The sequence below is a fragment of the Leptodactylus fuscus genome, chromosome 11, assembly GCF_031893055.1.
Source record: "Leptodactylus fuscus isolate aLepFus1 chromosome 11, aLepFus1.hap2, whole genome shotgun sequence".
Lineage (NCBI taxonomy): Eukaryota > Metazoa > Chordata > Amphibia > Anura > Leptodactylidae > Leptodactylus > Leptodactylus fuscus.
Genome location: NC_134275.1, coordinates 19,335,495 through 19,479,673, shown reverse-complemented (window position 1 = coordinate 19,479,673; position 144,179 = coordinate 19,335,495). Strand labels below are relative to the sequence as shown.

The 144,179-nt window shown below is 42.0% G+C and overlaps 1 protein-coding gene across 1 annotated transcript; it reads left to right on the top strand.

The window, feature by feature from the left end:
• The first annotated feature begins 31,298 nt into the window (after nt 1-31,298).
• TNC (tenascin C) lies at nt 31,299-136,315 on the top strand. Its single transcript, XM_075260061.1, has 24 exons — nt 31,299-31,422; nt 56,141-56,695; nt 60,426-61,832; nt 63,856-64,119; nt 64,459-64,574; nt 66,795-66,948; nt 69,538-69,801; nt 70,730-70,915; nt 71,024-71,113; nt 71,193-71,456; nt 74,725-74,997; nt 76,338-76,610; nt 80,407-80,679; nt 91,836-91,958; nt 93,320-93,463; nt 96,044-96,163; nt 96,249-96,392; nt 99,458-99,588; nt 104,715-104,847; nt 109,554-109,705; nt 114,515-114,611; nt 119,270-119,431; nt 133,060-133,223; nt 135,755-136,315. Exons 2-24 carry the CDS (start codon nt 56,233-56,235, stop codon nt 135,863-135,865), a joined length of 5,508 nt encoding a protein of 1,835 aa, XP_075116162.1. The 5' UTR covers nt 31,299-31,422; nt 56,141-56,232; the 3' UTR covers nt 135,866-136,315.
• The last annotated feature ends 7,864 nt before the right edge of the window (nt 136,316-144,179 follow it).

Genomic DNA, 144,179 nt, shown 5'->3' with positions numbered 1-144,179 from the left:
TATCACAAGTCTTTCCTTCCAAACAGGCTGTACAATCTACATCAGTCCAAGTGAAGATCACTCTGCACAGAAAACTAATGATTATGACTATGAAGTCTTCCTTCTTTCTCTTCTGTTCCTTAGCTGCTATGGACTCCTAGTATATCTTCTCTTCTCAGAATATGTGTGTCTACTTCTGTATTATATTACTGTGTATTATCCTGTATCTGTATTACTATGCTGCTGTAACATACTGAAATTTCTCCACTGTGGGACTATTAAATGATTATCTTATCTTATCTTATAACATACCATAGTATGGTATAACATGGCAAAACTTAACAAACACAGGAATATAAACCAGGTAGGGTTGCCATCACAACTGGGACTCAAGTAACCCATACAAAAATAAAAGATGTAAGAACAAGTTTAGTGTATCTGTAGGCTTGTTTTTCAGATAGAGTTCTTATATTTAGTAGATCCAATTTTCAAGCCATATACAGGCTGAAGCTTTGCATACCTCATATACACAGTATGTCTCCCATTAGTGAATACACTCCATAGCATCCAGCCTAAGACACTTAGAAATGTTTACAAAGTGAATCCTATTTACATATTGTTTAGCTAAAGTGATCATTTTATTTAGAACATTGAAATATATATTACCCACAAAGACGTAGCGGGGAAATCCATGACCGCTGCAATGACTTTTTAATCCTTGTTTTAGATGGTAAAACATCTGGACCAGTACAGGATATCTTATACATAAAACATTCCTTGTCATGGCCCTAAGAAGTACAGATAGAAAACTTAAAAAATTGTTGCACAGCTTCCAATGTCACAACCTCACAGCTATAGATATGTAATACAGTCATTTCAATGGGAGTTCAAAGCACAGATCACCTACTGGTCATGTCCAATAGAGAAGCAGATGTGCATGCCTGGTTACTTAGGATTGTCCTAAAACCAAACGTCTGTACTCCTTGTGATGGAGTCTTTTCAATTGACTTGAGAGATGCAAATAGTGCACTGCTGTCATATATGGAGGGGTTAGAGGTCTATAACCAGACGTCAACCTGGGAGATCCCTTCAAAGGGCGATTTGTGAAAGTCATTTCTCAGCAATAGTCGGAGTGGTCTATATAAGGGGCATGATCCTTAATAATATGAATACTCAGACTCCGATGATGATGGTTGACCCCAGATTATTTGTTAAATATAATAAACAATTGCACTATTTTTGTTTATGACATTTATCACTCACAAATTCAATCACAAATATTGTGTTCATTTTTTGTGTGGTTCGGTATGATTCTGTGTCAAATATGTTATGTCTAGAGTAGGGATGAGCTGATCTTGACTTTTCAGGATCGATTTTAAAATCCAATTTCCGATCATTTTTCATTCAAACCCGATCTCGATTCCAATTCCGATCCCAATGCAAGTCAATGGGATTTTTTTTATTAATCGGAGATCGGATTTTAAAAGCAATCCTATTCTCTATACAGCATGGAATCTAGCAATTGAACACTTTAATTGTTAGAATCCACGCTGTGTAGTGAATCACTAAGTAGCCAGAGGATTTTTTTTTTAATCCTCTGGCTACTTAGTCCCCCCTGGTGTCCACTTACCTGCAGAGATGGCTGCTCCGGTGCCCGGTGTTCTTCTTCGCCTCGCTGCCGCTCCACGCTGCTCTTCTCGCCTCGCTGCCCCCTGCCTCCCAGATTAGGAGAGTGTGGGCAGGTTAGGAGAGTGTGGGCAGGTACTAGGAGGGGAGACGTCACGTCTCCCCGCCCTTACCCGCCCACACTCTCCTAAGCCACAAGCCCCGCCTTTCTAGCTCTTTAAACACTAACCTGGGAGGCGGCGGCAATGAGGCGAGAAGAGCAGCATGGAGTGGCAGCGAAGCGAAGAAGGAGAACACCGGTCACTGGAGCAGCTACTCCGGTCTCTGGAGGTAAGTAGCTACTAGAGATGTTAGTTTAGTCTCCCATTAGAATGAATGGAGGCAGCCAGTGCGCAGGGGGTTAAGGCTGTGTGCTGGCTGCTTCCATTCATTCCTATGCACCGCAGCGGAGCCTTCACACTGAGTATACACTCCACTCAGAATGAGCGGAGCGTATACTCAGTGTGAAGGCTAAGCAAAGCGTTGTGGGAAATAGTACCGATCTCGATCCCACCTAAAAAAGATCGTGTTCGGAATTCCGATCGCGATCGTGAAATTATCTCGATTGCCGATCGGAATCCGATCTTTTCCGAACACGATCGCTCAACCCTAGTCTAGAGATGAGCGGTACTATTTGAAATGGCCGTTTCGAATAGCACGCACCCACAAGAATGAATGGAAGCGGCCGGCACGCAGACTTTGCGTCCATTCATTCCGATGGGTACGTGCCATTCGAAACGAGAGTTTCGAATAGTACTCGCTCATCTCTAGTTACGTCTTATGTGTTGTGAAAGTCATTTAATAAGTCTATTATTAGAATGGGTTTATTGGGATATACTGTACTTTCTTACCAGAAAGTTTTGGCAAAAGTTTAAGAGTTTTAGGCCAGGGCCCCATGTGGAAGAAACGGTGCAGAAAAAAACCACAGCATTTTACAGTCCCTGCAGAGTGGATGGGAGCCCATCCACACACTGCGGAAAAATACACACAGTGGATCGATCTTAAGCGATCGGCCGCCGGCAAAGCGTACGTGCCAGGTGCTTCCATTCATTTCTATGGGAGCGTGCTGTTCGGATCGGCTGATCCGAACAGTGTTCGCTCATCTCTAATTATTACTTCTCTAGATATGACTATGTTGTTTATGATTTTTAGCATATTGTATGTGTGCACTGGATGTCTATATCTAGCATGTAATTAGCAATGCCTTATTGTGCTAATGCCACTAATTACATTGTACATCTGCATTAAATTATGAGACTAAACACGAGACATTTCACCCTTGCTAAAGTAAATAACCATAAATATAGATAAATAGATATTTTAGGTCTTGTGTAAATGATCAACTAGCCCAAGTCCCTTGCAGCTTTAAGCAATTCCCCAGTAGCTGTTGTTGGAACATGGGTGGAAGGGGAAGGACGGAGATACTAAGCAGTGATGCTAGACCCACCCCAAAGTTCCTACCTACTTGCCTCAACTACCCTAAGCGGTAAAGGACAACTGGGTGATGATCCCTACCAATAATAAATGAACACTGAACGCAGATAAGACAATCAACAAAAATAGTGGTCAAACTAGCCAAGAGGTCGGAACCAGATGGGCAACTAGGTACAAAATTAGAAACCAGAAGAATAGTCAAGAGGGAAAAGAGAAGGCCATAATATGGAAACAGTAAATGCTAGCATGCTTTGAGAGACTAATGGCAAGCACCCATGTGTGGACAATGGGCTGTATATGAGAAGCCTGGAATCCACCCCAGACATGATGGAAGGTAACTTGTCAATCATAAAGGTAACTAAAGTTAACTCTTAGAAAGAAATCTACCAGAGGGAACTCAGAGTAATGGTAAGTTCACACGGGGTTTTTTGGTCCGGAGCCTAAGGCGGAGGCCACCTCAGCTTCTGGACCAAAATATGAGTAGCTGTGACTGGATGCCGATGCAGTGCACCCGTATCCAGTTGCGCACTCTGCTCCGGATTAGGCCCAAATGAATGGCCTAGTCGGGAGAGTGTGTCTTCAGGCAGATGTCGAGAGGCGAATTTGCCTGAATGAATGAGCATCTCGCTCGTTTGTTCCGGCTTCTGAAAAAAAGAACTGACCGGCTCCCATTAATTTCAATGGAAGCCATCTTTTTGGTCAGGATTTTGAGGCGGATACAGCGTCAAGATCCTGACCATAAAACCCTGTGTGAACTTACCCTCACGGTTGGATTGATACGCTGCGACAAACTCTCAGTTAACACAGAATACAACAGGAGGTCCAGGAGCAGGGGATCATAAGTAGACACGTTTCCTGGGCCATACCATGTGGCCGGAGGATGGCACAGAAGTCTGAGTGTTACAGCAGCAATTATTTCATATCTTAGTAAATACAATATTTGGTTACTACAAAGTCCATAATAATGAACCAACTCATAAAAAAAAGTTCACCATAAAGTGCAAATAATGGGCTAAGTACAGCACGGTTCACACAGTGTAGTATGTTAAATGTTGAAATTCATTAAAACTTCACAAACAATTTGATCAGTCACTTTTGTTCTAAAATTCATCTTAAATGTAATCCTAAAACTTTCTTAGGGTTGAACTTATATGAAGCTCGTATATAGCCGACCCCCATCTGCAAAGTGAAAACAGCATCTGCACATACCAGCATGGAGATCTTGTCAATCTCTCTGCAGGAGGGAAGTCATAAGTGAGCAGAACTGAAGTCCTCTGAATTCATACAGGAAGTTCTGAGGCCAGGACTTGGCTTAACCATGTAGTCAGAAAGTCCCGAAGACCGTCACACTTGATCGCACAGATTTCCTGAGTCTTGTATATACAATACATGCGGTGGTTACTGTATACAGTGTTGCTACTTTACTAGCAATAACATTTACATATAATCACATAAGAATAATGAAATAATAGTCTAAGTGCCCTATTAGGCAGCCCAATATTCAGGGCCATTATGGGCACTCCTAGGAGCAGAGCTGGAGCTAGACTTTCTTGAAGTATAAGGTATGTAAATACTGTTACCAAGGCAAAGTGACATGTTGGCTCTCCCCTTGCATTCAGCACCCGGGTGACATGCCCCTGTTACCCCTACCTCCGAGCTATGCTGCTGCTAGGAAACTTGTTCCTAATAGTAATTCCATCATTTATAAGAGACATTTATATAAGATAAGATAAGATAATCCTTTAATAGTCCCACAGTGGGGAAATTTCAGCATGCTACAGCAGCATAGTAATACAGATACAGGATAATACACAGTAATATATTACAGACGTAGACACATATGCTGAGAAGAGAAGATATACTAGGTGTCCATAGCAGCTAAGGAACAGAAGAAGAAAGAAGGAAGACCTCATGGTCATAATCATTAGATCTCTGTGCGGAGTGATCTTCGCTTGGTCTGATTTAGATTATACAGCCTGCTCGCGGTTGGAAGGAAGGACCTGCAATAGCTCCTTCTCACACTTGGGGTGAAGCAGACAGTCACTTACAGTGCTGCCAAATCCCATCAAGGTCCCATACATGGGGTGGGATTTATTCTCCTGCATGGAGATCACCACGGACAGTATCCTTCTGTCACCCACCACCTCTACTGGGTCCAAGGGGCTCCCCAGGACAGAGCTGGCCCTTCTGATCAGCCTGTCGAGTCTATTTCTGTCCCTGGTTGATATACTGCTCCCCCAGCAGACCACACCGAAAAAGATGGCTGAAGCAACCACAGAGTTGAAGAAGGCCGTAAGAAGTGTCCTCTGGACTCCGAAGGCCCTCAGCCTCCTGAGCAGGTAGAGTCTGCTGTGGCCCTTTCTGTGCAGCGCCTCCAGGTGTTCAGCCCATTCTAGTTTATTGTTGAGGAGCACACCCAGGTACTTATAGGTCCTGACTATCTCAATACATGTTCCTTGGATTTCCACCGGGGTTGGGGCACTTCTCCGCTTACTAAAGTCCACCACCATCTCCTTGGTCTTCCCAGCATTAATCCTGAGCTGGTTCCACTGGCACCATTCAACAAAATCCCGGTTTAAGTCTCTGTATTCCCTATCGTCGCCATCAGTGATAAGTAGAGATGAGCGAACACTAAAATGTTCGAGGTTCGAAATTCGATTCGAACAGCCGCTCACTGTTCGAGTGTTCGAATGGGTTTCGAACCCCATTATAGTCTATGGGGAACATAAACTCGTTAAGGGGGAAACCCAAATTCGTGTCTGGAGGGTCACCAAGTCCACTATGACACCCCAGGAAATGATACCAACACCCTGGAATGACACTGGGACAGCAGGGGAAGCATGTCTGGGGGCATAAAAGTCACTTTATTTCATGGAAATCCCTGTCAGTTTGCGATTTTCGCAAGCTAACTTTTCCCCATAGAAATGCATTGGCCAGTGCTGATTGGCCAGAGTACGGAACTCGACCAATCAGCGCTGGCTCTGCTGGAGGAGGCGGAGTCTAAGATAGCTCCACACCAGTCTCCATTCAGGTCCGACCTTAGACTCCGCCTCCTCCGGCAGAGCCAGCGCTGATTGGCCGAAGGCTGGCCAATGCATTCCTATGCGAATGCAGACTTAGCAGTGCTGAGTCAGTTTTGCTCAACTACACATCTGATGCACACTCGGCACTGCTACATCAGATGTAGCAATCTGATGTAGCAGAGCCGAGGGTGCACTAGAACCCCTGTGCAAACTCAGTTCACGCTAATAGAATGCATTGGCCAGCGCTGATTGGCCAATGCATTCTATTAGCCCGATGAAGTAGAGCTGAATGTGTGTGCTAAGCACACACATTCAGCACTGCTTCATCAAGCCAATACAATGCATTAGCCAGTGCTGATTGGCCAGAGTACGGAATTCGGCCAATCAGCGCTGGCCAATGCATTCTATTAGCCCGATGAAGTAGAGCTGAATGTGTGTGCTAAGCACACACATTCAGCACTGCTTCATCAAGCCAATACAATGCATTAGCCAGTGCTGATTGGCCAGAGTACGGAATTCGGCCAATCAGCGCTGGCCAATGCATTCTATTAGCCCGATGAAGTAGAGCTGAATGTGTGTGCTAAGCACACACATTCAGCTCTACTTCATCGGGCTAATAGAATGCATTGGCCAGCGCTGATTGGCCAGAGTACGGAACTCGACCAATCAGCGCTGGCTCTGCTGGAGGAGGCGGAGTCTAAGGTCGGACCTGAATGGAGACTGGTGTGGAGCGATCTTAGACTCCGCCTCCTCCAGCAGAGCCAGCGCTGATTGGCCGAATTCCGTACTCTGGCCAATCAGCACTGGCTAATGCATTGTATTGGCGTGATGAAGCAGTGCTGAATGTGTGTGCTTAGCACACACATTCAGCTCTACTTCATCGGGCTAATAGAATGCATTGGCCAGCGCTGATTGGCCGAATTCCGTACTCTGGCCAATCAGTGCTGGCCAATGCATTCTATTAGCTTGATGAAGCAGAGTGTGCACAAGGGTTCAAGCGCACCCTCGGCTCTGATGTAGGAGAGCCGAGGGTGCACTTGAACCCTTGTGCACCCTCAGCTCTGCTACATCAGAGCCGAGGGTGCGCTTGAACCCTTGTGCACACTCTGCTTCATCAAGCTAATAGAATGCATTGGCCAGCGCTGATTGGCCAATGTATTCTATTAGCCTGATGAAGTAGAGCTGAATGTGTGTGCTAAGCACACACATTCAGCTCTACTTCATCGGGCTAATAGAATGCATTGGCCAGCGCTGATTGGCCAGAGTACGGAACTCGACCAATCAGCGCTGGCTCTGCTGGAGGAGGCGGAGTCTAAGATCGCTCCACACCAGTCTCCATTCAGGTCCGACCTTAGACTCCGCCTCCTCCAGCAGAGCCAGCGCTGATTGGCCGAATTCCGTACTCTGGCCAATCAGCACTGGCTAATGCATTGTATTGGCTTGATGAAGCAGTGCTGAATGTGTGTGCTTAGCACACACATTCAGCTCTACTTCATCGGGCTAATAGAATGCATTGGCCAATCAGCGCTGGCCAATGCATTCTATTAGCGTGAACTGAGTTTGCACAGGGGTTCTAGTGCACCCTCGGCTCTGCTACATCAGATTGCTACATCTGATGTAGCAGTGCCGAGTGTGCATCAGATGTGTAGTTGAGCAAAACTGACTCAGCACTGCTAAGTATGCATTCGCATAGGAATGCATTGGCCAGCCTTCGGCCAATCAGCGCTGGCTCTGCCGGAGGAGGCGGAGTCTAAGGTCGGACCTGAATGGAGACTGGTGTGGAGCGATCTTAGACTCCGCCTCCTCCAGCAGAGCCAGCGCTGATTGGTCGAGTTCCGTACTCTGGCCAATCAGCGCTGGCCAATGCATTCTATTAGCCCGATGAAGTAGAGCTGAATGTGTGTGCTTAGCACACACATTCAGCTCTACTTCATCAGGCTAATAGAATACATTGGCCAATCAGCGCTGGCCAATGCATTCTATTAGCTTGATGAAGCAGAGTGTGCACAAGGGTTCAAGCGCACCCTCGGCTCTGATGTAGCAGAGCTGAGGGTGCACAAGGGTTCAAGTGCACCCTCGGCTCTCCTACATCAGAGCCGAGGGTGCGCTTGAACCCTTGTGCAGCCTCGGCTCTGCTACATCAGAGCCGAGGGTGCGCTTGAACCCTTGTGCACACTCTGCTTCATCAAGCTAATAGAATGCATTGGCCAGCACTGATTGGCCAGAGTACGGAATTCGGCCAATCAGCGCTGGCCAATGCATCCCTATGGGAAAAAGTTTATCTCACAAAAATCACAATTAAACACCCGATAGAGCCCCAAAAAGTTATTTTTAATAACATTCCCCCCTAAATAAAGGTTATCCCTAGCTATCCCTGCCTGTACAGCTATCCCTGTCTCATAGTCACAAAGTTCACATTCTCATATGACCCGGATTTGAAATCCACTATTCGTCTAAAATGGAGGTCACCTGATTTCGGCAGCCAATGACTTTTTCCAATTTTTTTCAATGCCCCCAGTGTCGTAGTTCCTGTCCCACCTCCCCTGCGCTGTTATTGGTGCAAAAAAGGCGCCAGGGAAGGTGGGAGGGGAATCGAATTTTGGCGCACTTTACCACGTGGTGTTCGATTCGATTCGAACATGGCGAACACCCTGATATCCGATCGAACATGTGTTCGATAGAACACTGTTCGCTCATCTCTAGTGATAAGGCCTACTATAGCAGAGTAATATAGCTCTCCTCCAGATGGAAGAAATATCTTATCAGCCAAATCAGATACCTATCAGGAGACAGCTGCTTGAGGCTAAGGGCCCATGTAATGGGCTGCAGCCAAAAAAGCGCTGTGGGAAATACCATGGCGGAAATGCATTTCGATTTTTCCCGTAGCACTTTTCACAGAAGTTCCGCAGAGATCTCCTCTGCAAACTTTCTTCTTCATCTATACCTATATGCAAACCGCCAGGGTTTCCAGAGATATAACTGACATGCTGCGGTTTCCAAAAACGCAATGATTTTGGAAATCCCAGCATGTCCTCTGTGGGTATTTTTCTGCAATGTATGGATGGGATTCTCACATTGCATCTCTTCAGTGAATAACAGGACACCCCAGCCCCTTTAGAGCCATGAACAATAAAGAAAGACATTCTCCAATGTAAGGAGAGTGAATGTCTGAAACACCCAACCATGACGGTAGTAATAATAATAAATGATACGTCAGAACTTAGGGAAGGAGTAGACGTATTCCTAATATACTGTGACAGTGAAGTATGGAGAACATTTGATCCATGAATATAGTGGCGAGGAAGGATCTTAATTTATCCCCATAAGACAAACTTGGTCCTGGGGATTTATTTGTCTTTCCACTGGGTCAAATACCAAGGTCTCCAAAAGATGAAAGTGATGGACATATTTTTTTTTTTTTTTACAGTGTGAATAGCTATTCCTCAGGGGTGCTCACAATCTACACTCCCTATCAGTATGTCTTTGGCCTGTTGGAGGAAAACGGAGTATCCAGAGGAAACTCACACAAACATGGGGAGAACATACAATCTCCTTGTAGATGTTGTCCTTGGTCGGCTCCAAACCTAGGACTTCTTTTGCATGATTTTCCATAACCTGATGAAAATATTTTGCATGGTAAGCCCGGGGGGGGTGTTGACTTACTTAACCCTACACTGCTAGCATTTACAGACACGTACATTGTAGATGACTCAGGTCACATTTTGTCCAATTTGATGTGAAAGTGAACAAATCCAGACACTTATCATGCCAGGCTACAGGATTTATAGATACTATCACATGACTCACACCATAATACTGCCTACATGGTATATGAGCAGATATAATGGTGTGTCGATAAGACTTTTGTACTATATGACATATTTATATTCTCTCAAAAAATTATTATTTGTGCCGTGTTATTAAGTAGATAAAAAAGATACAAATCAATATCTTAAATAACGTGATAGATTATAGCCAAGTAAAAGCAAACAGAATGTATGACACATCATAGCCAAAGCTTGGAAGGATCCTATCATTAAAATGCTGTTTATTCTGACTAACACGTAGGAATAGCCTTATGAAAGGCTATTCTTCTCCTACCTTTAGATGTTTTCTCCGCGCCGCCATTCGGTAGAAATCCCGGTTTTCTTCGGTATGCAAATGCATTCTCTCACAGCACTGGGGGCGTCCCCAATGCTGCAAGAGAAATCTCCAGCGCCACCTCCATCTTCGTCCCTCTCCGCATCTGGGGTCAAACATCTACGCATGTGCAGTCGGCTCTGCCATCGGCCCTCGGGCAGAGCTGACTGCACATGCCCATGTAGTTCAACGGAGTACGGAGTGTAAGCAGCCACAAAAAAGTGGCCATGGGCATGTGTAGTTGGCTCTGCCCGAGGCCCGATGGCAGAGTTGACTGTGCATGCATAGAAGTTTGACCCCAGCGCCGGAAGAAGACACGGAGAGATGCCGTTCCAGATGAAGATGGAGGCAGCACTGGAGATTTCTTTTGCAGCATTGGGGACGCCCCCAGTGCTGCAAGAGAACTCATTTGCATACCAAAGAAAATAGGGATTTCTACCAAACGGTGGAGTGGAGAAGGCATCTAAAAGTAGGAGAAGAATAGCCTTTCTTAAGGCTATTCTTACATGTTAGTCAGAAAAAATAGCTTTTTAATGATAGGATCCCTTTAAGTGTAACACAATGTCTGAGAAGTCACCTATGCATACATGAAAGGATATGGAGTATACTTAAGCGATGCCAAGAAAAGAGTATATAGATGAGACAAAATATCAAGTCCTTGGTACATAAGAAGTGTGAAAGCTCCATTGTCTTGTGATAGAGATCTGGTCCAGAGTTGTGAAGCCCCCACTAGATCTATGATACACATTCCTTAAGTAATGAAAAATGACATTCATTCCAGTTCTCAGGGTGCCAAGGACTGTCATGAGGTTGGATTCCCAGGCTCACTTGTTTTTCTGAGACTTGAAATTTCCTTTCAATACCAATACTTTTATGTACTTTTATGTTTCATGTGGATTATTTTCCATATAATAATGAGCAATAACGCTCATCCTGAGCTTCTGACTTTTTTTTACCTACATAGAGACCCCCCGCATGACAAGACCTACACTAAATATGGTAAACACAATTTATTGCAGTTGTACAGTTGGTGGCCATAATCCTATAAGCCCACCATGTGCTGGGAATGCTTATTTTGATATGGTTATTATGGATGGACATATTTTACATTTTTCTCAAAGGGAAATGTTCTTGTTTGCAAAGAAGGGGACGTTCTGCTTTTGACAATGAGATGTCTGAGAGTGGGGTGTTTTCTACTAGATTCTGGGCACCATGGTGGGACTATTAAAGGATTATCTTATCTTTAACAGTACCACATTGAATGCTAACTGCACTGTCATAAAGCACCATGGCCAAAATGCAAAATCTGTAAGTCTTTCCACCTACCAGTCGCAATTTATAATACTGGCATCTTCTTAAGTGGCAGGAGATTTTGGGTACCCTCAGACATCAGGGTCTGGGTGCAGCTTGTACCTCTGCAGTGTACCATTCCCTTGGTTTAATCCGTTGCCTGCAGTTCTAGAGTATTGATCAGTATCTCTTTCCATAGAGACTGGAACGTGACATATTTCCTTTTTATATGTTTAGTGGATTAAAGATGCTAACTCTCAAAACAGCGAAGGCTTCCTTATCAGGAGCTGAATGGACCAATGTCAAGCCAATGGACCAATGTCAAGCTTTGGGTCTTTATGTAGGTGAACCAGGACAGTTCAGGATGACAGGTGGCAGTCTATATGACAGTGGTACTAGGAAAGCCAGCTACTCTTGGTCAGCTTCATCTGGGTGATACTATGGAAGGCTTTTACACCATTGTCCTCTCAAAAATAATAATTGTTGCCTAAAGTGGAATATTCTATGCAAATCTGTTTTCCAGGATGTAATTAGGAAAACAGAGCCTCTGTTCGCTGCCTGTTATGACATTTTTCAATAAGCCTAATGACATAATGTGGGGATTATTGCCAAACTAGTATTTCTATTCTAGTATTCCTACTGTTATACAGTGTTAGGGAACCCTGGGACAGTACACAAGAGACAGTGAGCCCTAATCTGAAGCCCCCAATTGTCCCTTCCTATTGCCATGCCCTATCCTACGTAATAGGTGGCAACCACGAAGACGTTCCCTCCCTGTATATGTGAAACACAAAACGTAGACAAGACGGACAACAACAAAGGGAGGTCAGCTAGCCAAGGGTCAGTAACAGTCGAGCGATGCAGTGCCAAATCGGAGTCCAAAGAATAGTCAGTGAGGAAAGCCAAAGGTCAAGGATTAGAATGCAAGCAAAACAGGGACAGTAAAGAGCAAGTATGCACACGGCAATAACAAGCCCTGGTGTGAATGAGAACCAAGACTAAATAGGGAGGAAGAACCCGCCCATGGAGTTGACAGGAAGGCAGGCCGTCAATCACAGGGCAAGGTCAGATTAACCATTAGAGGAGCAGAGAAAACTGAAGGTGAAGGAGATGGGTGTGGTGGAAAATCAATTATCAAGGTGAAAGAATAGGGCAGTGTTCAGACAGTGCAGAAAGACACCAACGGAATAAATCACAACCGAACACACCTCCTGCTCCGCAGCATGCGGCCGGATGATGACGCCAAAGCCCGGATGGGCAAAGATGTTACACCTACGCTGTACTGTAGAGATCCAACAGATCGAAACAGTGCTGTCCACAGCTGGGAATCTGTTCTTTTTGGAATAGAAATACTAGTTTGGTAATAATCCAAGCATTTTGTTATTAGGCTTATTGAAAAATCCTGGAAAACAGATTTGCATATTTTTCCCATAATCCCCCAGTGGAGCGTAAATGGCTTGTAAGTATACAATAAAGTTCAAGCAGTTTGCCAGAGACTTGTGAGATGATGGTTCAGACCTCGTCTTATGTTTACTTGTAGGTCCTTGACTTCGCTTAGATCATCTCATAAACATGTAATTGCATCTGTTTGGGGGAGGAATGTCTGTACTAATGTATTTTATTTTGTTCTAAACAAATCAATGGATTGCCTCCAACTCTGGCACTATAAACTGTACGCTATATACATCCCATATGTTACCCTCCCATATGTCCCTGAAATAAATGGAAATTAGTAGGTATTTACAATGTATCAAAGCCAGTGCCAATGTGAAGTAGCAGGTAATAGCGGCTCTTATACTTTACTAATGATGTGTCTTATGCTTTGCTGTATTCCCTTGCAGTTGGTTTTATGTCATTATGCTACAAACCTGCTGTATTCCCTCCCGTATGCTGTTACATTAAGAGAGGAACATGGGTACTAAAATAGACTTTCAGATACATTTTGCTTTTTTGCTGTGCAAAAATGAAATTGGTTAAGATGTTATTTATAGCACAAGAGCAGCGCTTGGTTTCTTAGTTTCTTCATGTGTTTGTTACATTATTGTCTGTATAATTGTTGTCTGTAGGGTTGAGCCGATCTTGAGATTTCAGGATAGATTTTAAAATCCGATTTCCGATCATTTTCCAGCCAATCCCAATCGTGAAATTTGCTCAATCGCCGATCGGGATCCGATCTTTCCCGATCCTGATTGCTCAACCCTATTAATGATATATACATGAATAGGGTTGAGCCAATCCTGAGATAACCTCTGACCTCGATCTCACCAGAATTCCGATTGCGATCGTGAAATTTACTTGATCAACTATCGGAATCCGATCTTTCCCGAACCCGATCACTCAACCTTAGTTGTCTGTATTTTAGGTCTGGTCAAAGTGAAAAAGTTCTTTATATAATTTATATTGGGAAAGAAAGAGAACCCCGACTGCAAAATAAAGATATTTAATTGCTAAGAAAATTGCTGAGGAGAGGAGAAAGAATCATCAAAATGAATCAAATATATAAACAATGAAAAAAGCTTCTACTTCCAAAATGGCATCAAGGCATCATGACATTGATGCTGTCCATGTGACTGCTGAGGCCCAATCACAGTCTTCAGTGGTGTCCTGGGCTGATGACATCAGAAGATGCTGCAGAGTCCAGGAATCCAGTGTTTTGTTGTATTGTTTTTTTTTTTTTTTTTCATTTTTGAAGAGGACTCAGGGTCTAATACTTCCACTACTGGTACTGAGCAAACAAGATTGATACAAAACTAATCTTCCTGGCAAACCTTGCAAATGAGGTCCATTTGTTTAGTTAATGAAATCCTTATTGGATCCAAAATTGGCTAAATGACTGTATCAAGACTCATCACAAACATGTTGTACTCAAACCAGATGCACCGAGAAAAAAGGAAAAAACAACAGCGCCAAGAGCTAATAGCGTGGTATGTTAATAAATAGGGACACAACACCAATTGATAGTAGAATTCTCACCTTAAGTGGTTGTGACTAGGGTTGAGCGACCGTGTTCGGAAAAGATCAGATTCCGATCAGCGATCGAGAAAATTTCACGATCGCGATCGGAATTCCGAACACAATCTTTTTAGGTGGGATCGAGATCAGTGATTAAATCCCACAATGCTTTGCTATTGGCCAAGCATTGTGGGAAAAGCTAACAATGTTAGCCTTCACACTGAGTATATGCTCCGCTCAGAATGAGCGGAGCGTATACTCAGTATGAAGGCTCCACTGCGGTTCCATAGGAATGAATGGAAGCAGCCGGCACACAGCCTTAACCCCCTGTGCGCCGGCTGCGTCCATTCATTCTAATGGGAGACTAGCTAACATCTCTAGTAGCTACTTACCTGCAGAGATGGCTGATCTGGTGCCCGGTGTTCTCGTTCTTCTTCTCCTCGCTGCTCCCGCCTCCCAGGTTAGTATTAAAGAGCAAGGAAGAAGGAGGGGCTTGTGGCTTAGGAGAGTGTGGGTGGGTACAGGGTGAGGAGATGTGATGTCTCCCCTCCCAGTACCCGCCCACACTCTCCTAACCTGGGAGGCGGGGGCAGCGAGGCGAAGAAGAATCAGAACACCGGGCACCGGACCAGCCATCTCTGCAGGTAAGTGGACACCATCCTCTGGCTACTTAGTGATTTAAAAAAAATCACTTGTGTAGTGATTTTTTTAAATCACTAAGTAGCCAGAGGATGGTGTCCACTTACCTGCAGAGATGGCTGGTCCGGTGCCCAGTGTTCTGATTCTTCTTCGCCTCGCTGCCCCCGCCTCCCAGGTTAGGAGAGTGTGGGCGGGTACAATTGAACGCTGTACTTGTTAGAATCCATGCTGTGTGCATGGATTCTAACAAATACAGCGTTCAATTGTTAGATTCCATGCTGTATAGTGAATAGGATTGTTTTTAAAATCCGATCTCCGATTAGTAAAAAAAATTCCATTGACTTACATTGAGATTGGAATTGGGATTGAGATTGGGTTCGAATGAAAAACGATTGGAAATTGGATTTCAAAATCAATCCTGAAAAGTCAAGATCGGCTCAACCCTAGTTGTGATGTTAGCTCACAACCACTATGTAGACATATAAATGAGGAGCCTTCAACGAACTGGAGGAAGCCTCTGCAGGTTGGTGGACCTCAGTAGCAGAAGCCAGACCTGTGATACGCCAAAACAGCTGGTGTTCAGCTGGCGTCTGAAAGATCCAAAGAGCAGGAAAAAGGAGGCAGGAGGCACACTGGTCCAATGAACTCTTTATTTATCACGCAACACATTTTGGGTGGGATACCCTTTCTCAAGTGTGGACCAGCATGCCTCCTGCCTCCTTTTTCCTGCTCTTTGGAGGTACTCAAACCAGAGTGATGTTATATGAGGACTTCCCCTGGGATCTGTACTGAGACCATTGCTATTTAGCCTCTTTAGAGATGATGCAAAAACTAGGTTTGTGATTTGCAAGGGTCCCTATTAGAGATGAGCGAACAGTGTTCTATCGAACACATGTTCGATCGGATATCAGGGTGTTCGCCATGTTCGAATCGAATCGAACACCACGTGGTAAAGTGCGCCAAAATTCGATTCCCCTCCCACCTTCCCTGGCGCCTTTTTTGCACCAATAACAGCGCAGGGGAGGTGGGACAGGAACTACGACACTGGGGGCATTGAAAAAAATTGGAAAAAGTCATTGGCTGCCGAAATCAGGTGACCTCCATTTTAGACGAATAGTGGATTTCAAATCCGGGTCATATGAGAATGTGAACTTTGTGACTATGAGACAGGGATAGCTGTACAGGCAGGGATAGCTAGGGATAACCTTTATTTAGGGGGGAATGTTATTAAAAATAACTTTTTGGGGCTCTATCGGGTGTGTAATTGTGATTTTTGTGAGATAAACTTTTTCCCATAGGGATGCATTGGCCAGCGCTGATTGGCCGAATTCCGTACTCTGGCCAATCAGTGCTGGCCAATGCATTCTATTAGCTTGATGAAGCAGAGTGTGCACAAGGGTTCAAGCGCACCCTCGGCTCTGATGTAGCAGAGCCGAGGCTGCACAAGGGTTCAAGCGCACCCTCGGCTCTGATGTAGGAGAGCCGAGGGTGCACTTGAACCCTTGTGCACCCTCAGCTCTGCTACATCAGAGCCGAGGGTGCGCTTGAACCCTTGTGCACACTCTGCTTCATCAAGCTAATAGAATGCATTGGCCAGCGCTGATTGGCCAATGTATTCTATTAGCCTGATGAAGTAGAGCTGAATGTGTGTGCTAAGCACACACATTCAGCTCTACTTCATCGGGCTAATAGAATGCATTGGCCAGCGCTGATTGGCCAGAGTACGGAACTCGACCAATCAGCGCTGGCTCTGCTGGAGGAGGCGGAGTCTAAGATCGCTCCACACCAGTCTCCATTCAGGTCCGACCTTAGACTCCGCCTCCTCCGGCAGAGCCAGCGCTGATTGGCCGAATTCCGTACTCTGGCCAATCAGCACTGGCTAATGCATTGTATTGGCTTGATGAAGCAGTGCTGAATGTGTGTGCTTAGCACACACATTCAGCTCTACTTCATCGGGCTAATAGAATGCATTGGCCAGCGCTGATTGGCCGAATTCCGTACTCTGGCCAATCAGCACTGGCTAATGCATTGTATTGGCTTGATGAAGCAGTGCTGAATGTGTGTGCTTAGCACACACATTCAGCTCTACTTCATCGGGCTAATAGAATGCATTGGCCAATCAGCGCTGGCCAATGCATTCTATTAGCGTGAACTGAGTTTGCACAGGGGTTCTAGTGCACCCTCGGCTCTGCTACATCAGATTGCTACATCTGATGTAGCAGTGCCGAGTGTGCATCAGATGTGTAGTTGAGCAAAACTGACTCAGCACTGCTAAGTCTGCATTCGCATAGGAATGCATTGGCCAGCCTTCGGCCAATCAGCGCTGGCTCTGCCGGAGGAGGCGGAGTCTAAGGTCGGACCTGAATGGAGACTGGTGTGGAGCGATCTTAGACTCCGCCTCCTCCAGCAGAGCCAGCGCTGATTGGCCGAATTCCGTACTCTGGCCAATCAGCACTGGCTAATGCATTGTATTGGCTTGATGAAGCAGTGCTGAATGTGTGTGCTTAGCACACACATTCAGCTCTACTTCATCGGGCTAATAGAATGCATTGGCCAATCAGCGCTGGCCAATGCATTCTATTAGCGTGAACTGAGTTTGCACAGGGGTTCTAGTGCACCCTCGGCTCTGCTACATCAGATTGCTACATCTGATGTAGCAGTGCCGAGTGTGCATCAGATGTGTAGTTGAGCAAAACTGACTCAGCACTGCTAAGTCTGCATTCGCATAGGAATGCATTGGCCAGCCTTCGGCCAATCAGCGCTGGCTCTGCCGGAGGAGGCGGAGTCTAAGGTCGGACCTGAATGGAGACTGGTGTGGAGCTATCTTAGACTCCGCCTCCTCCAGCAGAGCCAGCGCTGATTGGTCGAGTTCCGTACTCTGGCCAATCAGCACTGGCCAATGCATTTCTATGGGGAAAAGTTAGCTTGCGAAAATCGCAAACTGACAGGGATTTCCATGAAATAAAGTGACTTTTATGCCCCCAGACATGCTTCCGCTGCTGTCCCAGTGTCATTCCAGGGTGTTGGTATCATTTCCTGGGGTGTCATAGTGGACTTGGTGACCCTCCAGACACGAATTTGGGTTTCCCCCTTAACGAGTTTATGTTCCCCATAGACTATAATGGGGTTCGAAACCCATTCGAACACTCGAACAGTGAGCGGCTGTTCGAATCGAATTTCGAACCTCGAACATTTTAGTGTTCGCTCATCTCTAGTCCCTATCGTTGAACCCCTCAAATCTATTATTGATGCCCTATCCTAATGACAGGCCAGTTATCAGATAACCCCTTTAATAGAACTCAACTCCCTTTAATAACATTGAACCTTATCTACCATTTTATTGCCCATTTGGTCACTTTTTCCAATACATTCTGTATTGTATCTAATACAATGCAATTTAATACAATCTAATACAATTTGTTTGATCTGCACATACAGTGAAAGTATTATGAAGTATACATTCTGGTTAAAGAAAACACATGCTAGTTATATCCTAAATGGCTTACTGGAGAAATATTTGGGAGCAATTGTTGATAATATATTAAATTATAGCGTGCAATGTCAGTCTTCTGCATCCAAAGCCGAAAAGATATTGTCCAGTATTAGGAAAGCCAAGGAGCATTTTTGCACCCGTCTCTAAAGTTTTGGTGCATCTACATCTTGAAAATCTAGGTTTAGGCAAAAGTTCCTAAAAAAGACATCATAGAACTGGTGAGAGGGCTATCAAATTAATATGCAAGATTGAAATAGGCTAGCAAAATATTATTTTTAACTCACTTTATTAAGAATAAGAGACGGAGGACTTAAAGAAAAAAAATACTAAATAATAAAAGAATAGAAAATGTGAAGAACATACAGTGTGTAGGGATATACAATTAGGTCAATAGTGAGTCAAAAAATTTTGCACACAGACTAATGGTACCGCACACAGGTAGAGAAAATAAGCAAACAACATATGTGAATTGTACTCCAAGGGCTAGTTTACATGGAGTCTTTTGGCAGCAGATTTTGAGGCGGTGTCCACCTCAAAATCCGCTGCCAAAAATGGCTCCCATTGACTTCAATGGGAGCCGCTCGGTTCTTTCTTCCGCTAACTAGTAACGTAAATAAGTGTTAGGATTGGGTACCGCAGGGTCCACTCTCAGCGCACAGCGCCACCTGCGGGTCAATCTAACCCTCGCCCTCGGCCTCATGTAGAGAGGTGTCTGGAGTGTAAGTCCAGATTTCTGCCCACTGAGCATGCTCAGGCCTATTGGAGTCGCTCACAGGCTAAGTGCCACTTCTTGCCTACTGAGCATGAGCAGTGAGGTCATAGCCACCGCCCTGTTGGGCGGGGACTCCCCTTTAAAAAGTGTGAGCCGATGCCCACCCGGTGCTCACACTTAGACTGAAATACCTAATGACAGTAGTTGCAGGGAAAGGCTCCAGTGTCCAGGCAGGGTTCCAGACTAGGCCCCAGTGTGGGGTTCCTCTGCTGTTATCTGGGTGCTGGGTAGTTAGGACCAGTAAACCCTGAACTGCCAGATCTACACCAGGACTAGGAGCAGTAGAGACTGTTCCAGCCTGTAGAGTTGCAGCAGGTTGGTTTCAGGAGATAGCCTTACTGTACTGTCAAACTTCAGTGTTAAACTCCTAGCTGTTGCAGGAACATTTGTGTTGCTGACCAGGAGTGGCGTTAACCCTTGGCAGCCTTGTTACTTCTGCAGTACAGGTGCACCTGGCCAGTGAGTTTAACTGGCAGGTTTTAGTTGCACCCTGTTCACATTGGGAGTGCCACCGTCGCATCCGCTCAGTGAACTTAACTGGCGTATGTGTGTTGCTCCTTGTGCACACTGTGCTGTACTGTCATATTGTTGCACTCAGGTAGACAGCCGCCCATCATAGGGCCTGTGGACCTCGCTGCAGTGCCTTGCAGCCCAGGGGTTCTGTTGTTTAAAAATTATTATTTTATTTATATACACAGAACCATAACAATAAGAAGCGAGCTGCCCTATCTTGCTGATTCAGCCACGCCCCATTCATTTGGGCCTAATCCGGAGCAGTATGCCACGACGGGATGCCAGTGCACTGCACTGGCATCCTGCCGTGGCAACCGCGACGGAATGTGTACCTGCGGAACTCCGTGTGAATTAGCCCTAAGACTATAGGCCTCTGGGCTATTGAAAAAAAGCCTGTGGACTCTCCAACACTGTATGGATTCAAATAGGAAGCCCACCACCAGTCACATGAACCGGAGGAATCTTAAGGGGTGCCCCAACAGGAGGTGTCCAAATGCTTCCAATTACACCACACTTTTATCTCCCAATTTCTGTCACCCCCCTTCAGCAGACATCCTCTTCCCCCCTGATGGGGACTAGATTTATTTAGCCAAGAGATGAGAAGTCTGAGGAGCAAAGATGGGTGATCCGGTTTGGTCAAAACTTGTTTGGATAGAACCAGAAGGAAAATTATTATATGTCATGGCACGCTGTGACGTCACAGAAGAACGCCGGATGCCACAGGAAGCAGGGATGGAGTACCGGACGTTGTGAGGAGACACAAAAGAGGAAACAGAAGGTTAGTAAAAATGTTTTTTTTTGTCTTTTTTGTAATTTCCCCTGGGCCTCCAGCTATTATATTCTGGGGTCTGAAGAGATCCCGAAATATAATAATTTACTGGCGGTAGTTATTGTCGTACGTCTGAGATGAATCCAAAGTTGTTCGATTTTGTTAAAAACTATACAATTTGGACTATATGGGTTGAATCCAATTTGTTGCAGCCCAATTCATCCATCTCTCCTGAGGAGCTACGTGATATTTTTATATCGATATGTAAATGGTCATTGAAAGGTGAAATTAATTCTTTTCTAACTGATTATAGAACTCAGGGTCACTACTTATAGTTCAAGGAAAGGGGAGTAAAGGGCTGCAATAATTCGAGAATCTTCCTACTCTTCCCCATGTACATTACTGCTCCATGTACTGTCTATGTAACTCGTGGAGTCAGTTGAGCCCAGTGCTGGTCTATATTGTAGTGGTACCACCCATGCTCAACCACCTCTCCATGAAAGTGGGATACTTGGGACTCCTGTTCTGATGATCAGTAGACATCCCCGCACTAGAGCAACCGAAGTGTAGCACTACCAGTTATTACCATAATACCCATTTAAAGGAGTTTTACCTTCAAAGCAACTTATTGATAGGAGATAACTTGCAGAGGAGTAGGGATCCAACCAAGACCCTACTGATCAGGAGAACAATGTGCACAATGCTCTTTTCATTTCAATGGGATGCCAGAGATAGTTGAGCTCTGTACTTTGGCTCCAGCACTCCCACTGAAATGAATGGAGGGATACTCATGCAGCCCATCCAATGGTCAAATCAGAATGGGGTACAAGAGTCCCCTGCCCCCCTGGTCAGAGGTGATACAGGCTGTTAGACCCCCACTAACCTGCAAGCTATCCTCTATCCCATTGCTTTAATGAGAAAATTTCTTGAGTGAAAAAATATGAGGGATTGTTGGCTAAACACAAAAGAAAAAAAAATTGAATAACACTGTACATTGAGGAGAACATATATTTGCTATGAGTGATGAGAAAATTCTTATTTTATTGGCATGCATAGAGGCAGTGGCGTAACTAGGAATGGCGGGGCCCTGTGGCAAACTTTTGACATGCCCCCCGCCCGACCGACACCGACGCCGAAGGACTCAACCGACCCCCTCCTACGCATTCTATTGTGCCCCATAGTGGCCCCTGCACACAGTATTATGTCCCTTACTGGCCCCTGCACGCAGTATTATGTCCCTTACTGGCCCCTGCACACAGTATTATGTCCCTTACTGGCCCCTACACACAGTATTATGCCCCACAGTGGCCCCTGTACACAGTATTATCCCCCATAGTGGCCCCTGCACACAGTGTTATGTCCCTTAATGGCCCCTGCACACAGTATTATCCCCCATAGTGGTACCTGCACACAGTATTATGCCCCACTGTGGACACCTATAAATAATTATTATACTCAGACCCAGATATTTTCATAGATATTATATATATTCAGACCCAGATATTAGACTTATTATCATTATTTTCAGACCTCAGAGTATAATAATCGGAGACCCGGGGGAATAAAAACATAAAAAATTACTGTTTCTTACCTGTCCCCCGGCTCCTACGCTGTCTTCTCCGCTGGGTCCTTATGAAATGATGTCAGACGTCACATGACCCGGACGCAAGACGGGTTCATGTGACGTCAGAGACGTCAGAAAGGACGTCAGGAAGGAGGCCTGGCAGCATCATGGAGAGGTAAGTAACAGTGTTTATGTTCCCTTACCTCTCCTGATCCGCCGATCATTATACTCGAGTATTATACGAGTATAATAATAGCATCTGTGGGGCCCGCGATGTCACTTGCCGATCCCGGCCCAGCCAGGATCGGCAAGTGAATAGGGCCCGTATCGGCCTATTTAAAAAAAAAAAAAACGCAAGGGTAGCGGCTGTCACCGGGCACCCTAATGGCCCGGGCCCTGTGGCAGCTGCCTCCGCTGCCTCTATGGTAGTTACACCTGCATAGAGGGCAAACGACTGTAGTATATAGAGATAAAACAGAACAGGTGCAAATGTGGCCTGAAAAGATGGTGGACAGTGTGAAGTATAAAATATATCACATCTCATTTTCTATGTATTTTAGATACTTTCTAACAATATTGGCGCCATGTGCGACATATGGGCAGGGACATTTTGTAAATGGGGTGTCATTTAATAAGCTAAATTGTGACCCAGGAATTGCACCAACATTTTTGGAAGTAAAATCAAAATTTTGGCAATTGCACCAAATTTTTACATATTGGAAACTAAGCCAAAATCTGGTGCAGTTTGAGACCGTCTAATCCAACATTGAACTGTCTAACAGTTAGATAGTTTTAGTGTATCCGCCAAGTATGTTTATATAGCGATTAGAAGTCTCTCTTCGATGAAACACGCGCGAGCCACCATATCTGTAAATCCTCTCTTCGCACTTAGCACTCTCTTGGTTACTTGGAGTTTCCTTGCCCTTGCTTACTCATCAATTTCTCATTCTCGTCTCCTGCTTCCATCATGAAATGACATGTTGAGAATCCTTTGTTTTCAGAACGGCTTCTGAACGACATCTCCAATATAGACTTAGCATCTGACAGATTCAATCAGTCCTGTGCATTTAACTGCTTAGTCCCAGACATCTTGAGAAGTTTCCATTGTCTGGACGTTCTATGAAATCCACATTTTTCTTAGCTTCTAATCAGTTTTAAAGAGATGATGACAGTTTTGCTTCGAGATACTTCTCCACAGTCCAGCCAGCCATAAAGAAAATTCCTGGATTTCCTGACTGCATGTGGTTTTGAGGGAAAACCAGACACGGGCTATGTACTTTATCATCATATCCCTATAGAGTAGGCAGAAGTTTTCCCTTCCTTTATTTTCTCTTCCGACGAAAATCCTTATGTTTATACCAGGTGGGGACAAATATAGTATATGACAGTAGATGCTCTATAGGGCCATCTCATGTGGTTGTGTCGCTATGAATATTAGTATTTTTTTACGGCTTAGTGGGACATATTCTGAAAGCTCGGTTCATGTAATCTCATTATTATGTATCATATATTCAAGCCACATCATATACTAGAACATAAATCACGATACCTTCACACTCACAAGACGCACCTTGAGGCTGACCACACAGATACCAAGATATTGTGACTGTGGCTCCAGACGTTTCCCAGTCACACATCAAACAGCAGAATATCTGCTGATGTAGGGAAAAGCTGAAGGAGCATATTGTGTGTAACAGACCTGTGTATACATCATGGTATTAGGTGTAAGTGTGTCTGGGTGGTGGCGAGGTGCTGAAATCTAAAGAAGAGTAACATGGGGGAGCTAATGCAAAAGTTCAGGTTGCAACCACATTAGAAACATCAAGTAACCAAATGAACTTTTGCAGACGTAGCTTGTAATGCTATTCATTGAGATTTGTATCAGCATTTCTCAAGGTGAGTTCTGAGGAGCCAAGGGATCTGAAAAGTCAAGCGAAAAATTAGTAATACCAGAAAAAGGTAAAAGTGAATGTGGCACCAGCGCCATCTTGGCTGTTGAAGTGATCTGGATCTACCACTACTTGGGTTGAGCAATCGTGTTTGGAAAATATTGGATTCTGATCGGCGATCGAGAAAATTTCACGATTGCGATCGGAATTCTGAACACGATCTTTTTAGATGGGATCGAGATCAGTACTATTTCCCACAATGCTTTGCTTATCCTTCAAAAAGACGAAAGAAGACATTGCAGGGAGGGCATTCCAGAAGAAGATAGAGGTGTCTCTGGAGAGTTCTCTTGCAGTATTGGGGATGCCCCCAGTGCTTTTTGAGCACTGGGGACCGCCCCCAGTGCTGCAAGAGAACTCATTTGCATACCGAAAAAAACCTGGATTTCTACTGAACGGCAGCACGGAAAAGACATTTAAAGGTAGGAGAAGAATAGCCTTTCTTAAAGCTATTCCTCTGTATTAGTCAGAAAAAAACGGTATCCAACAATGGGAATCCTTTAAAGACACAGACACTTCAGGGACTTTTCTGTAGTGAAGTATACTGCAAGATTTGTTCCCTTCACTTTCACTATTGGCTTATGAAAAAAACACTTTAAGACGGGTGTCCAGGATTACAATAAAGAGCTTGTTCGTTTCCCATAAGTGTCGCCACTCTTGTCTCAAGCTGTGCTCAGTCCCATTCACTTGAGTGTAGCAGATACAGTCCCTGGCTCTGCTTTTTAACCCTGAACCCTTTTAACCCTTGTACTCTTTAGTTGCGGTACATTTCCTTTGTCATAAGTAATGATGGCAGTCAGATGGCCTGAGTAACTGTTGGCGCTGAGAATGTAGATCTGAGCTTAAGATATTTTCGGATTTCAATTGTCATAATCGCGGCCAAGCTTTGCTGATATAATACATGGTCGGGTCTTGTGAACTAGATCCGTGTAGAGTAAATATTGCACTGAGAGCGAGCTTGCCTGCTTTTATAAAATGTACATCATAAGCAAAATACAAAAAAGCTACAAAAACACATCCTGCTAACTGCAATGGAACTGCTGGAGCCAGAAGCAAAACTTGTAGCGGAGAAACATTAGACGTATAACAATGCCAACAACAGCAGGCTTCACATTCAATAGCAAAGTCTTATTACAGCTTCGTTACAATGAGTTATTCACTGGTACCCAATAATTTACAGCCTGTGCAAGACAAGCTGAGCCATTAACCTTTATTTTACTTACATGTACAAAGCTCGTAGAAGACAACTGCCTTACAATCTCAAGAAACGTTCCGAGACTTTCCTCCACTTTCTACTATTGTATCTACTTCTTAGGTGAACATAATAATAATGATTATAACACTTTATTTCTCCGATGGTTGCCCTACAGGAGTATAAAAATAATCTTGTTGTTTCTTCTCACGGCTTTTCTCCATAGATGGCAGGAAAACCATTCCAAGCTTCTTACTGGGTGGTATAAAACCCAGAGTTCCTGAATGTTCATAAGCTGGCGCCATCAAGAGTGCCCATAAACTGGTTGGATCTCTATACCCACATTTGGTGGCACTGCCAGGAGCTGTCGCCTTTTTTGGACCATGGTTAAGTCTTATTCGAGATGTCACTGGTATTCCCTTCCAGCTTTCACTGTATGTCTCTCAGGTAGCCCTTAGCTTACCAGATCTATATTTTATGCCTTCCAGAGATGATCTCACGACACATGCGCTGATTCTGATAAAATGGCTTCAAGCTGAACCCCGTTCTACAGAGAAATGGTTTTACCAAGGTCCACGAAATCTGAAGAATGAGAAACTCTCTAGTTGGGTTTTACATAAACAGGATAAGCACCTTCAAACCTGGTCAGCTTGGCTCATCTTTATCGGTATGGCTACTGGACTAGGCACAGGAGTGGGTCATGGCGGTGGAGGCTCGTGTTAGTTAACAGATGTGTTTATGTGCCTCTTTGTAATTTAGAGGTATTTGTTAATTGTGTCATGGATTTTACCCTGCTGGTCCCCCACTGCCTGCCCATACTACCACCCCTCCCTTTTTCTGATGCATCTGTTTAGTTAACTGTTTAGTATGAGTGGTTGGGGTGGATGATTTGGGTATAATAGTCTTTGGGGTCTCATATTTCCCTTAGTTGGTGGCAGGTGGACATATATTGGGCAGTGACCACAGTTGATTTCTCTGAATACAAATGGGGAATGCTATGGATAAGCAGTATGGTGCTTGAGTGAGAAGTGCTTTAGCCTCCATGGCTTCTAATTCAACCAAAGGCAACATCTTCATGGAGGTTGTATGTTCTCTTCCTTACCCTCTGATGTGTACAACAGATTCATAGACACTGGTCCATCTAAGAGCAGTAAAAGGGGGAATGTCCTAGACTTTCCACTGTGGCCATCTAGAAAAGAATCCAATGGGGGACCAGAATGATGACTGGGGAGAGTGGAGGTCCCCAGTTATAGAGGATCACTTTATGAATGGTTCACTCTGAGGAGGACCTATCACCTCTTCTGATATGTCTGTTTTAGTAAATACTAGAGATGAGCGAATAGTATTTGATCGAGTAGGTATTCGATAGAATACTACAGTATTCAAAATACTCGTACTCACTCGAATACTATTCCTATTCACAGTAAAGATTCGATTCAGAACTAGCATTGATTGGCAGAATGCTACACAGTGTATAGCATTCGGCAAATCAACGCTGGTTGTGCAGCAGGCTCTTCTTTGCTAGTTGGGAGAGCTGGCAGTTTTCAGTTATGCGGGAGCTGACTTTTTCTCATAGGAATGCACTGATCAGCGTTGATTGGCCGAATGCTATACAGTGTACAGCATTCCACCAATCAACGCTGGTTCTGCTGGAAGCTTGTCTGTGACGAGGCGGAGTCTAAGATTGGACCACAGTGGAGACTGCTGAGGTCCGATCTTAGACTCCGCCTCATCACAGTCGAGCCTCCAACAGAACCAGTGTTGATTGGTCGAATGTTGTACACTGTGTAGCATTCGGCCAATCAACGCTGGTCAATACATTCCTATGAGAAAATGTAAGCTCCAGCATAACCGCAAGCTGCCAGCTCTCCCAACTAGCAAAGAAGAGCCTGCTGCAGAACCAGCGTTGATTGGCCGAATACTGTACACTGTATAGCATTCGGCCAATCAATGCTGGTTCTGCAGGACGAGTAAGTTCACATTAGCGCTTGCCTCCCATCTGGAAGGAGTCCGCAGGAGGACCCCCCCCCCCCCCCGAATGGAATATCAGCGCAACTGGAAGTGCTGTGCAGTTAAAGCGCACGGACGCGTTATAGTCTATGGGGTCCATGCGCTTTAACTGCACAGCGCTCCTCCTAAACACTCTCCTCTGCTACTCGTGGACTTGGTGACTCTCCTTTAGTCGAATAGTGGTTTCCCCTGAAACTAGCATTTTTTCCCATAGACTATAATGGGATTCGATATTCCATCGAGTAGTCGACTATTGAGGCTCTACTCGAAACAAATATCGAATCTTGAATATTTCACTACTTGCTCATCTCTAGTAAATACCTAAATTTTTCATAAACTTCAAAAAGCTCTATCTATCCAATGGTTGAAATTTTCCTTTGTATATGTTTGTCAATTTTTGAAGATGCTCTCCTTGAAGATGCTGTTATCACTCTCCTTATTTTTGGTATTGACATAGAAGATTGAATTAATTGGCCCTCATTTACTATTGTGTTTCCATCCAAAATTTGGCAGAAACTTGTGACATGTTATGGCGCATCTCTGTCGCATTTCTTCTCTGCGTTCCACTCACCACTTTTTGAGACATGAGACCATATTTACTATAACTCAAAGTAGAAAACTGCCCTATTGTACCACAAATCTATACCAGCCCCTGGTATAGTGGAAGGATTACCAGTCTCAATAAATTCCCCTCATGTTTTTTTGGGGGGTATATGCATCTTAGGACTAATTTGGCATGGTCTTCTATATTGGTTTTACTCAAACCAGAAATGTTTGACATGACTGTTTTCCTCCAGAAATATCTGCACAACTTTCTTAGTGTTTTGTCTGGCATTGCAACATTGAAGTGAATGGGGCTGAGTTGCAGTACCAGTCACAACCTTTGAACAAGAATGGCACTATATATACACAAAAACATCCAGTATTTTTTTTAAATTCTGCACAGTTCCATTAAAGAGGAGTTTTTGCCACCTGCAAAACCTCCAGTTCTTTACATCCTTCAGTAGGCGCCACTCCACTGATTCCAGTGCAATTGGAATATTTTTTCTATCGCCCGCCATTCCTGAACAATTATTTCTGTTAGTTAGTTGCACCCAATATGCTAATAAGGCTCTCTAATATCAGATAGGCAATCCTGAATTGTATGGTAGGCAGGGGCGTAACTTGAGGGGGTGCAGAGGGTGCAGTCACACCGGGGTCCAGGAGCCTTAGGAATCCCATATGCACTGGCATCAGTATTGAGATTGCAGCTTCCATCTGGCCCATAAGCCAAGGAGACCCACAGATTACCCTAACCACACTAAGGTGGATTAAACTCCTTACCTTACCTCTGCACCCGTAACCATCACTATCAAGAATTTGCTATAGGGATGAGGTAGGGGCCCCAGACAAAAGATTGCACCCAGGCCCCCAAGACTTTAGTTACACCACTGATGGTACTGCTGAGGTCCGCCCACCTGACAGTAGAGAGGCTACCATTAGAGATGAGCGAACACTAAAATGTCCGAGGTTCGAAATCCGATTCGAACAGCCGCTCACTGTTCGACTGTTCAAACGGATTTCGAACCCCATTATAGTCTATGGGGGGAAATGCTCGTTTCAGGGGTATGCAAAATTCGATAAAATCATACTTACCAAGTCCACGAGTGACGGTCGGGCTGGATTCTGCTTGAAGTCTTCTCCCGGCTCAGGGTCCCCGTGTCTTCTTACGGGTGGAATTCATTCTGCCTAGGCATCCGGCCTAGGCAGAGCCGACTGCGCATGCGCGGGCATGCATGCGCATGCAAGCGCATGCGCAGTTGGCTCTGCCCAGACCCCACGCCTGAGCAGAGCCGACTGCGCATTTGCGTGTATGCGCGTGCATGCTCGCGCATGCGCTGTCGGCTCTGCCTAGGCCGGATGCAGCGCCGCACCTCCCATGAGGCGACCTGAAGCGACCGCTTCAGGTGGCGTTATGCCAGGGCCCCGGGGAGGGCAGCATTTTTGCTTGACTAAGCCAGTCCAGGACAAGCTGTCCTGAACTGGCTTAGCACTGAGCGGTGGATTGGGGAGGCCACTGGAGCAGCGCTGCTCCAATGGCCTCCCCTCACGCTCAGGCAGAGAGCAGTTCCTCTCCCTACCTGCTCTCTGCCTGCGAACGCCGCTAAGCCCCGCGCCCTTCACTCCGCCACGCCCCCTCCCCTCCGCCCCCTCCTCATGGGGGGGCGGCTTTCTGTCGTTCGCTTCAGGCGGCGAAAGGGGTAGGTTCACCCCTGGCCGGATGCCTAGGCAGAGTGAATTCCACCCGGAAGAAGATGCAGAGAAGTCTTCGGAAAGGTAAGAGAAGAACCAATGTTGATTGGCAATGTATAGCATTCTGCCAATCAACGCTGGTTCTGCATTGAACCTTAAACTTTGAACAGCTAGTAGTGTTCGATCGAGTACGAGTATTTTGAATACCATAGTATTCGATCAGACACCTACTCGATCGAACACTACGCGCTCATCTCTAGCTACCATATATTGGGCATTGAAAATAACTGCATTAATTGTGCAGGAATGGACGGGGCTAGAGAAAAAGTTCCAACTGTGCCAGAATCAGTGGAGCAGAAAATTTTAAAGGATGCAACGAAGTGTAGATGGTGAAAGGTCCTCTTTATAGTCATAGCCCGGGCACAACTATTCATATATCACCTAAATTCTGAATAATATTCCTAAATATGTAGAAAATTAGGTAATGAAAGCTCATAATTGAGTTACGCCATATCAGGAATCCTTGAGCCACTGGAATGTCTACCATAATACATTCCCATTTATAAAGTTGGAGGCTTCTGATATTGTACTGGTCAGTGATAAATGACTCCATAGCGGTCCAGGTTGTTACGTACTATGTTTAATGGTCTGGTATGTGATTAGGGAGGCGAATGAATAAGAGATATTATCTGTGTGGAACTATGTATCTCAGCCTGTCCTGCTGTTAGATCTCTGAAAGCCAGATGGTTGCAATTTGCCTTGGCTATAGCCTGATCCGAATGAGTAGTCCTATAAAACATTTCACGCGAGAGATCCTCTCCCTGTAAGCCGATACAAACTGTAGCTGTTCTTTTATGTCGAGTTTTCAGCTAAACTACAGCAAAGAAAACAAAGTAACCTTACTCTACTGTACTCTAGGTATTCCCAATGCCAGACAAAGGGATGAATAGTCGCTCCGACACTCCCACCGCTCCTGAAACACCATCCATCTACAACAGATTGTAAGACAATGACAAGAGTAAAAGGTTTAACAAATAGACACAAATTACATGACTGCACTCCATTGACTCAGGCAGTAAGAACCCATCTGTCCCTGTGTTACAGTATACAGTCTATAGACTACATAGGCGACTCCAAGTAGGGTTGATCCAAAAATCTGCAAATATTTGTTTTATTATACTTATACTATATTTCTGGTCACTTTGAGCGATTTCTTGTAGTGTGTAACCATAGTACAATCCACATTCCAAGACTAACTCTCTTCCTGGACAATTTCATGGTAGGATTATTGCCTATAAAATATCACAATGATCGTAGGAACAAAGGAAAGGGTAAAGGGGGGGCTGATTTGGAGAAAAGACACTTAAAACTCTAACAGATGCAGAATGCCTAGGAGATTGGATGAAGGAAATGTATTGCTTGTCTGTGTCACTGTTCCACAGCTGAGTCATTTACATTTCTTAAATGAAACTTCATTTGCTGTCTCCTTACATGGTAAACTGCAAATACCTTTCGCATGTCTGTCCCACACTGGAAAGCTCAAGCAGCTCCAAGTGGAAGCTGTTCCTTTAATAAAGAAAGGAAAGCCTGCCTTAAGGCATCCCATTACAAAGCAATGAGCGACGCACTAGGACTGGCAGCCTAACTATATAAAGCTTGAGCTGACTGCATGTGCTCAGCACTCAAGCCTCTTCCTACCAAGCATCTCACTCATCCACGCACCTTACTCCTGTACCAAACTTTTCGGAGATACTCTGCCTTCCTCTAATGGCCGTGCCTTGTAGGACCTAATGCACTACACTTTGCAAGGTAAGTCCTTTCTACGGCATTTGAATGCAAACCCTTATTAACTTCATTTTGACGTCCAAAAATTTGACCATTTTAATTTTTACTCTTGAATAATACGGGATTTTTTTTTATTTTTTTGTTCTCGTTTTATGTTTTTTTTTCCAATCTTTTTTTGTCTTTCTACATGTCAATTAGATTGAGTTATGATTATAACGTAGACAAACAATGGGAAATTCAACCTCAAAGTTGCGCCGCTGCTTTTTCTGCTTTCTTCTCTATTGTGATGCCGTATAATACCGTACCTGCGACTTGTCTTCTGTGTGTGGAAATAAGTTTAATTAAAACAGCTTGACTTAAAGGTTCTGGAGAAGAACATTATTCCTTAGTTGTATACTCAGCAGAAAGCCTTTTACTGAAACAGGAGGGTGGCACTAATGCCTCTTCCATGGCTGGCATTTAGATAAAAAGATCAGTCTCGCTGGGGAGTGGAGGCTCTAAATGGCTTTGGCATAATTGGGTGTACATGAATGACATTTCCCAAAATGAAATCCCTTTGCTCAGCCTCTCCATCGTACAACTTTTAATGTAAGTTCATAGGCTAGTCAGTACCAATATGGCTAATAACTTTTTTTTTTTATGCTCTTTTTGCTAAATATCGGTGTGAAACGTCTTAAGAAGTTCATTGATGCTTTGTATGTTTGTTCTAGTCGTTGGCTTTATGTACTTGAGATCCATTCACTGATATGACACTTCAGAATGTAGCCTGATACTTTGTTCTGTGAGAATTACTATCTTGCCCCCGAGGGTAACTTGGCTTTCTCAGGTATATTTTTTGGAGAAAAAAGTTTCGCTTAAGTAGTTTTAAAGTTGGAAAGTCTGAGCTAAGACATCTTGGTATCTGGTGTTACTCCGTTGCTGCTGCTGCTACTAAGGACCTGAAATAAACTTTTCCCACTAGGACCGTATAAAAAGTTTATACAAAGTTTAATAATGAATGTATACAGAATAGGATTACTAGATCTCATGTGGAAGCTGTAAAAACATCCAGTATCAAGGCTGAACAATGGTCAGACCTCACCGAACATCACTCTTAGGTCACTCATTCATACTTATTTTTGGCTCAGTCTCCTTGTGGTCCAGGTCTCCGAGGGATTCAGATGCAATGTTGCTTTTACTGTTTATAGCTGGCCAGTCACTGACCTGTATTCCTAGTCTAGAATGAAGCTCAATATCCATTACCATGGCTGTTTATAAATAAAACATCTCTTCCGTTGACGCCATGTGACTAGTTGTGGTGGATCTCATTGAGACAATTGTATGGTTTTTGCTTACCGTCTAAAATAATAATACAAAAAGTTGACAAAAATGTAAAGTTTTGTTTGATACAAATTCCTGTGATTGTGTGATTGAATGGGAATCGGAATGATTGAATCAAAGTAGATTGGACCTGAAAATATTTTGGAGCACCAGAAGAAGGCTGGTGGGACATGAGCTGGTTGTCAAGTCACTCTCCTTTGGTCAGACTCAAGCAGCGATCACTTGGTGAAGGGACGGCTTTCTTTGTTTTTCTCCTTTGGTCACACCCCTGCTTAATATTTTATGTAAGGGGAGGGGACTGGTGGAGCTTGTGGCTCAGGTGCTGCCTACTTGGAGGTGAAACAAGAAGTCGCTCTACCTTGCCCAAGGTATTTAGATACTGGACTAAGAAAACAACCTAAAACATTGGCCAAGATGAAGGAAGGTGACAATGACTCTGATATTAAAGGTAATCTGCCATGTTTAACATAGTTTTGCTGGACAAGATTCAATAACTAAGTATAACTTCTTATGTTTGAGAGTCCAGTGGGTTGTCCTATGTAGGATTGATAACCCTCCCTGTATGACTGTATACAGAGATAGCTATCAATTACCGATTAAGACTGCCCACTGGACTCCTAAGCATAGAAAGAACATCAATAAATTACACGTCCTGCTGAATCCTTTCCCCCTATAGTTATACATCAATCTGCTCAGCTCCTCCTACTCTATAATATGCCACACATAGATTGGATTCCATTTCCTATGTGACAGACTCCCTTTATAGGATGACAACATGAGATAGTCACAATAATACTGATGTTAGGAACATTCTCCATCTCCATTTATTTTTCCAAAATATAGTTGATAAGGCAATATGACATAGAGAAGACATGCGGTGGTGCACAGAAGGTCCCGGCAGCCCTCATTGTCCCATCTCTTTTCTTAGTTTAGAGTCTTCAGACAAAGACCTTAGTCATATGAGACAAACTGGTGGCTAGGGATGTGTTGCCTGACAACACCATTGAAAACATGGTGGTTGTTAGGAAATGTTTCACTAGCAACCAGTCTGACATGGATTAGTCATGACTTAGTCTGTCAGACTGATCGGATCATAGCTTGGTTGGCACCAAACCAACAAGACAAAGGGGATCATAGCTTGGTGACAGTCATTCCATATAGATCCCTAAATGAATATGGAGACCTCAAACAGAATCCAAGCTAGAAAAGTGTTCTTGAGAGTGTTTTACAGCGATGTTCTCCAGCCTGTGACACTCCAGCTGTTGCAACACTACATGCTAGAAGTTGTGTAATAGCCGGGAAGCCACAGGTTGGAGACTGGTGGTCTATAGTCGGAATCCTGTTTGCAAATGGTGGTTTATAGCTTGCTCAACGTAGCCACAATGAATATGAACAAATCATCATATTTTATGTGAAGGGCTCCCAAGCAGATGTGCTCTACTACAAACTAAACATCTGAAACTTCTAGGGGCTTTTTCCTTGGACTGGGTCATTTTGATAACACAAGAAAAAATGTCATTCACACAGAATACTAAACAATGGACACGTGACGTAATGGAATACTAATGTATTCTGGACTGACCATTACTCTATTGTCTATAATGATTGGGACTGAATGTGGCTGGGACTTCTGCATTGTGGGCACCAGCTCTAGTCCAAGGTAAATGACACATAGTCATGGGGCCATATAGTCATGGGCTGGGAGAACGTGTGATCATTTGTGACACAGTGTACTATAGGCCAATACAATGAAACCTTACCCATCCACCCATGAACGTCACCATTGGATGCCAAGCACAAGCCATGTTCATGTATATCAGAGTCAGAAGCCTTGCAGAATTGTTCAGTACCTTCTATTGACCCAGTATTTGCTTCGTCCTTTTACTACTGACTCTATCCATCTGTTTTTTTCTCTAATTTGTTTCAGTTTTTGTTCAAAAGGAAGTGGCAAATTAGTTTCTCAAAACTACTTAAAGCAAAGCTGAATTTTCTTAGAGAGTTCTGCTCTGAAGCCACTACGATTCCTTCAACCCATATAGTTCTAGGCTACTTTAATGTACTGTTACTTACATGCATACATAACCATATTGCAATAATATGACAAAGATCTACCTAACTTCTATTGTAGCAGATAATCTTAGGAGGAAATACTTTGGGTCCACTGCAGATATGAATGGCATTATACTAAAATAGAGAGGCAGCTGCCCTAGGAATGTTCTGCCCCCCTCTAGCTCCTGACAGCCATTGATAGCAATAGGCTGTCCTGCTGTCCTGCAGCCTCCTGACTCCGATTATTCTAGATCTGTTTTACTTGTCTGAAGACAAGGTATGAAATAGGACTCTCTACCTAAATAATAAAAAAAAAAATGTGATGGTGTCCACTGTGACATGGTAAAAATAATATAATGGTTCTCTTTATGGTTGAGCGATAGAGATCGGGAAAGATCGGATCCTGATCAGCGATCGAGAAAATTTCATGATCGGGATCGGCTGGAAAATGATCGGAAATCGGATTTTAAAAATGATCCTGAAATCTCAAGATCGGCTCAACCCTACTCCATAAACATAAAGTAACTAGGGTTGAGTGATCGAGATCGGAAAAGATCGGATCCCGATCGGCGATCGAGAAAATTTCATGATCGGGATCGGCTGGAAAATGATCGGAAATCGGATTTTAAAAACGGTCCTGAAATCTCAAGATTGGCTCAACCCTAGTTCTCTTTAATAGCCAGGTTAGGAGAGTGTGGGCGGGTACTGGGAGAGGAGATGTCATGTCTCCTCTCCCTGTACCCGCCCACACTCTCCTAAGTCACAAGCCCCGCCTTCTTCCTAGCTCTTTAACACTAACCTGGGAGGCGGGGGCAGCGAGGCGAAGAAGAACGAGAACACCGGGCACCGGACCAGCCATCTCTGCAGGTAAGTAGCTACTAGAGATGTTAGCTAGTCTCCCATTAGAATGAATGGATGCAGCCGGCATGCAGGGGGTTAAGGCTGTGTGCTGGCTGCTTCCATTCATTCCTATGGAACTGCAGCAGAGCCTTCACACTGAGTATACACTCCACTCAGAATGAGCAGAACATATACTCAGTGTGAAGGCTAACATTGTTAGCTTTTCCCACAATGCTTGGCGAGTAGCAAAGCATTGTGGGAAATAATCACTGATCTCGATCCCACCTAAAAAGATCGTGTTCAGAATTCCAATCGCGATCGTGAAATTTTCTCGATCGCCAATCGAAATCCAATCTTTTTCGAACACGATCGCTCAACCCTAGTCCAGACTTCATCTACAGTGCTACATTGGTAGACAAAGTAACAGATGATCAGCCAGTGTCATTGCACTAGTTGCTCTCTAAAAACTACGCCTATCTTCTTGATGTTATGGAAAAAGTCCAGTATTGTCCTATAAGGGTTGTAGACTGGCACACTCGGCCCTTTTTAAAGTCTATTATCTATTGGGGGATACACTAAGTCCAGGACTGGGTGAACCAACTTATGAAATTCCATTATATCCAGAAACTATACAACTTTAGACTAGTCCCTACACCATAATGGTGTTTGTCTACCTACTGCCCTATGAGAATTTCTGTATTTTCTGCAGAATGAATGATGTCATTGTTGAGTAGTATACGGCATTATGCATTGTCAGAGTACGACTACTATGTACAATTACTATAGGGCGTAGCATTACATGTGTGAGGTTTAGACACCCCTATTAAAATAGTTTTACAACACATCACTACTTTGTATATTCCCTTTTATAAATCTCCCAACACTCTCATTCATTTTATTGCTGCTACAAGGAACATTGCATAAGAATTAGGTTAGTCCCGCAAGTGTCTGCAAGTCATATCCCTAAGGCATGAAAAGCAGAAGTAACTTTGTTTGAACAGCTGATCCACCTTCCTCTTAAGAACTTGCTTTGTAAGAGCAGCGAATACAGTAGCGGAGACTTGCAGACATTTGATCTTCCTTTATATATATCCAATTTCTCTTTGCTAAATTTGTCAGAAATCTCTTTGACATGGAAGACAAGTGTATATATGTTCAGCTCACAACCTCAGCATTGGAGAAGAATGACATTAAACATGTTTGCACAGTCATTTGCAGCTATAAGGTCTGTCTGTAGTGCCTGAAATAATCATTTCTGACATCCGCTTGAAAGAAGAATGAACTTCTGGAAAAAAGGAATAAACCGTGAATGGGAATTCCATAAAAATGTATCTGCCCCTGGAAGTGAAGCAGCAAGTGAAAATGGAAAGAGTCATTTCACAAATGAAGCTTAAAGACTTGGAAGAAAACATGAGTTTCTGGGTGTGTGATGTCTTTGGCCCGGTTGCACCTTCTAGACGTGTTTCTTATTTCCCATGTAGTAAGCAGAAAGCGTGCCCGCTATAGAGATGCCACATTGTTACATTCTAGGCTTTGGCCAGACAGGCAGAATTACCTGATTCAACAGATTTTTCCCTATTTATGTTTTTTAAGGACAAGTCCACTGTGTCAGAAACTGTGTCTGGTTTCGTGTTAAATTATACAATTGTCTACAAGACTTTCTAGAAATTCAGGGCCTATGTTATGGATGGTAGGGAGATATTACAGGGTCTTCCAGGGAGAGAAGCAGCAAGGAACTGCTGTGACTACAAGGGGGCCATACTATGAGTGCTAAGGTCTCTATTGACTACTAGGGCACAATGGTGCTGTACCATAGTGGGTGCCAGTTCTGTAACATGTCCTAAGCTGGGTATGCAGATATGTAGCAGAGCTGGGTATGTAGAGATGTAGGAGAGTTGGGTATGTTGTGCATATGTAGAAATGTAGCAGAGTTGTATGCAGAGATGTAGTAGAGCCTTACAACTGATGGCAGGTTTTTCATTGATATCCATACTGACATACACATGATCACATGATGGAAACTCGCAGGTTCTTCAGTCTTCACATACACACAGCTTTACACCAGCTCTCCATAGCAACTAACATATTCGTACGGAGCCACTACACTAACAAAAGATGAAATATACTTGTGCAAAGTCAGGTCCTCTGGCTAGTATAGTAATATATTATACATGAAATCCACATGAAAATTTAATACATCAGGACCACCTGAAATTGACACACATGAAATGGGTTTTTGCACTGAATGCAGAGTAATATCTCTTCTATTTTGATTGGTTCCTCCCTAGTATAGTATCATATATATGTAGATAGATAGATAGATAGATAGATAGATAGATAGATAGATAGATAGATAGATAGATAGATAGATAGATAGGAGATGGAGATAGATAGATAGATAGATAGATAGATAGATAGATAGATAGATAGATAGATAGATAGGAGATAGATAGATGGTAGATAGATAGATAGATAGATAGATAGATAGATAGATAGATAGGAGATGGATAGATAGACATATGCACTCTAAATTCTGCAAACTTCAGAGCGGAAATCACCCAGCGCTTGTTGACTGTTTCTAATAACATCAAATAACATAAAGAAATGTAATTAGTTAGAATAATGTAAATATATATATATATATATATATATATATATATATATATTACACACACACTTATAACTAGTCACATTCCTCAGTGCTATTTGTTAACACTTTACATTCTGGAGTGATTACGGTGACTCCATTCTTCTATGAATAGAGTATTTATTTTAATGGCAGCCTGATTATGAGAGGCTTCCCATCCATATGATAGAGACAGAGCCCTGTGGAATGGCCTATGTGCCGGAGACCTTCATTGGTATGCAGCCATATCACTAGCTATCACTCACATATGACTTTGAAGTTTCGGAGCTCCCGGAATAAAAATGCTTCGCATATCCAGAATAGTGTAGAGTAAATTGATGAGTGAAAAATGGGTTTCAGACACCTACCTAAAATTCAGAATAATATGATGATGTCTTCATCCTCAAACTACTTCAAAGTTTAACATTCGTTGGTGGCACCTACTTAGAGACATCCTGAGCCAGGGAATTAAAAGTGAAGACAACTGTAGGAGCATGTTCACACAGATACCATCTGCATACAGTGTGTGAGAGCTCTGTGGGTGGCCTAGAACAATGAAGATAGTGACAGTGCTGATCTTTCTTACATGGTGAGAAGTCCATCTGTGGTTATTGAGACATTTTGCCATTCTTAGACCTGTCCTCCATACCACTGTTACTACTATATGTGTTCATTGCTTCTTTCCTCTGTGAAAAATTTGGTATTTTCCAACATCTCCTTGGGCTATTTTGAGTGTTTCTCCTTCTCACAAGAGCCCTTTATCCCTGTATATATCCTGATTCTCAAGGCCCCTTTATGAGGGTGTTAAACTGCCCGCAATGAGCGTGGATTGACTTCATTCAGCGCTTGTTGGATGCCTCTATCCAGGGCAATATTCTGTAATGAACAGTCACATTAGCTATCATTCACAATCAATGATCATTGAGATACTTGTTCATTTACATTATTGTTAGCAACACGTCCCCCGCTTATATGGGAAGACGTGATGCCAATGATCGCACATCTTTTATGCTGCTCCAGTGTTGGCTTGTAAGTAGCGGGACACCCGGGATAAGCAATTGTCAGGGTTGTGTAATGGTGACACTAAGGATCCCCTTCTCCAGTCAACATGCCTCCACATTGCCTTCTCCTCTGAAGAACCACCCCAAATTAGCCAAGTGGCAAGTAGAAGGCTATATTTTTAAGCTGTAGATAGCTTAACAAAGTTGGTCCCACTCCTAGCTGTCCTCTACTCCTACAAACTGTGCTCCAAGCAAGCCCACTTTTCAAAAGCACAGAAATGGGCCCTTAGATACCCGACATCAGACCATTGGAGAGTAACAAGCAACCTCTCTTATGGTACAACTCACAGGCAACAGTACTGTATGTTCTACCTCTGAGGAGCCATTGGGCAATAAAGCTTCCAAAAAGTAGTAGAATGTTGCCTGTACCAATTAAAGTAAGAATATACATAACACATATAGCATAGTAAGCATACATCATAACACATCATATAACATACCGTATATACTCGAGTATAAGCCGACCCAAGTATAAGCCTACCCCCCTAATTTTGCCACAAAAAAATGGGAAAACTTATTGACTCGAGTATAAGCCTAGGGGGGAAATACAGCAGCTACTGGAAAATTTCAAAAATTAAAATGATTTTTGGGTGCAGTAGTTGCTTGGTGCTGGGAAAGGGGAGGGGGTGTTCTGGTTGTCTGTCTGCCCCTTCCCTGAGCTTCAGGACTGTTTTTTTTTCCCCACTTGAAATTTTTTTTTTTTTGCTTGACTCGAGTATAAGCTGGGCTTTATCAGTACAAAAACTGTGCTTAAAAATTCGGCTTATACTCGAGTATATATGGCAATAATCAGCCAAATTGTGGTGCTCTAACTTTAGCACTATTGTGCTTCCACTACAGTAACAGCCTCCGGTGGGACGAGGGCTTACAGGTCAAGGTGTCCATTTGCCCCTCCTATAGATTGTTCTTTGCCCTGTATATGTTTTTTTGTTTGTTTTTTTGCAGACATTCCTTTGGCAGATCTTTGCATCATGCAAATGGTCCTTGACCCTGATCAAAAGTTTTTCATGAGACTTATACTACTACAGTGTCTTCTACCCATGAGATGAGGCACTTGAAGATCTTGGGAACCCATGGACAATCTATCACATTCCCACAATGTTACTTTTACTACTCGGATGTGGAGGCCATGACTTGTACAGTTATAAAATGCACTGGCCAAACAATAGACACATTCCCGAGATATTTTAGCATGCAGGTTGGATATTCAGGTATAAATGGTGAAAGTATGTCAAGTGATCCTATATTGTCCTGCACTTAAAGATACTATAACTGTGCTTCAGACATATAAGAGTAGATTCATTGCATTATTAACATGTCTAATGGTGGTTGCATGATGTCACGTCTAGTTCTAGTACGGTATTTCCATTTCTATATTACAGCGCTTCCACATACCCCAAATTCTTTCCATTTTCAAAATACAAGTTTATGCATTCTTTCTACGGATTTGTCGCCCAAAGACAGAAAACTTCTGTCTTATCTTTTTCTTGGGAAAGGTCATCAATAGAAGATCGGTGGGGTTCAACTCACCCCTGTAAACCATCTGTTTGCAACTGCTGCAGTGAGCCCCAAATAGCACAGCTCTGTACACTGTGTAGTGACTGGGGAAGATACTGCAAGCTCAATTCAAGCTAATGAACTTTGCAATTTCTAAATATATGGAATTGTGCCAGTTCGTCAGAGGTCCCAGAAGTTGGAGCCCCACCAATTTGCTATTCATGACATACCCTAAAGCAGGGATCTTTGGCTCTCCAGCTGTTGTAAAACTACAGTTCCCAGCATGCATACTTGCTCTGCTGTTCTTGGAACTCCCAAGGAAGTGAATGGAGCATGTTGGGAGTTGTAGTTTCACAGCAGCTGGAGAGCTGAAGGTTCCCCACCCCTGCCCTAAAGGAAGAGACTTAATAATATACCTATGGGCAAACCCTTTAACCGTCATAAACCTGGGGGGAAGTTTTTTACCCTCTATTTGAAAATGGACCTTCAAAGCCAATAGTAAAGACTTATCTGCGTCATTGTGCCCATTAGTAGAAACACGTTATTTCGCTGTCTATGGTGAATAAATTGTCGCTGTGCAGTGAAATCAAATTGAATCTTCATAGTTCCATAAATTATCATCACATTCCAAACTAGAGCGTAATTTCTTGAGATATGTGTTTAGCACCATTTCTAATGAAGAGTATGCCAAATCTCATTTTCTTAGAAATATGGATAATCAAATAGCGTGGGTGGGATACATCTGCCACATGAGCGAGGACAAATTTGCATACATATCTATGAAGCTGCATATGGTAGGAAAACGGCTAAATATACATTTATTATTATTAATACCAAGCTTAATACACTCCGTTACATCTGGGGATGGTTTAGAATTGTGCGTTTCAGATGTCCATTGCTTGTAGGATTTACACACCGACACTTTAGTCAATGTCCACTATTTATCATCATGTCTTTTTAGGCCCAAAAATCTGTGCTGTTTATTTCACAACCTATTTTTTATAGTGGGGTGTACTCAGTTTTACTGTCATTGAATGCTAGTTCCAACACAAATGGACTGGAGTACATGAGAGCAGATGGATGCGCATGTGGACCCCTGAGGTAGAGTGGACACTTGAAACAGGATGGCCCTAACCCTTCCATCCCCTTCAACCTACATGAGTCGTACAGAGCACAGTTCACTTACTTAAAGAAAAAAAAACATGAGGGTCCATTCACATGGAGGAAAATGGTGAGGAATTTGGTGTGTAATTTCAGGGCTGGAAAAAAAGCCTCCCATTGACTTCAATGGGAGGCTTTTTTTTTTCAGAGCTGAAATTACACACCAAAATTCCTCACCATTTTCCTCCATGTGAATGGACCCTGAGGCATATGCCAATTGCCCCACTTCAGGGAAAAAATTCACTGACCCTGAATTCAGCACACTTTTGACTTGATATGTGCGCCATTGGGCCATGAGCAGCACCCCTCCCCCCCCCCCCGACCGTACACTTCCGTAAACTTATAGCAACAAATTCTTCCAAATCTCGTTCAGAAGTACATAAAAAAATCCATGACCTATGGTTCAACTTTCAATTTATGCTGCAGATTTTTACTATGGATTTCATCCATTTCCCCAGCAAATCCAGATTAAATCTGTAAGTAACGTATGCAATCCAAAGTTCGCCAAGGATTTGTTGAAAAGTAGGTCCAGTGTGGACGTATCTTCAAGTTATATTAAGAAATGAATGAGCTCTATGTAGATGGTGGAAAATGGAATCCATAGATAACTATTAGATGTTCAAGGTTCGATATTCGTTTCGAGTAGCCCCTCAATATTCGACTACTCGAATCAAATATTGAACCCTATTATAGTCTATGGGGGGAAAATGCTCGTTTCAGGGGTAGGCAACGTTCAATCAAATTATACTTACCAAGTCCACGAGTGAGGGTCGGGCTGGATCCTCCGAGAAGTCTTCTCCTTGCAGCGTCCCCGCGGCATCTTCCGGCTCTGAATTCACTCTGCCAGGCATCGGGCCTGGACAGAGCCGACTGCGCATGCCCACACTACAAGCGGACATGCACAGTTGACTCTGCCCAGGCCCGATGCCTGGCAGAGTGAATGAAGAGCCGGAAGACGCCGCGGGGAAGCTGCACGGAGAAGACTTCTAAAGGTAGGGGAAGAACCAGCATTGATTGGCCGACTGTATAGCATTCAGCCAATCAATGCTGGTTCTGGATCGAACTTTTCCATTCGAATAGCGAGTGGTACTTGATCGAGTACTCGTATTTTGAATACCGTAGTATTCGATCGAATACCTACTCGATCGAATACTACTCGTTCATCTCTATTGACTACTTCTGGGACAAGAGTCGTCACGGCTGCCTATGAATGGGCTGTCACTATAGCATTGAGATTCAGCCCTGTATCTTCCAATACAATCCACAATGAGAATATATATCATTAAACATAAGAAGTAATCCCATTCAAGACACTCAATAAGACAGAAGCAGGAGCCAGAGTCTGGTATTCCCAGCACACGCTCATATTTCTAAGCATAACAACTTATTTTGTCTGGTTCTGCCAAGAGGTGCTACACAATACACATACCGCAAAGCAATAAAGACACACGCTCTTGTTAGAGAGTGTACGGCCTGAGGGTTGGGAGGGAGAATACACAAGGTTATGAAACTCTGGCAGCAAACCAGTCTGTCTTACGTTACTGGGCATTGTATCCATAGAGTGCCCCCTCCCCTTCTTGTTACACTGCTTGTAATAGGTAACAGATGAATTATTTTGCCATTAAGGCCTCAATTGTCAAAAAAATTGAAGGTACATAAGTCTTCATAAGCCGTCTACTTTACAAAGCTTCTAAGTATGACTAACGCATTATTTGTATGACATTCTGTATAATGCAATTCTTTTGTTCTTTCTGAAATACATGTAATTGTTTTCAATATGTTCAAGACAAGCAAACAAGTCATCTAATGATTTCGAGAACTTTTTTCTCACAAAGATAAAGTCCACATAAAAAAAGCAAAAGAAGCGCAAAAGAAACAAGAAAGATATCAAATATAAGTACAAATATCTCAAATTTGCACTAACCAGATAAATTGTATAAGCTGAGACACAACTTTCATCATCGCATTTGTTGTACGAAAGGAAAAGTCGAGACTCCCATTGTCACCCTTCCAGAGTTCCTTCTAGTACCTGGCTCAGAAAATTGAAGCAAATTTAAGAAAACTTGCCTGGAAAATTGGGTACTTAGTCAAAGCTAAGCCCTTTCTCTCGTCGTACTAGAGAAAGATATGGACAATTGGTTCAAAAATTGTTACTTATTATTAGGGTTGAGCGATCGGGATCAGAAAAGATCGGATTCCAATCGGCGATCGAGCAAATTTCACGATAGGAATTGGCTGGAAAATTATGGGAAATTGGATTTTAAAATCGATCCTGAAATCTCAAGATTGGCTCAACCTTACTTATTAGTATGGGGCACATTCGGTGGTGTGCTGGCATTAGGTAGCACAAGGCTTGTAATAATTGTGGAATGTCTTGGGAGGTCAGAATTTGGCTTGCTACTAGACAATATTCACTCTGCATACAAGTCTGCACTATATTACTGTAGCAGCAAAGTGGGTACCGTTTCGAAAAGTCTCATCCATATGTTGCTGAACAAATCCACTCGGAAACTGACCAGTGGTGAGAATTGTAAACCATGTCAGTTCCACGGATTACATTTTCTGTAAATCTCTAGAAAAATCTGCAATAAAATATTTTGCCATGGATTCACCGTAGAATTTGCATGAATTGTATATGTGGATGGACCCTAATAGTGTTACAGTTCAGAGTACAAAGAATGGATAACATGGACAATAATTTTATGCACCTTCCTTTGAATTTTTGGTCCTCTTTGGTCATCTTCCGATGAGGGATTGCTGACTGGTTGGGTCTCAGGGTGTACTGTCATCAAGCATCTTGACATTGCCACGCCCCACGTTAACGATAAAGGCCCAATCACAGGCCATAGTGGTCCTCTGGAACCTATAACATCACATAAGAGGCTGGAAGAGGACTGAAGAGGACCAAACATACCAGGTGCCATCTCCCAAGGGGAAATAGGAAACATTAGGAATAGAGATGAGCGAGCAGTACTCGATCAAGTAGGTATTCGATCGAATACTATGGTATTCGAAATACTTGTACTCGATTGAGTACCACTCGCTGTTCGAATGTAAAAGTTCGATGCAGAACCAGCATTGATTGGTCTTCTCCGTGCAGTTTCCCCGCGGCGTCTTCCGGCTCTTCATTCACTCTGCCAGGCATTGGGCCTGGGCAGAGCCGACTGTGCATGTCCGCTTGTAGTACGCAGTCGGCTCTGCCCAGGCCCGATGCCTGGCAGAGTGAATGAAGAGCCGGAAGACGCCGCGGGGACGCTGCAAGGAGAAGACTGTACGGAGGATCCAGCCCGACCCTCACTCGTGGACTTGGTAAGTATAATCTGATCGAATGTTGCCTACCCCTGAAACGAGCATTTTCCCCCCATAGACTATAATAGGGTTCGATATTTGATTCGAGTAGTCGAATATTGAGGGGCTGCTCGAAACGAATATCGAACCTCGAACATTTTACTGTTCACTCATCTCTAATTAGGAAAGATGAGTATCAACAAATTTTTACCACATCTTCTCTGGTCTTCCACTTATTACCCTACAGCATATGAAGAGACCCCTGAGTATAACAAAAGCACTTTTGGTTTGGATTGAACCAGTTCAATCCCATCTCTAATCTAATTCCATCCCATCTTGGCATCAATGCAGAATGTTGATCCAGATATCTGTCCAAGTATGGGTCTCCACCATTTGCACTCCTCTGGATCAAATTGGGTTTATAAGGGTTGAATTTGATGGCTTTATATCTCTATTCAACCTACTATGTAACTACGTAAGATAAATCTTTGTCTTTACTCCATTATTACATACATTTAATATATTCCATCCATGTTCTGTTTCTAACGTTTAATAGGTTATGGTTATATTTCTACGATTACTTCTTCATAGCTTTGTACCGAAGAGCCAGAGTTCCAGCCATAAAATATTATTTATGACCTTTCCCATTATGATGTGACAGTTCATCCCCATAGAGGACGTAATGCTTATAATTAAACTTCAGATTCCCCACATCCATGTCTTTAACTTATTACCGCCGGAACGTTTCGACTAATTCGTTTTGCATAGACTAAAAAGTAGAAATGTTTTTTAAGGAAATCTTCCTTTTTTTTTTTTTACTGCTGATGTGGTCACTTTTCATCCAATTTCTTTGTGCTTTAGAAGGCAGATTTCTTGGTAAACCGCAGTCAGTAGTAACGCATTGCACAGATGGAAAATGGTTTGGAAAAAAGGAAATGATGCTTCCCTACCCCTCGGTTTTGGGAGTCTGCACGAATTCTTTAGTAACTTTTTGCACATCATTCTCACCTTCTAAGAAACTAGTGATTTCGGCCATGAATTAAGAATAGGTGGACATTATGCCTGTCAGGAAATTACAAGGGTGGTTATTCAAAATGGAGGAATTCTTAGAGGTCAATGTCAGGCAGCTGCTGTCTGATTCCTAGAGCGATGCTTTACGGCGCTCTGATGTTGACTGAATATATTTAGTATTTCTGTCACTTGTTAACTATCTTTGGCACTCTATGTCAAAGAGCCCTGGTACTTGCTGAAATATAATGTCGGTGTGTTGTGTAGGTGGATATTTAGTAATGAGGCATGCTATGTCTCTACCCCACAGATATTTATATCCAGTTTTACTCATGGAAAAAGCTTACAGTTTTTTTTTTTTACCATATACACCCACATAATTTATTAGTACATCTTCTGACTAGGGAGGAAACTTGAGTACCTGGCTGAAAACCAATAGGAACACACAGATACTACATAAATTTTGTGCAGCTACTGCCCAGACAGGAGCGTAAGCCATGGCCATAGTAGAGAAGGACGACGATGCAAATTCTACTGCCTATTTTATAGGGTCATTATATTTGTCTTTTTCTGGATCAACATGGCTTTTATGTGTTACAGATATAAGATAAGATTATCCTTTACTGGGCCCATCATAAGGAAATTCAATGTGTTACAGAAGCATGGATAATACAGTAATATATTACAAGAAAGACACATACAAGCTCAGAATAGCAGATAGAAAAGATACCAGGAGTCATAGCAACTAAGAAGAAAAGAAAGACTCAGGATCATTTAGTTCTCTGTGCAGAGTGATCTTCACTTAGCCTGATGTTGATTATACATCCTGACTGCGGTTGGGAGGAAGGACCTCCGATAACACTATGTCTCACACTTGGGGCGAAGCAGTCGGTCACTGACAGTACTGCCCAGTGGTATCACAGGCTCATACATGGGATGGGAGTTGTTCTCCCGCATGGAGGTCACCACGGACAGTATCCTTCTGTCACCCACCACCTGTACTGGGTCCAGGGGGCTCCCCAGGACAGAGCTGGCCCCTCTAACCAGGCTGTCAAGTCTATTTATATCCCTGACTGGTATGTTATTCCCCAAGCACACCACTCCGAAGAAGATTGCTGATGTTTCTACACAGTTGAAAAAGGTCCTAAGAAGTAACCCCTGAACTACAAAGGCCCTCAGCTCCTGAGCAGGTAGAGCCTGCTGTGACCCTTTAGGGCCCCTTCACACGGAGTAAATGCGCGTGTATTTTGGCAAAATACACATGTAAAAATACACGTGTAAAAATACACGTGTAAAAATCAGACTCCCATTGACTTCAATGGCATTTTCTTTTACACGTGTAGAAAAACACATAAAAAATACACGTCAAAATACACGTGTAAAATGTCATTGAAGTCAATGGGAGTCTTATTTTTACACGTGTATTTTTACACGTGTATTTTGCCAAAATACATGCGCGTTTACTCCATGTGAAGGGGCCCTTACTGTGCAACACATCCAGGTGATCAGCCCAGTCCAGCTTACTATTGAGGAGCACAACCAGATACTTAGGTCTTGACTATCTCAATGCCTGTCCCTTGGATGTCCACTAGATTTGGAGCATGTCTCCACTTACTAAAGTCCATCACCATCTCCTTCGTCTTCCCAGCATTAATCTTGAGGTGGTTCTACTGACACCATTTATGTTATAACATGGAGTATTATAGATTATCATTCAACATGGACACCTAAAAGGCTCCACATTTTACCATGTACATGAGTAATACAAAGTCATCAGGATAGTAAAACAAACAAATCACCAATGAATAGATAGATGATCAATAGATAGTAGATAGATGATAGACAGATACTTGTACAGGTAGATAGATAGATAGATAGATAGATAGATAGATGATAGACAGACACTCGTACAGATAGATAGATAGATAGATAGATAGATAGATAGATAGATAGATAGATGAGAGACAGACACTCGTACAGGTAGATAGATAGATAGATAGATAGATAGATAGATAGATACACATCATGTAGCATGCCTATAACCCACTCGATAGAACAAAGGTGAGTTGTTAGCCAACCTTATCCATTTCAGCATTTGCTATGGGAGCCAGATGGTCAGATGTTTGTTAGGAAATCTATCTTCCTTGTTGGAAAAAGACTGCAGTGAAAAAAGCAGCTTGAAATGTCATTACTCTGGAGGGGAAGTCCAGCAGGAGGTTAGGTAAATTGGGAACATACTTTGTTTATACCTCCTCAGTCTTTATTTCATGCAAATGTCGATGGCTCGTATAAATCTACTCTGTGATATTAAAAGCAATTAGCATGAAGTGAAACAGCTCAGTGCCCGCAGGCCATTACAGGAAGCCATAGATCCTAATTTAATCTACCCCCCACCGCATCAATTATTGCGGCAGCTGATTGTTTTCTAAAATATCATGATATTGCCGGGGTGTGCGGCTCATCATTTATGGAAAGCTGCTAAAAAAAAAATCTCTGGTGGATTTAATAAGGAGAGAGGTTCTTCAGTAGCATCTCATTATTAGATTGGGATGTAAATATATCCAGTGACATTTCATGGGGTGACTGGGTGCACTATAGTACAACTGTGGCCAAAGACCTTCTTAGCATTTTGGTCATGTATCAAACTCAGTCCTCTCCGAGTCGTTCTGTCCTTGACTACATTGTGTGAAATAAAATTCTATAGATCTCTTCTTTCTTCCCTTGGTTCCCACAAGGTCACTGCAAGAATAGAAATTATTAACAGACACTGGTTGCCGAGGAAAGGAGAGACAGGAGGAATATATGGAGATGGTGGACTTTATGTGGGAATGGAGAGCACTATGAGACGCGCTATAATAGATGTTTACTAGGAACATCACTTTGTGTTTCATTAGCCGAATAGTAGAATATCACAGTGTTCCAAATGGGTTTAGGGGATGTTCCTACTTCTACAAACTGAAGTACAGTAGGGCGTCTTACAAGTCAGGCAATGCTTCCTAAGAAAAAAGTATACAAAGTAGCAGAATGGAAAAAAGCGCCTTTTCTAGTGTCACTTATTGAGGGTAGATACTGCACTGTGCAAGACAACGTCTGATCTTGTAACAGAACTTGCAACATGTATAAAGATTAGAGATGAGTAGGGTTGAGCGATCGGGATCGGAAAAGATCGGATTCCGATCGGCGATCGAGTAAATTTCATGATCGCGATCGGAATTCCGACCCGATCTTTTCCAATGGGATCGAGATCGGAGGTTATCTCAAGATCGGCTCAACCCTAAAAGTGACTTTTCCCATAGAAAAGCATTGACTAGGGTTGAAGATTGGGATCGGAAAAGATCGGATTCCGATTGGCGATCGAGCAAATTTCACGATAGAGATCGGGATTAAGATCGGCTGGAAGATGATCAGAAATCGGATTTTAAAATCGATCTTGAAATCTCAAGATCGGCTCAACCCTAGAGATGAGCGAACAGTAAAATGTTCGAGATTCGAGATTCGTTTCGAGTAGCCCCTCAATGTTCGACTACTCGAATTGAATATTGAATCCTATTATAGTCTATGGGGGGAAAATGCTCGTTTCAGGGGTAGGCAACATTCGATCAAATTATACTTACCAAGTCCACGAGTGAGGGTCGGGCTGGATCCTCCGAGAAGTCTTCTCCATGCAGTGTCCCCGCGGCATCTTCCGGCTCTGAATTCACTCTGCCAGGCATCGGGCCTGGGCAGAGCCGACTGCGCATGTCCGTACTACAAGTGGGCATGCGCAGTCGGCTCTGCCCAGGCCCAATGCCTGGCAGAGTGAATGAAGAGCCGGAAAACGCCACGGGGAAGCTACACAGAGAAGACTTCTAAAGGTAGGAGAAGAACCAGCATTGATTGGCCAACTGTATAGCATTCGGCCAATCAATGCTGGTTCTGCATCGAACTTTTCCATTCGAATAGCGAGTGGTACTTGATCGAGTACAATTATTTCGGATACCGTAGTATTCGATCGAATACCTACTCGCTCATCTCTAATAAAGATATAAGGCACAACAGAAACTTCTCCATAGGGAACAGACCTTAGAACATAATAAGGATATAAGGCACAAGAGAAACTTCTCCATAAGGAAAAGTGAACCATCTGCAAACAATTGCTTTGGCATCTGTATTGTAAGTAAATTAGGCATTAGACAAAGAAAGTCCAGTTTGTATACATTGCCATGCTTGGGGCTATATAATAAACTGCCTATGTAATAAACTAACTTTATTATATTCAAGAAATTTCCATCAGCCCTGTCATTCCTCTGCTATAAGCCAAAGGGTCAAGTGACAAACACATCAGTGTTCCCCTTGTTCGACAATTATGAGATTGCTACCATCAGCCATACATGAAGTATAGAAAAAGTAGAAATCTACTAGATAACCAATGTGTGATTAAAGGGGTTATCCCATTGCCCTTAATACCCTTTAATTCCCAGGTCAGGTTCCTGTTACCCCCACCAAACAGCTGTTTTTGAGAAAAACCTTCACGAGACAACCCCGCGGCTAAAAATGTTGGTTACTTACTGTGCTACAGAGAGATCATCAATATCAGATCGGTAGGGGGACCAACACCTGGAACCCCCACCAGTCAGCTGTTCTCAAAAAGCCAATACACAGAGAATGGAGCAGGAAGCAGGCAGCTCTGTCCTCTCTGTGGTGACCAGAACAGGGTCTTGTAGGACATTTCCCATTCCCTTGAATGGGAACTAAGTTGCAGTGACTCAGTTGACCACAACATGGGGTGCTGTCTGCTTTCTGCTCCATTCTCTATGTATCCACTGCTGAAAAGAACTAATTGGCGGGGGTGTCAGACCCCTATCAATTTATCCTTAGGAGGAGTGAACAATATCTTTAGCCTGGCAATCTCCAGAATACCAATGACTCTACAAATAGTGTCAAGGAACGAGGTAGTAGGTGAAAAACCAATGTCAGACCTCACCTTTAACTTACATATACTCTATTTCTTACATACACAGATATAGTAGAGCTGAAATTTTCATTTATCTACAATATGTTTTCCATAGGATTGCAAAGAAGCCTACGACTTATTTTTTGTATATAGAAAATTACCTTAGAAATGTCTAACCGATAGTTAAAATCAATCTGTTTCTTACTTTCTGGCATTACTGATGTAAAGGAAGGCAAGACAAATATGCTCTAAACCATCTGCCAATTGGCTCCCTGGGGGAAATATGATTTTTTGATTCTGTACATGGCAATTGAGTTAATTCTTGGGATCAATCACCTCAGTTATGGTATTTACTGATTATAACCACAGACGTAATTTCCTGGAAGAAAAGATTTCTAAACCCATTTAGTGAATTTGCGCACACCACATCCCATGGTTGGGAATTCCATAGCTCGAAAATGATATTTATAAATAAGGAAATTATACCTCCTATTTACAGAGGCTGGAACCTACAATGTGCCGAAGTTCTACCAAACGTCTACTGTACTGTCTTTTTTTGAGAATCAACATAGCCTAAGCTACAAAGTATCGGTTGTACGGCTGAATTAGGGGATCATTGAAGACAATGATACCCTTGATATATAGACGTCATCTACAAAAATGCTGAGTAACTTTGTGAGGGTCTCATGTTTTTTGTACTATAGGCATACTATGAAGACCCCAGTGCAAAATTAATTCTGTCTCCCCCAACTACAATGTATCATTTATTGGACCAGTCTCCACACATTGGAAACCGACACCTTTAGAACCCCATTAAGTTATTCCCGGGGGCAAAGCTATAGGGGGTGGGTGCAAAGACAACAATTTTCACAGTCCCCAGAGGTCCAGCGTTCCTTAATACTCTACGACATAAAAGACACCAGCATTTTAGATGGTAAAAGGGCCCCATTACCAATTTTGCATCTGGATCCAAATCTTGTTATACCCTGCCTTGTACCAATCCTGACTACACTAGAAGCTCCATTCACACTACTGTCACTTGCTATTAGAAATTTGATAAACTTGTCATTAGGGTTGAGCCGATATTGAGATTTCAGGATTGATTTTAAAATCCGATTTCCGATCATTTTCCAGCTGATCCCGATCGTGAAATTTGCTCAATCACCGATCGGGATCCGATCTTTCCCGATTCCGATCGGTCAAACCTATTAATGATATATACATGAATAGGGTTGAGACAATCTTGAGATAACCTCCGACCTCGATCCCGCTGGAAAAGATCGGGATCGGAATTTCGATCGAGATTGTGAAATTTACTTGATCGCCAATCGGAATCCGATCTTTTCCAATCCCGATCGCTCAACGCTACTTGTCATCTGACACTCTTCTAGTGAAGTAGCCAAGAAGTGTGGCGATTAGTCATTCATCTGATGACTGTATAGTATCCCAGACCAAGTGCTACGCACACATTGAGCTCATAGAGAATGCTAGGAGAGTTCAGTGCTGAAGGTAGTTCAGATGTGAATTCAGCTCTAGATTGTAATACAGGCTGTAAACCAGGTTCTGTGCAAGATAAATATCATAATGTGCCTACATATTATTACATATTGAAGTATAGTAGGAGACGTAGGAAATGGGAGATGCCGAATAGCACTCTATTTATTCTATTTATATGGCTGCTGTATCGGATATCACTATAATAGGAATACTAGGTATAGGAAAGTGTTAATGTATTGCAAATATTAATCAGATCTGAATAATATATAGAAAATATGACTGCAATCCAATACTTCTAGCTGCATTGTAGAATAAATCTCTAAGTAACTAGAGACTTGGCCTTGAAGACTCCTCAGGAGTCATAAAGTCTAAGGAATAAGCTAACTCAGATTTTCTCCGCACAAGAATCTGATTTCCTCTTTTTCCTTATGTTAGTTGGGTTAGTGTTCTGCAACCGATCCACAAAAACTAGAGACAAGTGAACATGCAAGAAAACACCAAGGAGTGAAGGGGATAGAAATGCGTCCGAAAGTGCCCAACCTGTAAACCAAAGAGTAACATGGCTTTATCTGATCCAGTACCATAGACAGTAATGTGACATTATAACTCATTACAATGGCACGGTCTTATTTGGATGCGTGAGAAAGACTCAGCCATTGTATGGGGTCTGAACGTCAGATTGTTGTATATGAGGCTGGATTCAATAAAGCAGACACACAGCATGGGATGCAGGAGCCTCCTGTTTCTTATTAAGGACAAATTAATATTTATTTTTTTTCTTGCTTCAGTATGTCACCCATTAACCTTAAAAAATAAGTGTATTATTGATGCAACCAATGTCCATTGGCGTCTGTTTCAAGTCATAGAAAATGAACTCTCTCTTGTGGTAGTGACAGCATTGTACTTCCTTCACTTTACTTATAGCAAAAATTAAAAGTCTATTATGTAAATGCTAGGGTTGAGCAATCGAGATCGGAAAAGATCGGATTCCGATCAGCCATTGAGTAAATTTCAGGATTGCGATTGAGGTCAGAGGTTATCTCAAGATCGGCTCAACCCTAAAAGTGACTTTTCCCATAGAGAAGCATTGACTAGGGTTGAGCGATCAGGATCGGAAAAGATCGGTTTCCGATCAGCGATCGAGCAAATTTCACGATCGCGATCGGCTGGAAAATGATTGAAAATCGGATTTTAAAATCGATCCTGAAATCTCAAGATCGGCTCAACCCTAGTAAATGCCCTTTCCAGGACAGGGCATGTTGGCTTATTGTAGATCTCTCAGGAGCCAGCACTCAGGGCTAGCCATGCCCCGGGCAATATGGCCTCAGTTTATGGTCCAGATAATAGTCACTGCACTCAATCCCCCAATAATCTACTGAACTATAGGTGGTGATACACATTAGACTATAAAAACGTAGTTTTGATTGGACTGGTTGAGTATCCAATATGTATGGGGTTGAATTTTAGCATGCCCTTTAGTTCTCGGGGTTATAACCTAGTGATAGAGGTATCTATTTGCCATCCAGACTACATGCATGCTTGACTGAGCAGATCATACATGTGCAAAGCGGAGTTGCTGGATTGGAGAAATAGCTGTCATATTCAGGTTGTTAAACAATTTTATGCAGAATTTATAGTACTCTAAAAACATCTAGAGGGCCTTTTACCCTCTCCGCCAACTTCCACCCTTTGCATCTTCAATAGGCTTCACTACACTGACTCTGGTGCCGTGGGAACTTTTTCTCTATACCCGTGTTCCTGAGCAATCGTTGCTGTTATTTTTAACCCAATATGGAGATTAGCTTATTGAGTGTCAGATGGGTCGTCCCGGGAATAAATAGTCTTAGGCCATTCACCTGACAATAGAGAGCCTTAGAGTAAGCTCAGACAGGATTTTTTGGTCAGGATTTTGAAGCCGTGTCCGCCTCAAAATCCGGACCAAAAAGACATCAATGGGAGCCACTCAAGCCTTTTTTTCTGGGAGATGCTCATTCTTCAAGCTGTTTCGCCTCGTGATTTGGCCTGAAGACACTCCCTTCTTCCAGACTAGGTCCATTCAGTGGGCCTACTCCGGAGCGAAGTGTGCGGCTGGATGCCAGTGCAGTGCTCCAGCTTTCAGTCGCGGCTACCGGCTTTTGGTTCCGGACCAAAAAACTCTGTATGAACTTAGCCTAACTGTGCTGAAACAGGAATGATTGCTCGGGCATAGAAGAAACTCCAACAGCACTGGAATAAGTGCAATGGCATCTATTTAAGAATGCAAGGAGTTAGAGTTAGTGGAGATGGTGAAAGGTCCTCTTTAAAATACACTGTAAAACAAACCCTCTGAGATCTACTTATCCTTAAAATAACAGGATTCTAAAATGTTTCTCGAGTTCCTTTTCCTTGGTACCAAAACAAAAGGGTAAAAAAAACAGAACAAATCCCACTCTCAGACCGGAGCTGTATCTTTTTTTATGTCAGCTGTACATAGGACAAAACCAATAAATTCCTAAAACTTCATCCAATTAATAGGGTCAGAAGGTTTCATTATTGAGCAAACACCAAAGCGAGTTAAAGAGTTTAGTGATCACTAGGGAAAAATCCCTTTCACCTGCCGGAATTGTCTTCCTATTTATTATGTATACAAAGAGTTCAAGGGTCTGTCTCGCGTTTCATTATTATACTTAATGAAAAGAAATACCAGACAGGAATACTGACCTCATTGTATGGCGAAGATTGCCCTGATAACAGATGGACCTCAGTATGCTCAGGTGTAAAACGAAAGCTTCGGTCAACAAAATCGTATATCGGGGTTTGGATGTTTATTGCCATCATGGACTGACATGGAAATGGGATTGGATCTAATATATATATATATATATATATATATATATATATATATATATATATATATATATATATCCTACCAGTTGGCCATTTCAGTCCCCAGCAACGAAAGCTTTTATGCATGTGCGTCATATGAGAATTATATATCAAAGACATAGAGTTATGATGGCGGCTTCCTGGCGCCATATATGTTTTATATGAAATAAATCTGTCTAACGTATACATGACTACAAAGGTGTTTTAAATAACAGAGGCAGAACAAAATCCAAGCGGGATAATGTAATAGAAAATGTGTAATCATGTTCTCCACATACAGGAGTTTATATTATAGGCTTTCAGTCGATTCCCTTCAATGTAAATGTATGCATGGTATGTGGGAGCCAAGAATAACCTTATTGAGGTATGCTGTTAGAAATAACTATTAGAAATATGAGCCCGGCACATTATTGTCATTAATTCTCAATGAATGTAGCCATTGTCGGGGCACTGAAGCCTTACGGGATAGCCCAAGTTCACTGAAACATAACAAAATTCACTCTTTAATGCACTGGTTATTGTAGGATTTTTTTTGTAATCATCCTATCTTAGCTAATCTCTTCTATATCATTGTTTTTGTATGTCTTTGTTCTCTAGAATAACCCCCGAAGAGAAAACAGACAAAGCTACATACAACTGACACTTCAAAGGAAAAGCACAAAAAACCAACATTGAATAAGGACACAGCCATGGGGTATCCCATACAGGTGTTTGCCTGTCTTCTGTTAATGCTGGGTTCTCAAGTGAACTGTGGACTTATAAGAAAAGTCATCCGACACAAAAGAGACGCTGGTTTAAACGTCACCTTGCCTGAAGACAACCAGCCAGTAGTCTTTAACCATGTGTACAATATTAAAGTTCCAATGGGTTCCCTGTGCTCCGTTGACCTTGACCCTATAGGAACAGCTGAAAATGAGGTGAAGCCACAGACAGAGCTTGGTAGCAATAACCAAGAAACCACTTTAACTGGGGAAAACCAGATTGTTTTTACACATCGCATCAACATCCCAAGACGTGCTTGTGGATGTGCAGCAGCTCCAGATATTAAGGACCTTCTAAGCAGGCTGGAAGAATTGGAAGGCCTTGTGTCATCTCTTCGAGAACAGTGTACGACCGGGGCTGGCTGCTGTTCTAATACACAGACTGCTGAAGGTGAGAACATTTTAGTCCCTAGCAATAAGATATTGAATTTTGGCTTAGAAATAAAAGAGTGGTTGGATGGAGGCCATCCTGACATCATCAAATGGAAGGAGTAGATTCCTGGCCCATTATGAGAGCTAAGAGTTCATATGTAGAGATGAGCGAGTAGTTAAATACTCGATATTCGTTTCGAGTAGCCCCTCAATATTCGACTACTCGAATCGAATATCGAATCCTATTATACTCTATGGGGGGAAAATGCTTGTTTCAGGGGTAGGTAACATTCGATCAAACTGAACTTACCAAGTCCACGAGTGAGGGTCGGGCTGGATTCTCCGTGAAGTCTTCTCCGCGCAGCGTCCCCGCGTCGTCATCCAGCAATGAATTCACTATGCTAAGCATCGGTCAGGGCAGAGACGGCTGCGCATGTCCGCACTACAAGAAAATGGCTGCTTACAGTCAAAGCGGCCATTTTCTTGTAGCGTGGGCATGTGCAGTTGGTTCTGCCCATACCCAATGCCTAGCAGAGTGAATTCAGAGCTGGAAGACGCCTTGGGGGCGCAGCAAGGAGAAGACTTCTAAAGGTAGGAGAAGAACCAGCGTTGATTGGCCGACTGTATAGCATTCGGCCAATCAATGCTGGTTCTGCATCGAATTTTTCCATTCGAATAGCGAGTGGTACTCGATCGAGTACGAGTATTTCAAATACTGTAGTATTCGATCGAATACCTACTCGATCGAATACTACTCGCTTATCTCTATTCATATGCAAGTCAATTGTCCTTTGGTATTAGTTACATTTGCACTGCAGGGTTGGGTGGACAAGAAATTGTTGCCGCAATCCCATGTACCAACACTTGTTTCCACTGAGATATCTGTAGTGGATGGGCAAACATTTTATGGCCACGTAAAAGATAAACTCAGTGAACTGTTTACATGGGGCAACATTCAGAAACATACATTCCTACAATGTTAATTCAGCTGAACCTCAATCATGTAAGGGTCCCTTAAACCATTGTTAGAGCTAAAAAAAAGTTTAAAAACGCCCTAACAGTTTTTCAGTGTCTAGCTGTTCCATCTTCAGCTGGAGATTAGGGTTGAGCAATTGGGATCGGAAAAGATCGGATTCCGATTACCGATTGAGTAAATTTCATGATTGCGATTGGAATTCCCGATTTTTCCCGGCAGGAACGAGGGCTGAGATTATCTCAAGATCAGCTCAACCCTATTCATGTATATATCATTAATATGGTTGAGCAATCGGGATCGAGAAAGATCGGATCCCGATCAGCTCAACCGCACTGGAGATTAATATAGGGGAATGACTTAGACAAGGGGGTTCGGTTAATAATCTTATTGTCCTACTACATACAGAGCATAGGAGAGTGGCAGCTGCTCCAGCCAGTTGTCTTACAGACAGATACAGAAGAGTCAGGAAGAGGACAGACACAGCTAAGTTCCTAGGATACAAATAGAAGATGGCTTTATTTATAGCACTTTGCAAAAGTTTTAGACAGGTGTGGAGAAAATCCTGCAAAGTAAGATTGCCTTCAAAAATAGAAGTCTTAATTCTTAATACAAGTCCTATTTTGTCAATTAACTGAATACAGTGAATGAACATAAGAAAAATCTACATCACATCAATGTTTGGTGTCACCATCAATTCTTCTCGGTACACTTGCAGACAGTTTTTGAAGGAATTTGCCAGGGAGGTTGCTCCAAACATCTTAAGATTGTCTTTGGATACTCTTGATGCAATCCAAGACAGACTGGTTGATGTTGAGATAAAAAGAAACACTGAGCTGATCCTCATGTATTATCTCAGGGTACACTGCAGTTATGCACAGACAAGTGTCTGCTCACCTTAGTGGGTTGTGATGATGTCAGAACAACCAAAAAGCCTTAATAGATATAGTCCTGGGGGTGGTAGAGCCTGGACACAGGGTAGCTGCTGAAACGACGTCAGGAATGTGAAGAGAATCCAGTGGATTGGTCCAATCCATTGCATGATGTTGAGATGAGGGCTCTGCGGGGGCCGTACCATCACTTCCAGGACTCCTCCTTCAAAGGGCGATTGCACCAAATATAGATGTGATTTAGATTTTTCCTTTGTTCATTCAAAGACCCAACAAATTTTAATTGACTTACAAAATGTATCAATCAATTAGAAAGAAAACAATAGAACAGCCAAAGGGGCAGAAGTAGAATGTACAACCAGTACGGCAAGGGGGGCTCAGAGACCAGAGAATTATAACACATGGTAGGTGGGGTGTCAGAGAGTCTTCCCTGGGGTCTAGGAGATTCAATGTAGGATTCTGTATTAAGTCTAAGGCAACTATTTCAGCTTTTATGTTTTTGGCGATTTTACGTAACCACACACGTCTGCCTCATCTCTGGTGGCTGCTCTTTTAAGTGGTAAACTATTAGAAGAGTTGTCCTGGTACAATATTACAGGCTTCCCTATAGACTACTCTGTAATTACAATGATGCTGAACATCTCGTATTCCTCGCACGCATGCGGTTGTTTTGTAATAAGGGAAGAGGAGGTTAGCCCTTCTTGTAAAATCTTATAATTATCCGTCTACTATTTATTTTTTTTATAACTTCTCTCTAAACTTGAGCCATTAGATGTAACCGCAAAAAAAAAAAAAAAAACTGGAAAAAATCTATCAGCTAATAATATTGTTCCTTAAAGTAAAGGGAACCGAAATGATAATTGAGACTGAAGTTTTCACGAGCTGGCACCCATTTACAGCCCAAGTATTGCGAAATGTGGCGTTGTACATATCGGGAGAATAATTTGCAAAAAACTTTTTGCTTTTAAGTTATTTTCCTTTTAAAACAAAAACAACTTTATTGCTTCTGTTAACATTTTAGGCAATAAACATTAGCTACACAATGGCATATATATAGGCAATATGTATAAGGAGAATAAACCGTATGTGGGGGCCCAAGGGGCATGACGGCGGTCAACTTAAGGAGAACAAATCCTGGCACCTTTGGTTTAGTAATAGTAGCATTCTCCATAAAACAACAATGTTGGCCAATCTGCAGTTCATCTTTATTTTATTCATAGCAAATAATTTTATTGGATATAGTTTACATGCAGATTTTATTGTACAGATTTTTAGTACCAGTTCCAGTTGAGTAGACTCCAATGGTTGAAAGAAAAGGGTTTCATCAATAGGGACCATTAATAGAAAAACATGATTATTTTTAGAGATCTTTGTTGTATTTTTCTTCTATTATTCCTTATAGAAACTCATATAGAAATAGACAACTGGGTGTTAACCATTGGAGGTGTGTCCTAACTCCATATTGTTCAATAAGTGCTGTTGGTGCAATGGCAACCAGTTGTCAATTTATTCCAAGGTTTCTAAGAGGAATAATAGAGGAGCAGTACAACACAATAAGGTAGATTTACTCTCATATTTAGAAGGGATTTAACAAGTGCCAGTGCAGGGCCCACATGATGAGTTAGGTGTGTTTCCCTGTCGTAGTTGCCCCCAGACACAAATCTACGCCGGCCGCGGGGTGGCTATAGATTGTACTATGGGTTTTTTTCCATCTTTTTGGTACCGAACACACTATTAAAGGTTATACTTGAAATTCTCCTCTAAGATGGTTGACGTAACATCTTATTTTGTTCAGATACTCAACATTCTGGCATATATAAATGACATTTTTCCAACTCATTTGGACTACATCGTCTTTAATGATTTCAATGTGTTTATCTGTACAGGTACAGTGGAAACCAAGCCTTACTGCAATGGACGTGGGAATTGGAGCACAGAGACCTGCGGCTGTATTTGCGAGCCTGGATGGAAAGGACCCAACTGTACAGAAGCAGAATGTCCTGGAAACTGCAATAACAGAGGCACATGTGTAGATGGAAAATGTGTTTGCAATCCAGAATACACCGGAGAGGACTGTGGTGAATTAGCCTGCCTGAATGATTGCAATGACCAAGGAAAATGTGTTAATGGAGTCTGTGTTTGCTTTGAAGGCTTCGGTGGAGAAGACTGTAGTGAAGAGGTTTGTCCAGTACCTTGCAGTGAATATGGAAAGTGTGTGAATGGCCGATGCGTGTGCGAAGAGAACTTTACTGGAGAGGACTGTAGCGAACCCCTGTGTCCAAACAATTGCAACAACCGTGGGCGCTGTGTGGACAATGAGTGTATATGTGATGAGCCCTACACCGGAGAGGACTGTAGCGAGTTGATCTGCCCCAATGACTGCTTTGACCGTGGTCGTTGTGTAAATGGCGTTTGCTTTTGCGAAGAAGGGTTCACCGGAGAGGACTGTGGTGAACTGGCCTGTCCAAACAACTGCAACAATAATGGCAAATGTGTCAATGGACTATGCGTGTGTGATGAAGGATTTACTGGAGATGACTGCAGCCAACTAAGCTGTCCAAACAATTGCAACGATCAGGGACGTTGCGTGAATGGAGTGTGCGTATGCAAGGAAGGCTTCACGGGAGAGGACTGCAGCGAGCTGAGGTGTCCAAATGACTGTAACAACAGAGGGCGCTGTGTCAATGGACAATGTGTGTGTGATGAAGGATTCATGGGACAGGACTGCAGTGAACTGAGGTGCCCCAATGACTGTAACAACAGAGGGCGCTGTGTCAATGGACAATGTGTTTGTGATGAAGGATTTATGGGCCAGGACTGCAGTGAACTTAGGTGCCCCAATGACTGTAACAACAAAGGGCGCTGTGTCAATGGACAATGTGTGTGCGATGAGGGATTCATGGGACTGGACTGCAACGAATTAAGATGCCCCAACGATTGTAACAACAAAGGACGATGTGTTAATGGGCAGTGCATATGTGATGATGGTTTCATGGGAGAAGATTGCTCAGAACTAAGGTGCCCTAATGACTGCAACCACAGAGGTCGCTGTGTTAATGGACAATGCATATGCGACAATTTATTTATGGGTGATGACTGCGGGGACCTTCGTTGCCCTGATGATTGTAATGACCGAGGACAGTGCATCGATGGGCGCTGTGTGTGCATTGAAGGATTCACGGGGGACAACTGTGGTGAACTAACCTGCCACAACAACTGTCATGATCAAGGTCGATGCGTAAACGGGCAATGCGTTTGTGATGAAGGCTTTATTGGAGATTTCTGCTCTGAAGGTACAGTAAATCCACTTAATCCATTTATGTAAACTAATCTTTGAATTGCAACACATTTTTTTTCTTCGAAAGTTTTATAAATTAGACCATTGTTGCTTTTTTACTTAATATGCGTACTTCATGCTAAACTGAAAGGCAGAAATTTCACACCAAGTTGTTAGAGCTTGTCGACTGGATCATATTATGCTTTTGCCTCATTTCAATTGAAGCTGAGATGATAAAAGTCAGTGAACCGTGGCTTGCACACCTGGAACGAGCCTTGCTGGGGTCTTAGCAATTTACACATTTGATACTGAATTGCAATGTAACACATCTGTGTTCATTTTCCAGAGGTGCGTGCACTTTTATACATATACACTTTATAGTGTAACATCAAAGAGAAATTCACAGGATAACGGCAGCATGTCTCCTGAAACATAGATCAGACTCCTATGACTCCTACTGCAGGATCGTACTACGAACATTATAGTTCCGAGATATAAGAAATCCTAGACATCCAGAATCCAGTGACAAAACTTGTAACAACTCTTTTCCCCATCATTTGCATAGTCGGTTCGGTCATATATTTGCCCTTTTAGCTAGATGTTAATGAGCCACAGGTAGGGTTGAGCCGATCTTGAAATTTCAGAATCGTTTTTAAAATCCGATTTTCGATCATTTTCCAGCTGATCCCGATCGCGATCGTGAAATTTGCTCGATCACCGATCGGGATCCCATTCTCGATCCCGATCGCTCAACCCTATTCATGATATATACATGAATAGGGTTGAGCCGATCTTGAGATAACCTCTGACCTTGATTCCGCCGGAAAAGATCGGGATCCTGAAATTTACTCCATCGTTGATCGGAATCTGATCTTTTCCAATCCCGATCGCTCAACCCTAGCCACAGGATCTCTAGGGGCTATTTATTATGATTATCGTATCATATGCCAATTTTACCAAGAAGCCCAATGGAGTGACACTGACAAAATATATTATGTGCCACTTCACTCTTAATAAATTTGGTAGATCTTTGGGGCAACTGTGTGCCAGAAACTGAAATATACACCAACTAGGAGCCAATATAAGTTCGTATAATTTACACCAGGTTTCCGGTATGTATTCTAATATATTTGTTGGTTTCTACCCATGTTCCGCCCATTCAGTTGTAACAAATGGGGTTTGATTGACACAATGTCAATTTGGAAACTTTTTGGCACAACATAAACTGACTGTATAGGGCTGGGTAAATGCTTAGGTTATGGTCACATCTGCATAAGATATTCGTAGAATGCCAAAGTGTCTAGTAAAATGGTGGACACCATGACAGAGATGATGTGGTCTGCCAGAGTCAATATGGTCTACCAGGTGCTGTTCTTATATCATGGATCCAGCCCTGCAGTTATTTCAATTTCTCTGCTCCAACCGAGCCGCACCGAACATGGAACACTGTTTGCAAAGATAGATGAATGGATGAATGGATGGATGGATAGATAGATAGATAGATAGATAGATAGATAGATAGATAGATAGATAGTACTGGACTTAGTTTTAGTAGATACCATTTAGACATTGCCCACTGATCTTATACTCGGCCAAGACTCCTTTGGGCACTTTGGTTTCCTGTTTATGCATTTTTTTAATGTAGGAAATCAGATCATAAACTACTCTACTCTGCGTCAGAGATCATTGGACACTAATGCATTGACCACACAATGTTTTGCATTATTTGTCCACACTGTATATGCACAGAAATAATAAATTAGGAAAATATATAACAAATTGTAAACACACATATTTTCTCCTTTTTCTTGAGTGCGTCCGGTGCTCTTAGAGCGAGCACTTTATTACTACGATTATTAGTGTGTACTCTATGGAGGGGACGACCCATTGCTAATGACACTTGACAAGCCATGCGGATGTGGGTGTTTTCTGTAAATTGTGCCTACTCTGAAATTATATTGTATGTGAATGTGTCCATGCTGGGAGCGGTAAGACTCTAAAGATTATTAATTGTATGTTCATTTTTTCCAATTTAACAGTATCACCCCCAGAAGATTTAATTGTGACAGATGTAACCACTAAAACCATGAACCTCGAATGGGTCAACAAAATCAAAGTTACTCAGTATCTTATTACCTATGTTCCTACAAGCCCTGGTGGTTTAGAGTTTGACTTCAGAGTCCCTGGAGACCAAACAACAGCAACCATTAGAGAACTGGAACCTGGAGTAGAATACTTTGTCCGTGTCTATGCCATTTTGAGGGACCAGAAGAGTATTCCAGTTAGCGCCAGGGTTGCCACACGTAAGTATTATTTCACTTTTTCTTGATCTTCTGATTTCTGGATATACAGGCAAATGCTCAGATGTTCCAGCAACTAACGAAAGCAATGCTATCAGGAGAATAAGACTTTAGAGCAAAAACTAACAGTTTAGACAAGAAAATGGGAAAATACGTCATGAACAAAGAGAATTTATATTGTAAAATTGAGTACAGGAGAAATTGAATGTTGAATAAATGGCCAATGGCGTAATACGTGGCTGCAATGGTCCTTCAGAGTGAGTTATTCTTGGTTAGCAGGTCCACTATGGCTAATGGCTAACCCAATTTATAGATATACTAACACATGTATTATCTTTTTAGACCTGCCTACCACTGACGATCTGAGGTTTAAATCAATAAAGGAGACTTCTGTTGATGTGGAATGGGATCCTTTAGATATTTCCTTTGATACGTGGAAACTCATCTTCCAGAACGTCGTAAGAGATTTACTTATTCATTTGTACATAACACCAGTAAACTCCTAAATGTGTCAGATATGCAGTTAGGAATGTTATCTAAATGGTGCTATTAGGTGCTATATGTAATATAGTACTGATCGGTGAAGTCCTCACATGGAGGTACTATATGAGGAGTGCAAGTAATGAGATTCTCTTGGCCAATCATCCTAGATGGACACAGGTAGTTTTGACAGTTTTGAAGCCATGAAGAGCAGAATAAGTATCTGTTTGGTGTTAGTTATACAGGAAACAGTGAATAGGGCATCACATAGAATTCCTAGTAGAACTCCTTTCATCCAAGCTCATGTGTATCCATCATTCTGAACCCAATCATTATGGACAATTAGGTCATGTGATTACCAATGTAACCACCAGACCAAGGCTTGGTCTCCTGTATAGACAAGAATTCAGTCTTTCCTATGTGGAGGAATTACTGTCAACTACACTATTATATCATCAGCTACCTGTGTTCCTCTGTATGCCCCCTTTTGCTTAAAGTGCTGCTGAAGATACTACTGTATGTCTGCCATATCTATGTAGTAGATAATCTAGAAGTACAGTGATATGTTAAGTGAATCCATACAATATTTCACTTTAGGTATACCTCTTTGACTCATAATTCTTGACTCTGCCAGCTGTGATTGTTTTGTGCAGAATCTCCTGTGTATCCCATGGGATGATTTTTTTTTTTTTGCCTTCTGCTTGGAAGAGCTGATAGAGAGAACCCTATAACAGTATAGCAAGCAAGAGGCAGGGAAGAACAGGGCCAAGCTGTATGACATATAGGAGATTTTTCAATAGGAGGTTCTGCAGTGTGAACTATGGGACAAAAGTTCTTCGCCATTGTTAAGTTACTCCCTGCCCTCCATACACAGCATTTAACGTGTATGTGGAGATCTCACCTATACCATGATGAGAGATGTCAGTATAAATAAGGATTGAATTGTTGTATTTCAACTAGGGTTGAGCGATAGGGATCGGAAAAGATCAGATTCCGATCGGCGATTGAGTATATTTCACGATCGGGATTGGGATCGGATGGAAAATGATCGGAAATCGGATTTTAAAATCGATCCTGAAATCTCAAGATCGGCTCAACCCTACTTAATAAACATAAAGTAACTAGGGTTGAGCGATCGTGATCGGAAAAGATCGGATTCCGATTGGGGATCGAGTAAATTTCACGATCGGGATCGAATGGAAAATGATCGGAAATCGGATTTTAAAATCGATCCTGAAATCTCAAGATCGTCTCAAACCTAATTTCAACTATCTGATCCTTTTGTTCTCAAGGATATAAGCTAGAGAAGTTTGACAGTAGCTTCCTCCACACTCCCAGATGAGCATATACGCATCTCTAGGTTTAGCCAAGTGTCCATGTATATGGGAAAGTCAGACAAGTGTATGTCTACTTTGGCTAGAGCAGATCTTAAAGCATTGCCTGTGTAATGTGATGAGTTTCCACCTCCTTTTCTACAATAGTCTACAATAATCATGAGTTAAAATAATAGAACTAAGTAAAAAAAACTTCCTTAGTGTTTTAGCATGTGAGCTGACATATACCAACTCATTCAGAATTTAGATGAGATGAAGTTCTTATTGTGTTTTACAAGTCAACAAACTGGACAGACACAAAATCAATTTCCATTGCATACCTTAAAAATAAGTGAATATGTTATACAAGAGTTATGGCTCCTAGTAGATAAGGAATATTTTAGACACAAAATGTTATTTCTAAAGGTCTACAAAAGTCTACGTTGTGACATGTCCTGGGTCGATGCAAACCAACAGTTACAACGTGTAGCATTTTTCCAGCATTGCTCGGCACTTTTGTCAGCCAGTTCTACTTCTACATCAGTCGTGAAGAATAAAGTATTCATCCCGTATGAAATGTGTTCTTTAGAGATAGTTTGGCCCCATAGGGTGTAACAGACTTTGAGAATTGAGAGGTGCATTTTATTTTTTAATAACTGCACCGATGTTTGATGACTTGCCATAAGCGGTACATCACAGGTGACAAAGGAAAATCCTAAAAAATCCTCCTGGACCAAAATAGCACTGACTTTGTTCAATCCGTTTGCAAGATTTTTATTACTAAAAAGTGACTTCCCTATGAAAGTCTTACTTAAAGCAGCTAAGATCTATTTAAAGTAATGTATCTTATATCTTCAACAATATTCCTTTTTTTTTTTTTTACAGAAAAAACAAAACGGAGAGATAAGCACAAGTTTGGAGAGCTCTGTGACATCTTATGAGCAGGAAGGACTTAGACCAGGAGAAACTTATGAAGTATCAATACACGCCGTGAAAAACAATACTCTAGGACCAGCACTGACCAAGCTCACCACTACAAGTAATGTGGACGTGTCAAATTTTCTCTATAGGGAATAGGTTCAATAGGTTTTGAAAATTTCAAAAAGCAGGATTTTTCTTCAAAAACAGAAAGTTTTGGAAATGAGGGATCATGGACGTGGGTGGTTCGTGCCCATGCAGTACATAAGAGCGATAACAGGGTACAATGGTCAGGATCACCCATCTATCTCATAATGTGTATTCTAAGCATCTCCTTAGCTATAGTAACTACATGGACGTTCAATTAACCCATTAGAATATACTCAGCTGCCTTGTAAAGACATTGGGGAAGATGTATTAAAACTGGCATTTTGCACGTCTTAATATAAGGTCCTATAGGCACAAGGGATTCCTTATCAAGGATCTAGAGCCTTTTAGCCTCAATATCTGCATAAAAAAGCATGGATCTAGCCGAAAGGGTGGTCCATCAGATAATATTATATATTTACAGTATTATTGCTTACTGCACTCAACTATGTGCGGGAAACTGGCCGTTATTGAACGGCATAGTCATGTATTGGCCCCATTAGTTCAGTGAATAGGGTCGTAGAAGAATGGCCACAAAACTGGACAAGATTAGAACCTTTCCTGAGCCCATGATCATGTGCGTGAGCCAAATTAATAGGAAATTAATTAATGAATTAATAGGCCAGTGTGCTATTCGGGAAAAATTGACCTAGCACATGGACGTGTGCAAAAGAGGCCTTATTCTCTTCAGGCAATACCTCTAGAAGGCGTCACATGAAGACCGTGAAGTGGCTATAGTATAGCTTCAGAACATGGAGCAACAAGGAAGGACTATGTTCTCTAAAATCAAGCTTGGTGCACATGGCTATGCTTATCTAGTAGATAATATGTTATAGAGTAGGATGAGTTGAGCCGATTTATATATAGATTTATGAGAAGTAAGACAACCCACTGGACTCCTAAGATTAGAAAGATCTGGGATTTATATAATAAAATACTTTCCACAACACTTGCTTGGATGAAGTATTCCAATGGTACAAACAATGCAAATCCATCCATTAATGATGGTGGATTAGTAGGTTAGTAGTAGAGATGGCACAATCAATCGGATGTTTTATTCCACCATGACTAAGGACCTTTACAATCGACCATCTGGCCATGAGTAGAGCACGCCACAGTGAACCAAGAGTGATGGATGCATTGGATTTTCCATTGTTTGGATTGTTGGATTCATAGTCATTGGCAAAACTTGGTCAGGGGCAGATGATCAAACGCTTATGCTTAGGGCTACCATCTTCCAACCAATTTTGTAAATAGAATTACATCTATTGTAATAAAATCAATATTTACATGGTATTTTTCTTTAGGGCATTTACCCCAATAAGACTCAATGATATTCCTTCAAATGATCTATCAACACTGCACCTACTTACTCATACAGTGTCTTCACAATTAGGACTGGGAATCTGTATTTGTGGATACAAGACATCTTTTATCACTATATCAACTTTATGTCACAATCTGGCAAGAATGAATAGAAAATACGGTGATGCCACCCAAGAAATCTCTCGTCCCACACCATGTCTGACCAGTGGTCTCGGGGACAAAGACCTCAGTGTTAAGACCGTAGGCCAGAATGGGATTGGAAACACATGATTGTAAGCACCAACAGAGAGGGTGGTGAACGCTTAAGTCAAGCCAGCTGCTTCGTCACACAGTGTAAAAATATCAATCATGTCCGCTTCTCTCCAGTGTCAGACACATTCCATATAATCAGACTAAACACCAACATGTCTGCTCCCCCATAGTTGTAGAGACTTGTGAATGAAAATGAATGCAATAAATCAATAACTTTTTAGGACTAGTGAGAGCAGAGGTGGGGGGCGAAAACACATAAATGGTGCCTGGAAAATCCATCATGTTTTATGGCACTCGGTTGCAAAACTCTTTGCCTTAACTCCCTACACTTAGTTCATGGAATCCCTATAGGACTCGCGTATATAAACAAAAACAGACTTACCATAAATGTTTTACATGAAAATCCTCTTTTTACGGGGACGAGATCCATCATTCCACACATATATGTGCAATTTTTCCCATAATGAGTTTACTGTACATAAGCTCTCTCTATATCTTAATATTATTTATTTTTATTACATTATTATTTGTATTATTTATTATCCATAATTTTTTGCTAAGTTCATCGATTGATTTTTTTCCGACTTACGATAACATCAATCTCAGGAAATTTAAGGAATTTGCTACTTAAATTCTGTTTTTTGCCTACGTTGTTGACCTTTAAGGAGACACAGTATGAGCAAGAAGGTCAATGGGAGATGTAGCCTCTTCTCCCACACCATTCCTAAAATACACATTTCATGAACTGGGAATGCGAGCGCGAGACGCTGAAATGACAAATCATTTTTGCAAAACAAGCTGTACAAGCTGTCCAAGCAAATTACATCATCTCAAAATTTGCTTTCATTCAAAAAGTGGCATTTGATAAAATAACTCATTCACGGGATTGAGATGTTTGCATAAAATCCTTCAGACAGGCAAATTTAGACCAGCATTGTTCATTTCTATAAATGCATGGCGTTGAATGAAACTTTTTGTTTTTTAGGACTCGATGCCCCCAGTGAAGTTGATGTAAAGGACGTCACAGACACTTCTGCCTTGATAACGTGGGCCAAACCTTTGGCTGAGATCGATGGAATTTCTCTGACCTATGGAACAGGCAATGAGCCCAGGACTACAGTGGAACTTTCTGAAGACGATACCCAGTATGCGATGAACAACCTAAGGCCAGATACTGAGTATGAGGTTATTTTAGTATCTAGCCGAGGGGAAATGACCAGTTCTCCCGTGTCAGAGACCTTCACAACAGGTAATAAAAATTTACAAACTTACATTTTTGCTATTTTTGTTAATATGTACAAAATAATGTTGAATAACAAAAGACTAAAACTTCTAAGACTGTCTGTTATTCAGACACCCAGTGGCCAATCTTTTGGGTGTGGCAGGATCTGGAAGCACAGGGCAAATAGAGCGTGACGCTGATCCTTTTGAAACCAATTGGCCGTCCATGTAATGCACATTTTTGACTGGATCCTCTAGTATCTTTTTTTGCTTTGGCTACTACACACGTACACAAAATTGTTGTTCCCCCTCGTTTAATGAAAGATAAACCCACAATTGATGGATTCAAACCTAGGCCCCAATGCTCCAAGACAACAGTGCTAACCACTGAGCCTATTTTATAGTATTGCCCATTTTTAGAGGTTTAAAAAATTGGAGGCTTGAATTTGTACTAAAAAAATGGGTGTCTAAATGGGTACTATATAGAGCTCATTGAAATCAGTGGGTTGTCTATGAGATACATGACTGGTCAAAGTGATGTTTTTTAGTAACTTCTCTCCTTTCTAGTCTATTAACTCAGAATGCCCTTGCAGGGTATATGAAAAAAAGGGTCTTCTAAACTCAACAACCTCTGTAACTTTATACTTTGACCCCAGACTTGCAGTTCTGGTATGGAAATCCAATTACCGAACCTATATTTTTCCAGCTATTAGGATAGACAAGACTTTGTCTTTTTGATCTTTAGTCTTGTCTTATGCAGTCATCCTTACACTTGTAGCTGGGTTTCTTCACCTTCAGTAATTACTATAATTACTAACCCGTTCTCATTTCATTTTGGAAAGGCCATACAATGGAGAGACGATCAGTGGAAAACAAAGATGTTGATTTCTTTCTGCAAATATACAAAAATGTTTAAGTATAAATATTTATTTCTTTATTTTTTTTAATTCACACAGATTTGGACACACCCAAAAATTTGAAAAAAGTGTCACAGACCGACAGCACTATTACCCTAGAATGGTTGAATACTTTGGCCAAGGTTGACTTCTACAGGATCAAGTTTGCTCCACTCTCAGGAGGAGACCATGAAGAGATAACTGTACCCAGGAGTAACCAGGCTACGACCAAGGCCACCCTTACAGGTTAGACAATTTCCACATCTATAATGCACCTTTAAGAGTGTGACTCAGTGGTCTATGGATTCAGATAATAGTGTTTTATAATCATCGGTAACTCTATGTGATTTCTAGGATTAAGACCAGGAACTGAATACGGCATAGGACTAACAGCAGTGAAACAAGAAAAAGAAAGTTCTCCTGCCACCATCAATGCCGCAACTGGTAAGACAAAAACAGTCATTAGTCATGCCAACCATTGGAGATAGAAGTAGGAAAGAATCAAGTCAATGTTCTCTTTTAGATTTGGATGCCCCCAAAGATTTGGAAGTTACTGAGGCTACTGAAACTACTCTAAATCTACGATGGGTATTACCGGTTGCCAAGTTTGAGCGTTACCGTCTTACTTACGTTACCAGAGGTGACTCTGAGAGTGGAGTCCAGGTCCCCGGAGATGCCAGTTCCTACGTACTGACTGGGCTTGAACCTGGTAAAGAATATAGTATTTCATTGGTTGCCGAAAAAGGCAGATACAAGAGCAAACCAGCAACTGTGGTTGGACGTACTGGTAAGTAACTCACCATAGTACCTTGGACAGTGTTGATATACTTAGTGGGGGAAGGGAAATAAAAGAATAGTTGTGTGTCTAGCCACAAGTTTTGAAGATCGGGAATGATAGATCACACGTTCTTGTCTACTCTATGCTTCTAACTAAACAAAGTGTGTCCATTCTTTTATCTAGTGAGTAAATATATTCAACCTACTTGAATTTCTAATCCACAGATTTTCTTTTTAGCTTTTACCTCCTTTCTACAGAACATGAATGTGTCATCTTTTGCTTCACAGACAAAGTATAAGAAACCCCTGCTTCTTTTATCTTACCTTTATCTTTTAATCTGAATTTTGTTTTGCAGATGAAGTTACAAATTTCTCAGTTCTTTAAAGTGTCATCCCATCTGTCATTTCACGGCTTGTTCTTGTATCTGTCACATAGCTACGCTCATTATTATCAGCCTCCATAGTGTTGTGGATGCGAGTTAAAGGGCAGTTTCAGATGGCACAATATGACCTCATTATGGCTGAAGACCTTGCAGACCTTCAATGGTCCTACTGAGCTGAGCCTAAATAACTGAGGCTAAGGCTCGGAGGGACGTCCCGCGGTAATAAAGTGCTGTAGGAAAAACCTTGGCGGTAACGCATCGCGGTTCTTTCCACAACACTTTAGACAGAAAATTTGCAGATCGTGGAAATCGTTGTTTTGGAAATTGCGGCGTGTCCGCACCACAGTTTTTACTGCAAAGTGGCCATGGGATTCGCTACAATCCCATCCACTTTGCCATTAAAGTAAAAGGCCGCCATTTTTCCCATGGCATTTCCACTGAAGGCAAATTGCAGCATCTCGATCCCATGGGGCCCTGGCCTAAGACCATATTATGACCATCTGAAACTGAACAATTTCTTGGAATTCAGAGTAAATCCTATTTTTGACATGGATACATTCCTTATCCTATGTTTTCTTTCTATTTCTACTATTTTTGATGTCATGCATAAACGTTGATGCATATATCTATATTATACAGTAACTGTATAAAATATTTACATTATAGAAGCCATAATATGTTACTTATAGAACTTAAGGCTAAAGCCGCACATAGGCTCAGAAATGTGATGGACCATTTTGCAGCCATTGGAGTCCATGTCATAGATCCAGCACTGCTTTATAATACAGATCTGCTTCTATATGTGTCATTTTTTTCCCCATTTTTATAGAGAGTACAGCTTAGGGCGCCATAAACAAATTCTTTGCCTTTTTAAGACTTGCTTGAATAGTCACACAAGTTCTAGGCAATAGAGAAGAAACCTGATACAATGACTTGGTTGCCACAGACCTTTTTCGATGCCAGTCATTTTATTGTAAAATCATACCATAACTTTTAAGATACTTTTTCCCCATTTATTAAATCCTTAAAAGCCAAGTGTCAACATAAAAAAAATTCAATATTACCAATGGCAATATTAGTTGGTTTGGTCCTCAGAGTCACGCTGAGATTTCCCAACAATTGAACATAAGGAAATACTATGAAGGCAAAAGCTGGTTTAGTGATTTCATCTCTTTCATCTGGTTTTGATGCATTCATCATGTGAGACAAATACTGACTATCCAAATCAAACAGAGCTGATCATCCCTCCATCCTTGTTCCAGGAACATGCCCTGGGGTTCTAGTCCTAAGAGAGTCACCGCTCTGTGCAGTAAACTGGAAAAAAGTGATTAAGATTTAAAGACGGTCTTAACAAGTTTAAGTATGAAGCAATTCTTTGTGTTTGGGGAAGACGATCTTAAATTTTATTCTGGCATGGGAATCCCAGCTGAGTAGTTTTAATACAATACTGGTATTCATGATCCAGCGGAATGTGTTCATAAAAGTGTAGGTTTATTTATTCATAAGATCATATAATTCTTCCTTATGTGAGGGAAAGCAACAGGGGCTGGAAATAGGAAAAACCACAATGCAGAAGAGAATTAAGATTCTGTTTACTTTTATCTTATTTACTTTATGTTATTGTAATTTTTTTTTCTAGCCAATATTTTCCTTGTAGAATTATAGCAAAATATTAAGTGTATCAAATAAGAATATATGTCCAAGTATATTCAGGCTAAGGATCCATTTACATGAGAATAGTATACCCCTTTGTGCCGTCCATTTTCCAGATGTAACTCCCAGACTCTTGTGGTTCCATTAGATTGACTTTACAATATCACAGATGTCTTTTCAATAGAACAAAATAGAAGCTCACTGCGATTTCCAGAATACAGACTGTATGTACAAGAACAAAATAAAGTAGCCGCTCGAATCATCACAGTCTCTGTTCTTCATGATCCCTCCATATATAAACCTCCCAACCAATACTTTACTGAGCAGTGATCTATTGTCACATTGCTATGCCCAGTGGGATAAGGAAATCCAGGAGTCCAGCAGAGAATTATTATTATTATTATTATTATTATTATTATTATTATTAGTAGTAGTAGTAGTAGTAGTAGTAGTAGTAGTAATAATATGCATTATTATTAATAATACCGTTAATAATAATAATAATAATAATAATAATAATAATAATTATTATTATTATTATTATTATTATTATTATTATTATTATTATTATTATTATTGTTATAATTTATTTTAATAATATTAATAACAATAATCATAAGATGTATACTTATTATTATTATTATTGGTAGTATTATTATTTATTTTAATAATAATAGTAATATAATAATAATTATAATAATAAAAATCATAGAAGTATATTTATTATTATTATTATTATTATTATTATTATTATTATTATTATTATTATTATTAGTAGTAGTAGTAGTAGTAGTAGTAGTAGTAATATGCATTATTATTAATAATACCGTTAATAATAATAATAATAATTATTATTATTATTATTACTAACATAAATATTATTATTTATTTATTTATTTATTTATTTATTTATTTATTTAATTATTTAAAGCAATATCAGCCTTTTTATTTAAAAAAGTTACAGGTTGGACAACCCTTTAACCCAATTTCACTTCTATCCTTTCTCTAGGAGATACTTCAGTCTAGATTCAGCTCCAAATGTGTCTAACTCCAATTATTTTTTTTCTTATTATTATTATTCTATATTGGTACATATCTGAAATGTAGTATGCGAGACCAATACTGTATCCGCTACAATCATGTTATTATTTCCTCTTCTTTTCATGCACTTGAATCCTTTAGAAACTATTAGCTTGCCTTCATAAAATCCCCTGACTAATAATAGCTTATTTTCATATTCAGAAGTGCCTTTGGAGCTGGGCAACCTATTGGTGTCCCATGTAGACTGGGACTCCTTCAAACTTACGTGGGCAGCTCCAGACAAGAACTATGAGAAATTTGTGATTCAGGTTCAGGACACTGAAGATGATGAAAATACACAAACCATTGTGGTTCCTGGAGAACTTCGCTCTTTGGAGGTGCCAAATCTAAAACCGGCTTCAAAATATGTCATCACACTACATGGTGTGATTCAGGGATCTAATACTAAGCCTCTTTTGGGGGAAGCTGTGACAGGTACCTCGGAATGTTTCAGTATGGTTTCACCATCACTGCTCCATCAGCTGCCCACAATCCATGTTGCAGTATCACAAGATTTGCACCTGCTTCATCCACCATCTCTGCCTACTTCAGCTTTTTTTTAGCCCTGCTTACATGGCATATTCGGTACTTGAAATGCACCCATATATTGACCTTTCTTGGACTGAACACTGAGCAGGGATCCAAACTCCAAGTTCAATCATAGTCAGATACTAGGAGTCCCATATTGTAAAGCTACAGTCCCACTAGTATTTATGGACCGCTCAAGGACTCCATCACCCATTTCCACCGATTTTGAGCAGAAACTGGGCAGAAATCCAACAAACCCCATTATAATGTATGGTCCACAGGTCCAACAAACCAGATTATAATGTATGGTCCACAGGTTTCTGCAGGTAACCACTTTTTAAGTAGATAGGATTTCCATGTTTCGAGTCCCCAAACAGATCCAAAGAACTGAAACCCGAGCATTAGTGTGAACCTAGCCTAATCATGTTTCCAGTATGGGACAATAGTCAAGGGACTCCACGAATTCTAGATGACTATGACGCTCAGACTCAAGATCTCTGCCCAACATTCAGTCTGATAAGAAATCACCATGTGGTCTGTATTTCATGGATCAAATATGTTCACTTGAGACAGCCTTAGGGTATATTCACAAGTGGCAGCTTTATGGAAGACATTAAGCAGTTCCATTCATCTAAATAAGATTACCTTCACAAGTACAATGATTTCTAGAAGCTTCGTAGAAATGAATGGAACTGTCTAAGAAACTTTTGCTAAAAAAGTCTGCCACATGTGAACAAACCCTTAGCAGACTGCACTGGGCGATCCATTGGTACTTTTTAAAGAAAATCCACCCTACAAGAGCACGATGAACAGGAATTAGAATGGATCAGCGAGCGCTCTAGCATGCACGCTTACTATCCATTCAAGGCCTATGGGACTGATGGACATATCTTAGTCCCATAGACTGACCTATAAATTTCTGCTCAATTGTTGCATATCCTATCTAAAGCAGCTTTTTCCATTTACGATCGCAGCTTCTTTCTTCATCAGCTTCTTTCATTCATGCTTATGGCTTTACAGAGCATGATTGGGCATACAATGCCTGTAAGCATGCAAAAAGTTGTAAAAACCATGCCGCTATGGATGAAGCTTGGGTAGACCTTCACTTGGTCATAGCTTCTGGATTAAAAAACACGCTCCAGACTTCCGCTTTTTTTCTTCTGGCAGGGTTTGCAAGCTGCTGAACAAACCTACTTGTGGGTATTGCTGGATCAGTCTCTAATTCAATTACATTTTTCCCTGCTCAGACAACAAGCCAGAAGTTGAGAACTTGTCCATCAGCAACGTAACACCCAAGAGCTTTGATCTGTCCTGGACAGCAACACAAGATGCATTTGATGGATTTGTTGTAGAAATCGTTGATACAGAAGGGTTATTGGAGCCAGTGAAGTTAAACATCTCTGGCAATCTCAGGAATACTCCTATCTCAGGGTTACTACCCAACACTGACTACACCATCTACCTCTATGGCATTGTCCGTGGTCAACCTACACAACCTATTAGTAGTTCAGCCTCTACAGGTATTGGACGTTCCAGCCATTAACGGATACACCTTTTCTTCTTTACAGAGTGTCTTTCTTCCAGATTTGCAGATGTGCAAGTTTTGTTTGTCTTGTCTGTTGACTATGTATGTTGTCTTCGGTGCTTCTATAGCCATGCACGCTTCTGTTAAGCCACATTCATCCTTTCAAAGCTTTATACACAAGACCAACAAGTGTCTAAAAGTGTTTACGTGTTACTTCTATAGTGACGAGGCAACCTTTTCTAAGGTCCAGTTCACATCTGCATTCGGTATTCTGAATGGGAACGGAATACCGAATGCATTGACAAGTGGAGAGCAATGAAAGCACATGGACCCCATAGACTGTAATGGGGTCCGCTTGCTGTCTGCGCGAGTCATGCGGAGAGGAAAGTAGCTCATGAAGTACTTTCTTCTCCCCATGACAATGCGCGGAAAACACACAGACCCCATTATAATCTATGGGGTCTGTGTGCTTTCATTGCTCACCGCTTGTCAATGCGTTCGGTATTCAGTTCAGGGGGGTCCCCATGCAGACTCCCCAAATGGAATACCGAACGCAGATGTGAACCAGGCCTATGCTTGCACAAAGATAGTGGTCAGGAGGGCAGACAAATCTACAAATCAACAATCAGGGCCAGACTATAGAATATAGTGCTATACCTGTGTCCATACCAAGTAAGCAACAGGGACATAGCTTTACTACTGGGAGCAGAAACATTTTTTTCTGAGTTTTTTATGGTAATAAGTTAAAAAAAACATTACTTTTGGTTAAGGAGGACCTTTCACCACCTCTACTGACTCCAGGTCTCTGCATTCTCTAATGGGGTCAGTTCCACCAATTTTGATTTTTTTCTCGAGTCCCTGCTGTTGTTGAACAATCATCTCTCTTATTTTTAGAACAACAATGTTAGGTAGGTAATCTATTTCTATCTGCTTCTGCCTGACAGCCGAGAACATAATTGTACTGAAACTAAGAGCATTGCTCCGGAATGGTGGGGGTTACAGAAAAAATTCCAACTATTCCACAATCATTGTAGTAGCAACTATTAAGGGATGCAAGGAACTTGAGATGGTGGAGGTGGTGAAAGGTCCTCTTTACACTTTGCATGATAGACATTTACAGATCATTATCCTTTAGGGAATTCTGCTACATTCAGGTGCAAAGATATAAAAAATTCTGTAGCTTCCTTCCAGATGAAAGAAAACGGTCTTTATTGCAAACTATGGCTAGCTACCCTGTAAACCAATGTTTAACCCATTACATACCAGTCACTCATGAGACTTCTGGGTCTTCATCAGTACAGAGCCTGATACTGAACAACCGGATTATATGGTTGTTTCTGGATTGGCCAATATCCCTAGTCTTGTTTCAAGGTTATTTAATAGGTTGGACATTGATTTTTACAAGGTAACTACTTGTAGGCATAATAGATGTAGTTGTTCTTTCACCTGTTGCATGAGGCACATACATTTGTCCATCCTCCATCTTGTTAAGCTTGTGCTAGACCTTTTTGTTTTCTGTTCTTCATTGTGAGTGTCCAATGTGTGTTTTGTCTCTACTTGTCAGTGAGGAGCTATTAATATGAAAATATTTCCAAAGTCCTATTAGGTCACATCATATAGAATTAATGAATCGATAAATTTATTGGGAAATCCATCCAACTGTGGAATCTACAATATCTACATATCTACAACCTACGAGTTGCACAGACATGTAATACACAGCCCAGTCACATTAATGTGACCACCTGTCAAAATCCAGAATAACCACTATTGGCAGAGCGGATCGCTGCGAGACGTGCGGGAAAAGAGGGGATGTTGTGATGATGTCACTGGGATGTTGAGCCATGCCGACTCCAGTGCCGTGGCCAGCTAGCTTACGCGATTGAGCATTCATGGCACAAACAACCCGATCGAGGTGGTCCCACAGAATCTCGATTGGATTCAAGTCCGGGGAATTTGCTGGCCAAGGGAGCTGAGTTTACTTCTGTCAATTAACAAAATGAAATGACTAAACAAAAGAGAAATCTGATTCTCATCAACATATGGTGTGACATCCATTGGGATGAGAAGTCCTAAAAGTGATGATATCACCCCCAAAGAGGCCTGATCTCTACATCATCCAGTCTGTCTGGGATTACATGAAGAGTCAGAAGGATTGGAGTAAGTCTACATCCGCAGAAGATCTTTGCTTATGTCTCCAAGATGGCGGGAACAACCTCCCTGTTGAGTTCCTTCCAAAACTTTCTGCAAGTGTAGCTACAAGAATTGATATTGCTTCGAAGGCAAAGGTCACACCAAATATTGATATGGTTTAGATCTATTTTTAGTTTATTTGCTTAATTTTGTTAATTGACAGAGGAAAATATTAACGCTTATATTTTTGGAAGCAATCTTCCCCCACCTACCACACCGGTCGTACATTACTGTTATTATGTCTACATTATTTTCATACTACATAGTTCCTCTTTGTTATGTCTACGTGTTCTTTCTATGTGTTGATGTGATACTATTTATTTTGCAGGCAGATGGCGTCTCGATGTGTTTTACATTGGTTTCACACATAGTCTTTTTTTTTTTCAAAAATGCTGCATTTTTCATGGAGATTTTGCAGAATTTTTTAATGTATTTTTTGCAGCATAAATTACCGTGTCTAGATTTTACACTTTACGGGAAATTATGAAATGTCCTACAAACAGTATTTTTTTGGAGTGTTTTTTTGGCTTTACATTTTTTTATGTAATTTTTTTTTTTTTTTTTAGTGTAGATTGTGAGTCCCATATAGGGCTCACAATGTACATCTCCCCCCCCCCTCTCAGTACTAGAGATGAGCGAACAGTGAAATGTTCGAGGTTTGATATTCGTTTCGAGTAGCCCCTCAAAATTCGACTACTCAAATCGAATATCGAACCCTATTATAGTCTATGGGAGGAAAATGCTCATTTCAGGGGTATGCAACGTTCGATCAAATTATACTTACCAAGTCCACGAGTGAGGGTCAGGCTGGATCCTCCGAGAAGTCTTCTCCTTGCAGCGTTCCCGCGGCATCTTCTGGCTCTGAATTCACTCTGCCAGGCATTGGGCACTACAAGCGGACATGCGCAGTCGGCTCTGCCCAGGCCCGATGCCTGGCAGAGTGAATTCAGAGCCGGAAGACGCCGCGGGGAAGCTGCACGGAGAAGACTTCTAAAGGTAGGAGAAGAACCAGCGATGATTGGCTGACTGTATAGCATTCGGCCAATCAATGCTGGTTCTGCATCGAACTTTTACATTCGAACAGTGAGTGGTACTCGATCGAGTACGAGTATTTTGAATACCGTAGTATTCGATCGAATACCTTCTCGATCGTGTACTACTCGCTCACCTCTACTCAGTATGTCTTTGTAGAATTGGAGGAAATCCATGCAAACACGGGGAGAACATACAAACACCTTGCAGATGTTGTTCCTGGTGGGATTCGAACCCAGGACTCCAACGCTGCAAGGCTAACCACTGAGCCACCGTGTTGTAAAGTTTTTTTTTGTAAATCGTTGCATGCTCCGGGTATGCGGTTTTTTTCAGGTGTTTTCTCCTTTGTTAAAAGATGTGCAAAAATTCCCGGAATTCCATCATGTTTTTCACAAGCCAAAAAATTGACACAAAAAAGACTATGTGTGGAGAAAACCTTTAACAAAACTTCCCTTTCCCTTTGCTGCTCCTATTTTAGGCCAGCACCTTATCAGAAGAGAACAGGATTCCAGTACCAACAATATTTCTCAATTTCCTTCTTCCTTCCATGGCTTTTTTTTTTCCAGAGACAGAACCTGAAGTTGGAAACCTCGTGGTTTCCAGAATCACCCCAAATAGTTTCCATCTGTCATGGACAGCTGACGAAAATGGTTTTGACAACTTTATTATTAAAATGCAAGATGACAAAAAGCAGTATGAGCCAATAACACTAACAGTGCCAGGCAGTGAACGCTCAACAGTTGTGACAGGACTAAGAGATGGCACTGAATATGAAATTGAGCTACATGGCGTCTCTAGTGGCCAGCACTCTCCACCAATTAAAGGAGAGGCGACAACAGGTATTTCAACTTTATGACATGAAAAATACAGTACTGTGGATGGGAAGCAAAAACTGGGAGCTACTTGTTATTTCCGAATTTATTTTATTTTTTACTTTTATTTATGTATTTAATTTTTTAAGTTTTCTATTGGAAAATGTATTTATAGCTATATCTGCCTATACTATACTATACTATAAAACGAAAGGAAACCAACATATCCAACATATACCAATAGTGTAGGCTGTGGACCATTGTTTAGCTTGAGAAAGCAACTGAGCTGGTAGTTACAAGTAATAGTTAGTCTGGACCCAAAGACTACCAAGTCCATAATCACACAAATAGATGGAACAATGTAGAAATGATCTTTTTACTGTTATACAAATCTTCCCAATTTGCCAGCTTTGCCTATAGACTGTTGTGGCACAGGTGATAGCTAAAAATGGCAAAATCCTCTGAAGGGAAGGAATTTTTTCCCTGAAATGGGGCAATTGGCAAAAGCCGCATGGGGCTTTTTGCCTTCCTCTGGATTAACACTGTAGGGGACTGTAGGGTTTGGGATTGGACTTGATGGACTGATGTCTTCATCCAACCTCATCTACTATGTAACTTTGTAAGGGGCAATATTGGGAGGTGATTCCGGAGGATAGGGGAATCACTTGTGGCTGCATAACTTTTAGGTTCATTTCATAGGCAGGGAGCAAATATGTTTTGGCCATACCATGTCCATGTAAAGATTATGTGCTCCATATAAAAAGAAGCCCAGTTTGCAAGCAACATGTTTTAGAGCTAAATACACTGAGCAGATTGAAATACATCATTGTAGGAAGCAATCCAGGGGAACTAGTAATGTATCCATTAATATCTCTCATCGTATTGGAAATAAGAGTCCAGTGGGTGGTCCTACTAAGTGATTGACAGCTATTAGGGTTGAGCCGATCTTGAGATTTCAGGATCGTTTTTAAAATCCAATTTTAGATAATTTTCCATCCGATCCTGATCACGATCGTGAAATTTGCTCTATCGCGGAGCGGGATTCAATCTTTCCCGATCGCTCTATTTAGGAGTTTATCTATTGTGGGGTTGAGCCGTTCTTGAGATTTCAGCATCATTTTTAAAATCTGATTTTCGATCATTTTCCAGCCGATCCCAATCGTGAAATTTGCTCGATCGTCAATCGGGATCCGATCTTTCCCGATCTCGTTCGCTCAACCCTAACAGCTATTTGTATGTGCATACTTATATAGGAAAGGTTGAAAATCACTGATTAGCACTAGATATGAGGGAGTAGTATTTGATCGAATATCGAATAAAATTATAGTCTATGGGAAAAAACAGGAATGTTGTTCTGGTTTCCATGGAAATCAAAGTTCGATATATTGGATCCTCCAAGTTCCGGAAGTAGCAGGACGAGGAGCACGAGGAGGTTTTTGCTTTGAATTCAATGGAATTTTCCCGCGTGGTATTCGACCGATACGAGTATTCGATCGAATAGTCATATTCGATCGAATACTACTCGCTCATCTCTAATTAGCACCACCCACCGGACTCCTAAGCCCAGAAGAAGTAGCTAAATAAAGTTACACCAAATCTTTATATCAATCTTCTCAATTCCACGTGCTTTGCAACATGCACCCCATAGATTAGACTGCATTTACAATATATTGCATTCTCTATACGTTATATTGAATTTTCATTCCTTAATCTCCATTTCGTATTGACGAACACAATAAAAGAAGACATATTTTAGACGGATTGCATTCCAAATCCAATGAGCTATGTTGAATATAGTTTCGCGAGGCTCTTGAGTAAAATGCCCCTTGAAGATGTCACTGGGTAGTCTGTTGCCTGACAGCGATAAGTTACACTAAGCAGACGAGCACAGAAAGAACGTCATATTAAATGATGAACGCGTTGTATGTGGAGTAATATTAGCAAGGGCTTCATGTTTATGTCAATGGTAGAACAAGGCCAAATAATTTCTCACCAAGAGAAGCTACAGATGTTAGCGAGTCCTTCACTTCTTTGCTATAAATGGCAAAAGTGAGTTAGATGCAATAAGAGGTAAACACAGTCAATTACCTAGATATAAACATATGCCTTCTGCTGGCTGGAAAGAATAAGAATAGAAATAACGTCTTATAAGATGCAGCCAAAAGACATACCGGTGGCTCTATCGGTGCCATATATAAGCTGTATGTAATCTGTTGGAAGCCACGATATAAACCATATAGTCCAAACATTTCCTTTTTAGCCCACTATTCAAAAGGATAATCCTATTCCTCAATGGTTTAATGTCTTCTTATGAAGAAAATCCCATGTCTGGCTCTTGATACCCTTAGCAGTGGTTGGTTATTGCTCGGATAGCTCTATCTGGTAGTGGGATCAATCATTTTGTCAGTCCGATGAACGGAAAACCATATAAAACAAGGAATAAATTGGTCTGCAACAGTCCTCTTACTAAGCGAGTCCCTGCTCTGTTTCGGGGTCGGAGGATTTTCTTTAGAGCATCCATGTGCACCACTAGGGTATACGGATGGAGATTGACTTTATGAGACAACCCCTTGATGTAAACTGGACAGGAACACACAATTATTAAGACGTGTCTGACATCAGTCTAAGAAAGGTGATAGTTTCAGGATTTGTGGCAACTTTATGCATTGATGATTTTGGCTTATTTTAGACTGAAAAGCCAAAAATAAAATCCATGTCTACCATGTTAGAAGGTCGCCATGATGTTAAAGGGAGCGCCCTCTATAGGTTTGCTGGACTGAGACTCTGTCTTCCTAATTACATCATGGAAGACAGACTTGTACATTCTCAGTCAGCGCCCTCTATTGGTGTGCATACTTGAGGCACTGACATCCTAATCACATCATGGAAGTCAGATCTGCAAATATAAATAATTAAAAATTTTGCATAGTTTAAAGATTTTCTCTAACCATCTTAGTGGGGACATCTGTTGCCTTGATCGATTGCCAATGGATACAACCATGAATGCAGGGACTTTCTATGGTCTAAAATCCAGCCATGATTTCCATATAAAAATCAAAAAAGAAAGCTCAGCTCACCCATATATATCTTGGTTCCATAGGCTGTATAATATGTCCGGGGTGCACGGCACAGACACTCTATTCCGAAAGTGTCTAGTAATCCAATAAACATGAAGAAAAAGATGTCCGGCAGCTCTCCGATAAAATATAACTTTTAATGAAAAAATGTCATAAAATAACAAAAAATTGACATAGCACAGAAAAAAAGAAAAATGAAAACCCCCTAAAAACGCAGACGCGTTTCGGAACGAGATGTTCCTTCCTCAGAGCTCTGAGGAAGGAACATCTCGTTCCGAAACGCGTGAAGGAACATCTCGTTCCGAAACGCGTCTGCGTTTTTAGGGGGTTTTCATTTTTCTTTTTTTCTGTGCTATGTCAATTTTTTGTTATTTTATGACATTTTTTCATTAAAAGTTATATTTTATCGGAGAGCTGCCGGACATCTTTTTCTTCATGTTTATGATTTCCATATATTAGAGCTGAATTATCTTCTTATCTAGTGTCTCTCCTTGATAATCCGGCCACATCATGGCTGGATTTTAGAAGGGTTGCTCATATAAGTATTCATCATATCTGGGTTTCGAACAAGTACCAGACGATAGAAGGCTCCTGCATTCATGGTCATATCCATTGTCAACCGATCAAGCCAACAGATTGTCAACACTAAAATTATGAAAATGCTCAAAATGTTTAATTTATAGAGATGAGCAAACAGTAAAATGTTCGAGGTTCGATATTTGTTTCGAGTAGCCCCTCAATATTCGACTACTCGAATCGAATATTGAACCCTATTATAGTCTATGGGGGGAAAATGCTCGTTTCAGGGGTAGGCAACGTTCTATCAAATTATACTTACCAAGTCCACGAGTGAGGGTCGGGCTGGATCCTCCAAGAAGTCTTCTCCGTGCAGCGTCCCCGCGGCATCTTCCGGCTCTTCATTCACTCTTCCAGGCATCGGGCCTGGGCAGAGCCGACTGCGCATGCCCACACTACAAGCGGACATGCGCAGTCGGCTCAGCCCAGGCCCGATGCCTAGCAGAGTGAATTCAGAGCTGGAAGAGACGCCGCGGTGAAGCTGCACGGAGAAGACTTCTAAAGGTAGGAGAAGAACCAGCGTTGATTGGCCGACTGTATAGCATTCGGCCAATCAATGCTGATTCTGCATCGAACTTTTACATTCGAATAGCGAGTGGTATTCGATCGAGTACGAGTATTTTGAATACCGTAGTATTCGATCGAATACCTACTCGATCGAGTACTACTCACTCATCTCTATTAATTTATTATATTTGCAAAAAAGTTTAAGTTTTCATGGTCTGTGGGTTTCTAGATAGTCATGTTCATGGGAATACACCTTTAATCTGTATAGTTATTGGCAAAACCAGATCACCACCAGGACAGGGGTATCCAGCACCTTCATCCACCAATAGCAGTGTTGCTAGGCACATGCCAAACGCATTAGGGAATTGCCTTGCAAGCACATAGAGGGCAATATATGTGGCTGTTTATGTGAAAAGGGCCCACATTGTCGATATGGAGTTCTTGGTATCATTGTAACGGTTATGGTGTAACATTGTCCGAAACAGCAAAAAAAATTTTATTGAAAGCACAATTGACATATTTTTAAATAAAATTTTTGCATAAAACAAAATTGTGATTTTTTTTTTACCCAAATATGTTTTGGACTATTTTCTCTATAATTAGTATCGACGATCTGGGCCCTTTTCACGTAAACAGCCACATATATTCATTATATAGTCATAAAGACTGCCTAATGAAGAGTTATAACAGGTCACACGGGTGTCACTATCCTATTAGCCATACTAGTGAAACATAGACTCAAATTGTTTCTTTTTATTCTAAAACAATTGTTACCTAGATATCACATTTAGCCATTTATAACATGATGGGAGAAAACGTAATGTGACAGCCTTACTATTACTTACTAATGGAGCAAGTCCTCAAGTCTTACTGGTGGCTCTTGTCGACATAAAGGCTCATTGTTCCGGGGGTCTTGAATAGCATTACACTTCCTCCAACTTAGCAACTAGAGACGCGAATAGTATTCTTAACCAAGAATGTGAAGATAATCGAATTGTGTTCAACCCATAAATTTTCCCCCAAGAAAAAAAGTGCAGCCTGTGCAGTAATGGCGATGGAAATTCTGATGATTTACGGGCCACCCTGGGGAACAAGGACCTTGTGGCCATTATACCTATTAACTGATTTATGATTCTTTACTGTAATGTAAAAAAGTATATATGTGGTTTTAACAAAATTACATACAAGGGCAAGCCAAATGAACCTCAGAGAAGATCCCATAGATATGGATCAACATTAAAATACATATTTACGATGGACACTATTTCCACTAGTCGAGTTTGTAATTTATAACAACATGAAAGGGATAGTATGGCGAGCGAAGAAAAATAATTGATGATAATAATAGGATCAGTTAACCAGTGACTTCTTAAGCAAGCCATCAATAATGGCCCGTAATGCTGCGGCCTCCATGGCTTTGGTCTCTATGCCAGTGGTGGTTGGCGCTGGACCAGTGTAGCCCAGATGGAATGACTTGCCCCATCAGGACAACTCCTGTTCCATATCCTATTATGGCACAAGGACATTGATGTCCGTCTGTATAGGGAGGAAAGTCAAAATCCTAAGCTATTTGCTGAACTTCCAATCCCTAGCCAAATAGACAGGCGGTCTCTGTAGGGGCAAGGGGTAAGTAAGACCGGTATATCTTCCTTTTATTATTTTATAACATGCTAAGCTGTTTTCACTTAATTCTGGAAACCCCTTTAAGCTGTGACAGCAGTGAAAGCGTTGTGTGTTACGTCCTACATTCATTGGGGCCGATTTAGTAGGATTGGCGGCTTTGTGCGCTGGTGCAAGATCCAGCAATATTCAGGTCCTGTGACTTAGGGAGGGTTCACATGGAGTTGCGTGCCACGTGATGTGGCATGTAGACGCCGCGTGAGCTTTTGCGGGCCGTTCAAGCTCCCATTGATTTCAAGGCCGCAAAATAGCGTCTACGTGCCACATCACGTGGCATCTAACTCTGTGTGAAACCTTCCTAAGTCACAGGACCTGAATATTGCTGGATCTTGCACCAGTGCACAAAGCCGCCAATCCTACTAAATGCCATGGCACGTAACTCCGTGTGAACCCTCCCTTATGCTAGTTGGCCACTGGAGTAGGCTTCACCTATAACCTGTGCCACATTTCCGGCACAGCTTATATTTATTGGGCTGAGGTGCCCCTTCCTGGCACCAGCAATTTTTTGGAAAAGCGCCATGTAGAGCTCAGAATGTATATTATTGCTGTTGTTTCATATCTTGCACACCATGGCTTTACATTAAAAATTGGCCCTGGTATGAATTAAATTGGACACTTGATGTGAATTACGGGGACTGCTATACCTGACAGCTTTAAGTTGCGCAAATTCTTACCCGTCTCATACCAAGCATGCCTATGCGCTCGTGATTTATATGCTTCCGTCTCGCCTTGCGTTGCAATTTTTGTATTATTATTTTTCTTTAGAACGCCAGCATGTAACATTAAACTATATGGCTCTATATCGCATATACGGCTTAACATCGCTCATATGTTTCTATTCTTTATTTGTAGGTTGGCTACAAATATGTATGTATATACCTCTACCTGTATATACATGAGTAAATTGTCACTTTGTTGGTTGCAGCGTACGTCACGGCTATGGAAATCTTCCCAAGCTCTTGGTTGCTTTGTTCTTTAGTCTTCCGCGCCTGTAACATACAATTTTCCTCCACAGGTGGCTGTATAACTATCACTCTCTGGCAGCTGGATACCAGTCACATATAATTAAATGTTTTTTTTTCTCTTTTTATTTCCTTTCTTTCTACTCTCTATGTCGAAAATCATCTCTGCGCAGCCTGACGGTACTATCACCGCAATGCATTGTAATAACAGGAATTGTGAAAACAAAAGATTATTTCATTCTGTCTATTAGTGCCAGGCCGCTGGAACTACATGTTTGCTTTATTTGCGTTCTTCCTTTTGTCTTTATAATTTTAGATGAAGGTTTTATGTTCTGCATGTGGACCTAGACTGCTAATAAGCCTTGAAATTGGGAGGGAAAAATTTGGCTTTATCTTTGAGATTTTGATAAAAAGCTATATTAGATTATGGAAGGGTTGCTTCTTTAAGTAACTATTCGAAGTTTATAGCACTCAGGTTGTGCATGGCTGGGATTGCATTATGGGAGACCCACATGTGATATGTATATCTGCAATGGATTTGGCCGTATACAATCCATTACAAAATCTGCATGTGTTATGTGTGCATTGGACATGGCCGTTCCCTAAATGGTGCTTGCAGGTGGCCATGCGGCTGCTATATTAAGACCATCGCTTTGTTCACCAGTCTTTATCCAATGCCTTGGCCACCATTCTATAGTGGGGTTGAGCCGATCTTCAAATTTCAGGATTGTTTTTAAAATCTGATCATTTTCCAGCCAATCCCGATCATGAAATTTGCTTGATCGCCGATCGGGATCCGATCTTTCCCGATCGCTTAACCCTATTCATGATATATACATGAATAGGGTTGAGCTGATCTTGAGATAACCTCCCACCTCGATCCGGCGGGAAAAGATCGGGATCGGAATTCCGATTGCGATTGTGAAATTTACTCGATCGCTGCTCGGAATCTGATTTTTCCGATCCCGATCGCTCAACCCTAGTCTATAGTCAAATGGGACTCCAGGGCTCAGTGTGTAACTGCTGTTCTAGTGATCCGGGTCTTTGTAGTTCAGGTTCCCCTTACGGACCTAAGCAAAGCATCAGAGAGTCTGACGCTAATGTGAACCTAGTCCCACAAAGCGTAGATGTCCCACTAGCAGAAACATCATGGAAAAAATGCTACATTTTAACAAATACCATCCACACATTGCAGAAGAATTTTAGAAATTTTAGAAATTTAGAAAGTTTTAGAAATCAACGCAAGTCAAATATACCTACGGAAATGCTGGCGATTTCCCTATAGGTATAATGCAAGCAGAAAGTCCAGAGAGGAAACCTCTACAGACTTTTTATGAAAAGTGCTGAAAACGCGTTGGGATTTTTCCTGCTACGTGGAGCTTTACCCTTAATATGTTTCTCTGGTGTGAGAGGAACCAATCTCTTAATAAATTTCGCTCAAATTGGGAGATCCCAATGTCAGACTCAGAGCAGATCTCTACATCAGTAAAAGACCATTGTAGATTTCACCTGTAACTTGTGCCAGTTGTATCAAATCTATCAGAGCGAGGCGTTCCGGCCTAGTAATCTACCTAGTGGTCCTAAGCCATAATATGAGCCTGATAGACATCTATAGGGCCCTAATATATATCCAAATATACAATGGAAAACAGAGGCGTACAAAGATTCTTTGGTTGTAGAGCATTCTTCTAGGAAAGAATCTTCCCCGGACTCCACGTCGCCTTTTTCACATGAATCACGCCATTAACTGGCTGAAAAAAGTAAAAAATATACAATAAAATTAAGTCAAAATTTTGTTTCGATACTAAATGAAATGTTAAAAAATAGTTATTGGGCTAGGGCCACACAAAGGCTTAAGGTCACCCTGTCTTTTTGGGCCGATTACCTCCAACCAAGTTGACCATCACTCGCAGTTGACCAAAAGCCTTATTTTTTTCCCCCTCAAAAGTCCCTTGAACATCCCCGGAGCATTCGGACCCAGCCATGAGGTTATTGATGAATGGAGACATTTAAGACAACAAAGTTAGCTAGGGGCTGTAACTGATCTCGGCCTTAGTTTCCCAGTTGATTTACGCCTTCGCCTACCCATGCCAGGATACCCTCCCACTGAGACACTTGGCATTTTGTAATAAATAACATAAAGAGCGCCCTATTCTGGTGCCTTTTGGCTTTGAAGCTAAATAACTCGATATTTCATCTAAATTTATTAACTGCCGACCATTAACATTTACACCGCCCTCCGTACACGGAGAATAGCCGAGCGTTATTGTCTTCGGGATCTCATTGAATAGGTGTCTGGTTTTTGTTGCTCGCCTCTTTTCGCTTTTCTGCTCCTGGCACGAACCTGAAAGATTTGGAGCTTTCAAATATCTTTTGTATGTTTTCACTGTTGACTACTTCTTTCCAAATCAATTTTACCCCTTGCTCTTCTCTCATACTGGCAGTTCTCCATCAAACCTTTTAATGTGGCTTGTTTGGGTTTGTCGGCCATTACTAATGGACTTTTCTTGTGTGGGCTATTTATCCAGATTAAAAAAACAAAAAAAAAATCTGTCTTCTCCTTTTTGCGAAAGACTCATCAAAAGGCAGATTAAAGAAAGCTGCAAAATATCTGGTGGAACCGAGAACAAATTGCTGTGGACAGATATTAAACAAATATATTCGTGCTGTTAGGGCCGAGGGCTTTGGATGCTGCATACTAACTACGCAACGGATAAAGATAGTGGGGATTGCTTTTGTGCTTTCCATAAACTCTAGCGGCCGGGCCAATATTTAGAAGATTTAGTAAAATGGGAATGATTTCAGAAGCGAGTCTAGGAGACAGATCCTAATGTATCAGGCTATCGCCCCGAGAGTATTATCGGCCACGGTTCTACAATAAAGCAGTGGCGACTGCCTCATTAACCCCTTAATCAACCACACAGAATGTTTTTACGGCGGGTGATAATAAGGTGCTTCATCCTGCAAAGCTGTACACAGCACAAAGAAGAGCGGCTGAGCGGAGCATAGCAATCATGATAAAAAAAAAAAAAAACCATTAAAAAAATCCCTAAAGTGCTTCCCACTAATCCCAAAGCCTTTTTATAATATAACATGGTTTTAGGTTCTCTTTGATTAAAAAATAATAACTTGGGTTTTTTTTTTTGTTTTTTTTTTAACAAAATTCACATTCTAGATATGTAGTTCTAGAAATGCTAGAATAGTAATTATTAGAGATGAGCGAGTTGTGTTCGATCGAGTAGGTGTTTGATCGAATACTACGGTATTCAAGATACTCGTACTCAATCGAACACTACTAGCTCTTCGAAGTTTAAGGTTCGATGCAGAACCAGCGTTGATTGTCAGAATGCTATACATTCTGCCAATCAACGCTGGTTCTTCTCTTACCTTTAGAAGTCTTCTCCGTGCAGCGTCCCCATTTTCCAGCCGATCCTGATTGTGAAATTTGCTTGGAATCTTTGTTTTGTGTTGGCTTTAGGGTTGAGCCGATCTTGAAATTTCAAGATCGTTTTTAAAATTTGATTTTTGATCATTTTCCAGCCGATCCCTATCCTGATCGCAATCGTGAAATTTGCTCGATCGTCGATCCAATCTTTCCTCATCCCGATCGCTCAACCCTATTCATAATATTTACATGAATGGGGTTGAGCCGATCTTGAGATAACCTCTGACCTCGATCCCGCTGGAAAAGATCGGGATCGGAATTCCGATCACGATCGTCAGATTTACTTGATCGCCGATCGGGATCCGATCTTTCCCAATCCCTCAACCCTATTCATGATATATACATGAATGGGTTGAGCTGATCTTGAGATAACCTCCTACCTTGATCCCACTGGAAAAGATCGGGATTAGAATTCTGATCACGATCGTGAAATTTACTCGAACACCAATCGGAATCCAATCTTTTCCGGTCCCGATCACTCATCCCTAAACTTCAATAACCCCTATCAATGAGAGCAGAATTTTGGAGTTACTTATATTATTCCATGTAGCACAGATAAACTCTTCCTGATAATATCCTTTAAGAGATAAAGCCGCTCGTGACTTTGTGACATCTCTTTTAAACCAGAATAAATCTCATGTCTGAAAGTGAGAGCTTAGTACGGCTAAAATTATCACAACCTCAAAATGAAGATGTATTAAATGGTAAAAAAAAATCTTCTGAAATATTTATGGGAAATAGGCCAACACAGCTAGTCAAGTCTAGTAAACATTATTATGCCAATTTTGTCAAATATTATGCAAAGCACAGTACCATATGTCTAGTAATTATTAGTCATTACAAGGAGGTGGGAAGGAGAATATTTCAGAACATTCCAAACCTGCCCAAGGGAGGCTTAACTATTACAGCTAAGTAGCTCTTCTTCTATTTCTACAGCCCTGGGGTCTCCAAAAGGACTTTCTTTCTCCGACATTACTGAGAACTCTGCTAAAGTCATCTGGCTGGCACCGAAGATCCGCGTTAACAAATTCCTGATCACTTATGTTCCCGTGGCTGGAGGTAAAATCATGTTGCAAAAAGAAAAAGCAGTGGACTAAAACAGTAGTATATACAGTATATCGGCACTGGGATGGCTCTGAATATATTACATGTACAGTTGATTCCATATGCAATAGTGCAGTATGCTGATAGAAATATACAGTGTGATGTTTAACCCATAAATGTCCGCTTCTTTATACACGTACAGTCACCTTTCCTGTAAGCAGGACTTCTTTCCGTAGTTCCTAAAGTTGGAAATGAGACATGTCCATAAGTTTAGAGGGGTTGTATGGGATGTATTCATTGAGGAGCTATCCTTAGGATAGGTTATTAGTTTAGGATACGTTGTGGTCAGACACGACGGCCCCTCTGGTCAGTTGTTTGAAGAGGTTTCATGCCAAGCACATACTCGCCAAGCACAGCACCGTAGATTTACATAGCTACTGTACTTGGTATTGCAACTCAGTCCACTCACTTGAATGGGAGAGAGCTTTGATCAGGTCATGTGACCAATAAATATGACGTCCGATGGCCTGTGCCAAGTTCAAACAGGTGATCCACCAGGGTCCCAGGTGACCAAATATTGTAAAAACAGCATACAATATTTTAAAAAATAAAAGTAGTAATATTCTTCTAAGCAATCACCTGTATTACTGCTCTTAGGGTAAGTTTCTCAATGCTCAAGAAATTGAGAACTTAGGGTAAGTTCAGACGGGGTTTTTTTTTTTTTTTAAATGTAGATTGTGAGCACACATAGAGATCACAATGTACATTTTTTTCCCTATCAGTATGTCTTTGGAGTATGGGATGGAAATCCACGCAAACACGGGGAGAACATACAAACTCCTTGCAGATGGTTTTTTGCCCTTGGTGGGATTTGAAAAGTGCTCATTGAGAAACTCCAAAAACCGGGTAGACGCGACTGAATGCCGGTGCACTGCATCGGCATCCAGCCACGCACTCCGCTCCGGATTAGGCCCAATGAATGGGCTTAGTTGGGAGGAGGGAGTGTCTTCAGACTGAATCGCGAGGCGAAACGGATGAAGAATGAGAATCTCACTTCTTTTGCTGGGAGCCAGAACAAAGCAGCTCCCGTAAAAAAGACCTGACCGGTTCCCATTGATGTCAATGGAAGCTGTCTTTTTGGTCAGGATTTTGAGGCGGATACGGCCTCAAAATCCTGACCAAAAATCTCCATGTGAACTTACCCTAAGGCTGACTTACTAAAAGAATAGAAATCTTGTTCCGGCTCCCGGAAAAAGCTCCCGCCAGGCTCCGATGGATTTCAATGGGAGCCGTCTTTTTGTTCAGGATTTTGAGGCGGATACGGTTTTTAAGAATGTATATATGAATGAATGTAAGTTTTATCTCTTACCTTCCAGGAGCAAGTACCACAGTGGAAGTGGATGGATCTAGAACCCAAACTACTTTGGTTAACCTCCTGCCAGGTGTTGAGTACCGTGTCAGGCTTGTTTCCGTGAAAGGCAGTGAAGAAAGTGCTCCAGCTTCTGACACCCTGACAACAGGTATGCTACTATATAATGCCCATATATCATGAAGGACTGTACTGTATATCATAAAAACATCCCCTGTCAGTATGCCTTGTTATGATCTATGGATGCTTGTAATATATTGTATAGCCTCTCTACTAATTCAATAATATAATATAATATAATATATCTTACAATATAATAATTTGGATTTGGACATATTACATATTGACTAATGGCACAATGGGTGACTGTCAGGAATATGTATTTCAGGATTCTGGAATCCTGTCTGCTCCCCCCCCCCCCCCCCATTATTGTGGGAAAGCAGGTGGAGTTACATTATAAGAATCTACAGAGAGTAAGGACACAGGGTGACATGGCTCTGAAGGGTGGCAAGGGGAGACACAATCTTGTCAGCCTTGTAAACCAGCAGAAGGGGACGCCACTTGGTATCAATAGTGTTGCCCACTTACTGGTAAAGCAGGGTGAACCTCTCAATCTTTATTTTGTGTTGGGGTTAGGGTTGAAACAATCTTTAAATTTCAGGATCGTTCTTAAAATTTGATTTTTGATCATTTTCCAGCCGATCCCGATCCTGATCGCGATCGTGAAATTTGCTCGATCGCCGATCCAATCTTTTCCGATCCCGATCGCTCAACCCTACTCATGATATATATTGTACATGAATAGGGTTGAGACGATCTTGAGATAACCTCCGACCTCGATCCCGCCGGAAAAGATTGGGATCGGAATTCCGATTGTTATCATGAAATTTACTCAATCTGAATCCGATCTTTTCAAATCTCAATCGCTCAACCCTAGTTGGAGTTTTACAGGTTGGGTCCCTGATTCGAATCGTGTTGATCGTTTTTAATAATACAGTTTCTCAATGCTCGCAACCTCCTAACAGTGTGAGAGCAATGGCCCCGCAGCCACAAACAACACTCCTCTGTTCTTACGGGGGTTGCACTCAGCTCACATTGTTACAACTTCTTAGACACATGGTAAGATTACTCTGCTCACTCTCAAGTAAAGCCCGGGCTCCAATTCTGGACAACACAAACAATGCACACTAAAGGGTAGCTGTAGGAGTTAGAATATGGGTTCAGACAGAAGACCCAAAATGCACAGGAAAATGTCCTATTATAGGAGACTTTACCACCCAGGTTGACTCCAATGCATCAGACCCCAGCAAGCAAAAGCTATACCTTGAGCAGAACACAAATTACATCTGCTGCACAGCCAATGGGCACAATCAGTATGATATCAGTGTTTGTGGGACCCGTGGCCTTAACTTACCAATCCTCGCTCCTGCTCACAGCCGCCTCTGCAGAAGGGGAAGCCGAAAGCAGGAATGGGGATCGATAAGTAAATAGGGCCTGACACCTGCTGGGGTTACTCTGCCAGGTCCCCTGATGTCCCAGGCCCTGTGGCTACTGCTGCCACTAAAAGCCCTACTTGTGGCTGGTAGTGGCTTCCACCACCTTATGAACTGGCAGTGCTCTCTTTAAGGTTATGTAAAGTGACACAAAGTAGCAGGTCTTTATGGAGAGAGCGAGAAGAGGGCTAAATGTGATAGGAAACACAACCTGGTGGACAGAAGGATGGCAAGGAGCAAGTGGAGGAGGTGGAGAAGAGAAATGGCCCATGCTACAGAAGGAGGGACAGGACGGTCTGTCAGGGGTAAGGAAAAGACATTAGGCAGCATGTTATCTGCGGGGGAGTTAGAGAGCGCTCATAAAAGATCATTGAAATCAAGCTGTTACCAATACAGAACAGAGGCAGAAGCTTCTATAGTCACAGACCATAACAAGAATGTGGCTTTACTCTTGCCTTAATACAGTACTAACCTCTCCTACTACCATAGCCAGCCATGAAGAAGTCTCTGCCTCCCCGTGTGTAGCCTCATACCACATTGTGAGGAAGTTAACTTTAGAGTAAGGGCTCGTTCACATCTGCGCCCGGTCTCCGTTCTGCAGGTTTCCGTTTCCTGCACAAAACAGAGGCAGGAGACGGAAACCTACAGGACTCTTTCATACTCATTCATTTGAATGGGTTTGAAAGATGTCCGGCCGTGAGCGGTGGTGAGCGTTTTATGCTCTTGGCCGTGAAACCATTTTTTTAAAATAGGACACAGAGTCGGACATGCAGTACTCTGTGTCCGATTTTAAAAAAACGGTTTCGCGGCGGAGAGCATAAAATGCTCACCACCGCTCACGGCTGGACCCGGTCTGACAGGTTTCCACAGAACGGAGATTGAACACTAGTGTGAACGTAGCGTTAGTAATTTTATCAAATACATAGACCCGAAGGCTGTGAAGGATCAGTCAATGGCAGTGGTCAGACCCCTGACATCAGTACCAGTTATACTTGCCATGTGTATATCTATCTAACCATGCATTATACTATATTGTTATATGGACAGAGCACCAATTCATCTGAAAAAACTCAGATCCTCATGAAACTAGATGACTAGTCGATGACACATGTGCCCATCTAAACTGCGAATAACAAGCCCTAATGGTTTCTGTCTTTGTCTTTATCGCACAATGAAATACATCCTACGAAATTTCCATTTTAGATTTCTAAGTAAGACAAGTATCATTTATGTTATAGCTCTCGACAGCCCGTCAGGTCTAAGAGCCATTAACGTCACGGATTCTGAAGCTCTGGCATTGTGGAAACCATCTTTGGCATCCGTGGATAATTATGTTATCTCCTACTCTGCCAAGAACGGTAAGGACACTTCATTTTCTTACTAAAGATCTCTTTGTTTTATCAGTATTCCATTTTACAAAAAAATTGTCACTTCTTGCTCCAGCTCCAGCCGTAGAGGTTACAGTCTCAGGCAACACTGTCGAAAATGATATCATCGGGCTTCAGCCGGCTACCGAATACGTATTAAAAATCTATGCTGTAAGAGGACCACTCAGAAGTCGGGAAATCTCCACCATATTCACTACAGGTAAAGTAAAGCTACAATTATGTGTCCCTTTCCACAAGTCATAACATCACCCATAGGGTTTACCACTAAAAGCTCTCCCGTTCATTTAGATATTGAATGCGCCTGTCCTGAGAATCAGCGAGTAATCATATAAATGCTAATGCTAGGTGTTCCAATGGTCTTTATCCCACATCAACGTTTCTTGGAGATGAAAGGGATTAACCATTGTCTAAGAGCAGATGCAGGCTTCTACTTGTCATATAGCTCTTGACACCATGGCTGAGCTCAAGGGCTGCATTCACATAAATTGTAGATGTAGAAAAACCAGGTGTCACTAACAAAGGTCTGAAGACTCCACGCTAAAGAATAATATTATCGCAGCTTGACAGATGGAAGTCGGGAAACCTACAATTGCTTTCTTTTAGAGTAAGATCTTTGGCTTGTTGATCTATGAAGTTTGCTTCGATGCATATCATTATTAATAGCTGTCAGATGGAAACATATACTTAAAGCAGCAATTCATTGAATGAACTGAAAAAGATGTCATAAAATATGATCCATCAACGTATTTAGCGAGCAGGTATGGGAGGGTAAGCAGCTCTCTGTAGATTTGGGGGGGTGTTGAGTTTTAGACATCAAGGATATGGAGAAGAAATGCAGCATAAGCAGAGTAATATATGTTTATCTTATAGATTTTATATATTTTTCTATTCCACGTGCCTATCTATATTTAAAAAATAAATAAATAAATAAATAAATAAATCAGCAATTTTCACTCTGGCCACTAAACCCAATAATAAATTGACTCTGACTTAGGATTATCTTTACAGCGATCATTTACATCATAGACAAAATCACAATATTAGTTGAGGGTTTGCTTTTTTATAATAATAATAATAATAATTATTATTATTATTATTATTATTATTATTATTATTATTATTATTATTATTATTTACGAGTGCTGTTAAAGGCCCTTACACATACAAAGCATTAGAGTAAGTTCACGCTGGGGTTTTTTGGTCAGGATTTTAAGGCCGTATCCGCCTCAAAATCCTGACCAAAAAGACGTCTCCCATTGAACTCAATCGGAGCCAGTCAGATTCTTTTTTCCGGGTGCCCATTCATTTGGGCCTAATCCGAAGCGGAGTGCATGACTGGATGCCGGTACACTGCACTGGCAGCCAGTCGCAGCTATCCGTATTTTGGTCTCCGCTTCAGGTTCGGACCAAAAACTCTATATGAACCTACCCTTAGGGTGCATTCACACGGAGGAAAATGGTGAGGAATTTGGAGTGGGATTTCAGTGCTGAAAAAAAAGCCTCCCATTGACTTCAATGGGTTCCTTTTTCTGCTATTCCGCTTTTTTTTCAGCACTGAATCTGATGTAGATTCCACAACAAATTCAGCACCATTTTCCTCCGTGTGAACGCACCCTTACTCTCCTCTCCCAAGACCACTGTTTCCAGTAGAAGCATCTACTATATACAGGTCCCCTGACTGACATCACCAGTGATGTCTCTTTTGTGCTAGAAGATCGGTTTCAGCATTGACATCTTCACGAACGGCATGTGACTGCTATGACGAGGAGACCACTGAGGGTTGTGATTGGCTGCAGTGATCACATGGCACAAACTACAGAAGGACCTGTAAACTAAAGACCATACCCAGCACTGGTGGAGATGGAGGCCTGGGGAGAGGTGGATACCAGTTTAATATAATAAATCAGAGCAACATTGTGGAAACGTAACGTTTTTTGTTCCAGTTTTCTTGCGGTTTTTTTGAGCCAAATTCAGGAGTGGATTTAACAGAAGGTAGAAGAACTTCCTATATATTGTCCATTCCTTTCAAAGCCACTCCTGATTTTGGCCAAAAAAAAAAAAAAAAACACAAAAAAATCTGCAACAAAAGCTGTGTTTCCGCAACGTGGGGCTTTAACCTGAAGGTATTTTTTATATGAATGACTGAGAAGAATGTGTTATATTACAAAAATGATAAAAGTAAGAAAAAAGAGAAAAATAGAAAACAATCACTTTCGTTGACTGGTGATAAAATACAATCAAAGAATAAGGGTTAAAAAAATAATCTTTCCAGAAACTGAAATATTAACCCGTTTATGCCTAGAGTCCCATTATTAGAACTCAAAAATTCGATTGAGTAGATATTCGATCGAATACTACGGTATTCGAAATATTCGTACTCGATCGAATACTACTAGCTATTCGCAGTAAATATTCGATTCAGAACTAGCGTTGATTTGCCGAATGCTATACACTGCTATACATCAATGCTGGCTCTGCAGCAGGCTTGTCCTTGCTAGTCGGGAATGCTGGCAGCTTGCTGTTACAAGGGAGCTGACTTTTTCTCATAGGAATGCATTGACCAGCGTTGATTGGTCAGTGTACAGCATTCGGCCAATCAAAGCTGGTTCTGCCGGATGCTCGTCTGTGAGGAGGCGGAGTCTAAGATAGGACCACAGCAGTCTCCATTGTGGTCCTATGACAAAAAAGTCAGCTCCTGCATAACCAGCTCTCCTGACTAGCAATTACGAGCCTGCTGCAGAACCAGCATTGATTTGCCGCAGGCTCGTCTTTGCTAGTCGGGAGAGCTGGCAGCTTGCGGTTACGAGGGAGCTTACTTTTTATCAGTACAACTGCAAGGGCTGTGCAGTTAAAGCGCACGGACCCCATAAACTATAATGGGGTCCGTGCGCTTTAACTGCACAGCGCTCCTCCTAAACACTCTCCTCCTGCTATTCGTGGACTTGGTGACTCTCCTTTAGTCGAATAGTGGTTTCCCTTGAAACGAGCATTTTTTCCCATAGACTATAATGGGATTTGATATTCGATCGAGTAGTCGAATATTGAGGCTCTACTCGAAACGAATATCGATTCTCGAATATTTCACTGTTCGCTCATCTCTAGTTAAAGCTGATGGCAGGAAATGTGATGAACAATAAAATTAAAAAAAAACACACAAAAACAATACTCACCGGGTAGATCTCAGACCATTATATCAAGAGGAAATTAACAAATGTTACAAATATGTTTCTTTACTCAATTATCTATCTCTTTTTGACTATACAGCTTTGGATGCTCCTAGAGATTTGACTGCAAGTGAAATCCAGTCAGAATCTGCTCTTATCACATGGAGACCACCAAGATCAATCATCACGGGTTTCTTGCTCATCTATGAGTCGGTGGATGGAACAGTCAAGGTAACGCCAATCCACTCCAACAATATTACTATTAGATGTATTACCCCTCTTTGTATACAAATAATGTAGTCATATAAATGTATTCTTGGATCTGTTTTGGCTACAAATTCCCTACCTGGCACCTGAGAGAAAATCTGGGGGAGAGGATTCCTGCATTTGTTTTATTATGATGGCACCAGATAGATAAAAGATGGATGGATGGATGGATGGATGGATGGATGGATGGATGGATGGATGGATAGATAGATAGATAGATAGGAGATAGATAGATAGATAGATAGATAGATAGATAGATAGATAGATAGATAGGAGATAGATAGACAGACAGACAGACAGACAGACAGACAGATAGATAGATAGATAGATAGATAGATAGATAGGAGATAGATAGATAGATAGATAGATAGATAGATAGATAGATAGGAGATAGATAGATAGATAGATAGATAGATAGGAGATAGATAGATAGATAGATAGATAGATAGATAGGAGATAGATAGATAGATAGATAGATAGATAGATAGATAGGAGATAGATAGATAGATAGATAGATAGATAGATAGATAGATAGATAGATACAGTAGATACTGTTCATAAATGATATTTAGAGAGATACTGTTCCTACAGGTTAGATCTGAAAAGCTGAATGCATTAGCACTTCTTACACAAGTATAACAGAATCCTTCAACTATATTAGAACCATAATTTAGAAACACTCAAAGGTTAATATGCAAAACATTTTAATTATAAAGTAATTATACAAACATTATGACTCAGAGATTGAGAATTGAGCTGCTGTCAAGCTCTGTTAAGTAATTTGTCCTCTGCGCATTCATTTTTACTTAAAAAAAAATATATATATCTTCCAGTCTTGAAAGGGCCCATAACCTAAGGATTAAAAAAGATTAAAGGGGTGAATGTATTGTACACAATGACTACATTATATAGAATATACAGAAACTGAGAGCAAGTAATGATTGAGTAAACATGTATGTTGGCGCACTGATTCTGAAATCTCTGCTGAATCCGTCTTGAGAGATCAAGACAGACTGTCAACTCAAAGTATCAAATTACCGCTGCCTATAAAAATGTATTGAGAGTAGGGGGAAGGGGAGTGATAGAGAACCAGATATACAGTCCTATGAAAAAGTTTGGGCACCCCTATTAATCTTAATAATTTTTAGTTCTAAATATTTTGGTGTTTGCAACAGCCATTTCAGTTTGATATATCTAATAACTGATGGACACAGTAATATTTCAGGATTGAAATGAGGTTTATTGTACTAACAGAAAATGCGCAATATGCATTAAACCAAAATTTGACCGGTGCAAAAATATGGGCACCTCAACAGAAAAGTGACATTAATATTTAGTAGATCCTCCTTTTGCAAAGATAACAGCCTCTAGTCGCTTCCTGTAGCTTTTAATCAGTTCCTGGATCCTGGATGAAAGGATTTTGGACCATTTCTTTCTACAAAACAATTCAAGTTCAGTTAAGTTTGATGGTCGCCGAACATGGACAGCCCGCTCTCAAATGATCTGAAAACAAAGATTGTTCAACATAGTTGTTCAGGGGAAGGATACAAAACGTTGTCTCAGAGATTTAACCTGTCAGTTTCCACTGTGAGGAACATAGTAAGGAAATGGAAGACCACAGGGACAGTTCTTGTTAAGCCCAGAAGTGGCAGGCCAAGAAAAATATCAGAAAGGCAGAGAAGAAGAATGGTGAGAACAGTCAAGGACAATCCACAGACCACCTCCAAAGAGCTGCAGCATCATCTTGCTGCAGATGGTGTCACTGTGCATCGGTCAACTATACAGCGCACTTTGTACAAGGAGAAGCTGTATGGGAGAGTGATGAGAAAGAAGCCGTTTCTGCACGTACGCCACAAATAGAGTTGCCTGAGGTATGAAAAAGCACATTTGGACAAGGCAGCTTCATTTTGGAAACAAAAATTGAGTTGTTTGGTTATAAAAAAAAGGCGTTATGCATGGCGTCCAAAAAGAAACAGCATTCCAAGAAAAACACATGCTACCCACTGTAAAATTTGGTGGAGGTTCCATCATGCTTTGGGGCTGTGTGGCCAATGCCGGCATCGGGAATCTTGTTAAAGTTGAGGGTCGCATGGATTCCACTCAGTATCAGCAGATTCTTGAGAATAATGTTCAAGAATCAGTGACGAAGTTGAAGTTACGCCGGGGATGGATATTTCAGCAAGACAATGATCCAAAACACCGCTCCAAATCCTCAGGCATTCATGCAGAGGAACAATTACAATGTTCTGGAATGGCCATCCCAGTCCCCAGACCTGAATATCATTGAACATCTGTGGGATGATTTGAAGCGGGCTGTCCATGCTCGGCGACCATCAAACTTAACTGAACTTGAATTGTTTGTTCAAAATACCTTTATCCAGGATCCAGGAACTGATTAAAAGCTACAAGAAGCGACTAGAGGCTGTTATCTTTGCAAAAGGAGGATCTACTAAATATTAATGTCACTTTTCTGTTGAGGTGCCCATACTTTTGCACCGGTCAAATTTTGGTTTAATGCATATTGCACATTTTCTGTTAGTACAATAAACCTCATTTCAATCCTGAAATATTACTGTGTCCATCAGTTATTAGATATATCAAACTGAAATGGCTGTTATAAACACCAAAATATTTAGAACTAAAAATGATTAAGATTAATAGGGGTGCCCAAACTTTTTCATAGGACTGTACATAGAGACAGTGGCATAACTAGGAATGGCGGGGCCCCGTGGTAAACTTTTGACATGCCCCCCCCCGCCCCCCCAACCGACACCAACGCCGAAGACCTCGACTGACCCCTTCCTATGCATTCCTGCGCGTTCTATTATCCCCCATAGCGGCGCCTGCACACACTATTATGTCCCATAGTGGCCCCTGCACACAGTATTATCCCCCATAGTGGCCCCTGCATGCAGTTTTATCCCCCATAGTGGCCCCTGAAAACAGTATTATCCCCCATAGTGGCCCCTGCACACAATATTATCCCCCATAGTGGCCCCTGCACACAGTATTTTCCCCCATAGTGGCCCCTGCAAACAGTAGTATCCCCCATAGTGGCCCCTGCACACACTATTATCCCCCATAGTTGCCACTCGACTGTCCCCCTCCTATGCATTCCTGCGCGTTCTATTATCCCCCATAGTGGCCCCTGCACACACTATTATGTCCCTTAGTGGCCCCTGCACACAGTATTATCCCCCATAGTGGCCCCTGCACACAGTATTATCCCCCATAGTGGCCCCTGCACACAGTTTTATCCCCCATAGTGGCCCCTGAAAACAGTATTATCCCCAATAGTGGCCCCTGCACACAGTATTATCCCCATAGTGGCCCCTGCAAACAGTAGTATCCCCCATAGTTGCCCCTGCACACAGTATTATGTCCCACTGTGGACACTCCTAAACAATTACTATACTCTGGGGTCTTTTCAGACCCCAGAGTATAATAATCGGAGACCCAGGGGAATAAAAACATAAAAAACTACTGTTTCTTACCTGTCCCCCGGCTCCTACGCTGTCTTCTCCGCTGCCATCCCTCATCAATGACATCAGACATCACATGACCCGGGACGCAGGCCGGGTTCATGTGACAGAGACGTCAGACAAGAAGGAACGAGGCCTGGCAGGATCGTGGAGAGGTAAGTAACAGTGTTTTGTATGTTTCTTACCTCTCTTGGGCCTCCGATCATTATACTCAGGGGTCCAAAAAGACCCCCAAGTATAATGATAGCAGCGGTAGCGGCTGTCACCGGGCCCCTAATGTCCCGGGTCCTGTGGCAGCTGCCTCTGCTGCTATGGCGGTAGTTACGCCCCTGCATAGAGACATAGTGCAGATGCTAATAGTAAGTTTTCTATGTCACCACAAAGGTTGTGTTCAGTGCTGCAGAATCTCTTGTTTTCTCCATGCGCTGTATATGGAGGACATCACATAGGCTAGTAGCTCAGGGGAAACTGTGAACAATGGGACATGGGACAAATTCTGGGATATGATTTATGAATTATTCCCCAGCTACTGAACAAGGAGTAGAGCGTGAGATCTCCACATCTATCCAAAGAAGAGAAAACAAACTGTGAAAACAAATTGAGAAGATTTATGTCCCAGTAATGATTTCCATACAAGCCACTGGTGGTGTCTGCAAATTATTCTTCCAGATATTTCAAGTCTCCTATTACTAAACAGCCTGAAAGTTGAGATTTTACTTTGCTTCTTATTAATGGGATATGGCATATGGTAAACATGTGTAACAATTAGGCGAGTTAACCTAACTGTGTGGGCTTAATGAATTTACAAATTACTTCTGACAACCTTCCAAAGACAAGAAATATGACCGGGGCTAACCACACAAACACTGTATTACAGAAATTAACATTTGAGCATTTTCAGCTGAAATTTGTATTCGTACATTTGCATTTTAGACTAAAGGTTATTATTATGTTTGTACAGCATAGTGTGAGGCTTTAAATGGGTTTTCTGGGACGTTAATATGGATTGCCTATGGATAGCACAGGACTTCATTATTAGGTCGATGGGATCCAATTCCAGGCACCCACACCAGTTATTTCATGGGGTTGCTTGGACTATACATTTTGTAGCAGTTGGGGGTGGTATTGCACTTTACTTCAACTCTTTCCTATTCAGGTGTAGTACCAGACATAGCCACGACAGAACAGAATGTATGGCGCTATGCCTGGTATCAACAAAGCCACAGGGCTCTGCAGAGCACTGCGGCCTCCTCCAATTCAATACCGATGGATCCCATAGTAGTTACATGAGAATGAATACAGTATATCTACATAAGCTTTGTCATATTCAAGGTCTGTTCCATGTGTATGTCGGCCCTTGGTGCAATAGTCATGTAGTCACAAAGAGAGATCATATATGTCATGGCTCATGGGTGCGGTGAGTCACGGCATCTTCATGTTAGCATGGGACTAATGCTGGCCTTGATAGCAAGTCTATATAAATTGACATATTCCATTTTTAAAGGTATTGCTATAGAATTTTTGAAATAAAATGGATGTATAGTATATATTCTATATAGTTATACATTGTATACATAATATATGTTTTTTTTTCTCTTGCTGTAACAGGAAGTAGCTTTGGGACCAGACGCCACCTCTTACAGATTGCTAGACCTCAGTCCTTCTTCTCAGTATACAGTGAGACTTCAGGCATTGAACGGAAACGTCAAGAGCAAATTCATCCAAACCATCTTTACAACAAGTAAGGCTACTCATGTTCTATAGTCTATATATATATATATATATATATATATATATATATATATATAATTTTTTTTTTTTTTTTTTACAGTGATGTTTAGCAGTGAAGCTCATATGTTTGTGTTTGTGTTCCATGTGGTACTAAACCATAATGCATCCTCCATACTGGATGTACCATCATACGCCTCTAGTTTTACTCATGGATTCCATAAGAGACAATGGTGGTTCGCTCCCTTGCCTATCCCACTACGTTCCGTGAATGTGGGCATTATAGGGCTGGGATTGGGGCAGACCTAGGGTAATTTTACATGGGGTACTTTGGACCGGACCCTGAGGTGGAGGCCACCTCAGGTTCCGTTCCAAAATACGGGTAGCAACACTCCGGATTAGGCCCAATGAATGGGCCTAGTCCGTAGGAGGGAGTTTCTTCAGGCCGAATCGCGAGGCGAAACAGCCTGAAGAATGAGCATCTCGCTTCTTTTGCCGGGAGCCGGAACAAGGCAGCTCCCGTAAAAAAGAACTGACCGGCTCCCATTGATGTCAATAGAAGCTGTCTTCTTGGTCAGGATTTTGAGACCATATCTCTCCGTATAAACTTACCCTAAGGCTGACTATGCTGGAGCTTGAATAGCCGACACATTTTTGAAGAAGCCGTGGCCTCTTTATAAATCTCTTGGTCCCTGTGTCAGTCAGGAAATTTATTAAGACTGACATATAGCACACCAGTCTTAATAGTTACATAGTAGATGAGGTTGGATGAAGACATAAGTCCATCATGTCCAACCTATAAACCTACAATTCCCTACAGTGTTGATCCAGGGGAAGGCAAAAAAAAACCCATGAGGCTCATGCCAATTGCCCCATTTCAGGGGAACAAATTCCTTCCCGATTCCAATCTGGCAGCCAGTACAAAACCCCTGGCCATAATAAATTTATCCCATTGTCATTCACTATCCCATATAGGGCTTACAACTAGAGATGAGCGAACAGTAAAATGTTCGAGGTTCGATATTCGTTTCGAGTAGCCCCTCAATATTCGACTACTCAAATCGAATATCGAACCCCATTATAATCTATGGGGGGAAAATGCTCGTTTCAGGGGTAGGCAACGTTTGATCAAATTATACTTACCAAGTCCACGAGTGAGGGTCGGGCTGGATCCTCCGAGCAGTCTTCTCCGTGCAGCGTTCCCGCGGCATCTTCCTGCTCTGAATTCACTCTGCCAGGCATCGGGCCTGGGCAGAGCCGACTGCACATGCCCACACTACAAGCGGACATGCACAGTCGGCTCTGCCCAGGCCCAATGCCTGGCAGAGTGAATTCAGAGCCGGAAGAGGCCGCGGGGAAGCTGCACGGAGAAGACTTCTAAAGGTAGGAGAAGAACTAGCATTGATTGGCCGACTGTATAGCATTCGGCCAATTAATACTGGTTGTGCATCGAACTTTTACATTCGAACAGCGAGTGGTACTCGATCGAGTACGAGTATTTCAAATACCGTAGTATTCGATTGAATACCTACTCGATCGAGTACCACTTGCTCATCTCTACTTACAACCTAAATTCCCTATCAGTATTCCTTTGGTGCATGGGAAAGCACAAACTCCTTACAGATACCATCCTTGGTCAGATTCAAACCTAGGACTCAAGACAACAGTACTAACCCCTGAGCCCCCATGCAATGTATATCAATTCATGGCCAGTTCCAATTTGCTACATGGATAGCCAAGGATGGACCAAATTTATTAAGAGTTGTGCACCAATAAATCCAGTTTTAGATTAAGAACGGAGCAGGGAATGCAGGTTTTTAATAAATTCTCTCTCTTCTATTTGATTTTGAGATCTCAAGCGAGAGACCGATCAGGCATACGTTGTAAGGTAGACAGAGCGGATCGATACTATAAGTACAGTTGAATTATTCGCAATAGCACTTTAAAAGCATAACACAAAAATAAGTCGTTTTGCTGACAGAACCGTAGCGCAAGTGTTGTTCCAGCTTCCGCCTCTTTAAATGTCAAGGCAGCATTAAAAGCTTTCCACATCCCCACCAAGCAGAAAATTAAACCTCTTTTGTCGGGGAAAATGTGTATTTCAGTGACAGTTCTGATTTACCAATCATTTCCAGGTAGACTATTATACTAAGTTTTAGTGATTGCATATTTTATATGTCATAGAGCTCTTAGGTTATTGTATTGGGGGGAAATGTGATCTTTTTGGCACGTTGGGTCTTTACCTTGTAAACGGTTACATACATGATTGGCTCCGATCTATACGAGGTCCTATAACGTTGTATAGTCTGACCTAAGTATGACCTAAGAGCGCCTAACTTCTCAAGTTATTGAATGGAAAGTCATTCATATTTGAAAGGAAACATGTGCTTGGAAGGGCTCGCGAACAGTGAGAGAAGCCAGACTAGTAACTGCTGGGAGCGAGGGACGCACTACAAAGAGGCGAAGATTAGGCAAAGAATTTGTTTTGGGCTACTTACCTCGCCCTGGCCGACTGTCAAGTGAACAGGATGTGCTCCCAGGGCAGGTGGTTTCGTTGCACCGAAATCTAAAGCAGACACATTTCTGAGTTAATCCTTAAAGGGAACAATCTATGTTTTAAAGCCATTCAGATAGGAAAGAAAAAAAAAAAAACTTGGCTAAAGGCAACGACTAACACATAGTCCAAGCAGCCTGCATTGGAACGGAGAAGGATAGTTTATTCCCTATAGCAAATCCTTATTGGCTCCTTGGGTTTGCGGTTACACACAGAAGCTACAGTCTCTTTATTCTTCCTGCTCTTAAAGCTCAGGCTTAACAGTTACCGTATTTATAGCAACAATCATATCTCCCGTGTTAGAACTGGAATCCCTTTGTTTTCCATCACATAAGAATTAGATTTTCTGAGATGTCTGTGCCAGAGAACGGGGGAGGATTTAGGAAATACAATATATTATGATCAAAATACCTAATCCCTAATAATACCAGTCCTTATTGAGAAATGTGTTTTTTATGGTTTATATACATGAGATAGGAGTCATTCAATATGGAGTGGTCTCGCGGGTCAGTTGAGACAGGGTTCATCTCAATGAAGTAGAACAAAACATGGAGAACTAATGCAAGAGAGAAGTGGAATAGAAACCAATGGAAGTATACATATTAACTAAATAAATGTCCTAGCTATCATCAGTAGATGATGAGATACCTTCTATAAAGAGAGATGGGCAACTAAATAACTACTAGAGAGGCTATGGTGGCCCAGACTACTAGAGAGCCCATGGTGGCCCAGACTATTACAGAGTCCATTGTGGCCCAGTCTACTACAGAGCCCATGGTGGCCCAGACTACTAGAGAGTCCATGGTGGCCCAGACTACTAGAGAGTCCATGGTTGCTCAGACTAATAGAGAGCCCATGGTGGCCTAGACTACTAGAGCCCATAGTGACCCACACTACTAGAGAGGCCATGGTGGCCCAAACTACTACAGAGCCCATGGTGGCCCAGACTAATAGAGAGCCCATGGTGACCCCGAATACTACAGAGCCCATGGTGGCCCAGAATACTACAGAGTCCATGGTGGCCCAGACTACTACATAGCCCATGGTGGCCCAGACTACTACAGAACCCATGGTGGCCCAGACAACTAGAGAACCCATGGTGGCCTAGACTACTACGGATGTCATGGTGTCCCAGACTACTACAGAGCCCATGGTGACCCAGACTACTACAGAGCCCATGGTGGCCCAGACTACTACAGAACCCATGGTGGCCCAGACTACTACAGAACCCATGGTGGCCCAGACTCCCATACTACTACAGAGCCCATGGTGGCCCAGACTACTACAGAGTCTATGGTGGCCCAGCACTATTCTGCTTCTCCTGCTTCCTGACATACGGTTAGCTATTAGTTAGTCAATTAGCTATAGTTGCCACTACGAATAGCTCACACTCCATAAGAAACACAACTTGAAGACTTGAGATGCAATGCTAAATCTGTAACAGGGGGCTTTGTCTTCTAATGGGGCAATGGGTCCTCCAAGCCTATTATAGCCCAGCTATACCCTTGCACTGCAAATAGGTTTTATAGATCAATAAGTAAAGATGTAGCAGTGATAACCTGAACAAGTACGGCACGCTGTATATCGGCTAGTTGCATAGCATGGCCATCATGCACTTTCTATTCTATAGTCTGTATTAAAGAAGTATTTTTGACACTGGAGCGCTGTGTCCTTAGAGTAGCGCTCTCACTGTCTACGTTGGTGCTATTGCTTATAAAGAGATATAATTCCATATTTAATGAGGTCCATTTAAAAGGGAAAACATGGAATCTCATGATCTAGAGTATATAGAAATAAATTATTAGAGTGATGGTAGAAAGTCATTTTTGTCAGAGCTCTTACACCCATGTTGCAATGGAGCCCTGTGATTTCTATGTATGTCCCTCCCAGTGGATATTGCATTTGTAAGCAATCCCCTACTGACCCCTATTGATATCATAGCATGTCCATATTATCGGGACCATATTACAGACCCAAAATTGTTCGTAGGTCTTATGACCCGAACTTAGAGGATTATAGATCCCTATGGTGCTACTAGTTTACATCCTTAGATATTTGGACAGATTGACATTTGTGGTCCATATAATATGGACGTATTATGGCCATGTTTTGTCTCCTCGTGTAACCAGAATTCCTAATCCACTCTTTCCATTCTTTTTTTGTAGCCGGACTTCTGTATCCATTCCCCAGAGACTGTTCTCAAGCCATTCTAAATGGAGAGACAGAATCAGGAATGTACACCATCTATGTGAATGGCGACCAGTCGCAACCTATGGAAGTATTCTGTGAGATGAATGTCGATGGAGGTGGATGGATTGTAAGTATCAAATATCATTGAAATCTGTTGTAGATTCACAAAGCCATGGATCACATGAGCCAAACCATTGAAAACCAAATTATTGAAAGGTATCCACTGAGTGTTCACTTACTACATTTCTCAATGCAAAGAGCCAGAGTATCCTCCGTGTGAAGGGGCCCTTAAAACTATAATATCTTATGGCTCCCCCCATCAAATTGGAGGAGTCTTGTAGATATATTCACAAATCTCAGACAACTCTCAAATAAAGGCAGTAAAAAAAGAAGAATATTGGCTTGTTTTAGGACACCATTACCTGTTCCCGTTCCCCTTGTCTGTAGACAAAATGTAAGTACACAAATAAGCCCCTTCCCATAGAACCCCCTGAAAAGGACAATAAAATGTGTCATTTATGATTATCTTTTGAAGGTTTTGGTCCTAAAGGAGTATTCCCTTTCCAGTTGTTCTAGGAAAGTCATTGAAAACCTGATATATACATATACTTCTAGAACGGAGCGACACATGTTCCTAAGAGTGAATGGAGGGGCGCGCATGCGCAACTTCTCTCCATTCACTTTCTGGAACAGATAATGAACAATTATGTTCATTTAAAGGGAATCTCTCTGCTTTGACACCATGTTTGTAGACCAACATCCTACGGGTATTCATTTTATAATATATTTCTGTAGCGATGTTATTCGAAAAAGTAAAGAGTGAAGAGGACACGGCGCTCTAGGGTATCAAACCCCACTGATGTCTTATGGATGACCTGAGGATAAGTCATCAATATAAAGGAATTGGTCACCATTATAAACTTTTCTACATCTGTTTTTGTGAAAAAGGCAAACTGGATAGTAAAGGAATAATATACAGTAGATTCTATACTTATCATAACAAATAATAAAAATAATTTTTTTGTAATAATAACTTTGACGGGTTGTCAGTAGAATGGGCCGTCAAAGTTTCATTGGGGAACATGAGACACTTTGGAATAAAGAACCAAGATGGACACTGGAGGCCAAAACTTTATGGGCTAGTTCACACGGAGCAAAATGGTCAGGATTTTGCCACGGAATCCGCGTCAAAATCCTGCCACTTCCCATTGAAATCAATAGGAGCCGGTCAATCCTTTTTCCACAAGCGGTTTGTTCCCGTTCGTTGAAAAAATAATCGAGCTGTCTTTTCTTCAGGTGGATTCCACGGCTGATTCAGCTGCGGCGTCCGCCTCGGGACACCACCCTCCGGATTCATTTGGGCCTTATCCAGAGCGGAAAGCCGCGACGGGATGCCAGTGCACTGCACCATTCACACCCCGTGTGAACTAGCCCTATCAGTCCAGTCTATGGATTGGAGGGGATCCCAGACACCAGACACCCTCTGATCAGACCATACCTGCCATAATACAGAATTAAATTTAACAATATATACTTAAATATTTAAGTTTTCTTAAGGTTTCGAGGAAGTGTAATGCTTGATAAAGAATTATAATATTATTATTATTATTAATATTAAAAATTGTGCGTATATATACAGTGTATATATATATATATATATATATACACAGTGTATGTATGTATATATATATATATATATATATATATATATATATATATATAAAACTCTACATTATATTCAGTTCACCTATTTCATAGCTTTTGTAACACCTGCTTTAAAAAAATAAGTGAAACATTAGAAGCATTTAGAGAATGTGTACAGCACTAAAATGCCCAAATCACTTGTCAGACTGAGCCCATGGGATGTATTTTACACATGCCTTCCCTGGAAGGTAATAAAATCAGAGGGCAAAATGTCAGTGTCAAGTCAGATGTAACAGTGTTTGAAATAATTGCAAATTCTTGTTTGTTAGTAGAGATGAGCGAACAGTGTTCTATCGAACACATGTTCGATCGGATATCAGGGTGTTCGCCATGTTCGAATCGAATCGAACACCGCGTGGTAAAGTGCGCCAAAATTCGATTCCCCTCCCACCTTCCCTGGCGCCTTTTTTGCACCAATAACAGCGCAGGGGAGGTGGGACAGGAACTATGACACCGGGGGCATTGAAAAAAATTGGAAAAAGTCATTGGCTGCCGAAATCAGGTGACCTCCATTTTAGACGAATAGTGGATTTCAAATCCGGGTCATATGAGAATGTGAACTTTGTGACTATGAGACAGGGATAGCTGTACAGGCAGGGATAGCTAGGGATAACCTTTATTTAGGGGGGAATATTATTAAAAATAACTTTTTGGGGCTCTATCGGGTGTGTGATTTGTGATTGTGATTTTTGTGAGATAAACTTTTTCCCATAGGGATGCATTGGCCAGCGCTGATTGGCCGAATTCCGTACTCTGGCCAATCAGTGCTGGCCAATGCATTCTATTAGCTTGATGAAGCAGAGTGTGCACAAGGGTTCAAGCGCACCCTCGGCTCTGATGTAGGAGAGCCGAGGGTGCACTTGAACCCTTGTGTACCCTCGGCTCTGCTACATCAGAGCCGAGGGTGCGCTTGAACCCTTGTGCACACACTGCTTCATCAAGCTAATAGAATGCATTGGCCAGCGCTGATTGGCCAATGCATTCTATTAGCCTGATGAAGTAGAGCTGAATGTGTGTGCTAAGCACACACATTCAGCACTGCTTCATCACGCCAATACAATGCATTAGCCAGTGCTGATTGGCCAGAGTACGGAATTCGGCCAATCAGCGCTGGCTCTGCTGGAGGAGGCGGAGTCTAAGATCGCTCCACACCAGTCTCCATTCAGGTCCGACCTTAGACTCCGCCTCCTCCAGCAGAGCCAGCGCTGATTGGCCGAATTCCGTACTCTGGCCAATCAGCACTGGCTAATGCATTGTATTGGCGTGATGAAGCAGTGCTGAATGTGTGTGCTTAGCACACACATTCAGCTCTACTTCATCGGGCTAATAGAATGCATTGGCCAGCGCTGATTGGCCAGAGTACGGAATTCGGCCAATCAGCGCTGGCTCTGCTGGAGGAGGCGGAGTCTAAGATCGCTCCACACCAGTCTCCATTCAGGTCCGACCTTAGACTCCGCCTCCTCCAGCAGAGCCAGCGCTGATTGGCCGAATTCCGTACTCTGGCCAATCAGCACTGGCTAATGCATTGTATTGGCGTGATGAAGCAGTGCTGAATGTGTGTGCTTAGCACACACATTCAGCTCTACTTCATCGGGCTAATAGAATGCATTGGCCAATCAGCGCTGGCCAATGCATTCTATTTGCGTGAACTGAGTTTGCACAGGGGTTCTAGTGCACCCTCGGCTCGGATTGCTACATCTGATGTAGCAGTGCCGAGTGTGCATCAGATGTGTAGTTGAGCAAAACTGACTCAGCACTGCTAAGTCTATGCATTCGCATAGGAATGCATTGGCCAGCCTTCGGCCAATCAGCGCTGGCTCTGCCGGAGGAGGCGGAGTCTAAGGTCGGACCTGAATGGAGACTGGTGTGGAGCGATCTTAGACTCTGCCTCCTCCAGCAGAGCCAGCGCTGATTGGTCGAGTTCCGTACTCTGGCCAATCAGCACTGGCCAATGCATTTCTATGGGGAAAAGTTAGCTTGCGAAAATCGCAAACTGACAGGGATTTCCATGAAATAAAGTGACTTTTATGCCCCCAGACATGCTTCCCCTGCTGTCCCAGTGTCATTCCAGGGTGTTGGTATCATTTCCTGGGGTGTCATAGTGGACTTGGTGACCCTCCAGACACGAATTTGGGTTTCCCCCTTAACGAGTTTATGTTCCCCATAGACTATAATGGGGTTCGAAACCCATTCGAACACTCGAACAGTGAGCGGCTGTTCGAATCGAATTTCGAACCTCGAACATTTTAGTGTTCGCTCATCTCTATTTGTTAGTATAGAATGAGAATTGAAAAATATTATCTAATCTATCTATCTATCTATCTATCTATCTATCTCCTATCTATCTATCTATCTATCTATCTATCTATCTCCTATCTATCTATCTATCTATCTCCTATCTATCTATCTATCTATCTATCTATCTATCTATCTATCTCCTATCTATCTATCTATCTATCTATCTATCTATCTATCTCCTATCTATCTATCTATCTATCTATCTATCTATCTATCTATCTATCTATCTCCTATCTATCTATCTATCTATCTATCTATCTATCTATCTATTATCTATCTCCTATCTATCTATCTATCTATCTATCTATCTATCTATCTATCTATCTTATATATAATATATACATGTACATTAGAAATCTTCTAAAAAGAGAATGTTCACCCAGAATGTGTTGAGCATCTGGGAGGACTGAGCAAGAACGTGAAGAAAACTTCAAAGAATGAAAAATCCATAACTAAACTAAGCAGATTATTGCTTATCTCTAACAAGTCCCTGGGCAACCATCATTTTAACTGACTCCAGGTGACTAGTCATGAAAGTGTCAGAACACCATAAAACATTGACATTATATTTATTATATATAATATACCATGGCATGTCATGGTTTCTGATTGCCGGGCTGTCTAGAGATCAATTGTAATCTATGAAGGAATCTACTGTATTAGCAAATGTGCATTACAGCACCAATGTAAGAGAAATGAAGTATTATAAATGTGTAAAAGGGATTTTATCGCTGTAACTAAACATGAGCATGACAATAGAAAATATAATATTATGTTTTTCTAAAAACACAGTGTTTATAGCAATATTCACCCCTATAGATAAGATTCATACATAGCACATTATAGTCAATCATTAATGAAATGTAAATCTTGGCGGTTAAAAAAGCAGTTTACATCTTGACAAATAAAAATACAATTATTTTCTACCATATAGGTGTTTTTGAGAAGAACTGATGGGTCTGAAGATTTTTACAGAAATTGGAGAACTTACAGCGCTGGATTTGGAGATTCCAAAAATGAATTTTTCTTAGGTAAGGAAGCCATTCTTTACCATCCAAAAATGACTATTAAACATCAAGTAAGTGTAGCTTTAGATTTTTGTATTCAAACCAGAAGGAACAAGTAAAGAATGTGTTCAAGATTACCTTTCACCACCTCCACCAAATCCAACTCCTTACATTCCGCAAAGTTGCAGCGCCGCTGATTCTAGAACGGTTGCAATTTTTTTTCTGCAGCCCATAACATTCCTGTGAAACAATTTCTGTTCATTTCAGACCCAATTGGTTAATTTGGCTAGAGAAAAAAAATCCAATTGTGTCGGAATCAGTGGGGCTGAACCTATTGAAGCATGCACAGAACTGGATTGGATGGAAGTGGTGAAATATTCTCTTTCATCATATTTTCCACCGCATCCTCTATCACTTAGATCACCTCAAGTCACATGTATTCTTTGTGTGTTCTGTATATGCAATACCATACTGCGCCTTGACAAAAGCAACACTGAGCCCTGAATAATTGTATTAAAAAATTGTTATCAGACTTTTTGGGACTATAGATATTTAAAGAGAACCTTTCATGGCCTTACGCACATGTGCTTTATATACCGCTAGAAAGCCGACAGAATCCTGCGCACTGTTGGCTTTCCTGTTATGTGCCTCGAGGCAAGAGATATGGGTGCCGTTACCGATATCTCTTAACTGTCAGAGGAGCGTTCCTGACAGTTTAGCTGGGCTGTGAGGAACGTCTCCCCTGGCAGTACTCGTCCATAGCCTTGTACTGTCAGAGAGGGGTCCTTAATAGAGATGAGCGAACAGTAAAATGTTCGAGGTTCGATATTCGTTTCAAGTAGCCCCTCAATATTCGACTACTCAAATCGAATATCGAACCCTATTATAGTCTATGGGAGGGAAATGCTCGTTTCAGGGGTAGGCAACGTTCGATCAAATTATACTTACCAAGTCCACGAGTGAGGGTCGGGCTGGATCCTCCGTGCAGTCTTCTCCGTGCAACGTCCCCGCGGTGTCTTCCGGCTCGTCATTCACTCTGCCAGGCATCGGGCCTGGGCAGAGCCGACTGCGCATGTCCGCACTACAAGCGGACATGCGCAGTCGGCTCTGCCCAGGCCCGATGCCTGGCAGAGTGAATGAAGAGCCGGAAGACGCCGCGGGGAAGCTGCACGGAGAAAACTTTTAAAGGTAGGAGAAGAACCAGCATTGATTGGCCGACTGTATAGCATTCGGCGAATCAATGCTGGTTCTGCATCGAACTTTTACATTCGAACAGCGAGTGGTACTCAATCGAGTACGAGTATTTCGAATACTGTAGTATTCGATCGAATACCTACTCGATCGAGTACTACTCACTCATCTCTAGTCCTTAACATCAGCGATTATACTAAGCTGTGAAGAACGCTCCCCCATTGTCTATTGTCTATGTCTATGGACAATTACTGTCGTGTTAAGGGTATTCCTCACAGCACAGCTACATTGTCAGGAATGCCCTTCTGACAGTGGAGAGATATCGGTAATGGCACTGATATCTCCAGCCCTGGGGCACATAACGGGAAAGCCAATAGTGCACTGAATTCAGCGCACTGTCGGCTTTCTAGTGGTATATAAAACCGCATGTGCCCGAGGACATGAAAGGTTCCCTTTAAAAGGATTAAAGCAGCTCAACATCCATCTGCAGTGGATATCAACATTCTTTTTTGCAGCATAAGCTATATCTAAGCTCTATAAAAAAAATATTTTTTTTTTAAAAAAGGAGCATTCGTTATAAAAGGCCATGGCCATATGCTCCATTAAAGCTTATGGAAATCTTAGGAAAGACACACTGTTACAGAATGAAACTTCAGCAACTCCCAACCTGGTGACTAGACTAGTAGACTCAGTAGAAGATATGCGTAACTGACTACAGATATTTCCCATCCATAACAACTTATCAGTAGATGTTTCAGAAGTCGGCCTTATTTTAAAGAACGGTTACCCTTTGATACACTTTGATCCCCTCAAATTCCTTAGTGAAACGGATTTTTTAAAAAATTTGAAGCATAAAAATAAACGGTAAAAAAACCTTTCATTTTTCATATAAATATAGTAAAACCAGAATAAACGTAATTTACATTGTCACACCTGTAAAAGTCTGAACCATTAAAATACATTGCTATTATTCAGCACAGTAAAGGCAATAAAAATACACAATGCCAAAATGGCTACCAAAAACAAGAGTGAAGCGTGATCCTAAAATCATAAAAATTACACCAATAAAACTACAGCTTGCCCCACAAAAAACAATCCCCCACACAGCTCAAAGAGAACAAAAAAGAAAAAAGTAATGGGCCCTCAAACTGGTATAACAAAACATTATATGTAGCCCAAATTAGTGTCATCACATAAAAAACAAGCCCTCACATGGTTATGTTTTTGTTTTATGTAGATTGTGAGCCCCAATCTACATATAGGGCTCACAATGTACATGTTTCCCATCAGTATGTCTTTGGAGTATGGGAGGAAATCCACGCAAACTCGGGGAGAAAATACAAACTCCTTGCAGATGTTGTCCTTGGCAGGATTTGAACCCAGGACTCCAGCACTGCAAAGCTGCAGTTCTAACCACTGAGCCTTGTTCACATCTGCGTTCGTATTCCATTTGGGGGAAACCGCATGAGAACCACCCCGAACGGAATACGGAATGCAACTGCAAGTGGTGTGCCAGTGAAAGCACACAGACCCCATAGACTATAATGGAGTCTGTGTGCTTACCGCTAGATCTCCGCAGGGATCATGCGGACAGTTAAGTAGTTCACAATTTACTTTCCTGTCTGCATGATTCGTGCGGGAAGAGCGCGGCCAGCACATGGACTCCATTATAGTCTATAGGGTCCGTGTGCTTTTACTGTACACCGCTTTCAGTTGCGTTCGTTGTTCCCCATGTGGACTTCCCCAACAGAATACCAACGCAGATGTGAACAAAGGGTCAGACTGAAAACTCAACCAGCTCAGCTCCCCCAACCATATAACATACCGCTGGAAGATCGAACTGTACGTTCCGATAACAAATTTGCTTTAAAATACCTTAACATATTGAAACAAAAATATCTAAAATGAATATCTAAAAAAAAATTTCTAAATCTGTTTGCCTTCGTTCCGTACTGCTCGTATCTACTCTATTGAGTCATTTAGGACCTACAATACAAAGACGTACATTAGAGCTGTGGGGTTCTGGCTTTACATAATAGTACCGGGCACAAAATAACAGCCTAGTATAGTATGGATTTTTTTTCCCTAGTCTAAAATGTGTTATTTTTTTGAGCGGTATCAGACAAGCAATTAACTTTAGCAACAGCAAATGATGTTTGGAGGAAAAAAACTAAAAAAAAACAAGTCATTATTTCACTGCCATTATGGTACAGAACAGTAATAATGCCAGATTATCCAGTTAAATTGATTCATTCTGTTCAAATTATTTATAAAAAAAGCAAAATGAAAGCCAATTTAACAGCAAAAACAAGAATTACATGCACTAACACACAGTTAAGAAATCATTAGCAAAGCTCATGGGTTATGAATAATTTTCCAAACCAGTTACTGTTTAACAGACAAAGAGAAAAAAATCCAATATTGACAAATGACTCTTGCATTTCATTGGCTTCATAGGTTTCCTGTATAGTTCCTGGGGGGGCTACAATGGGGTTCGCAAGGGACAACTGTAGAGCTGACCATTCAATGGTCTTAAAACATTGGAAAACAGGGTATTCAGTGAAGACAACTCTCTAAATTGAGATCCTTTGCAGAGTCAGGTTATAACACCAAGACAGCAAGAAAGCTGTTGGCACCCGCAGAAATATAATGAAAAGATTTGTCTTGGATTAGAAAACGTCCCCTTCTCCCAGAAGCAGTGCTTGTCTATTTCATATGGTGTTGCTTGAATGGAACTGAGCTGCAATACCAGATACAACCCTTCAACTTATGTGGCACTGTTTCTATGAATAAAATATAAAAAAAACAAAAAAACTTTGCAAGTCTTCATATTTTCCTTTTACTCTATGAAAAAAGAAATGGAAATATTGGAAAACCCATTTTAGGCTAAGGCTTGGGAAAAAACTGCAGCGACAACGCATTTTAGTTTTTCCTACAGGTCCGTAGAAGGTTCTAGACCACGTGGGGTCCCAGAGTTAGGCTTACTGTAAGCCACATGCTGCAGAAAAAAAATGTTGCGTTTTACAGTCCTAGAAAAGAGAATGAGATTTAGTTTATACTCACCCACGCATTGCAGGAATACTGCGGAAACGCTGAGCATTCGAGTCTCATAGACTTATATGGAGAGGCAGAAGGGAAAAATGAAAAGTTTTGCAGAAAAGTGATTTTGCTGCCTTAAATAAAATTTGCATTCACTTTGCAGAGACTCTACGATGCTGCGTCTTTCTACACATGTGAATATAGCATAAAGCTATATTCAGGTCATTTTATGTTATCCAATTCATAGGGCGAAGATTATATGAACTGTGGGGTGTCAGTGGTCAAACTCTCTCTGATAAGCAGTTTAACCCCTATCCTGTGAAATATATATATATATATATATATATATATATATATATATATATATATATATCACCAGAATATTCTTTAAATTCATATAAGTGTTACTGTTATGTCAAAGGAAACTAATCTGACTCATGTATCATTGATAGGTCTGGAGAACTTGCACAAGATTACATCCCAGGGACAATATGAGCTGCGTGTTGACCTTAGAGACCGGGGTGAAACTGCCTATGCTGTCTATGATAAATTTGGAGTTGGCGATTCCAGGAGTCGATACAGGCTGAAGGTTGATGGTTACTCTGGAAATGCAGGTAGGTGTTTGTCCTATATCCTATAACACATCGCCGGTATACCAGATACTTTAACAGGCAAAGCATCAATGTAGTTTATCTCTGTATGAAAAGGAAGGTGACATTAATGCTAGTTTCTCTTACTTGTGGGGCCTTTGGGACTTCACTATTTTAATTTCTGCAGCCCCTACATCTACGGCCCCTAGAGACCTCATGATTTCTATGTGCGACCCTGGTCAAAATTTAGAAGAAATTGATAAAAAGGAAGATACCTCCTGCCAGCTCAGGGCACAAAATCTTATTAATATTTATAGAAATATCTTTGCAAAACAGATGACAAAAAAATTGCAAAACAGAGAAAAACTTCAAGAAAAATGCAGATTTCATCTGTCTCGGAATGTATTGCAATGGAAAGCTTTATATGTCCAGCTAGGTGGAAAGCGTGGAGTAGTTAAATACTTGATATTCGATATTCGTTTCGAGTAGCCCCTCAATATTCGACTACTCAAATCGAATATCGAATCCTACTATACTCTATGGGGGAAAATGCTCGTTTCAGGGGTAGGCAACATTCGATCAAACTGAACTTACCAAGTCCACGAGTGAGGGTCGGGCTGGATCCTCCGTGCGGTCTTCTCCTTGCAGCGTCCCCGCGGCGTCTTCTGGATCTGAATTCACTCTGCCAGGCATCGGGCCTGGGCAGAACCGACTAGTTTTAGGCATTCTATAGAATACCTGATTTCATACAATCCCAGTAACATATATATATATATATATATTTGACCGTGGCTATATTTTTTAATGTCTATATGACTTCTTAGACATCAGTGGGATTTTACTATTCCATATATGATAGTTTCTTTTGGCATAGATGGGTGTATATGTGACACATATTGGCATTCAGCCCTTTCCTGCATCCAAGATGTGCCACATTGTTCCTTCTTTACCTGAAAGTGAGTGGCCCTAGGCCGAGACCAAGGTGGGCCCGGGTGGGGACTTACTTAGTGCCTTTAATTCACTCCAGAAAGCTGGTATGAGTTATACCTTATACCTTATGAGTTATATGAGACCCTGGTATGAGTTATACCTGAACTTAATGCCAGTTCCCGACCGGCGTAGTTTTCCATTCTGCCGCACAGGAGCATGTCTGAATTATTAAGAGGTCGGAGCTTCTTATAAATTTCGGCACATCTCATGTCAGCCAAGGACTTGATTAAATCTGGCATATAGAACGCCAGTCTTAATAAATTCCCTCCATTATCTCTGCAACACATATTGTGTTCTGGTGCCTAATATAATGGCCATACTGATATGTTTGCATTAGATTGTCTATTAATCATATTTATTCATTACTTCCACTATAACATAGGTTCAGCTCTTAGGCACTCATTTGCTATCTACTGTAATTAGATAGTTAATTACTTCCTCCATTATCATTAAGTAGATATTGTTAAATGTGGATGTGAAGGAAATAGCAAATGGATTAAAGTGATGTAACTGTGATGCTTTAAGTAAACGTAAAGTAAAAAGTAGGAAATATGGAATAATAATACTAATAATAATAATAATAATAATAATAACAATAATGATAATAATAATAATAGTAGTAATAATAGTAATAACAATAATGATAATAATTAGAGATGAGCGAACAGTGTTCTATCGAACACATGTTCGATCGGATATCAGGGTGTTCGCCATGTTCGAATCGAATCGAACACCACGTGGTAAAGTGCGCCAAAATTCGATTCCCCTCCCACCTTCCCTGGCGCCTTTTTTGCACCAATAACAGCGCAGGGGAGGTGGGACAGGAACTACGACACTGGGGGCATTGAAAAAAATTGGAAAAAGTCATTGGCTGCCGAAATCAGGTGACCTCCATTTTAGACGAATAGTGGATTTCAAATCCGGGTCATATGAGAATGTGAACTTTGTGACTATGAGACAGGGATAGCTGTACAGGCAGGGATAGCTAGGGATAACCTTTATTTAGGGGGGAATGTTATTAAAAATAACTTTTTGGGGCTCTATCGGGTGTGTAATTGTGATTTTTGTGAGATAAACTTTTTCCCATAGGGATGCATTGGCCAGCGCTAGAGATGAGCGAACAGTGTTCTATCGAACTCATGTTCGATCGGATATTAGGCTGTTCGGCATGTTCGAATCGAATCGAACACCGCGTGGTAAAGTGCGCCATTACTCGATTCCCCTCCCACCTTCCCTGGCGCCTTTTTTGCTCCAATAACAGCGCAGGGTAGGTGGGACAGGAACTACGACACCGGTGACGTTGAAAAAAGTAGGCAAAACCCATTGGCTGCCGAAAACATGTGACCTCTAATTTAAAAGAACAGCGCCGCCCAGCTTCGCGTCATTCTGAGCTTGCAATTCACCGAGGACGGAGGTTTCCGTCCAGCTAGCTAGGGCTTAGATTCTGGGTAGGCAGGGACAGGCTAGGATAGGAAGGAGAAGACAACCAACAGCTCTTGTAAGAGCTAAATTCCAGGGAGAAGCTTGTCAGTGTAACGTGGCACTGACGGGCTCAATCGCCGCAACCCAGCTTTCCCAGGATCCTGAATGGAATACACTGTCAGTGTATTCCCGTATACCCGATATATACCCCGATACCCGTTCCAACGGTGTGCCCCCCCACCTTCACCCCAGAAATACCCTGCAAGTCCCCTAGCAATAGAATTGGGGCTATATACACCCACAATTTTTACTACTGGTATACAGTGCCATTGTCTGACTGGGAATTCAAAGAATATATTGGGAATACAAATACCCTCATTTCTTGCTACTGCCATATAGTGCCAGTTTCTGACTGGTAATTCAAAGAATATATTGGGGTTACGTGCACCCACAATTTTTACTACTGGTATACAGTGCCATTGTCTGACTGGGAATTCAAAGAATATATTGGGAATACAAATACCCTCATTTCTTGCTACTGCCATATAGTGCCAGTGTCTGACTGGGAATTCAAAGAATATATTGGGGTTACGTGCACCCACAATTTTTACTACTGGTATACAGTGCCATTGTCTGACTGGGAATTCAAAGAGTATATTGGGAATACAAATACCCTCATTTCTTGCTACTGCCATATAGTGCCAGTTTCTGACTGGGAATTCAAAGAATATATTGGGGTTACGTGCACCCACAATTTTTACTACTGGTATACAGTGCCATTGTCTGACTGGGAATTCAAAGAATATATTGGGGTTATAAATACCCTCATTTCTTGCTACTGCCATATAGTGCCAGTTTCTGACTGGTAATTCAAAGAATATATTGGGGTTACGTGCACCCACAATTTTTACTACTGGTATACAGTGCCATTGTCTGACTGGGAATTCAAAGAGTATATTGGGAATACAAATACCCTCATTTCTTGCTACTGCCATATAGTGCCAGTTTCTGACTGGGAATTCAAAGAATATATTGGGGTTACGTGCACCCACAATTTTTACTACTGGTATACAGTGCCATTGTCTGACTGGGAATTCAAAGAATATATTGGGGTTATAAATACCCTCATTTCTTGCTACTGCCATATAGTGCCAGTTTCTGACTGGTAATTCAAAGAATATATTGGGGTTACGTGCACCCACAATTTTTACTACTGGTATACAGTGCCATTGTCTGACTGGGAATTCAAAGAATATATTGGGGTTATAAATACCCTCATTTCTTGCTACTGCCATATAGTGCCAGTTTCTGACTGGTAATTCAAAGAATATATTGGGGTTACGTGCACCCACAATTTTTACTACTGGTATACAGTGCCATTGTCTGACTGGGAATTCAAAGAATATATTGGGGTTATAAATACCCTCATTTCTTGCTACTGCCATATAGTGCCAGTTTCTGACTGGTAATTCAAAGAATATATTGGGGTTACGTGCACCCACAATTTTTACTACTGGTATACAGTGCCATTGTCTGACTGGGAATTCAAAGAGTATATTGGGAATACAAATACCCTCATTTCTTGCTACTGCCATATAGTGCCAGTTTCTGACTGGGAATTCAAAGAATATATTGGGGTTACGTGCACCCACAATTTTTACTACTGGTATACAGTGCCATTGTCTGACTGGGAATTCAAAGAATATATTGGGGTTATAAATACCCTCATTTCTTGCTACTGCCATATAGTGCCAGTTTCTGACTGGTAATTCAAAGAATATATTGGGGTTACGTGCACCCACAATTTTTACTACTGGTATACAGTGCCATTGTCTGACTGGGAATTCAAAGAGTATATTGGGAATACAAATACCCTCATTTCTTGCTACTGCCATATAGTGCCAGTTTCTGACTGGGAATTCAAAGAATATATTGGGGTTACGTGCACCCACAATTTTTACTACTGGTATACAGTGCCATTGTCTGACTGGGAATTCAAAGAATATATTGGGGTTATAAATACCCTCATTTCTTGCTACTGCCATATAGTGCCAGTTTCTGACTGGTAATTCAAAGAATATATTGGGGTTACGTGCACCCACAATTTTTACTACTGGTATACAGTGCCATTGTCTGACTGGGAATTCAAAGAATATATTGGGGTTATAAATACCCTCATTTCTTGCTACTGCCATATAGTGCCAGTTTCTGACTGGTAATTCAAAGAATATATTGGGGTTACGTGCACCCACAATTTTTACTACTGGTATACAGTGCCATTGTCTGACTGGGAATTCAAAGAGTATATTGGGAATACAAATACCCTCATTTCTTGCTACTGCCATATAGTGCCAGTTTCTGACTGGGAATTCAAAGAATATATTGGGGTTACGTGCACCCACAATTTTTACTACTGGTATACAGTGCCATTGTCTGACTGGGAATTCAAAGAATATATTGGGGTTATAAATACCCTCATTTCTTGCTACTGCCATATAGTGCCAGTTTCTGACTGGTAATTCAAAGAATATATTGGGGTTACGTGCACCCACAATTTTTACTACTGGTATACAGTGCCAATTTCTAACTAGGAATTCAAAATGCGCAAGGCTCCCGGAAAGGGACGTGGACGAGGCCGTGGGCGAGGTCGGGGGAATGGTTCTGGGGAGCAAGGTAGCAGTGAAGCCACAGGGCGTCCCGTGCCTACTCCTGTGGGGCAGCAAGCATTGCGCCACTCCACAGTGCCAGGGTTGCTTGCCACATTAACTAAACTGCAGGGTACAAACCTTAGTAGGCCCGAGAACCAGGAACAGGTCTTGCAATGGCTGTCAGAGAACGCTTACAGCACATTGTCCAGCAGCCAGTCAGACTCTGCCTCCTCTCCTCCTATTACCCAACAGTCTTGTCTTCCTTCCTCCCAAAATTCCGAAGCTTTACAGAACAATAACCCAAACTGTCCCTGCTCCCCAGAGCTGTTCTCCGCTCCTTTCATTGTCCCTCAACCTGCCTCTCCACGTCACGATTCCACGAACCTAACAGAGGAGCATCTGTATCCAGATGCTCAAACACTAGAGTCTCCTCCATCTCCGTTCGATTTGGTGGTGGATGACCAGCAACCCACCCTCATCGACGATGATGTGACGCAGTTGCCGTCAGGGCATCCAGTTGACCGGCGCATTGTGCGGGAGGAGGAGATGAGACAGGAGTTGGAAGAGGAAGTGGTGGATGATGAGGACACTGACCCGACCTGGACAGGGGGGATGTCAAGCGGGGAAAGTAGTGTGGATGTTGAGGCAGGTGCAGCACCAAAAAGGGTAGCTAGAGGCAGAGGCAGAGGTCAGCAGCTTAGGCGAAGCCAGGCCACACCCGGAATCTCCCAAGATGTTCCAGTTCGTACCCAGCCCCGAAAAACTCCCACCTCGAGGGCACGTTTCTCGAAGGTGTGGAGTTTTTTCAAGGAATGCGCCGAGGACAGATATAGTGTTGTCTGCACAATTTGCCTCTCGAAATTGATTAGGGGCTCTGAGAAGAGCAACCTGTCCACCACTTCAATGCGCCGTCATTTGGAATCCAAGCACTGGAATCAGTGGCAGGCAGCAACGGCAGGACAAAGGCCGACTGCCGTTCACGCCACTGCCACTGCCTCTGCCTCTGCCTCTGCCACTGCCACTGCTGACTGTGCTGGCGATGCACTCCAGAGGACGAGCCAGGACACCACTTCATCTGCCTCCGCCACTTTGTTGACTTCTACCTCATCCTCCCCTGGTCCTGTCTTATCTCCTTCTCCTGCACCATCAAAGGCACCATCAGGCGTTTCTTTACAACAACCCACCATCTCTCAGACATTGGAGCGGCGGCAGAAATACACTGCTAACCACCCACACGCGCAAGCCTTGAACGCCAACATCGCTAAACTGCTGGCCCAGGAGATGTTGGCGTTCCGGCTTGTTGAAACTCCCGCCTTCCTGGACCTGATGGCAACTGCGGCACCTCGCTATGCCGTCCCTAGCCGTCACTACTTCTCCCGGTGTGCCGTCCCCGCCTTGCACCAGCACGTGTCACTCAACATCAGGCGGGCCCTTAGTTCCGCGCTTTGCACAAAGGTCCACTTGACCACCGACGCGTGGACAAGTGCATGCGGACAGGGACGCTACATTTCACTGACGGCACACTGGGTGAATGTAGTTGAGGCTGGGACTGCTTCCCAAACTGGCCCGGTGTACCTCGTCTCCCCGCCTAACATTCCTGGCAGGGACACGAGAAGAACACCCCCCTCCTCCTCCTCCTCTACCGCCTCCTCCTCCGCCACCGCCTCCTCCTCCGCCACCGCCTCCTCCTCCGCTGTTAGATTGACCCCAGCTACGAGTTGGAAACGTTGCAGCACTGGCGTTGGTAGACGTCAGCAGGCTGTGCTGAAGCTGATCAGCTTGGGGGACAGACAGCACACTGCCTCCGAGGTGAGGGATGCCCTCCTCGATGAGACGGCAATATGGTTTGAGCCGCTGCACCTGGGCCCAGGCATGGTCGTTTGTGATAACGGCCAGAACCTGGTAGCAGCTCTGGAGCTTGCCGGACTCCAACATGTTCCATGCCTGGCCCACGTCTTCAACCTAGTGGTGCAACGTTTCCTAAAGAGCTACCCCAATGTTCCAGAGCTACTGGTGAAAGTGCGGCGCATGTGCGCCCACTTTCGCAAGTCGACAGTAGCCGCTGCTAGCTTAAAATCTCTCCAGCAACGCCTGCATGTGCCACAACACCGGCTTTTGTGCGACGTCCCCACACGCTGGAACTCAACGTTTCAGATGTTGAATAGAGTGGTTGAGCAGCAGAGACCTTTGATGGAATACCAGCTACAAAACCCTAGGGTGCCACAAAGTCAGCTGCCTCAGTTTCACATCCATGAGTGGCCATGGATGAGAGACCTTTGTGACATCCTACGGGTCTTTGAGGAGTCCACAAGGAGGGTGAGCTCTGAGGATGCGATGGTGAGCCTTACAATCCCGCTCTTGTGTGTTCTGAGAGAATCCCTGATTGACATCAGGGATAACTCAGATCACACAGAGGAGTTAGGGATAGCATCCGATCCGTCACAGCTGGAGAGTAGGTCCACACATCTGTCCGCTTCACTGCGTTTAATGGAGGAGGAGGAGGAGGAGGAGGAGGAAGAAGAGTTGTCCGATGATGTGATGGTGATACAGGAGGCTTCCGGGCAACTTCGAATCGTCCCATTGTTGCAGCGCGGATGGGTAGACATGGAGGATGAGGAGGAAATGGAGATTGAACTTTCCGGTGGGGCCAGAGGAGTCATGCCAACTAACACTGTGGCAGACATGGCTGAGTTCATGTTGGGGTGCTTTACAACCGACAAGCGTATTGTCAAAATCATGGAGGACAACCAGTACTGGATCTTTGCTATCCTTGACCCCCGGTATAAAAACAACATCTCGTCTTTTATTCCGGTAGAGGGGAGGGCCAATCGCATCAATGCTTGCCACAGGCAATTGGTGCAGAATATGATGGAGATGTTTCCAGCATGTGACGTTGGCGGCAGGGAGGGCAGTTCCTCCAGTAGGCAACCAAGTTCTCACCGGTCCACACAAACGAGGGGCACACTGTCTAAGGTCTGGGACACCTTGATGGCACCCCCTCGCCAAAGTGCCGCCACGGAGGGTCCTAGTGTCACCAGGCGTGAGAAGTATAGGCGCATGTTGCGGGAATACCTTTCCGACCACAGCCCTGTCCTCTCCGACCCCTCTGCGCCCTACACGTATTGGGTGTCGAAGTTGGACCTGTGGCTTGAACTTGCCCTATATGCCTTGGAGGTGCTGTCCTGTCCTGCCGCCAGCGTCCTATCTGAGAGGGTGTTCAGTGCAGCCGGTGGCATCATCACTGACAAGCGCACCCGTCTGTCAGCTGAGAGTGCCGACCGGCTCACTTTGATAAAAATGAACCACCACTGGGTAGAGCCGTCATTTTTGTGCCCACCTGTGTAAAGCACCCCAACATGAAACTCCATGTCTGTACTCAACCTCTCCAATTCCTCCGCATCCTCATACTCATCCACCATAAGCGTTGCACAATTCTGCTAATACTAGGCTCCCTCCACCCTGATTTCCCCCAACTCTGCTGGTTAGAGGCTCCCTCCACCCTGATTTCCACCAACTCTGCTGGTTAGAGGCTCCCTCCACCATGAATTTGCCCAAACTGGGCTGTTTAGAGGCTCCCTCCACCATGAATTGGTCCAAACTGGGCTGGTTAGAGGCTCCCTCCACCATTAATTGGTCCAAACTGGGCTGGTTAGAGGCTCCCTCCACCATTAATTGGTCCAAACTGGGCTGGTTAGAGGCTCCCTCCACCATTAATTGGTCCAAACTGGGCTGGTTAGAGGCTCCCTCCACCATGAATTTCCCAAAACTTGGCTGTTTAGAGGCTCCCTCCACCATTAATTGGTCCAAACTGGGCTGGTTAGAGGCTCCCTCCACCATGAATTTGCCCAAACTGGGCTGTTTAGAGGCTCCCTCCACCATGAATTTGCCCAAACTGGGCTGTTTAGAGGCTCCCTCCACCATGAATTGGTCCAAACTGGGCTGGTTAGAGGCTCCCTCCACCATGAATTTCCCAAAACTTGGCTGTTTAGAGGCTCCCTCCACCATTAATTGGTCCAAACTGGGCTGGTTAGAGGCTCCCTCCACAATTAATTGGTCCAAACTGGGCTAATTAGAGGCTCCCTCCACCATGAATTGGTCCAAACTGGGTTTTTTAGAGGCTCCCTCCACCATGAATTTGCCCAAACTGGGCTGTTTAGAGGCTCCCTCCACCATGAATTGGTCCAAACTGGGCTGGTTAGAGGCTCCCTCCACCATGAATTTCCCAAAACTTGGCTGTTTAGAGGCTCCCTCCACCATTAATTGGTCCAAACTGGGCTGGTTAGAGGCTCCCTCCACCATTAATTGGTCCAAACTGGGCTGGTTAGAGGCTCCCTCCACCATGAATTTGCCCAAACTGGGCTGGTTAGAGGCTCCCTCCACCATGAATTTCCCAAAACTTGGCTGTTTAGAGGCTCCCTCCACCATTAATTGGTCCAAACTGGGCTGGTTAGAGGCTCCCTCCACCATGAATTTGCCCAAACTGGGGTGGTTAGAGGCTCCCTCCACCATTAATTGGTCCAAACTGGGCTGGTTAGAGGCTCCCTCCACAATTAATTGGTCCAAACTGGGCTAATTAGAGGCTCCCTCCACCATGAATTGGTCCAAACTGGGTTTTTTAGAGGCTCCCTCCACCATGAATTTGCCCAAACTGGGCTGTTTAGAGGCTCCCTCCACCATGAATTTCCCAAAACTTGGCTGTTTAGAGGCTCCCTCCACCATTAATTGGTCCAAACTGGGCTGGTTAGAGGCTCCCTCCACCATTAATTGGTCCAAACTGGGCTGGTTAGAGGCTCCCTCCACCATTAATTGGTCCAAACTGGGCTGGTTAGAGGCTCCCTCCACCATGAATTTCCCAAAACTTGGCTGTTTAGAGGCTCCCTCCACCATTAATTGGTCCAAACTGGGCTGGTTAGAGGCTCCCTCCACCATGAATTTGCCCAAACTGGGCTGTTTAGAGGCTCCCTCCACCATGAATTTGCCCAAACTGGGCTGTTTAGAGGCTCCCTCCACCATGAATTGGTCCAAACTGGGCTGGTTAGAGGCTCCCTCCACCATGAATTTCCCAAAACTTGGCTGTTTAGAGGCTCCCTCCACCATTAATTGGTCCAAACTGGGCTGGTTAGAGGCTCCCTCCACCATGAATTTGCCCAAACTGGGCTGTTTAGAGGCTCCCTCCACCATGAATTTGCCCAAACTGGGCTGTTTAGAGGCTCCCTCCACCATGAATTGGTCCAAACTGGGCTGGTTAGAGGCTCCCTCCACCATGAATTTCCCAAAACTTGGCTGTTTAGAGGCTCCCTCCACCATTAATTGGTCCAAACTGGGCTGGTTAGAGGCTCCCTCCACCATGAATTGGTCCAAACTGGGGTTTTTAGAGGCTCCCTCCACCATGAATTGGTCCAAACTGGGGTTTTTAGAGTCTCCCTCCACCATGAATTGGTCCAAACTGGGGTTTTTAGAGTCTCCCTCCACCATGAATTGGTCCAAACTGGGGTTTTTAGAGGCTCCCTCCACCATGAATTTGCCCAAACTCTGCTGGTTAGAGGCTCAATCCACCCTGATTTTCAAAACAAATGTTGGTGCCAACCTCAACTTACTACAAGGGCCAAATTCACTGCTGGTGACAAGCTCTCCTCACTGCAAGTGCCAAATACACATGTTTCAAGGTGTTTTCCTACTGTCAGAGAGGTGGTATTGAGTGTGTAAAGTGTGTAGTTGTTAGGCTGTGATGTTGGGGTAATAGAGGGTCTTTGGTGTGTTAGATGCCCCCAGACATGCTTCCCCTGCTGTCCCAGTGTCATTCCAGAGGTGTTGGCATCATTTCCTGGGGTGTCATAGTGGACTTGGTGACCCTCCAGACACGGATTTGGGTTTCCCCCTTAACGAGTATCTGTTCCCCATAGACTATAATGGGGTTCGAAACCCGTTCGAACACACGAACATTGAGCGGCTGTTCGAATCGAATTTCGAACCTCGAACATTTTAGTGTTCGCTCATCTCTAGCCAGCGCTGATTGGCCGAATTCCGTACTCTGGCCAATCAGTGCTGGCCAATGCATTCTATTAGCTTGATGAAGCAGAGTGTGCACAAGGGTTCAAGCGCACCCTCGGCTCTGATGTAGCAGAGCCGAGGCTGCACAAGGGTTCAAGCGCACCCTCGGCTCTGATGTAGGAGAGCCGAGGGTGCACTTGAACCCTTGTGCACCCTCAGCTCTGCTACATCAGAGCCGAGGGTGCGCTTGAACCCTTGTGCACACTCTGCTTCATCAAGCTAATAGAATGCATTGGCCAGCGCTGATTGGCCAATGTATTCTATTAGCCTGATGAAGTAGAGCTGAATGTGTGTGCTAAGCACACACATTCAGCTCTACTTCATCGGGCTAATAGAATGCATTGGCCAGCGCTGATTGGCCAGAGTACGGAACTCGACCAATCAGCGCTGGCTCTGCTGGAGGAGGCGGAGTCTAAGATCGCTCCACACCAGTCTCCATTCAGGTCCACCTTAGACTCCGCCTCCTCCGGCAGAGCCAGCGCTGATTGGCCGAAGGCTGGCCAATGCATTCCTATGCGAATGCAGAGACTTAGCAGTGCTGAGTCAGTTTTGCTCAACTACACATCTGATGCACACTCGGCACTGCTACATCAGATGTAGCAATCTGATGTAGCAGAGCCGAGGGTGCACTAGAACCCCTGTGCAAACTCAGTTCACGCTAATAGAATGCATTGGCCAGCGCTGATTGGCCAATGCATTCTATTAGCCCGATGAAGTAGAGCTGAATGTGTGTGCTAAGCACACACATTCAGCACTGCTTCATCACGCCAATACAATGCATTAGCCAGTGCTGATTGGCCAGAGTACGGAATTCGGCCAATCAGCGCTGGCTCTGCTGGAGGAGGCGGAGTCTAAGATCGCTCCACACCAGTCTCCATTCAGGTCCGACCTTAGACTCCGCCTCCTCCAGCAGAGCCAGCGCTGATTGGCCGAATTCCGTACTCTGGCCAATCAGCACTGGCTAATGCATTGTATTGGCTTGATGAAGCAGTGCTGAATGTGTGTGCTTAGCACACACATTCAGCTCTACTTCATCGGGCTAATAGAATGCATTGGCCAGCGCTGATTGGCCGAATTCCGTACTCTGGCCAATCAGCACTGGCTAATGCATTGTATTGGCTTGATGAAGCAGTGCTGAATGTGTGTGCTTAGCACACACATTCAGCTCTACTTCATCGGGCTAATAGAATGCATTGGCCAATCAGCGCTGGCCAATGCATTCTATTAGCGTGAACTGAGTTTGCACAGGGGTTCTAGTGCACCCTCGGCTCTGCTACATCAGATTGCTACATCTGATGTAGCAGTGCCGAGTGTGCATCAGATGTGTAGTTGAGCAAAACTGACTCAGCACTGCTAAGTCTGCATTCGCATAGGAATGCATTGGCCAGCCTTCGGCCAATCAGCGCTGGCTCTGCCGGAGGAGGCGGAGTCTAAGGTCGGACCTGAATGGAGACTGGTGTGGAGCGATCTTAGACTCCGCCTCCTCCAGCAGAGCCAGCGCTGATTGGTCGAGTTCCGTACTCTGGCCAATCAGCACTGGCCAATGCATTTCTATGGGGAAAAGTTAGCTTGCGAAAATCGCAAACTGACAGGGATTTCCATGAAATAAAGTGACTTTTATGCCCCCAGACATGCTTCCCCTGCTGTCCCAGTGTCATTCCAGGGTGTTGGTATCATTTCCTGGGGTGTCATAGTGGACTTGGTGACCCTCCAGACACGAATTTGGGTTTCCCCCTTAACGAGTTTATGTTCCCCATAGACTATAATGGGGTTCGAAACCCATTCGAACACTCGAACAGTGAGCGGCTGTTCGAATCGAATTTCGAACCTCGAACATTTTAGTGTTCGCTCATCTCTAATAATAATAATAATAATAACAATAATGATAATAATAATAATAGTAGTAATAATAGTAATAACAATAATAATAATAATAATAATAATAATAATAATAATAATAATAATAATAATAATAATAATAATAATAATATAATACTATTGGTAATAATAATAATAATAATAATAATAATAATAATAATAATACTATTGATAATAATAATAATAATAATAATAATAATAATAACAGCGATAATAATAGTAGTAATAATAGTAATAACAATAATGATAATAATAATAATAATAATAATAATAATAATAATATAATACTATTGGTAATAATAATAATAATAATAATAATAATAATAACAGCGATAATAATAGTAGTAATAATAGTAATAACAATAATGATAATAATAATAATAATAATAATAATAATAATAATAATAATAGTAATAATAATATAATACTATTGGTAATAATAATAATAATAATAATAATAATAATATAATACTATTGATAATAATAATAATAATAATAATAATAATAATAATAATAATAATATTACCAGTTTTAATATTTGCTCTATTCCTGAATGTGAAGTTATTATATATTGTATATCCATGGTATATACCGTATATTGTACATACATTATCAGTAGTCATATGCACACCATTAACAGTCTTGTGTTTTATCTCATTCTAGGAGACTCAATGACTTATCACAATGGACGTCCATTTTCCACATATGACAAGGACAACGATTCCGCTATTACCAACTGTGCTCTGTCCTATAAGGGAGCTTTCTGGTACAAGAATTGTCACAGAGTAAACCTCATGGGTAGATATGGGGACGACAGCCACAGTCAGGTAAGTGACAACCTTGACAACATATGATTATTACGTCCGCCATTATATTTTCTCAAGTTGTCATTCATTTTTCTGAGATTCCTCAACCATACAAGAATATCGTTGGCATTACTAAAGGGGATTTGCCATCTAGATATGTAGGGGATATACCTAGAGTGAACCGCATTCATTATGGCATTGTCCAGCCCATTTTTTTCCCCAAAAAGTTCAGAATGACTTCAAATATAAGAAATAGTAATACTTATCTCAATTCTCATTTTGACTCTCACTCATGAGTAGAGTTGAGCTATTGGGATCGGGAATGATCGGATACCAATGGCCGATTGAGCAAATTTCACGATCGGGAATGGGATCGGCTGGAAAATGATCGAAAATCGGATTTTAAAAACGATCCTGAAATCTCAAGACCAGCTCAACCCTACTCAAGAGTAGTTAGCTGAGGGGCCATGTGTCTGTGTTGAGAGAGACCAGAAAGTGGAGACTGGCAGGGTAATTCTGACCTCACTAATCTCCCTACATTCCCGTTTCTTCACTTCCTACTTTTTGGTTTGATGTTCCGCCGCTAAGTCATGTGACCACTGTAGCCAAGTATTGAGTTACAACATCATTGATACAGCAATTAGGAGGGACATGAAGGAAACCAGAAGATGTCGAAATGAGAGACATTTTTTAATTTTTTTGCATACCATTCCGACCAGGTTAATAATTACTTTTCTTGACCGGGCGATCCTTTAGAATGCTTAAAGCTTCTATGGACAACAATGAAAGGTGTCTTTGGTGTTGTGAGCAATTTACTCATAGTTATTGGCATTACATTAGGCTTATGTTCATTATTGACTTAGGTAATACATCAGACTTGATATTGGGACAAGATTACATTGTAACTAGAGATGAGCGAACAGTAAAATGTTCGAGATTCGAGATTCGTTTCGAGTAGCCCCTCAATATTGGACTACTCGAATCGAATATCGAACCCTATTATAGTCTATGGGGGGAAAATGCTCGTTTCAGGGGTAGGCAACATTCGATCAAATTATACTCACCAAGTCCACGAGTGAAGGTCGGGCTGGATCCTCCGAGAAGCCTTCTCCGTGCAGCGTCCCCATCGGGCCTGGGCAGAGTGAATTCAGAGCCGGAAGATGCCGCGGGGAAGCTGCACAGAGAAAACTTTGAAAGGTAGGAGAAGAACCAACGTTGATTGGCCGACTGTATAGCATTCGGCCAATCAATGCTGGTTCTGCATCGAACTTTTCCATTCGAATAGCAAGTGGTACTCGATCGAGTACAAGTATTTTGAATACCATAGTATCGAGTACTACTGTTAGGATTGGGTCCCGCAGGCTTCCCGTCCAGCGCATAGCGCCACCTGCGGGCCAATCCGAACCTCGCCCTCGGCGTTGTGCAGTAAGATGTCTGGAGTCCAAGTCCAGTTTTCGACCCACTGAGCATGCTCAGACATTTTGTAGCCGCTCAGAGGCTAAGTGCCATTCTCTCCCTACTGAGCATGCTCAGACATTTTGGGTCTGCTCTGAGGCTAAGTCCCAGTTTGGCCATACTGAGCATGATTGGTGACATCATGCCACCACCCCTGTTGGGCGGGGACTAGCCTTTAAATAGTGTGAGCCGACGCCCGCCCGGTGCTCACACTTTGCTTAACATATGTTGAGATAAGAGGTTAGGGCCAGGTTCCAGTCAATTCTAGGAGCTGAGTAGGGATCCAGCTAGTATTCCTTGGCTCTGCCCTTTGGAACCAGTCAACCCATTCCTAGTCCAACTGCCTTGTATCTCCTTGCAGGTTTAGGAGTTTGTTGTTTGACTGACCAGGAGTGAAGTTAACCCCTGGCAGTCTTGTGTTTGCAGTGTAGTGTAGCACATGCTAAGGTCTGGTTCTCCTGCTGTAAATAGCAGGGGCTTCTGACAACTTCATTTGCTCAACTGCTATACATTGGCACGCTCCCCTAGTGACGTTACCTGGAGAGAGTCTGTTGCTGCCTGTTCACATTTGTGTTGCACAACATCACTGCCAGTGCAGTTCAACTGGTGGTGCATAATTCAGACATACGGCTGCCCATCTGGGCCTGTGGACCTCGCCGCAGTGCTCTGCGACTTAGCGGTTCTGGTTGTGTTATTTATTATTTTATATACACACAGAACCATAACAACTACTCGCTCATCAATAATTGTAACATTTACACATAGGACTAGATGAAATGTCACACTGTCATACTGATATTACATTGCAACTTTCAGAACCAGAATATTATAGTTTGATCGCTTCTGTGCTAATGATACATTATTTACCATCATGTAAACCAATTTTTATAGCAAAGTGATGTGAATACAGGTCCACGGTCCAATTTTGTAAGACAATTCTAGGAACTGGCCCTCAAAAGATTGGAGTTCTACCGATTTTAGGGGAATTCTCAAATGGTATTTGGGCAGGGTTTATATGTTCAGACTTTGCCAAGTATGTGACTAATAAGTCTTCTATATATTACCTATACTGACTCATTTTGCTTTATTTCTTGTAGGGAGTCAATTGGTTCCACTGGAAGGGTCACGAACACTCCCTTGAGTACGCCGAAATGAAAATAAGACCAGCCAGTTTCAGAAATCTTGAAGGGAGACGAAAGAGATCATAAAGACTAATATATTATCATTAAGAATAGGAGAAAAAAGTGGGGAGACTGACCTAAATAGAGAATTACACCAGCCAGCCTACACCCCTTACTATACAACTCAACCCCCAAAAAAAAGAAGTGTCTTACAGAAATACCGCAGTGTCTTAAGTATGTCATTGCTTAAAGGTGTTTTGTGGTCCAAACAACACCAAAGACTTTCTGATGCAACTAAGCATGCTTATAGCATTCCCCTCTCACGATACAGAAAGGGAACAGAGGGATGGAACATTGACAGGAACAATGAAAAAATGAAGTGTACAGTGGTAGATTTAGAAATTGTCATACCTTGAAAAAGCTATTGTTTAATATTTTGTCATAAGTAAATTGTTTTTATTTGGTAGGGTTGGGTGGCTTTTATATTAAAATCAATAAATGACATTATAAAATGTATCAAAAGAAAAAAAAAAATTAAGGGTTGGAAATTTGACCATATTTTTGGAAGAAACCTGTCCATCGAAAAAAAATTGGCAATTATAACGTAAAGTTGACCCTTACTGATATCCCTTCCACCAATAGTGCCACATCCGTGATACCAGAGGCAACCAGATGTGGCACTGTTTCTAGAAGAACAGCCAATGGTTCTAATGGGCTTGGAAGGAACATTTATCACCAATTACATAGAATTAAGTTCGTTCTAACCAAACATACCAGAGAATTACTTATCCTGTCTTTAAAAACCTCCAGATGTTTGCCCAAAGATCCAATGCCACTATTTATGAAGAAGATAATATATACAGTATGCTACAATAAGGAATCATTTTTATGAGATTTCACCATTACGATCAATGGTTAAGGTGCGGGTTCACTTTTGCAGATCATTTTGCATTTTATATAGTAGATATACTTCATATCTTTACATATACATTGCTTCAAGCTTTTAGGACCCAATGAAACATCCATGACAAGGACTTAAGTGAAAGTGATAAGTACTAGTGATTTCTTATCTGACTTTGGGTCATCAAAGACGCCAGTGCTTGGGTTGTTTACGTCACCCATAGCTTTGCCTTTACAATACAACATACAATATCATGGCAAAGAGCTGGATTTAGATTCTGGTTGTTGACTCATCGAACATGTCAAGAATTTTTTGGCTGACTAGTTCAGCCTGAGTTCCTATATAACCTCTCTGCTACAATATGTTTTATGTTGGTCATACACATTACATTGATAGTAGCTGAACCCACCGATTTCGGCAGGTCCAAACATCTAGCGTGTATGACGTTTGGATTTCTACATGGCCAACCTTTTTGTCCTGTAGGAAGACAAGACTCTGATAGAGGTTTTTGGAACATACATTCATGATTTGGGGAAGGGGCTGGGAGAAATAGCTGGTTATATGTGTATGGCCAGCCTTAGATATTCCTATGATACGAAGAAGGCAATAGACCGCGCTCGAGGTCACAGTAGAATTTAATGGTTAAAAGGTGGACAATGAAGATGAAGGAACATGGCCTGGTATAAGGGCAATACTTTTTACAATATTGTGAACAATGGGGCAGATTTATGAAAACTGGCTTATCGTACGCCAGTCTTAATAAAGGAAGGTCCTCACAAGTGCAAGATGTGCCCGATTTATCAAGAAGCTCCAGCCTCAGGCACACGTCCGTCTCCAGAATGGAAATCTACATCAATAAAGAACTGGTGCAGATTCCATGTCTATTAAATATGTCAGGTTGCCTACTCTGCCCCATCCACATTCGTAGAAATTGGCAAGCAAAGCACACAATGGGGTACATGGGTGCAACAGTATCGACCATCTACACCAGAAAATTGACGTAGAGGGGTTGATAAACCCCCCTCCCCACGTGCACATACTAAACAATGCAGTTGTGGACCTTTAAGGGATCAGTGCAACAGTGTAAGTGCTGAGTAAGTGACCCAACATTTTATAGATTACATAAACTGTAAAGTGGTGTACAAACGTGAACCTACAATAACTTAAGAATCTAGAAAGTTTCACATTTCCATAGAAAAATGTTAAAATCGAATGGCAAAAATTTAACCAGGTTAAACTCAGAAAAATATGCTACGAATGTTATTTTACCTTCACATTTATTTAATCTCGATGCTTGCAAAAAAAACCCATAAGTTTTTGTGTTACCGCCGAATGTTCAAACAATGAAGAATGTATTAAAATGTGTTTTTGTGTCATTTCTGCTACATTGGCAGATACTTTGTCAGCCATGGACTCTACATACAGTACAAAACAAGTCGAAAATTTCAAGGAAAAGCCATCAGACTAAATGCACTGTCCTTTGCAATAATGTATATAATTTAACATGACAAATATTTTTTTTTTTCATAGTTGTAATGTCATTATTTAAGTGCTTAAATATAAACTCTGTGGAACCGCCGGAGACTTGTCAGCCCTAACATGGAATTATATATTCGTGTAAAACAAAGGACGATAACAAATGGTTTCACCCTATTATAATACTTAAAGGAGTTGTCTTTTTATTCCCTGGAAATAGCACTACCTTTATTCATGGGTTGTGCCTATGACTGCAGTTCAGACCCTTTCAATTGAACAGAGCTGAGCACTAGGGTTGAGCGATCGGGAAAGATCGGATCCCGATCGGCGATCGAACACATTTCACGATCGGGATCAGCTGGAAAATGATCGAAAATCAGATTTTAAAAACGATCCTGAAATCTCAAGATCGGCTCAACCCTACTCCATAAACATAAAGTACCTGGGGTTGAGTGATCGGGATGGGGAAAGATCGCATCCCGATCGGCGATCGAGTAAATTTCACGATGGGGATCGGGATTGGCTGGAAAATGATTGAAAATCAGATTTTAAAAATCTCAAGATCGGCTCAACCCTACTCCATAAACATAAAGTACCTGGGGTTGAGTGATCGGGAAAGATCGCATCCCGATCGGCGATCAAGTAAATTTCACGATGGGGATCGGGATCAGCTGGAAAATGATCGAAAATCTGATTTTAAAAATCTCAAGATCGGCTCAACCCCACCGAGCACTAATACCAAACACAGTCCATGGCTAAGAGGAGGGAATTCATTTTTTCTAATCCTACGCAACCCCTTTAAAATCTTGTGACACTATATAGGTTTCCATTTTACAGTAATTAACTATCTCATGTGTATTGTGGATAGGAGCCTAAAATTATAGAACGACCTTACAGTCACTTAAAATAGCAATTGCACCGCAGAATATTACAATATCCCATCTTTTTGCTGAGAAAGGATTCAGGGCTAATAGATATGGGAAGATACCTTACCAGCATCAACAGTTGGTGAGACACCTGCTACCTCACAACCCCAATGTGATGCGAAACCTCTATTAGAAGGATATAAAACCCCTCCTTCCCCTATATTGTTAGAAATTAGTCATGTATGGAAAGTGTTAATGGTTCAAAATGGCTCCCTACATGGCCAACTATCAAGAGGCACAAGCAACCCAAACTTAAAGATTTGACTGGGGTTCTGACCTATAATGCTAATACCCAACTATATTTTATGGCATTTTTACTTCTTGGGTCAGGAGGAACTCTACAGGTCCTCCATTGGGTCAAGTCTTTAGTTGACCATAACTATAAAACACGAAATGTCCAACTTGCCGATTTCTGTAGGATTGGCCATCGACCCAAGCCCCCGACTTACTTGTCTCCCACTAACAAATGCTATATCAAAGTTTCCTTCAGAGTTTTCTGCCAATCCTTCGCACGTCACTATAAACCATTGGCTGGTTACCGATTTATCAGAATATCCCAATCTCCAGAAAAATGTTGATGTAAAAAAAAAAAAAATGTTATCTTTAAAGAAATATATATTTTTGAAAAATTCAGTGACCTTAAATTGAGAGTTGATGTTTTTGTACTGTATATATAGATGTGTTACAAGGGCAATAATTCTGTCGAGTGCAAAAAATCATCGAAATACAAAAGATTTTACCGTTTCTCTCCGCAGCAGGATTGCGTGACAGCATGCTTTTTTTTTTTTTTTTATATCTGAGTAATTTTATAAAAATTGGTTGACTAATATATTGGTGTACATATTGACACTGCACAAAGTATCCAATGTTTAACTCTTCACAGGCATCAAAAGCCTGTCTGCCTTTGTACAATGATGCTGTGCAAACGCCTTTACTATTAAAAAATGTTAATTCAAGCGTCCATGTGCCAACCAGATGGTGCCAACTATTAAGAAAATCCTATGGGAAAGAACCAAGTGTCCCTCTGCATTATGTACCATAACCTTTAATTAAGAAAAATAAAAAAAAGATTGTACATTCCCTCTGTAGTTTGTGTTTTATTTCAAGTGAACGTAATACACTACAGAATGAGACATGGATCAGATGGAAGAAGAAAATAAAGTCTAAAAAGAAGGGGGAAATAATAATGAATAATAATGAATAATATATAAATATAAAATATATATAATAAATAATAAACATAAAATAATAATAAAAATATAATAAAATTGAAAAATAAATAAGATGTGAATATAAATAAATAATACAGAATAATAATGAATAATATATAAATATAAAATATATAATAAATAATAAAAAATAAAATAATAAAAATAAATATAATAAAATTGAAAAATAAATAATGTGTGAATATAAATAAATAATACTGAATAATAATGAATAATATATAAATATAAAATATATATATATAATAAAATTGAAAAATAAATAAGATGTGAAAAATAAATAATACTGAATAATAATGAATAATATATAAATATAAAATATATATACATAATAAATAATAATAAAATAATAAAAATAAAAAATAGATAAATAATATATAAATATAAATAAATAATAAGTTATCATAAAAATTAATAATACAATAAAAAAAAAATTAGTCATTTAAAAACAAATCCTCCCTGCAACATTACCAGCTGTTGACATGTACAGATGTGAGAGTGGTCTCTGGACAAATTAACAAATTCCATTAGTCCTTGGCTCTCTCGCGGAAAAAGGCTTTTGGGGAATCTGGAGGTACTTGTGAGCCACATTGCAAAGATTTATTCCCCCCCCCCCCTCCGAACCCTTATCACTGCCCTATTTTCTCTTTACAGAAACCTGTCTGCCAGGATTATATACAAATCTGGGCCTATAGCCATACCAATCCGTACAAATATGACACGGCCCCAGACAAGTTTACCCCTTTCCCTAGAATTATTTATACAGGTAATGGATACCCTGATCTAAAAACCTAGGCAATCTGTCGGTTACACTGACAGATGTTACACGCCTTCTCTAACCCACAAATGCCGTCATTTGGCCCATGCAATCTAAAAACTTAGGCAATCCCCTGACATACAAGGTGTAAAGTTTGGGAACTTTCAGTATACAACAGCTGCCTTTGCTATTGATATAGTTATTTTGCTAACCACATGAGCAATCCCTGCAGTACTCCAATTTTTTTTTTTTTTTTTTTTTTAATGTATATTGTGAGCCCCATATAGAGCTCACAATGTACATTTTTCCCTATCAGTATGTCTTTGGAATATGGGGTGGAAATCCATGCAAACACGGGGAGAACATACAAACTCCTTGCAGATGTTTTTTTTGCCCTTGGAGGGATTTGAACACCAGGACTTCAGCATTGCAAGGCTGCAGTGCTAACTACTGAGCCACCGTGTGGCCCTTAGTACTCCAAATTTTTGAGAAATTTAGCCTTAACTTTAAGATCATGTATAAAATCCAAAGGTGAGAAACATTAAAATAAACCGATACCTGCATATAAGGCATTGTAGGTCAACTGGTGAAACAGTTCTCATGTAGCAAAGAAGTAAAGAATGGTCTTACCAGGAACTAGGAGAAGATAGTCAGGCCAAGGGATAAGGCCATCACCGATAGTCTCCTCATTATTTCCTTTTGTCGGTAACCAGGTGACCCTTCAACTCTTCGGACTTGGGACTAGGTTACCCTTTGACTCTTGGGCCTTTAATAGATTGCATGGGCCAAAGGAAGGCAGTTGTGGGTTGGAGGAGGTTGTAGTGTATGTCAACTGTCTACAGAACTCCACTGAAGTGAATGAGAGTGCCATCCACCACCAGTCATGCCCAAATTTATCTTTGCTACTCTTTGGTTCTTGGGATTGGTGAAGGTCTTATCTTCTGACCCACACCAAACAATTATTCATTCTCTATCCACTGATTCCAGCACAATTAGAATTTTTTTCTCTAGCCCCCACCATTCCTGAGCAATTGTATTGTTGTAGTTAGTTCTTGTGATTGATATTATACTTAGGCTCTGTACTGTCAGGTGGGCAGTGTCAGGCTGGAGGAGGAAAGGGGGTCTGCCTTAGACCTCCAATCAGAGGTGAACAATGTGAAAGCTCAGAATCCCGAATCTTGGAGTGGTGCTTATTGAAGGGGACCTTTTACCTCCTCCACCAATTCCTACCATCTGTGAATAGACGCTACTCCACTGACTCCAACACTGAACACTGGTTCAAATCAAGGATCAGCCATGAAGAAGATTTCCCAAGAAAAGAAAAACAGCAACATCCAATTTATCCATAGCAGTCTCTCGGCCAAGAAAATTGCCAAGCTGAATTATGAGTGCCAGGACAGTTGAAAGCATGGTGGTCTCAGTGCTGAGCTATATGTGAGTATCCTTCAAGATAAGTTACTTCGTACACTCGAGTACTATACATATGAAAAGGACGACATAGTGTTCCACCTGGACACTAAGGCGAGGCATATGCCAAGATTACCAAATAAATGGTTGCTGGATCAGCCCCAATGTCCCCAGAACTCAATATGATTGAACACTTGAGGGTAGAGTTGAAGTAAAAGTTTTATTCATACCCCAGTGAGTCAACCAGTATGCACCAACATTGGGAACATGTAGAAGTGACCTGGGATGAGATTTTGGCTGAGACATGCTTGAATCTGAACGAGAACATACCCAAATGGATTCAGGCAGAGTTGAAACCCAAAAGTGGATTTACAAAATAACGTCAAATTTCTCTATGAGATGTATGAGCTAGCCAAGATGATTGTTTATAAAATGACAGCAGTCTCATGTTCGAAGCTGTAGTAGATGGTGAGATATGGAGTATGAAAGGCAAAAGTTCAAGCCATTGTTACCCTTTTACTTGTCAGTGTATATCAGACACCAAGACTAAATCAAATCAAATCAAATCAAACAGGTTTTATTGGCATGTCCGAATAGATATTTGGCATTGCCAAAGCTAGTAAAGTGTGTGTGGGGAGCTGGAGTCGAGGGGGCGAGTATGAGGGGGTGGGGTGGGTGATTTGGGGTATAACAGTCCATGGAGTCTCATCTTCCTCTTAGTTGGTGACCGCTATATGGGGAAGTGGGGTGAGGTGGGTGGTTTGAGGTATAACAGTCCGTGGAGTCTCATCTTCCTCTTAGTTGGTGACCGATATATGGGGAGGTGGGATGGGGTGGGTGGTTTGGGGTATAACAGTCCGTGAAGTCTCATCTTCCTCTTAGTTGGTGGCCGCTATATGGGGAGGTGGGGTGGGGGGTTTGGGGTATAACAGTCCATGGGGTCTCATCTTCCTCTTAGTTGGTGGCCGCTATATGGGGAGGTGGGGTGGGTGGTTTGGGGTATAACAGTCCGTGGAGTCTCATCTTCCTCTTAGTTGGTGGCTGCTATATGGGGAGGTAGGGTGGGTGGTTTGGGGTATAACAGTCCGTGGAGTCTCATCTTCCTCTTAGTTGGTGATCGCTACATGGGGGGGGGGGGGTTGGGGGTATATCAGTCCGTGGAGTCTCATCTTCCTCTTCTTTGGTGACAGCTGGACACGTATTGGGCAGCGATCTCCACATTGGCCTCTTCTTCTCCCAGTAGGATGTAGAGTTTCCTCTTCTCGTCTGCAGATATGAAGCATTGATTACTTGGGAATGGTGGGGGCTAGAGAAAAAATTTCAACTGTCCTAGAATCAATGGAGCAGCAGGCACTAGATGATATAAAGAGCTGGACTCGCTTGGAGGTGGTGAAAGGTCCTCTTTAAGCCCTACATACGAAATGTATGCACAAATATAGGACAAGGCATAGCGCTATGTGAACACTGCCTGTGCTGTTCAGCTGGGTAAAGCAGGGACTATGCATGTCATTCTATGGACCTATCATATACAATAAATGACTTTTATTTATTTAGTAAATTATGGCACCCCCTGGATATGTGCTCAATATTTTTCCAGGTATATTAGGGTTCCAGGCTCTGTCTGGGATTTGTTGAGCACAGTGCGGGCGCTATTACTCTGCGTAGTCAAGGACACTGTTTATCCCACCATTCTATTACCGTATATGAC

Bases quoted from the DNA above. Each gene is read 5' to 3' on its own strand.
- TNC (XM_075260061.1), top strand. From the start codon at position 56,233: ATGGGGTATCCCATACAGGTGTTTGCCTGTCTTCTGTTAATGCTGGGT. The intron at 70,916-71,023 runs GTTAGACAATTT...TGTGATTTCTAG, and splicing joins GACCAAGGCCACCCTTACAG to GATTAAGACCAGGAACTGAA. The intron at 114,612-119,269 runs GTAAGGAAGCCA...TATCATTGATAG, and splicing joins CAAAAATGAATTTTTCTTAG to GTCTGGAGAACTTGCACAAG.